The sequence below is a fragment of the Homarus americanus genome, unplaced genomic scaffold (assembly GCF_018991925.1).
Source record: "Homarus americanus isolate GMGI-L3 unplaced genomic scaffold, GMGI_Hamer_2.0 scaffold18703, whole genome shotgun sequence".
NCBI classification, from domain to species: domain Eukaryota; kingdom Metazoa; phylum Arthropoda; class Malacostraca; order Decapoda; family Nephropidae; genus Homarus; species Homarus americanus.
Window position 1 is genome coordinate 358,138 of NW_024749779.1, and position 144,179 is coordinate 502,316.

Genomic DNA, 144,179 nt, shown 5'->3' on the forward strand with positions numbered 1-144,179 from the left:
GTTTTCGTAACCACTGTCGCTGCCACCATGTCATAGCCTGTTAACTGTAGGGTTCTGTCGAAGTTAACTAGGCTGGAATGTTTATATTTTATTGGGTATTAGTAGCAAAACCCAAGTTGTCTGTTATCCATTTATTCAGGAACAACTAAGACAATTCCAAACTGTAAATCAACCGTAACTTATCACTGTAACTATGAGTGTTAAGAGAAGGACGGAGGCTATGTAAATAGACCTGCTTAAAGACGTCCTTTCTATGTGAGGTGTGGAGGGAGAGTGAGGCCTCAGGGCGTCAGTGCTCCGATCGCCCGGCCATTTCAAATGCTGACCTAAGCTGTCTCTGGCCACACCTTATAAGGAAGGGTGCCGACCAGATGCCATCAAGATGATTCCTCATAGCTAGTGGAAAGTTACAGGGGGTGATTATGTATATAAATCAATATGTAATTAAGCCATTTATATAATCTTTCTGTTGATGAAACAGGGGCTATTACATGGCAGTGAGACATAGGTCACATGCAGGAAACACCTCAAGACACTTGAAAACTTTTACCAACGTAGTCTACGTTCCATCATCCGAGTTCGCTGGTAAGACAAGAGAACAAATGCCAGTATTGTTGCTGACACCTACTGTAGGAGAATCGACGTTACCATTATCCATGAACAACTATGTTGGACTGTCCATGTTGCCCACAAGAACGACAGTAGATCGCCAAAACAGCCAATTTACAGTCACCTAACGAATGGTAACATAACGCTGGAGGGCAACTGAAAAGGTATAAAGATACTGTAGTCATAGGACAGACCTTGTTATAGACACTGGCTTCAGCTACTCATTTGTTGCCTTCAGCACCTCTGCTTAGCACTGAGTGTCTCCCAGCACCTCAACCGATGTGCCGTCTACGGGTGTCACCTTACCCAAACAAACATAAATCTCTCTGCCTACGACCACACTCCGCCACCTCCCTTGTAGACTGTAAAGGTGTTGTGACTCCTATGTGTCCGTGCGACCTGTGTCCTCGCCAGATGTTTGTAAACGTCGCAGCCATAGAACAAGCGTTAAGTAGTATTACCGCCCGCGGGGAACGGCGTGGACAGTGTTAATAAATTGTTAGAAATAATTTAGTTTACAGAGTATTGAAGATGTAGGAGAGGGGAGTGGAACTAGCTGAAGGGGTGTTTACAGCTGAGCGGTCGTGGTTTCTGCTGAGTAGACAGTTCTGCAGGTGGCGGTGACTGTCAGGCCTTCCCTAACTCTCAGACCAAGCCTTACAGCAATACTGTGAACATTTATACCATCTGCTGGCAGTAGTGAATATACAAACTCACAATCCTGTCTCTGAGTTTGTGCTAAGATAATTTACGCAGTACTGTTGTCTCTTGGAACATCATACTGATTTACATTGACCCGCACTTGTAAGTACAGCCTACGTGATGTCGTACCCCTCAGTACTGAAACATTGTGGACTAATTATGCCTACACGTTTTCTGCCTTATCTGGAGCAGTAAGACATTGTGGAATGAAGCACAACTAAGATTAATAAAGTTATGTACTTTGTATTTTGTCACTTTGTTTAATGATCTTATGTATTTAAGATAAAATTGCGTGAGACGAACAAATTATGTATCAGGTGGATCACCATGTAATACTAATGAACGCCTTGCTCTCTGCAGGTTTTTGACCACATCAATAAATTTGAGTGGGTGAAAAGGCGGGTTTCAATGATTCTCTTCGACTTGCCTGTCACCCGACCGTCCTTAACTAAGGCGGTTACTGTCAAAAACAAATGCGGGGGCATTCAATGACACAAAGAGTGAAAGGTATGTTAAAGAAACAAGAAATTTTCGACTTTTATATTTTCTTCACCACCAATAACACAACATTCATATCAGAAAAACAGCAAAAACTTAAATAGCAGAGTGTAACGTCTATCTGAGATTAATGGTAGCTGGTCATTTGCGGCAGGCGCCTTCTTGGTAGCGGAGTCAGGAGTAACGATTCTAGTATGTTCTTGTTACACATACTGGAAAAGAAAGGAAAACTGGCCTTGGTGGGGAAGGGAGGGGCCTTAGTTGGGGGAGGATGTGGGGAGACCACGGTACTTAGGGGCGGAGGGGAAGGTGGAGGAGGAGGGTTGGCTTGGGTATGTGGAAGAAAAGGAGGAGGAGAGGTGGCTTCGGTACTGTAGATGGAGTACAAGGAGGAAGAGGGGTGGCCTGAGTAGGTGGAGATGGAGGAGGGGGGGCCTGGGTAAGTGAAGGAGAAGGAGAGGGGGGGGGGTGGCCCGGGGAAGTGGATGAGGAAGAAGAGGTTACTTCGTGGCCTCCCCACCTTCCCCCGGATAAAAAAGTGCTCACCCTTCTAATCCTAAAATACTCACCGATAACTTTCTACAATATGGAAATAGTCTTTTAGAACAAAACTTTAAGAGAAAGGTACCCATGCAGTAGAACTAAATATGAATTCTACACCAATTCCAAGAGGTAACATCAGTCATCTGCAGATTTACAAACTGGTACAGAGAACGTGGTAAATAATTGAATAGCCTGATCAAGAATTTCTCTAATGACTCCTAATTGTAAAAATAAATGATAACATCCACAGATAATTCCCTAAAAGCTGCCAAAGAGCGAGAGACCCATTGCCACAACGAATTCCTATTGCGAGACAATAGACATTTCCGTGTACCTTATAGTCCTTCAGCAAGGCCTATAGGATACAATAGCCACAGTAACCTGACACAGAGAGGCTGTATGGTGTCGTCACCACCAGCTGTGATGAAAAAAAGCAATGGCAAAGTTAACTGAGTACAAAAAAGGAGCTAAACTACGTTCATTGGTAACAAATACCTTTTCAAACATGTTCTATCATTTGCTCTTTAGCTTAAATTTAGTAACTTAGCTGAACAAAACAACAGAAGCTAACTGCAGCACAAAGTGATTGCTCTCCTGGGTGTGAAAAATAAAGCTAAGGTGGCGGTGAAGGTACGGGGGTGGCATCCCTGGGCTGGGGAACCTACTGGGGCACACATGAGGCCGGGTAGGTGATGGCAAATTTATGAGGGTGACACTCCGGTGCGGTGAAATTCGTTTGTTCTAACTCCTGCTGGGTCCGACCCATGAAACAGTCATAAGTAACCTGGAAAAGTCAACAGCTGGATTTAGACAATGATATTTGCTTTATTATTGAAATATTCATGATGCGCTTATTGAAGTCATCAATTACAAAGGAATGTATTTCAGGGAATGGTTAGGGTAGACAGGAATATGGGTATATATACAACCATAAGACGTTAAAACTATATAAGTGTTAGTCATGCTTACATGAGTGTTCAATAAGGAGGTCGCCTTGCACCCGGGCTTGCAGGAAGGTGTTGGGATTATGGCTTTGCACCTGTAATCACCTTGTGCAAGGTCCTGGTACCGCCAGTCAGTGCAGTCGAATATAACTGTCGTGGAGGAATGCGGTGATGGTTATGTGATTATATGTCAATAAACATTGAATATACAGTAAGATCATTCGTTATAGAAGTTTTAATAATAAAAGAAAATGAGAAGAAAATTTGAAAACTACTGCAACGAATAATAATAATAATAATAATAATAATAATAATAATAAAAATAATAATAATAATAATAATAATAATAATAATAATAATAATAATAATAATAATAATAATAATAATAATAATAATAATAATAAAAATTATTCATAGTGTATGAAATTTTAAATAAAAACAAAATTGGAAATAAAATACTACTACTACTACTACTACTTTTTATCTTTTTTTAAACGTGGCCTCCAGCCTCCCCCAATAGCCATACTACTACTACTACTACTACTACTACTACTACTACTAATAATAATAATAATAATAATAATAATAATAATAATAATAATAATAATAATAATAATAATAATAATAATAATAATAAATAATAATTCATTGATATATCGAATCAGTGCATATGCTGCTAAGCCACGACAGTTCACAGCTCGATCCTTTGAGATGTGAGAGGATCACCATAAATCTGGAATTTATAAAATACGAATACAACATCACACACAACAAGCACCATAATATCGACCAACCATTGGGGTGGGAAATTCCGGTGGGGATGAACTTGTCACGTGAGCAGGTTTCCTGGAAGGGAATCACCAACTTCTTTTTGGATCGTATTTTGAAAGTGTTGCATGAAGGTGCTGAGGACATCCACGCTTGAGAGTGGAGCACTGAGTCAGTGTAGACGCAGCCTGTAGGTCCTATCAGGTCATGGGTCTTATCTCCATTCATCGTGCCACACACACCGTAAGTCCTGCCTCGGAGAGTCTGAGGTTGCTGTTGATCATATTTTCATTAGTTATTGGCAACATGAAAATGTTAGAAACTTTCTGTTTTACTTTTCTGCAAATTAAAACTTAATTAATCAGTGCCTGCCAAGTGATCCTGCAGAATATTCATCATTTACTCAATCTCTTTTTTATTGTTAATTCCCTGCCTGAGTTTACTGGAGGATTCAGCTATATGAATAATTCATATAGGCCAAATTAATAGCTACAGAATAAAAGTATTTTATATTTACATCTTCGGAGTCATGACATAAAGTTATAGTGGAAAGTAAAATTCTCGATACCATCTATGATGCAAATGATTTACTTCACGGCAAAGAAGAGCATCACTGCTAATTCTCCGGGTTATTATGCACAAGCACATTTCCCTTTAAACAATAACACAACTCTGAACGATGAAAGTGATACTTACCAGAATTTCAACCTTGTCGGATATTTTGATGAAGTAACCGCCCTTGATCTTAAGTAAGGCAGCGTTCTCCTCTTGGACAAATTTGAATAGGGTGCTAAGCCCCTCAGGAGGCTCTCCATTCACCTGTTGGCAATTTTTTTTTGGTTAATTGGTATAATTAATACCGTTGAAAACACATAAAATCTTGACAAAAAAATTAACTTGATTTTACAGGAGTTAGGTCACTCTGAAGTGCTGAATTATCGTTGTAGATTGGGTTACATACAACAATACATCTAATGTCCATTTTTTTTATTACGATAAAGGATTGGGGGCGGTTGGAACACTAGGCAATTTCTTGGAATATTTTGTACAGAAGAATTATTTTTTCTGTTTTGAAATTCATTATACCTCTAACAATCCCATTTAATTCCCTTTTCCTCGCCTACTTCTTTCGGCTTTAAGATTCCAAAATATGATATATATATATATATACTTTTATTTTCAGTTCAACACTTACTATACTATCAACTTCGAATATACAGAGGAAAACAAGAAAAATTAACTTCTTAAAGTGAGTCAATCACTTACCAGAATTGATGACTTGGTCATTTCAATGAGCAGTCCCGCCCAGGGCCAGAAGAGGCGCCCATGCCATTCATCATCATCGAACCTGACCATGAAGATGCTCTCTCTTACGTCGTAAGACTCGTGGTCATAAAAATAGACAAAGGTGAGTGTGGTCCAACAGGTGTCTATATCATGGGCACCCACATTACCGTTGAACGTTCTCACCTGCAATGTGATTGGAATTAACTAATACATAGTTTATTAGTTTATAATAATTGAGAGAAAAAAGAGAGTAAAAGAATGACAAAACAGCATAATAAATTAAAGGAAAATATTTGTTTTAGTAAAGTCTTTATAAGACATTAATATCAGTTTGATTATTGGAAGGAACTTTAAGTTAGTTCAACAGTGGAGAGGAGGATTCGTGTCCTTCCTCACCTAATAAAGAAAAATACAAATTTATTTCTAAGCTAAATGAAATATCAATAACCAATTAATGTATATATATATATATATATATATATATATATATATATATATATATATATATATATATATATATATATATCATCACACAGGGAAAAGGGAAACAATGGAGAACCTTAGCTTTCGTCTGTATTCAAGATATTTTCAGAGGCAACTGAATTACAAAGACTGAGAGAGGCTTACGTATACAGGGTGACCTTACAAAACATGAGGTCAGGTCAAAAACATGACATCCACTAATCCACACACCAACCAATTTGTAGTCAAGGTTCATATACAACATAGGCCTACTACAAAAATGGGGTTTATTGAGTGTTGTCAGTTCGGTCTATGACCCTCTCGGGTTCATTGCTCCGTTCACCATCAAGGCAAAACTAGTGTTCCAAGATGAATGCCGAAGAAAGAAAGGATGGGACGAACCAGTGCTGGGACACAACAACACAACATGGAAGGCGTGGCAAGACGACTTGCCGCAAATTGCAAACCTCCTCATTCCCAGGTATTACAAACCCAAGGAATTTGGTAAAATCATCTCAGTCCAACTGCACACATTGTGCGATGCATTACAAGCAGCTTATAGTATGGGATCTCACATGAGGGTGACGGACGAAGAAAATAGGATTCACTATACCTTTGTTAATGGTAAAGCAAAGTTGGTCCCTCTTGAGCAACAGACAATTCCTAGACTGGAGCTTTGTGCGACTGTCTTGGCCATCAATGCCAATCTAATGATAAGGGAGGAGCTAGACTTGGAGGTCGAAGAGTCATTCTTCTGGACCGACAACATGTTAGTTCTCCAGTTTATTGCAAACACTAGTCGGCAATTCTATACCTTTGGGACAAATCGAGTAGCTACTATACAGGAGCTGTCAGAGTCAAGACAATCGAGTCATGTGGGAACGTCACTAAACCCGGCGGACGATGCCTCACGGGGACTCTCATTGGAGGATATGACTGACGATTGTCGGTGGATACGAGGACCAACTTTCTTGTGTGAAGGCGAAGAGCACTGGCCCGAGAAGCCGAGATTGACATTGGACCTAATTGAAGATATAGAGGTGAAACAAAAGGAAGCTGTTTTAATAACTAGTAGTATAGCCACCGAAACCAACCGGATAAACTCATTACACACATTGTGGGTTAGGTATTCATCCTGGACCCGCCTGCTGAAGGGAGTAGCCTGGCTCAGAAGATTCATAAATGGATTAGAGAAAGGGGATGCTAGAAAGAAATGCAAAGTGAACTAAACGAAGCGGAGATGAACAAGGCGAAAGTCGTTATTTTATGCTCTGTGTAAATGGAGTGTTATCAAGAGAAGATAAAGGCTCTTACCGGGAGTGGACTGAGTAAACAAGGTGGGATTTACAAATTGGAGCCATGTTTGAGAGAGGATGGACTAATCAGAGTTAGAGGGGGAATGAAGAATGCACCTATTAGCTTTGAGAGTCGGTATCCCATCTTGCTTCCTTAAAGCATCACATCACTGAAATTGTACGAGATGTACATGAGAACCAGGCTGGACATTCGAGAAGGAAACACACACATGCGTGTTTGAGACAGACTTCTTGGATTCCCAGGGGTCACAGGCTACTAACAAAATCACCGGCTCTGTGTGGTGTCCCGCAGAAATAACTGGAAGCCCACACAGCAACGCCAAGCTGAATTACCGGCAGATCGTGTTACTCCAGCTAAACCTCCATTTGCTTATACAAGGAACGATTGCTTTGGACCTTTTCAAAGTTAAGCAAGGATGCAAGCGTCTCAAGAAATGGGGTTGTCTATTCACTGGTTTGACCACCCGGGTCGTACATCTTGAGGTCCTTGCATCGCTCGACGCTGACGCCTTCCTTAATACCATTGTAAGATTCTCAACCCGCCGAGGTACTCCGGAACGCTTACGATCGGATAATGGGACGAATATGATCGATGCGGAGAAGGAACTTAGATCACCAGCACGAAGTTGGGCGCATGATGAGAATCTTCCAAATGCTTTCTTGGGGAAGCAGATAGACTGTGTCACACATAGGCGGCGTGTGGGAACGCCAGATACGGACGGTAAGGAAGGTTCTCCGAGCGATCGTGGGATCACAAGCGTTGGACGACGAGCGCCTTCAGACGCTTTTTTGTGAAGTTGAAGTAGTGGTGAACGAGAGGCCCATTACTCCTGTGTCAGAAGATGTAAATGATCTGGAGATACTTACACCCACTCACCTCCTGCTCCTGGGGTCAAAACATGGCCTTCCATTAGGTGGTCTGCAGATTGGGGCATCATATAGAAAATGATGGAAACGTCCAGTTCTTAGCAGACCAGTTCTGGAAACGCTGGTTGAAGGAATACTTGCCTCAACTACGAAGCCGACAAAACAGCTCAAACTGCAGCGCAACTTTCAGGTCATCGTAGCCGGAGAATATACTCATAGGAACCAATGGCCTTTGGGAGGGGTTGTTGAAGCGAGGCCTGATGATGATGGGCTTATACGTCGTGCTAAGGTGAAGACTGCAAGCAATGTGATAGTGCGTCCTATTGTAAAACTCTGTTATCTGGAAGGAGCCTCACTTACAGCAAATACACCTGATGCTGGTGTATAGACATGGAATTGCTGATTTTATTTGTTTTGCTTGACAAGAAGGTGTGCCTGCGCGACCAGTTCCTTTGGCTTCAGCACAGACACATTCTGCCCATTTTGTAGTACACCAGGAACTCTTGTATTGTTTTCTTGCGTGCGTACGCTCAACAAGGGGAGTGTTACCGCCCACGGGAACCTTTAGTTATGAGGTAGTGAAGATATAAGAAATGGGAGTGAAGATATGAGAGAGGGGCCATCCACGCAAGGGATACACTGAGACTACCCAGTCAGACTACCTCTTACAGACATTCTGTGAACAGCTAAGAACTTCTGCTGGCATTGGACTCGTAACACGAAAGTGTAATTGTAATGTATTAAATAATTTACATATATGAGAATTACTTATCTTATAATTATACATTTTTTAATATAAGTCAACACAACATTATAGAATAGACAGATGTGGTTCTGTTACGGCGTCCTGTTATGTTTACTGTGTCTACGAAAATTATGTTAGACTTTATATCATGTGTTAAGGAATTGATTCATTGATATGTACTTTGTATTGACAGTTTATGAGTGAATTATATTAGTCGAGTCCATCGTAACGAGTCTCACTATCCTGCAAGCCCATAGTCGTCTTAATTGACGATTACAGTCCTGTTTTTTCTTTTCTTAACTTTGGTTAAGTTAGGTTAGGATGGCTCGTGTAGATTGATACACAGTTAAGTGGTCCTGTTCTTTTTTTAAAATTGGTTAGCCTGTTTGTTAGTTATTTCGCAAAAAAAAAAAAATATATATATATATATATATATATATATATATATATATATATATATATATATATATATATATATATATATATATATATATATATATATATATATATATATATATGTGTGTGTGTGTGTGTATGTATGTGTGTGTGTGTGTGTGTGTGTGTGTGTGTGTGTAAGCTATAGCCGTATAGTCTCCCTCACCGTGGTTGTATCAACGACACAGTGGTGAGTCTCTCTTCCACTAACGAAGTAGTAGTTGAAGGCGTTGGTTACTGTAGCGGGGACAATGAACATCTCCGAGAAGGCCGGAGGCTTGCCATGGATAGTGGTCACCTCACGTGGTCTCGTTATCCTTAAATCCCATTCACTAGTTTCCAGGTCCCTGGTAGAATAATAAAGGATCTCTATGACTGTTGGTACAGATCATTAAGATATACAAAACACATTTAAGTAAAATAATGTTAAATTAATATTATTTTGACAAACATTGATGCAATTAATTATAAAAAAAGGTGTTTTTAAAGAGTCTACCGTAATTTATATAGTATCCTCTGATCAGTCATTAGCTGTGCGAGTATACTCGTATAAATTTATCAAGAGTTTCCCTTCATGGTGGCGACAATTATATTCAAGCATTTTTGTCATGTAATTTTCCATTACTGCTTCACCATCGACTCATAAAGTAAGTGAAACTGGAAAATTAATTGGGCTATTGCCTGACAGGGACACAAGTGGGTACTTTGTATATATTTCAGTGTTAGGTTAAATATTTGTTTTACATTTTATGTTCAGTGACAATTGCTTGGCAGAGTAGATTGCCACATGAAATACTTACGATGGCATATTGTTCATTTGTCTTTACTTTGGCCAAACTCCTCATAGTTTTCATAACTCTTAAATTTTAAACTCAATACATCGGGAACAATATTTTATGTTTAATAATTATAAGGAATTGAATGAACATAAGAACATAAGGAGTCTGCAATAGGCCGGTTGGCCTGTGCATGGCAGCTCTTGTCGAGAGTTACTACCACTCTCTATCATCCATGAATCTATCTAGCCTCCTTTTAAAACTTTCCAGCGTTCGAGCACGTACTACAAAGTTACTAAGCTTGTTCCACTCGTCTACCACCCTATATGTGAACCAGTTCCTTCCTATCTCCCTCCTAAACCTAAACTTATCCAACTTAAATCCGTTACGGGAGTACACCACTCCAGTTCTGCTTTATATTTTTCCACTTGGTCTGCTATTTGTAAATACTCGAGTTATCTATAGCTGGTGACTATGAACCTTTGAGACAGTTAAAGAAAACAAGTTGACAACAAAATATACCGGGGAGGTGTAGATTAATCAGTCAAATGGATTCTCTCAACATTTTTGAGACTAATGTTAATATAATCATCCTTTTTATAGTGGAAGATATATAGTCACCTTCGAGATATCTCTTACTTTTTGATAATGGTGTCTACATAGTTGTCAGGTTCCTAACATGTGGATAGATTTCATATCAATTTTGTCGTAAGATACATTTGAGATCATCAATACTATTGCCTTCTTACTGAGTGCCATCCAGCTCTATCTGGTGGTTGGGGTTCCAGGTGGTGTGGTCGGAAGAGATATGAGGGAAGTAGACGAAGTGGAGGAGATCGGCCACGTAATAACTCAAATTGGTCAGTACTTGCGGGAAGTCCTGTGATAAGAAAGGAAAAACTGTCATGAAGATCACAGAGTATATAACAGACACTTGTCTTTTAAAGAATACTTAAATACAAACACTTACAGAATACTTAAAAACTTTCTGTATATATATATATATATATATATATGTATATATATATATATATATATATATATATATATATATATATATATATATATATATATATATATATATATATATATATATGCTGATAACCACAAGGAAAGAAGAAAACACGAAGTTCCCAAGCGCTTTCGTGTAATTCATATCTTCAGGGGTGAGTACAGACTAAGGAGAAGGACAAAACAAGGTGTATTTTTACAGAGGAGGGTGAGATCAGGTCCACAATGGTCAGGTATTAGGTAATGACCCTACTAATCTTTAAATAGCACCGCAACGGTCGATAGTCAGGTCAGAGGGTAAGGTGACCCAACATTCTCACCTGGTTACAAATCTTCTTAATTACAAAATTGTCCAGTTTGTACATGCCATTACTCAAATTCATGTTGAATGCTTCGGTATGTTTAATGAGACTAGATTCTATGATGTTCCTACTATCAATTGAATTACATGGTAATATTGAGGAGGCATTATCCCAGTCAATGCAATGCTTGTTATCCCTCAAATGAACAAACAGAGCATTGTATTCCTGGCGTTTCCTAACACTATATTTATGTTGTTTAAGTCTAGTTACAAGATCTTGACCTGTCTGGCCTAAGTAAAACATATTACATTCCTTGCAAGGAACTTTATAAATGCAACCAATTGTGTTGTTGGGGGAGTTCTTGATTAACATTTTTTTAACAGTGCATGAGTTTTTAAATGCCACATTGACGTTCCAGGTTTTTAGTTGTAAAGGAATTTGAGAGAAATTTTTGTGAAATGGTAATATTAAGATATTCTTATGGTCATGGGTTGGGTCACCTTACCCTCTGACCTGACTACCGACCGTTGCGGTGCTATTTAAAGATTAGTAGGGTCATTACCTAATACCTGACCATTGTGGACCTGATCTCACCCTCCTCTGTATATATACACCTTGTTTTGTACTTCTCCTTAGTCTGTACTCACCCCTGAAGATGTGAATTACATGAAAGCGCTCATTTAAGTCCATGCAAAACTATATGATAATATACACACTGTATTGTTACAATATGTGTGTTGTTGTGAATATATACATGCAAATACATACCTGCGTCCACTTGACGGTACCGTGAAGTTGATCATAGATAGGAGAGTTGATGATATCAGTGGGCAGGAGATGTTCAGCTTCCCTGTCACAGTCCTCCCGTGACAGTTTTTCTTGTATGAGCCTCAGGGCCCCCTCGCTCACGTCCAACGACCCCTAAGTGATGGTGCAGGTACAGTGATTACAAATAAGATAAAAATAAAATTCCAAGTAGGATAACAAATGTAATGCCAATTTTCAAGAAGGGAGATAGATTACTATCCTCTAACTACCGTCCAATCAGTTAAACATCAATTATAGGAAATTACTGGAAGCAATAATTTCAAACTCTATTCGAAATCACCTGGAGAAGCACAAGTTGATCAATGATTTCCAACATGGCTTCACAAGCGGGCGTTCATGTCTAGCTAATCTATTAACATTCTTTTCAGTTGTTTTCGAATCCTCTAACTACCGTCCAACCAGTTAAACATCAATTATAGGAAATTACTGGAAGCAATAATTTCAAACTCTATTCGAAATCACCTGGAGAAGCACAAGTTGATCAATGATTTCCAACATGGCTTCACAAGCGGGCGTTCATGTCTAGCTAATCTATTAACATTCTTTTCAGTTGTTTTCGAATCAGTGGACGACGGGCACAACTATGATGTGGTATATCTCGACTTTAGCAAAGCGTTCGACAGAGTCCCCCACGAAAGATTAAGAAGAAAAGTGGAGGCTCATGGCATTAAAGGAGATATTCTAAAACGGATTAGGGCGTGGTTACGGGACAGGAAATAGTGAGTGAGCATTAACGGCACTAAATCCGATTGGAGTAACGTCACTAGTGGAGTACCCTAAGGTTCAGTACTTAGACCATTATTATTTATTATATACGTAAACGACATAGATATCGACGTAGAGAAGCAACATGAGTAAATTTCCTGATGACGCGAGGACTCCGCAAACGTACAGGAAGACCTAAAACAAAATTTTGAAAGGTCTGAAAAAAGGCAGATAACATTCAATGTGGACAAATGTAAAGTACTTAGTCGAGGAGATGTAAACAGAGAAACTAGATACCAGATGAACAACGATATTATAGAGAAATCCGAATGTGAGAAAGACTTGGGAGTAATGATAAGTTTGTATCTTAAAACAAGTAAGCAATGTGTATTTTCTCAAACAAGGCTAACAAAGTACTTAGGGTCATACAAAGGAGTGTTAGTTACAAGACTAGCGAGGTCATCCTAAAACTATATCTTGTGCTTGTGAGACCTCAGTTGGATTACTCAGTTCAATTCTGGTCACCGGACTACAGAATAGACATAGAATCCCTGGAAAGAATTCGGAGGAGAATGACAAGACTAATCCCGGGCATTAGGAACCTTGAGTACAGAGACAGGTTAATGCATCTTAATTTGCACTCCCTCGAGAGACGTAGAAATCAGGGCTAGACAAAGTGCCATTACAAAGGTACTCAAACTATCCAACCAGAAGCGAACTCGTAACAATGGTTTTATATTAGACAAATTTAGATTTAGGAGCGAAATAGGTAAACACTGGTTTGTAAATAGAGTAGTGGATGAGTGGATACAAGTTACCAAATATAATCATTAACTCGAATTCGCTGGGTGTACAGTAAATGGGACTGTCCAGTATGGGCCAATAGGCCCACTGCAGTTTCCCCTATTCTTATGTTCTTATGATACAAGCTCACCTGACATTATTTTACTGTGTGTATATATATACAGTATATGTATAATATATATATATATATATATATATATATATATATATATATATATATATATATATATATATATATATATATATATATATATATATATATAATATCTTCCTTTTGTAGTCTATACAAGTATTCTATGTAAAGTGCCATACCTGGATTTCAAGAACCGGTTCATCGTCACAGGAAACGCCATCGTACACGTCGGTCTGGATGGTGGTGTGGAAGTTGGTGGACAACACTTCTTCTGTAGTGGCCAGAGGCTGGAAGGAAGGCTTCTTCACGTGCAAGTTCAAGCACGTCTGACAGATTAAAAACAAACAAACAATTAGATTCAGACATCTAAATAAATAAAAATACAGTAGGTAAAAAATATATTATTTAATCAGGAAATAAAGAAGTAAAAATAATACATTGTGCAATATGTTATCTTGACGGGTTTAATATGTGTTATTTTAGGGGCGTTGAATTCAAATTTTGATGTATAGTTTAACAATTAGTTATCTTTATCTAAATGAACAAGTTAAAAAACTCTAAGTCTATCCGTTTATATTCTCCGATATCAAATGTAAGAGTAGAGAAAAAAATAATATTCACGAAAGAAGAAAATAATGTAAAAATAGTGCAGAGAAAGGTAGTATAAAAGCATCAGGAAGAGGTTACCCCCCCCCCCCGACACACACACACACACACACCACACAGTGTGGCGACCTCACTGAGTGAGGACGTGTCCTCTGGCGCTCCGCAGCAGCCAAGGTCATCACGTCGACCTATAGCTAATTTAAAGCAGTTCAGTACTCTTACGGAAAGACAGTGCGTATTTTCAAGGTGTCAGCGACTGTGAGTGCTAGACGTGTGAATATGCGCGTCTCAGTGTCACGATACCGTCTCACCGAGCTGTTCCGGCTAAAGTCTGGTGCTGGCTATCCTCCACCCCACACCATCACTCTACTAAAGGCGTTGAGAATCTTTCACAACCGCGGCTGCAGACGGGGTCGCCGCATTCCCAGACGAATCCCTATCATCACGCCGAGCAAGCATAAGAAAGTTAAGCCAGTGCCAGAAAGACAGTGTGCTCGCAACGAAGTGCCGCGACTATGGTACAGCCTACCATCCCTATTGCTGTCCAATGTTACATCCATATGCAACAAGGTGGAGTCAGTGTTACAGTGAAGTTAGTTGGTGCAGGTATTGTGGTGATAACAGAGGCGTGGCAAATTGTTCCTGAGATCTGTTCCATAGAAAACTATGAGTTATTTCACCACCTAATATAAGAAATTAAAGAGAGGGGATGAGCAGATCAGAAATAGGCATAATAAACTATCTAGGAATGTTAAGAAAGATGTAAGGAAAGCAAAGAGAGACTATGAAATCAAAATAACAAGAGAATCCAAGGCGAATCCCAAGGGACTTTTCCAGGTATATAGAACAAAGGTCAAGGACAAAGTTGGGCCTTTAAAGTCAGGGAGGGGAGAAGTGATAAATGGCAGTGAAGAAATAAGCAAAGCATTGAACAGCTACTTCTTATCAGTTTTCACAGGAGAAATTCGCGAGGAAATTCCAGAGGTGGAACTGATATTTAGGGGAAAGGAAGAAGAGAAATTAAAGAATATCACTATCAGAAAAGAGGATGTTCTTAAGAGGATAAATAAACTAAAGAGAGGTTGAGTGGACTGGTTATGCTCTCCATGGAAAAGGAACTGGCAGCAAGTTTGTGCTATCATGAACTGGTAGAAGAATTTGCTGGAAAGAAAGCAAAGAAGGTTAATTTTTATAAAGTAGGCTGTTTCTGATACTTTGAAAATGCTGTATGGGAAGTGATAGTAGCTCAAATTAGTTTTTCTAGTTAATAATTATACATCCAGACTGTCTTACGGCATTTGTCTTGTTTATGTTATAAATATATGTAAACAGTTTTATATTCCTTGTACTGTATATGTATGCAATAATATAACCAGGTTTTAAAATTGATGCTTTTCTATGTATTTACGAATCTCATTTTAAGTGTTTTCATAACTTATAAAACAGTTATCACATACGATCTAGGAGTAGCAGACCGTTTATTTTTGTTCCATGTTTTCTGTCGCAATACTGTAAAATTACACACACACACACACACATATATATATATATATATATATATATATATATATATATATATATATATATATATATATATATATATATATATATATATATATATATATATAAGATAGAAAGAAAGTAATTTGCAATCTTACAGAGTGAGGCTCCTCCAAGAGGCCCATAGGAGCATTCTGGAGGAAGGTGACCTGAATCTTATTGGACTTGTGGGAGGAGGAAGAGCTGGTGGCCCACGTTACCACCGCCTCGTAGCTCCTGCTGGTGGAGGAGCCCTGAAGCTCTACACCAACACTCACGCTCTGCACGTACCCGCCTGAAACTGAAGCTGAAAGTTAATTCTTTCTTAACACAAACAGATGAGAATCAAGATCATAGTTTAAAAACATATATAATTTTTAATTCACCTAATGCTATGGTAAGGTCCCCGAGGGTTGAGCTTAGTAGTGAATTGATAATTTTTAAAGACTATAAGTGGATGTGAAGATTTGCTGTAATTACAGGAGGAAGAGTATAAGATATTTATAAAAAGAGCAGAATTAATATGAGCAGAGAAGAGAAGTCTAATACAGGATGAGAATGAAAGGGGGAGAAAGTGAGACAAGCTTAAAAGAGCAGAGGAAAAAGGCGGACAAAAAAATTGCAGGAGAGAGGATTAAAACAGCAGAAGAATGAAGACAGATGTAAAATAGCAAAGGCATGAAAACAAACACAAAAGAGAAGAACAAAGACACACATATAGAACTAGGAGAGTAACTCACTAGGCATCACTTGCTCCTGTAATTTGGCAATACGTTGTCGGCTCTCACTCTGCTGTTCTTGTGCGAATATTTCGGTCTCACCAAACTCCTGTTGTGTGAATAGTGAAGAATATGAGCAGAGTTTCTCGCACCGGGACGTTTGTAAAAATAACATTAATCTCTTTTGTTTTGCATCTTAACGTGCATAGTTGTGGACAAAAATAATTTGGAATGTAAGGAAGTGGTGTAGAGAAGATGGTAGAGGTGTAAATGAAAACTTTTCACCATCGGTCGGAAGGGTGGCGGCAAAAAGTTCCTTCAAACATTCAATATTTATTGCATTTTGTGTTTATATTGGTGTAGTGAGTTATTTACAGCATTTGGTTAGTGCAAGCTGCGCCTGCCTCACAATTAAACTAAGAAAAATCAATTTATGATGTGAAAAGAAAATCGCTGGCTATTAACCACCACCAATATGCGACGGTGCCAAGTCTCCACTTTTCCCAACCCTCTCTGCCTGCCTGATGAATTCTTTTTGTACACAACTGTACATGTGAAAGCCAGCAAGGGGTAGTGTACCCCAGCACAGAATTAAAATTTTCTTCGTCAATGAGTAAAATACATTCGTTATCAGTGAGTGAGCGAGATTTTCCGTCGCGGAAGAAATCACTGGTAGACTTGCTAGTGAATAGATTATGGTATTTGAATCGAAGCAGGTTATGATAAATAAATTTGGTAGATTATGGAACCAATTAAAGCGAAGAAAAAATTACGCGCCACCGTAGAAATTCTCTTTTCTCCCTCGATGAGTGACGGAGTGAATGACTGATTGTATAAGTAAAAATGTAGACTTCACGTTGATGGGGGCCATACTAATCAGTTGTGGTTTGAATAGTGAAAAATATACATTATATGGGACTTTGTGTCCAAAAAGATTTAAATGCTAACAAAGAAATCTTGTAAGGTAGAAACTCCTCTTTAAGTGTAGAAATTGTTCTTAAATAGTAGAATTGGGTTTTACCGGGTAATAATAGGACTTAAAGGGTAGAAATGGTATTAGATGGGTAAAATTGGATCTAAAGGGACACAAATTGATTTTAGTATCATGCAAAAGGAACCAACCTGATAGTCAGATGGCGTTTGGGAGTAGTCGGAGAAGTCAGAAGCTGTCTGCGACACCTGGCCAAGACCCTGCTCGATGTTCTCCAGAGGGTCACTCTCCATGGTCACTGTCGGAGAGCAATAAAGACAACCTGATTCATAGAATCCCAAAACAAGGTCATCATGAAGTACAGAGCTGCAACATAAGTTCATCGTGAAGAGCAGAGCCACAACACAAGGTCATTGTGAAACACAGGGCTCTAACATAAGGTCATAGTGGAGCACAGAGCCCCAACACAAGGTCATCGTGGAGCACAGAGCCCCAGCACAAAATTATAGTGGAGCACGGAACCCCAACACAAGGTCATTGTGAAATATAGTGTCCCAACATAAGGTGATAGTGGAGCACAGAGCCCCAACACAAAATCGACGTGAAGAACAGAGCCCCATCCTGTTTACTATATAGCTTCCTCTCTCAATGCATATGGCGGCATCAATCATAAGTGAAATACTCGATTGGTAGCAGAGACAAAAAATGATTAATATTTGGTTAAGTTGGAAGATTAGTATCATGATGAGGTGGACAATAGCGGCACAGAAGCAATGTTATCTTCTTAGACTTCTTTCACTTCCTAAACAAACGTAAGACCTATAGTATGCGGCTCTCACTCTCCAACCTTGGGTTCCAGACAATTCTCATTCTGGCTCACCAAATTTCTTAATGACCCGATACCAAGTTGTTTAATCATTCAAGGCACCCTCTGAGATGACTCGCAGGGCCGATACGAGATCGGCTGAACCGTCCACAGATGTTGTATGTGTGGAGGGCTGCATGTACAGTAGTGCGGGAAGGGCTGGGGCAGCGTCTCTTTGGCGCTGGTGCCGCCTCGGTATGCAGTCTGGCTAACTCGAAAGTATTGACACCTCATGTGGTGCCCTTCTAAGCGTTAGGGTGTGGAGTGATCGTCTCCCAGATGAGGGTGTCGATTTGGCACTTTTTCAAATTGGTTTTAGACTATCCTTATATCTTTTCCGTTGCACGCCAGTGTTACGTTTACCAATCGTTAGGTGACTGTAAAGTAGCTGCTTTGGCAGTCTACTGTTGTCCATGCGGCTAACTTGGCCAGTCCAACATAATTATTCATAGATAATGACAGCCTCGATGCTCCTACAGTTTGTGTCAACGACAATACTGGCATTGGTTCTCTCGTCTTCCCAGCGACCTTGAAGGATGGAACATAGACTACTTTGGTGAAAGTTTTCAAGTGCCTTGAGGTTCCTGCTGTATGTGACCCATATCTCGTTGCTCCCTACAGCTAAAGACACGGGTACGTAGTCTGCCAAGGTCTTAAGATGCAACATCTGATCCTATCTCGAATCTCTTCATCGATGTACACCGTAGTGGACAGGTGGGAGCCAAGATAATGTACGTGAGTAACATTGGAGCGGATAGTATCTTTAAGCTGGATGGATGGTGGAGGTGTGGCTGAACCAGGGGCAGGCTGAAAGATAATCTGAGTCTTACGTACATTCACCTCGAGACCGAAGTGTGCATACACATCTGCGTAGGTGTTCAGGATCTCCTGTAACTCGCGTTCAGTGTGAACGTCTTATGTTGAAAAATCTCTTCATCTGGTACTGGATGTCGACTGTCACTGGCATGAGTAAGGAAGGCAACTAAGAAAACGGAAAAAAGAGTTAGTAACAATACACATCCTGGTTTTACCCCAGTTTGGATGGGTAAGAACTTAGACTGGGTGCCATTGTGCAGGACACTGCCGTTCGTGCCATCGTGGAATTACCTCACAAAGGCGATGAATTATGGTTGGTTTCCTGTTGACTGAGTCTAAGTCCTTGGTAAAGTCAATGAAGACCATGTACGAGTCAAGATGCTGTTCCCTGCACTTTTACTGTATTTAGCGGGCAGCAAATATCATGTGAGTGGTGCCACGTGATGGTTTAAATCCACATTGACGTTCTGGGAGGAAGTTTTCCACCTCAGGAAGATGCCTGTTTAGAAGGATTCGGGCGATAATCTTGCCAGTTATGTAGAGCAGCGAGATCCCGTGGTAGTTGCCACAGTCTGACCGGTCTCACTTGTTCATATAAATATTGGTGATGAAGGCGTCTTTAATTTCATGGAGATTTTCTTCTTTCTCACATATATTTTCCACTACTGAGCGGCTGGTAAGAAGAGGTCTTCCTGCTTTATCCACGTCGGCTGGAATTCCATCAGGTCCTGTGGCTTTCTTATTTTTCATCTGCTTGATGGCAGTAGCTACCACATCAGGGGATGGAGGACAACCGAGGTGGGTCAGCTCTCTGTGCTGACTGACCTGTTAGGTAGTCATGATCTCTACATGGGGCTTCCGGTTGAGCAGGGAATGGTAGTGATTTTTCAGAGCTGACGGGCGCCTTATTCGCCTTTAATTAGTGAGTTACCTTGAGTGAGCAGAGGCCGGCCGCGCATCTTGTGGTGATTTGCATATATTTTTGAGTTTCACACGCCATATTTTTCCACCATTCGTTTGTTAGATCCTGGTTATTTTCACCAAACCAATAAGAACATAAGAAAATAAGGAGTCTGCAATAGACCGGTTGGCCTGTGCATGGCAGCTCCTGTCGAGAGTTACTACCACTCTCTATCATCCATGAATCTATCTAGCCTCCTTTTAAAGCTTTCCAGCGTTCCAGCACTTACTACAAAGTTGCAAAGCTTGTTCCACTCGTATACACCCCATCTCCGAACCAGTTCCTTCCTATTTCCCTCCTAAACCTAAACTTATCCAACTTAAATCCGTTGCTGCGAGTCCTATCCTGCTCGGATATTAAAAAAACTTTATCTATATCTCCTTTATTGATTCTTTTCACCCACTTAAATACTTCTATCATATCTCCCCGCACTCTTCGTCTTTCTAGGGAACGCAAGTTTAGTTTCTTTAATCTATCTTGATATGGAAGGTTTCTAAGTCCCAGAATCATTTTCGTCATTCTCCGCTGCACCGACTCCAGTGAATTGATATCCATTGTATAATAAGGGCACCAGAACTGAGCAGCATAATCGAGGTGCGGCCTGACTAGCGCAAGATATACTGTAGTTGCAATATGACCTCCGCGCTCTTATTATTTACACTTCTAGATATAAAACCTAATACTCCGTTTGCCTTATTTCGAACATTACCGCACTGTTTTCTAGGCCGTAGGTCCGGGCCTACAGGTACCCCTAAGTCTCTTTCACAAGTCGACTTCTCTAGGTTGATGTTGTTAAGGCTGTATGCAGTGACAGTATTTGTTCTTCCAATATTAAGTACGCTGCACTTGCTGGTGTTGAATTTCATTTGCCATTTTTCTGACCACTCCTGCAGTTTATTTAAATTCTCCTGTAGTGCATTTGCATCCTGCCTGAAATAATCTGCCGCCCTATTTTGGTGTCATCCGCAAACTTGCTTATGTCACTGCTGATCCTGGTGTTTTCTTTCGATCTTGCCAAGGTTATCTCTGCAGGTTTTTGTGATGACAGCATTGAGGATAAGCCATTCAGTACTTGGATTTAGGTTTTTTGTTATTGGGCTTCTTATCAGCCCATCGTCGAGCTGCTCTCTGAAAGCATAGTCTATCTCTTGATCCTCCAGTCACTTGGTGTTAAAACCTCTTATGGAGGCTTCTTTTTTTTAGCGACGTGAAGAGAGTCTGGGCCACGCTGGCTCAGGTAATGAGAACATCTCAGCGATTTCTTTCTCTGACAATGATGTAATCAATGAGATCGTGGGTGCTGCAAAAAAAACTTGAACTTCTTGGTCTACCTAAACAAGGTATTGGTGATAGTGAGGTCGTGTTCAGCACACTTGCTGAGGAGGAGTAGGCCGTTGGGATTACACTTGGCCACTCCGTTTTTCCCTTTGGTTCCCTGCAATAAGTTAGCATCTCTGCTAACTCTTGCATTGAAGTCACCTAGGAGCACAGCCTTATTTTCTCTGGGGATAGAGTTTTGCATAGGCATGACGTGAGTAATTCAGTGGGATTCTTAGTGCCATAAGGCGCCCGTTGACCCCGACAGGCATTTCGGTTAGGCTATTTAGGGTGGATTGGCGACTGGCAAAGCCAACTCTAAAAATGCAGTTTCTCTCAACAGCAGGATTACCTTTCCAGAAGAAGGTATAGCCAGGCCCCTGTTCTGGGAGCCGGGTCTCAACATTAGCTGCTAGTTCGATGTTATACCTAGCCAGCTCTTTTGCCACAAAGGCGCTTCTTCTTTCAGGATGATCATTTATGCCAGCCTCGAGAAGGGTCCTGCAGCCACCACAAGAGGTTGTATAGTTTTTTTGCTTTGATCTGTGATCATGTTTTTTGCCTCATTATGATGAACCTTACTGGGTGCGGTCGCCCGGTCTTTTTATTATTATTATTATTTTTTTTTTAGACATTAACAACACCATGGCTGGTTAGAGTGTCCACCCAAACACCCAGAAAATTTTCTAGAATTGGACCGCCGTCAACCAATTCACAATCAAGTATAATAAGACTAAGGTTATCTACATTAATCTCTCCTCCAACCATATTCCACCAAGCTTATCGGCGTCACTGTAGATGATAAACTAAGTTGAATAGAACACGCCAGTGCTATCATTAAATCCGGTACTCACCGTCTACAAATCCTTCATCGCCTCAAGTCTAAACACAAATATAAGCAAATTAGACGACAAATGAGCTATAAAATTTATTAACTTACCATATCTAAAGATAAATGTGATGCTTTTGGTGGTGGAGGCAGCTGGATCAAACTCAAGGATGTACTTCCAATTATTGTATGAAGGGGTAAATGGATCAGACACTCCACTGCAACAGAGAAAAGCTTAAACTAATTCTAGGAAAATAAACTGCTGATCAGATTTTCCTGTAAATATTATTGGAATATTATGGAAAATGTTGTATATTTGGTAAGGTATCACATTTTAAAAGAGCATGGCATAATAATTGGTGGATGCCCTGAGAAATCATAACTTTATAGTTTGGCTAATACTGTCGAACATGAATACTCTTTGATACTAAAATCTATTATTAGTTTACTTAGTAAATGCATTCATTACTTACCTGTAGACAGAGGCAACGTTGAGCGGATATTCAAAGTTCGCTGACCAAGAAGACTTAAGAGAGAGTCCGACGACAGAAGGGAGTTCCTGAACGTTTCGCTGGCAGGTAAAAATTACAGGTTAGAAGCAGTAGCAAACATCACCAAATATTGTGGATTTTTTGTTTTTTTTATAATGTATTTTGACTTTAACAATAAAATAAAGAACTGTGATAGCAATAAATGCGGGAAAAAACTTATTTAGATCCTCACCGAAAATAATTCAGGTTGAATGGTTTCAACTATTTTGTATTCATTTCGTTCTCTGTAAACGGTGGTGGGGAATGGCCCGGTCACGACGGTGAAGGGGTAGTTGTGGGAGTCAATCAGCCGCACCTGTAATATTGGATTAAGTTCACCATTTTCATATTCAACTACACACAATGAATATAGACAGGGAGAGAGAGAGAGAGAGAGCCAGAATAAAACAAAAGGGGGGTGGAAAATTATTGGAAAGAGAGAGAGAGAGAGAGACAGAAGACAGAACGAGAGTACAGTGAGAGTGGATTCAATAAACATTACTGCCCTTTAGAGACAGTTTGCCTACAGTACACTCTATACTAAGTCTTCAGTATACAGGTAGGCAGCATCGTCGGCACTGCATTCACTTTCCCAGGTTGTAAACTTAGGTACCCATTTACAGCTGGGTGAATTGGGAGTTCCCGAGATTGAATCACCGATAACAGGAGGCGAGCGCTGGATCAACTCAAATGCCACACTCCAAGAATACAGTAATTGAACAAAAAATAAATAAATAAAAGCACTTCTTCATAGGTACACTTGTAACCCTCTAGGCTCACCTTATCGTCACTTGTTGGTTCTATTGTGATATGCACTTCCTTATGCGTCATGTCCAGATTTCCATGAATTTTGAGAGGAACCACCACAGACACTGAGTTGTGGAGACCAGCCCCGACGGCGAACTTTCGCTGTGACCACGGGAGTAGTGTTTTGGTCAGCAGGGTGCTGTCCTGACTGCAGCTGAGGTGGGTGAAAAACTAAGTTGGATGATTGTACAAATACTAAGATAAAGAGAAGGAGGAGAAGTAATCATCTGAATTGTAGAGATACAGTGAGAGATAATTATATATCTTGCACAAACAGAAACATTTAAATTGGTGAAATATATTAACACCAATCTTAAAAACAACAGTTTTTCTTAACAAATGTCACCTTCATGTAAGTTAGAATATAATGAATCATATGCTAAATAACTTCAAGAGAAATATTACAGGTACAGTATTGTATTGCTCAGAAATAGGTATTATGAACTATCTAGGAATGTTAAGAAAAATGTAAGGAAAGCAAAGAGACACTGTGAAATCAAAATAGCAAGAGAATCTAAGGCGAATCCCAAGGGACTTTTCCAGGTATAAAGAACAAAGGTCAAGGACAAAGTTGGGCCTTTAAAGTCAGGGAGGGGAGAAGTGATAAATGGCAGTGAAGAAAGTAGCAAAGCATTGAACAGCTACTTCTTATCAGTTTTCACAGAAGAAATTCGCGAGGAAATTCCAGAGGTGGAACTGATATTTAAGGGAAAGGAAGAAGAGAAATTAAAGAATATCACTATCAGAAAAGAGGATGTTCTTAAGAAGATAAATAAACTAAAGAACACAAAATCCCCAGGGCCGGATGAAATTTTCCCTCAAGTCTTGAAGGAGTGTAGGGAACAGATTAGCGGACCCCTCGTAAACTTATTTACAAAATCATTAGACACCGGAGGTGTGCCAGACTTGTGGAAACAGGCAAATGTGGTACCCATATTCAAAAGGGAGACAGAGCATCAGCGTCAAATTACCGGCCCATCAGTTTGACGTCAGTAGTGGGGAAATTTCTTGAATCAATTATAGCAGATAGCATCCGATCGCATCTAGAGAAAAGCAAATTAATCTACGGCTCTCAACATGGATTTACAAAGGGAAAATCTTGTCTAACAAATCTGCTGACGTTTTTTAGGAAAATCTTCGAGGTAGTAGATAATGACGAAAATTACGATGTTATTTACTTAGACTTTAGAAAAGCATGTGACAGAGTACCGCATCAGAGGGATCTGAGAAAAATTAAGGCTCACGGTATCGAGGGGAAAGTTTTAAATTGGATAAAATCATGGTTCACCGATAGAACGCAGAGGGGTCAGCGTAGATGGTGATAAATCTGAGTGGGGCCGTGTAACCAGTGGGGTTCCCCAGGGGTCAGCACTGGGCCCACTCTTGTTCATAATCTACATAAACGATCTAGATACTGGGATCAGCAGTGACATAAGCAAGTTTGCGGATGACACCAAAATAGGGCAGCACATTAATTCAGGGCAGGATGCAAATGCATTACAGGAGGATCAAAAAAACTGCAGGGGTGGTCTGAAAAATGGCAAATGAAATTCAACACCAGCAAGTGCAGCGTACTTAATATTGAAAGAACAAATACTGATAATGTATACAGCCTTAACAACATCAACCTAGAGAAGTCGACTTGTGAAAGAGACCTAGGGGTACTTGTAAGCCCGGACCTACGGCCTAGAAAACTGTGCATTAATGTTCGAAATAAGGCAAACAGAGTATTGGGTTTTATATCTAGAAGTGTAAGTAATAAGAGAGCAGAGGTCTTATTGCAACTACATCTTGCGCTAGTCAGGCCGCACCTCGATTATGCGGTTCAGTTCTGGTGCCCTTGTTATAGAATGGATATCAATTCACGAGAGTCGGTGCAGCGAAGAATGACAAAAATGATTCCGGGATTTAGAAACCTTCCATATCAGGATAAATTAAAGAAACGTAACTTGCATTCCCTAGAAAGACGAAGAGTACGGGGAGATATGATAGAAGTATTTAAGTGGGTGAAAGGAATCAATAAAGGGGATATAGATAAAGTTCTTATAATATCCGAGCAGGATAGGACTCGGAGCAATGGATTCAAGTTGGATAAGTTTAGGTTTAGGAGGGAGATAGGAAGAAATTGTTTCACAAATAGGGTGGTGGACGAGTGGAACAAGCTTAGCATCTTTGTAGTAAGTGCGGGAACTCTGGAAAGTTTCAAAAGGAGGCTAGATAGATTCATGGATGATAGAGAGTGGTAGTAACTCTCGACAGGACATGCCATGCACAGGCCAACCGGCCTATTGCAGACTCCTTATTTTCTTATGTTCTTACGTATTGCTTCCAATAATAGCAGTAGCCTCTATCGTAACAGTGATGTGCAGCAAACTCGTCTTCCAAGCGAGTGGTCCAGGGTTCAATTCCCAAGCAGGGTAAATCTATAACCATGCTTCTTTACTCCATTTGTCTTACTTTAACCAATAACAATAGATGACCTCGATGGCAATCAATTTGCAAACTGTGTTCTGTGTTAATATTTAGCCAGTGCAGTTGGCGAAATGTCTGGTCTTTTTTTTTTTTAATATTCCTTGACACTGGGTCATAAAGTTCGTTAGCCTTGGGTATGGTTGTTATGTTGGTGACAGCTTCTACACCTTAAACAAATTCACGCCTGCGTGGCCCTATATAGGGCCGGCCATCCTCGAACAGGAAGAGCAAAGTTTAGGATTGCTTTTGGTGTGTCCGAGTGGCACGGTGGTAGCGTTCCCTGGTCACACACAAAAGATCATGGGTTCGAAACCTGGCGGGGTGAGGTTGTTATATTAGTGATTGGTGTAATATCTGCATCTGCAAAAATCTCTATCTTCATCAGCATCTACAGTAAAAGATGCGGATGTTTTTGATTTGTAGAGCTTAGGTTTTTATAATATTTATATAATACAAATGTGTTTTATATCACACAGACTAATATTTTTTTAACGTTCTCTCTGACAGAAAAGCACTTTCACTATTCACAGGAAGGGGTTACATCCAAAGGTGTACTGGGGCCGGCTCGATCCAGTTTGCTTGAACCGTTTGTTATATTTCATTGCATCACCAAACAGTTTATTCATTTTCTAACAAATACTTAGGAGTCAATGATATTTATTTTGAAATGATGCAAAAAAGAATTTAATTTCCTCACTGTTAACTACTGCAGTATATGTTACACAAATTAGAGCAAGTTTACACTGATGTATCACAGTATCATGTGGACACATAAAAAACATTGGATCTTAAGAATGGAGGCAACTGCAGCGGGGCTATTGGTCGATACTGGGCAGTGCCATTTACACCCAACCCCTATTGCTCATATATTCATCCAACCTATGTTTGAAGATATCCAGCGTATTCAAGTTAATGATGATATTTGGTAACTTGTTCCACTCGTCCACTACTCTATTTCAAAACCAATGTTTATCTATTTCGCGCCTAAATCTAAATTTGTTTAATTTAAAACCATTGTTCCTAGTTCCCTCCTGGTTGGATAGTTTGAGTACCTTTGTAATGTCACCTTTGTTTAGCCCTGACTTCTATTTATACACCTCTATCATGTCGCCACTCACTCTACGTCTCTCGAGGGAGTGCAAATTAAGATGCTTTAACCTGTCTCTGTATTCAATGGTCCAAATGCCCGGGATTAGTCTTGTCATTCTCCTCTGGATTCTTTCAAATGATTCTATATCCAGTCTGTAATACGGTGACCAGAATTGAACTGCGTAATCCAGGTGAGGTCTCACAAGCGCTAGATATAGTTTTAGGGTGACCTCGCTAGTCTTGTAACACACTCCTTCCTATAGCCTTCCTTTGTTCAATAATATTCTTTAAATAATTATTTATCCATTTAGGGTCATTGTTGTTTTCTTCTTTCCTTGTGGTTATCAGCATATTCCTAGATCACGCGCACCTACAGTGATTTACTTGCATATATATATATATATATATATATATATATATATATATATATATATATATATATATATATATATATATATATATATATATATATGTGTGTGTGTGGAAATTGAAAAGAGGAAGATGTTCACTCTTCCACGTGGACTACAAACTTTTGAAAACAAAGTTTGAGATACATACTCAAATATAAAGTTAATGCTGCCTTTAACTTTTCCTCGTTCTCCTTGGGCGCTGAAGCTGTCCTCTTGAAGCCAGAAGGCGTGCTGCTGAACATACTGTAAAAGAGAAAAATAAAAATATATCTACACTGGTACTGTATACACATCCTTGATGTATAGGGACGCTGATTGCTCCCTGCGACAATTAGGAAGTTTCGTCATTATTTGATGACCTTGTCGCTCTCTTTGATAGCTAGTTCTACCAAGAAACACAAAACAAATGCTTGTATCGATTTTCTCAGCGTGTAGTAGCAATTCTCGTATACACAAAATACTGCCCATAGAGGAGCGGCTTAGACACAAAGTAGTGCAAATGGTGACACGCACAAGGTTTTATCCTGAAGTTTCGTGTGATGGTACGGTACGAATAGAACACCTTATACACGAGTTGTTTTTTAAGATGACGACCATTTATATTCTAGATGGCTTCATTCCCTGTAGTGTATAACAAAACACTGTTTATGCATGCATTTTATGAACTCCTAATACCCTATTTGGGGTATTTTATTCTTAAGTACATTCCCTTGTTAATGTTTTTTTCAGTTTCAAACCGCTGGATGTCATTGAAATACCGATACGATAAAATTCATTCATTTAGGTAACTGTTAGGCACATGGTTTAAAAGTTAACTAGTTGTATTGCATATCACAGCCCTTTTAAAAAATTAAGTTTCTCACTAGTTTATGCATTCATTTTATTTAAAATTTTCTTCATCCATTTTTGTTGGTATACAACTCTCTTAATTAAACTAACAACTACTGTACAGCTACACAATTCTGCACAAGGAAAACTTCTGCAGTTTCCAGTTCAATAGAAGTTTATGTTCCTTCCTTTCAATAGTTTTTGACAAAAGCGGTAGCTGACGCGAATCTAATGACGCCCAGTTTGGCTTCCTCCCATTCCCAACATGACGGTTGATAACTACACACATTTGCTTAACGTATTACATGACCAGTTTGTTAAATTGGGAATTATTTGCTTCATTACTTAAACTTCTTCTACAATTCATGATAGTTTTATAGTTACAAAAGACTCAATAATGTTCAAATCCGAGTCTTAAACCTATTTATGGGTCTGAGGGATTGAGAAACACGATAAAACTTTTGTTCTTTATTCAACGATAGTCCAGGTCTGTCATACTCATGTTTTACCTTTGCCAAAAAATCCTGTAACTGCGTCGCTGTCATTAATAGTTTAGAAAATGGACTAGATTTTGCTCGTACAGACAACGATCTCGATATTCCGTGTACTGCAATCCAACAAAAGTCTTTCTCCAACCTCGCAGCCACACAGTAACCACAACTTTTCAACAGGTCATAAATTTATTATATTTAGCTGAAAAAAAAATGGGTAACCAAACATTTACCTGATGATAAAATGTATCAGCTCAGATTGACTCACGGGTAAAATAACTCCTGTTAAAGTTAAACGCGGCCACAAAATGTAAGGTGGGCAGATAATTACCTGATATATATAAACTAATAGCAGTACGAGCTAAGGCCACGAGGGACTTACCTGAACAAAGAAGGGCAGACCAAGGTCAGTGGGCAGCACCTCAGTGTAGTCCACATATCGCTGGATATGTGGCAAGTTGGTTTGGACAAAAATTCCGTTCAGAAGGGTGGGATTATCTGTAACATAGTGCTTATGGTTATAATGTAAACCAGGCATGGGCAGCATTACAATTTAGTCATTTTTCTACTGGCCAACCCACCAATATATATATAACCAATATCTATATATATATATATATATATATATATATATATATATATATATATATATATATATATATATATATATATATATATATATATATATATATATATATATGTGTGTGTGTGTGTGTGTGTAAGTAAATCACTGTAGGTGGCGTGATCCAAGTATATGCTGATAACCACAAGGAAACAAGAAAACACGAAGATCCCAAGCGCTTTCGTGGCATTTAAAAACTGTCGCTGTACTCAAGGTTCCTAATGCCCGGGATTAGTCTTGTCATTCTTCTCTGAATTCTTTCCAAGGATTTTATATCCATTCTGTACTACGGTGACCAGAATTGAACTGCGTAATCCAAGTGAGGTCTCACAAGCGCAAGATATAGTTTTAAGATGACCTCGCTAGTCTTGTACCTAACACTTCTTTGATTGAACCCAAGTTTAGCCTTGTTTCGAGCAAATACACATTGCTTACTTGGCTTAAGGGTCCTACTTATCATTACTCCTAAACATTTCTCGCAGTCGGATTTCTCAATAACATCGTTGTTCATCTGGTATCTGGTTACCCTGTCTACATCTCCTATACTGAGTACTGTACATTTGTCCACATTAAAGTTCATCTGCCATTTGTCAGACCATTTGAAAATTTTTTTTAGATCTTCCTGTAGTTTTGCGGAGTCATCATCAGATTTAATTACACACCCTATTTTAGTGTCCTCAGCAAATTTACTTATGTTGCTGTCTACGCCGATATCTATGTCGTTTATGTATATAATAAATAATAATGGTCCGAGTACTGAACCTTGGAAAACTCCACTAGTGACGTTACTCCAATGGGATTTGGTGCAGTTAATGCTCACTCGCTGTTTCCTGTCCTGTAACCACGCCCTAATCCATTTTCGAATATCTCCTTTAATGCCATGAGCCTCCACTTTTCTTATTAGCCTTTAGTTGGGGACTTTGTCGAAGGTTTTGCTAAAGTCGAGATATACCACATCATAATTGTGCCCCTCCTCCACTGATTCGAAAACAGATGAAAAGAATGTTAATAGATTAGTTAGACATGAACGCCTTCTTGTAAAGCCATGTTGGGAATCATTGATCAACTTGTGCTTCTTCAAGTGATTTTGAATAAACTTTGAAATGATTGCTTCCAGTAATTTGCCTACAATTGATGTTAGACTGATTGGTCGGTAGTTAGAGGACAGTGATCTATCTCCCTTCTTGAAAATCGGTATTACTTTCGCTATTCTCCAAGATTCTGGTATTAACCCGTTTTTAAGGACATGTTAAGCAAATTTGCTAAGGGCATATTAAGCTCTTCCTTACATTCCTTTAATACTCTGGCAAATATCTCATCGGGACCTGGTGACATATTAGGCTTTAGTTTGTCTATTGCCTACTAACATCGTTACTAGTCACTACTATCTCGCTTTATTTATTTTCTTCACTATCTCTGTATAGAGTCCGTGGTAAAAACTGTTGAAAAATATTTATTCAGATTATTGCTCATTTCTCCGTGGTTATCAGTTAGCTCGCCGGTGTCTGACTGTATTGATTCAATGTTTTCTCGTGTTTTGATTTGATACATTTGATAGAATCCCTTGGGGTTTGACTTCGCCTCCCTTGCTATCTTCAGTTCATTATTCCTCTTTGCTTTTCTTATCTCGGTCTTAATCCTTCTGGCCAATACCTTATAATAATCTCGGAGGTAGACTTCACCACGATTTATTCTCCTACCTATAACCTTCCCTTGTCCAATAATATTCTTTAAATAATTATTTATCCATTTAGGGTCATTGTTGTTTGATCTGAGTTTCCTGTATGGTATGTTCTGCCTTTTTGCATTAAGTAACTCATTATTTAAATTGTTGTGGAACTCGGCAACCTCAGATCTCGTTATCAGGTCATCCTCAACCGTCAGGTCTCCAGATAAGGTGAGGTCACCCTCTGTGGGTACATTGTGTGAGGTCACCTCATGTGAGGTCATGTAATTCACCCCCTTCTCTCAGCTGCCTCTTCAAACTTTCAAAGTTTGCCCTTCTGAAATCTGGGACATTAGTGGAATTTTCCTTGCTGCTGCCTTGAAATTCTAACTGGAATCTAATTTCTTTGTGATAACTGATAGCAAGTTCGTTCCCTACCTCGACATTACTAATGATGTTTTCTCTGTTTGACAGAAATAAATCGAGTTTATTATTACCCCAGGTGCATTCGGCTATCTATTGGCTTAGGAAACAGTCCTGTATTGTTTCAAGAAAATCATTTGATTTTGAGTTACCAGTAAGGTCAATCTAATATACTATAGGACTAGGCGTGTATCTGTCTGTCTGTCTGTTCTGGGCAGCCAAAACTTGGTGGAAAAATCGCAAAAAATTCGTAGAGTGTAAGAAACCTGGTCCCATGTCGATGGTTTCTTTAGGAAGTCTTTAATTAACCATTTTATTTACTATGGAAAACGATGCAAGTCTACAGACTTGGCACACCCTAATTAACCATGAAAGTCTTTGGACTTGGTGCACCCTCATTCGCTGTACTCTAGCCAAGCACGAGCGTTCAAAGTTTCACTGGGGACGAAGGTGCCAGCGATCACTTGTTTAATCTATTTGGCTAAAGTTAAAGTCGCCTACTATGCAGACTTTGCTATGTATGGAAGCCATGCGCATTTCATCCCAAATAAGTCACTCATCAGCTCTTTCAAGATTAGGAGGTCTGTATATTACTCCTGTGATTAATTTTTCCCTACCATCGATTAATTATATCCAAATTGTTTCTGTATTCCTCTCTGTTTTTATTTCTTTATTTATTTCACACTTCAGATTATCCGTGACATAGATTGCTACTCCGCTTCCTTTCCTAATCTACCTATCGGTATGGAATAATTTGTAACCCGCAATTTGGTATTCAACAGGTAACTCACGTGAGTCTAGGTTTATCCCTGTTTCGGTGAATGCTATTATATCGATTTTTTCGGTACATACCAACGCTCTGATTTCATCCATCTTGTTTCTCATACTTCTGCTGTTTGCGTAGTAGACATTTACGTTAGTCATGTTCTAATTCCTCTCTTTTTTGCGTTTAGGTTTTAACTCCTGACCTAATTTAGTTTTGTCATAATTCCCAGCACTATTTCCCTGTAACCTTTCACTTTGTTTACCCGCTCTCACTGCAGCCTCCTCAACCCCCGTGCTCATATCTTCTCCTAGCAGTTTAAAGACTTCGACATCTTTTGAAGGAAATATTACGGAAAAGACAAAGTACCAGCTGTGTAAATTATGTTAGGGAGCTTGAAGACCTTCAGTAGAAAGGGAAAGCTTGAGAGAGAAGATTATAAGAGCATACCTGGAAGGTCGATGATGAAAATTAATATGCTATAGAAAACGAATCAAATTCATACCAGCTGCAGCATGTGAAAGGAAGTGGACTCCTTCCTCCTGCCCCAGCCAATACTCCGCATTATTTTTCTGACCAAATAAATTGATCACAAGCTCCTCCTGTAAATAGTGATAAAAGAGAGATCATGAAGCAAAGTGGGTTCAGGCTTAAGCGAACATTCAGCGGAAACTTCATTTCATAATAATTCTGGAATGTTGTGATGGTTCCTGGGATTATTACTCAAATTATTAATTACTCTTATATTGTTATAGTTTAATATACCTGTTTTAACATAATGGTGAATGATATGGAGGGGTACTGATCTAATTTTAGTTGTAATACATATACTCAAACATGAGTTTGCATTTCCAAAATAGTTTTTTTATTACAATTAAATTATAATTTATCCAAATTGGTGTGTGATTTAATGTTATTTGATGGATTGATTAATATGAATATAGTATATCAGAGTTAGTAACTTAAAACTATATATAAAATAGATATACAAAAATTGTGACCAATTTCTAGGTAGCTCATCTGACTTTCTACTTCATTTACATACAATTGCAGGGTCTCAATTGTTTCTCGCACTTTGACAACGCAACATACATATATCGTTTCTCAGCATTAATATTTTTTTTATTTCGTAATTATTATTATTATTATTATTATTATTATTATTATTATTATTATTATCATTATTATTATTATTATTATTATTATTATTATTATTAATTATAATTATTATCATTATTATTATTATAATTATAATTATTATTATTATTATAATTATAATTATAATTATTATTATTATTATTATTATTATTATTATTATTATTATTATTATTATTATTATTATTATTATATTTTCACCCCCTAAGCCCTGATGTGGGTAACAAAAAATAATTTATAATGTATACCATGATGGTCAATGACCACTTCCCACTCAAAGTCTAATATGGCATTTGAAGAGCATAGAGACAAGTACATCATCTCGAGTTAGGCCAAACGTCCCGCAGTCCGGACAGATACGTCCAAATGAGAGCTGCCTCAGGGCGACCCCTTCGGTGGGTGAGGCTGACAACCCATGCTTGGATCTAGGACCTTGTGGGTGGTCATACCGGATGTCAACAGACAACGGCTAACATAACTTGCTGAATCTCGGAGCTTTTCCCCCAACTCACACACCCCGGCAAGGTGGTGTATTTGAGCGTTTCTCTGCACCTGTAGCTCTGTTGTTGCTCTGAAGTGATAAAAATTATAGTCAATCAATCTCAGGGTAGCATATACATCAATATCACTTTACCTTGAGCTCCTCATACATGTCACGGGCGATGGCTGCGATGTCTCTATCGTCCATTTTGTGGTTCATGAAGAGGAAATTGTCGAAGTTTATTCTGAAGGCGTGATCAAAGTGGAGTTGTCCAATATTTATCTGAAAATCATCATAAAGTTGGTAATGGTGGCAAGAAAAATAAAAATAAGAACTATAAAAAAATTTCCAGTAGAATACATATTCAGGAATTGTTGATATAATTTGTGTGCGTCATTACACACACACATTATATATATATATATATATATATATATATATATATATATATATATATATATATATATATATATATATATATATATATATATATATATAGTGATTTATATATATATATATATATATATATATATATATATATATATATATATATATATATATATATATATATATATATGTATATATATATATATATATATATTTTTCTGCATGTATACACACACAGGCATAGACAAACATTCAATCACACAGACGAAGATTATACACCACGCACAATAGGTATGGAGGTATGCACACCAACACAAATCCAAGCAGAAGCACAGAAATATATACATATTACTTGCAACATTTCTTATGGTGTATAAGTTAAGTAACCTCAAAAACTTACCATGAAAGTTTCTGAGAAGCCAAAGAAGGCATTCATCTTCAGGCGTAAAATAATCGCGGCAGGGAAGAGGTTCTCAGTATTGGCAAACCATCCAAGGGTAGCGAGAGTCTTTGCCTGTGATTAAACACATATTTTATCTCCTAATTCTATGGTAGACTCTTCGTATGTTATGTAATACCATGGTAGAGTCTTGGTATGTTATACATAATACAATAGTAAAGTCTTGGTGTTTTATACAAAACTAAGGTGGACTCTTAGTATGTCATATAATACTTTGGTAGAGCTTTGGTATGTTACATAATACCATGGTAGACTCTTGGTATGTTACATAATACCATGGTAGACTCTTGGTATGTTATATAATACTTTGGTAGATTCTTAGTATGTTATATAAAACTATGGTAGAGTCTTAGTCTTAGTATGTTATATAAAACTATGGTAGAGTCTTAGTCTTAGTATGTTATATAATTACTAAGGTAGAGAATTAGTATGTTATATAATACTATGGTAGAGTCTTAGCATTTTATATAATACAATAGTAGAGTCTTAGTATGCTATATAATACTATGGTAGAGTCAATAAATGTATGGCTGAATCTTTAGATCATTGATGCTGTTTGAATGTTTTGGAAGTTTTATTGGAATTACAGTCTTAGAAAGGTGATTTGATCAAAGATGTTACCACTGATAAGTTCTATATTTACCTAATGTTCGCTTGTTCTTGTAACCTGTACCTGAGTCTAGATATGTATCGGTACAAGTGGTCGTATCTGCCCCTGTATCTGTTGTTTATATTTATGAATTTGAAACCATTACAAAAATAAAATGCAAATAGGATCAAGATTCTCCAGATTTAGTATTTAATTTATTGCGTATCTGCAGGAGTGAGAACGTGACTGGTAAAGTGAGAGTATTACTGGTGATGTGAAAGCGTAGCTCATGATATGAGCCCACAACTGGTGATGTAAGAGCATAACTGGTGATTTAAAAGCATAACTGGTGATTTAAGAGCATAACTGGTGATGTGAGAGCGTAACTGGTAAAGTGAGAGTTTAACTGGTGATGTGAGAACTTAACTGGTAAAATAAGAGCATAATTGGTGATGTGAGAGCATGACTGGTAATGTGAGAGCGTAACTGGGGATGTGAGAGCGTAAAGGGTGATGTGAGAGCATACCTGGTGATGTGAGAGCGTAACTGGTGATGTGAGAGCGTAACTGGTGTTGTGAGAGCGTAACTGGTGATGTGAGAGCGTAATAGGCGATGGGAGAGCGTAACTGGTGATGTGAGAGCGTAACTGGTGATGTAAAAGCTTAACTGGTGCTGTGAAAGCATAACTGGTGATATGAGAGCATAACTGGTGATGTGAGAGCATAACTGATGACGTGAGAGCGTCACTGAAGAAGTGAGAGTGTAACTGGTTATGTGAGACCGCAACTGATAAAGTGAGAGTATAACTGGTGAAGTGAGAGCATCACTGATGATGTGAGAGCGTCACTGGTGAAGTGAGAGCATTATTGGTGATGTGAGAGAGTAACTGGTGATGTGAGAGCATAACTGATGATGTGAGATTATATCTGGTGATGTGAGAGCATAAATAATGATGTGAGACCATAATTGGTGATGTGAGAGCGTAACTGGTGATGTGAGAGCATAACTGATGATGTGAGAGCGTCACTGGTGAAGTGAGAGTATAACTGGTTATGTGAGAGCGCAACTGATAAAGTGAGATTATAACTGGTGATGTGAGAGCATAACTGCTACTATGAGAGCGTAACTTGTAATGTGAGAGCGTAACTGGTGTTCTGAGAGCATAACTAGTGATGTGACAGCGTAATTGGTGATGTGAGAGCATAACTGGTGATGTGAGAGCATAACTGGTGATGTGAGAGCATAACTGGTGATGTGAGAGCGTAACTGGAGATGTAAGAGCATAACTGGTGATATGAGAGCGAAATTGGTGATGTGAGAGCATAAATAGTGAAGTGAGAGTGTAACTGGTTATGTGAGAGCGTAACTAATAAAGTGAGAGTATAACAGGTTAAGTGAGAGCATCACTGATGGTGTGAGAGCGTAACTGGTGATGTGATAACGTAACTGGCGACGTGAGAGCTTAACTGGTGAGGTAACAGCGTAACTGGTGATGTGAGAGCATTACTGGTGATGTGAGAGCGTAACTGGTGATGTGAGAGCATAACTGGTGATTTAACAGCGTAACTAGTGATGTGAGAGCATAACTGGAGACGTGCAGGCGTCACTGGTGATGTGCATTACTGGTGATTTGGGAGCGTTACTGGTGATGTGACAGCATAAATGGTGACGTGAGAGAATAACTGGTGATGTGAGCGTATAACTGGTGATGTGAGAGCATAACTGATAAAGTGAAAGCATAACTGGTGATGTGTTGATCGTAACTGGCGATGTGTGAGCGTAACTGGTTATGTGAGAGCGTAACTGGTGATGTGAGAGCCATAACTGGTGTAGTGAGAGCGTAACTGGTGATGTGAGAGTATAACTGGTGATGTGAAAGCGTGACTATTGATGTGGGAGCATAACTGGTGATGTGAGAACGTAACTGGTGATGTGGGAGCATAACTGGTGATGTGAGAGCGTAACTGGTGATGTGAGAGCGTAATTGGTGATGTGAGAGCGTAACTGGTGATGTGAGAGCGTAACTGGTGATGTGAGAGTATAACTGGTGATGTGAGAGCGTAACTGGTAAAGTGAGAGTATAACTAATAGAGTGAGAGCATAACTGGTGATGTGAGAGCGTAACTAGTGATTTGAGAGTATAACTGGTGATGTGAGAGCGTAACTGGTGATTTGAGAGCGTAACTGGTGATGTGAGAGCATTACTGGTGATGTGACAGCATAACTGGTGATGTGAGAGCGTAACTGGTGATGTGTGAGCTTAAGTGGTGATGTGAGAGCTTAAGTGGTGAAGTCAGAGCATAACTAGTGATGTCAGAGCATAACTGTTGATGTTAGAGCATATCTGGAAATGTGAGAGCATAACTGGTGATGTTAGAGCATATCTGGTAATGTGAGAGCATAACTAGTGATGTGAAAGCGTAACTGGTGACGTGAGAGCAAACTGGTGATGTGAGAGCATAAATGGTGATATAAGGTAATTATTCATGGTAGAATGTATTCAGTTTAATAGTTTTTTCAATAAAAATAATGATGATTGTAACTGAAAGGAAAAGAATTGACGGTACAGAAAGCGTTCAGCGTACGAGAGGTGTTGAGGGTAGGGTAGGCACCAGATCAATGCCATTGACCTAGGGTAGGCGCTGAGAGTGCGAGAGACGTTGAGATTATGGGAAGCATTGAGGGTAGGGGGAGACGTTGGTGGTAGGAGAAACATTGAGAGGTAGAAGTTTAAGCGTAAGAAGTATAGGTGTATCTTACCTCACATTTGGCGAGGAAATTCGGGATGTAAAATAGGGAGGAATGAGATAGGGACGGTGTAGCAGGAGGCTTGGCCAGGTGGAGCACATGGGAAGCGATCTTAGACCTGTAAAGTAATGTACGTGTTTTTAAGGTGATATTATTTATTCTACAAATGGGAAGCGAATTAAAGTAATAAGTACTGAAAGGTACAACAGTAAATAAACGCGATGTTGTAAAAAAGTACACATATGAAGCAAAAAATCAATAAACTCCTTGACGTTTACTAGTAGATCAAAAGACTTACCAATATTTTATACTATGGCCCAAAGTTTATTTTTCAGTCTCTACTCTATCAATGGAGACCAATTATTTGCTAAAGTACAAATATCATAGACTATATTGAGCAAATCCATCATTATGCTGACAAAGCTACTACAATTGTTAATGGGGATTTATCCGTAACAGATTCTCTCTTCTGTAGTCAAAAGTGGTCAGATTTAGTACTTGGTCTCGTTTAGGGTTGAGATATTTGGGTATTTATCCTTGGTCAACTTTATATATATACTTGTGAACAATATTCATTCGACACTTTTAGCAATAATTGGCATCTACTTGAAGATCATATAGATATAGTCAAGGCATTTTCTAGTCCCACGGGGGCAAAACTGGCATAGAACAATTTTTTGCGGTTCTGTTTAAAGTTCAGTAATACTACCAACATGTGAAAAGTCAATGTAAGGGTAAATTTGGGAAAAAAATGCGTTTTTAATTTTAACTCCCGTTAGGTCAATCAGCCTCTGTTAAATGCATATTGTGGCCAGATTTCAGCTTCTGGTAAAACACATATTTCATTTCTCCTTACAATGTGATTAATGTTGGAACCTGAATAACCAGAAAAGTGAGTTTTGATAATATTCAGTACTATATAGTTCGAGAAAATTATATCAGGGAAAGAGTATTTACATATTAAATTAACCTTCAATGTGTTTTTTGTGAGGGGAAATTACTTTTTAAGGGCTATATATACATTCTATTGATTTAATTCTGGAAGCGGTTACCGAAGGCGCACGTTGACTGGGACGGCAAAAAAACATAAAATTTGACTAACTTCCTGGATCTTCCCAGAATTTTTCTTCTGCACTTTTTTTTTAATATCATGGCATTTTGGGCTTAAAAATCTCTAACTACTAAAGAGGATTGGGAATTTAACCACATCAATTCCTGATTTTTTTCATGCTGTTATTCTGGCATAAAGATGAGAAACATACAGCAGAATAAATGTCAGGTATGGCCAATTATCGAGATGTTTTTCAGTTTAACTGTACTGTACATATCAGCGACATTACTCTCATTTAATTTTCAATTCTAATGGTGAAAATATTTGGACTTATTACAAATATTGTTTCTAAGGAATGAGACAAGGATGAGAAAAGTGAGGACGAGTGGAAAGAGAAATTTACCCTCTGCAGTACTTACATAGGTTCATGACTATGAGCGAGGGAAGTGATGGTGGCAGAGATGAGGCTGGCCACTTGAGAGGAGGGCTCATACCAAGTAGAGAGGGCAACACGCTTCCACCACGTGGCACTTGGTTCCCAGAAGTGCATAGTGGTGAAGGCAACGCTACGAACTACTTGGTCCTCACCGATGTTCTCAAATACAGGCATCAATAATTGGAACACCTGAAGTGAGGTGAGAGGTTAATGTATATACAGGTGTCGAGTTTATTGGCGACAATTTATTGATGTTACAGAAAGAATATTTGTGGGACTTATAACATAGTCTGTATATTTAGCTTGGCCAGATTGTTTGTTACATAACTAATAACGAATATTCATCTTAGTACAGGAGGACGTTCGTGTCCTGAATTAAAAACTTGAATAAATATTAAAATAATGCTAGTTTTCCCTAAAAAGAAATAAAGGACAATCAGGGGATATTTTAAGATCTAAACAGAAAAGTTAAGTAGTTCGTGAGAGCAGTAGGCATGCTTGAAGGAGAGCAGGAGTCACTCTGTCTCTCGTTAGCGGCAGGCGGTGTCATCTTCCTCTGCAACGCTAGAACGCCCCACGTGGCCACAATACTTGTGGGCGATGTCAACCTTACTCACAAGCAAGCGTGGTTCAATTGTATACAGGGGAATCACAGTGGTTAATGGGTGGATTATTCCAAGTCTTAGTGGAGCTGACTTAGTGGTGACTGCTTGATGGGACCACGGCTGGGATTATCGCACGAGATTCACTGGGTCCCAGGCGGAAGTACGCTTCGATGTGGGCAACCTGTTTTATCCAGATCTCCCAGGATCAGACTGAAGTGTGCCACACACGCCCCTTAGGAAGCCGCTGAGATTGGCGTAAAGCCGCACACTACACTACACCATAGCTAAGGAGTGTATACAATGCATGGGGAATAATTGCATAAAATGAGGGAAACTAATACTCTTTTCTGACTAGGGTCAAGTACACCTGGTTGTATGATGATCTGACATAACTGGTCAGGATTACCTCTGCTGCTCTCCCTCTCATGTATAGTAAACGGGAGATAAACCTACCCCTGGATGCAGCATGAGTGAATGAAAATATTGATGGACTATGGGAGACAGGGATTCCCATGATGCTAGAGAGAAGAGTACTGTTCTTCTGTATGCCAGTTGAGTATCTGTGCTTATTCTTCTATTAGGTGCCTTCATCTCTCTTCAACTATGGGTGTATGTTGTTTGTTTAACCAAATCCTGGTGTTAGGTCGACGCCCCAAATGGTTGATCTTATACTCTGGACATGGGGGTGCTAAAGGATTGTCTTGGTGCTATGCTTGTGGTGTAATGTTACTGTAATGGTGTATTCTGGGCCAGTGTCATTGAACACGGCTACGGGTATGTTGGAGGAAACACGCATGACTTATGAACTCAGGAGTACAGTTTAAACAATCAGTTCGTAACCCGCCCCCCCCCCTAACAAGTCATTAGGGGTTCCTTGGTTTTCACCTAATTTTGGGTCTCATGTATGTGCATCCTCATTGGGCTCTGATGATATCGGGCCGTTATGACATTTGCTGATTCTTTTGTGGGATTTCAGACCACTATACTATTTTTATGAATATGTTCACTGAGGGGCTGCTGAGGTAAGGATCCATCAGAAGTTGTGTTTTTAACGGAAGGAGAGTGGGCTTAAGCAGAGGGAGGCGCGACCCTTGACCTCAGCAACTCCTGAGCTGGTGAGGTTATATCACCCATTTTGTTGTGATGCACGATGCATACAGGGACGTGCACGAGTCTTGGGTAATAATTGGGTCGTTGTGAGCTCACATTAGGACCAGTGTCATATTTTCCTACACTGATAATATTTGTGTCTAGTGGTGAGGGATCAATCCAAATGAACTATTGTCCTGTGCAATTAATAGTTTTCTAGTGCTGTAAGGATGGTACTGATGATTAATATAAGTGTCATATCATTACCTGAGCGTCTCTTTAAGCCCAGTCTCAGGAACTCCAATCCCGGTCACGGTAAATACTAAAAGTACTATATTAATTTAATTCGTGCCGATTCGGTATTCTGAGGGGGCCCTTCCTTTGCATTACCATCCATTAATGAACCCCGATAAGAATTCCGATCAGTGATTTACTTGCATATATATATATATATATATATATATATATATATATATATATATATATATATATATATATATATATATATATATATATATATATATATATATATATATATATATATATATATATATATATCCTATTAGTACATGAAAAATATATAATCTTACCGTACTACGAACAGCTTCAGGCAGATGATTGGGGGTCAGACTCAGGATGGCGTTTATTCTCAGTGAGATGTGTGTGTCTCTGTCACCAAGAACGATGTGCTTGATGACGTCCACGGCTTGAGGAGTACCAAGGTTGTCGAGGGCTTTAAGGTACACCAGCCTCATCCAAGTGGGCGAGTCTTCATCCTGGGGAGTACCAAGATTATTGTCTCTCTTTTCTCTGTGGCTTTCTCTCATTCATTATCTCTTATTAAATTATTTGTCTTTCTCCGCCTTTCTCTCTTTTGCAGTGTGTCTCTTATTCTCTACCACTATCTCTCTCTTTCTCTCTTACCTGTACACCTTGCACAAGAGTCGGGAAGAAGCCATTAATAATGAGGTCGTGGGAGCAGGTGTGCTGTGGGTCACAGGTGTTTTCGCTAAACTGCTCCCACTTGCTAGGGCTAAGACACAGATCATGAGCCAATGTAGCAAAGTTCAACAGCGCAAACGGCTTAACGTATTTATCAGAAGTTTCCCAAGACAGGCTCTTTACTAAATTCTGAAATTACAAGAAAATAGCATTATAAACTCTCTCCCTTTACCTAATCCTTGTTTTACCGATATATAATAATAAAATACCATGAATCCTATATACTTGGGGGCGTTTGCTTCTAGTTGTACGATTGCCATTGGCTACAAAAAAGGGGAAAGAGGGGAGATGTCCGTTAGTCAGAGGTACGATAACAATTCCCCCACCGGCCTGGTGGGAGACGGCCCCCTCCTAAAAGTGAAAAGTAAGTGTGTAAAATTAAGTTGATTGTGTAGTTGTCTAGTTGATGCAATGTAGATGATAGTGTAGACTGTAGAGGATGTAGTGTACAGCAGATAAATGTGTAGTGCATGCGGTGTAGATAATTGTGTAGTTGATGTTGTGTTGATAATAGTGAAGTGGATGTAGTGTAAAGTAGAAGTTGTAGTGTAAAGTAGAAGATGTAGTATAGATGGTAGTATAATCACTGACATAAGCTATGAGCATCCTCTTAAAAGCAAACCAGGCGCCCCAGTTAGCATCTTCAAATGTTGTCTTGATATGTTCCTTTTCTTTTAAGTATGAAAAATATATAAATGTGTCTCTAACAGTGTTTGAAATGTTTTTATTTATTATTGTGAATACCAAATTTAACTTTTCTGTTAACTTTCAGAAAATATAAATCTCTATTTTTCATCAGAATATGAAATAAGCGTAAAATATCCTTTCTTAATCAATGTTCCTTTATATTTCCTCTCACAAATAATAACCACGTTACTAACCATACAATTTAATACTATACCTACTACTACTTTGCTGTCACTCGGAATCGAGTAGGACGATCATCCAGCTATGATACAATGATATGAGTTATTAAGGATGTCACCTAGGTTGGTGAGTTTTAAGGTGACTAAAGAGGCCGATACGGGACCGGCAGATTCGATCATAGATGTTGCACATGTGGATGGCTCCATCTAGTGCGGGAGGGGCAGCGACAGCGTCTTTCCGGCGCTGGTGCTTGTCTGCCTCGGTTTGCAGTCGGGCTAATTCGAAAGTATTAACACCTTGTGTGGTGCTCTTCCAAAGCGTTAAGGTGTGGAGTGATCGTCTCCCAGGTGAGGGGGTCGATTTGGCACTTTTTCAGGTTTGTCTTAAGACTATCCTTATACCTTCTCAGTTGCCAGCCAGCATTACGTTTACCATTCGTTAGATGACTATCAAGTAGCTACTTTAGCAGTCAACTGTCGTCCATGCGGGTAACATGGCCAGTCCAGCGTAGTTGTTCATGGATAATGGTAGCCTCGATGCTCCTACAGTTGGTGTCAGCGGGAATAGTGGCAGTCGTTCTCTTGTCTTCCCAGCGAACTCGGAGGATAGAACGTAGACTACGTTGATGAAACTTTTAAAGTGGCTTGAGGTGCCTCCTGTATATATTCTATGTTTCGCAGCCATATAGTAGGGTGGGAGGATCACTGCTCGATATACAGTACGTGCAACTTTGAAGATAATTTCAGCTCCCTACAGCTGAAGACACGGGTAAGGAGTCTGCTAAAGGCTTGAGATGCACATCTGATCCAATGCTGAAGCTCTTCGTCGATGTGTGAGGCGGTGGATAGGTGGGAGCCGAGATACTGAAAGTGGGTAACATTAGAGAGGGTAGTACCATTAAGCTGGATGGATGGTGGAGGTGTGTCTGAATCAGGGGCAGGCTGAAAGAGAATCTAAGTGTGTATAAGCATCTGCATAGGTGTTCAGGATCTCCTGTAGGTTGCGTTCAGAGTAAGCGACAAAGGTTAAGTTGTCTGCACACTGAAATTCAGTAATGGAAACTGCCGACACCTTTGTTCCTGCCCGGAGTCGTCTTATTTTGAAAAGAACCTTCATCCGGTACTCCATGTCCACCCCGACGGCTAAATTGGCACGAGCACGAGTAAGGAAAACAGCCAAGAAAATAAAAAAGAGGGTTGGAGCCAGTACATATCCTTGTTTTACCCCCGTTTGGATGGGGAAGAACTCAGACTGGGTGCCATTGTGCAGGACACTGCCGTTCATGCCATCGTGGAGTTGCCTCACAATGGCGATGAATTTTGGTGGGCAGCCAAACCGGCTGAGGGTTCGCCAGAGGGCTTCCTTGTTGACCGATTCGAAGGCCTTGGTTAGGTCGATGAAGGCCATGTACAGGTCACAACGCTATTCTCTACATTTTTCCCGTATCTGACTGGCAGGAAAGATCATGTCAGTGGTGCCACGTGATGGTCTAAAGCCATATTGACATTCTAGGAGGAAATTTTCCTCCTCAGGAAGAAGTCTGTTCAGGAGGACTCGGGCGATAATCTTGCCAGCTACGAACAGCAGCGAGATCCCGCGGTAGTTGCCACAGTCTGACCGGTCTCCCTTGTTCTTATAAATATTGGTAATGGAGGCGTCTTTAAGAACTCTGGGGATTTCTTCCTTTTCCCATATATTCTCCAGGGGAGAGTGGGGACGGCTAGTAAGCAGAGGTCCTCCTATTTTATACACATCGGCTGGGATTCCATCAGGCCCTGAAGCTTTGTTATTTTTCATCTGTTTGATGGCAGTAGCTACCTCATCCAGGGATGGAGGATAGCTGAGATGGGTCAGCTCTGGATGCTGAGGGACCTGCTGGGTAGTCAGGACATCCACACCGGTGTTTTGGTTGAGCAGCGAATGGTAGTGCTCTCTCCACCGCTTATGGAGGCCTTCTTCATTTTTAATTAAGGAGTTACCGTAGGATGAGCAGAGGGGGGCTGTGCCATGAGCGATTGGTCCACAAAATAATTTAGTGGGATTGAAAAATTTGCGCATCATGTATTGATCTGGAAGTTTTTGCATTTCACATGCTTTATTTTTAAAGCAGTCGTTCTTTAGTTTGCGGAGTTCGCGCTGGGCCGCCACTTTCTTCTTGCAGAAGGTATCAGCTTTGATCCTAGACTGAGGGTTGTTCTTCCAGTCAGTTAAAGCAGCACATTTATCATCGACAAGTACATTGATTTCCGAGTCATTTTCATAAAACCAGACCTGTTGTATTTTTTCGACCTAGCCGAGGGTCACTCTGCAGGTTTTTGTCATGGCAGTGTCGAGAATACTCCATTTGGGACTGGGATTTGGGTTATTTGTTGTTGGGTAGCTTATCAGCCCATGTTCGAGCTGCTCTCTGAAAGCATGTGCTACCCCTGGATCCTCCAGACGCTTAGTGTTAAAATCTCTTTTGAGGGCTTGTTGCCTTCGCCGTTTTGGGGCGACGTGAAGTGAGAGCTTGGCTCTGACAAACCGATGATCAGTGTCACAGAGGTCTGAGCCACACATTGCTCGGGTGATAAGGCCATCTCGGTGATCTCTTTCTCTGATAATTATGTAGTCAATGAGATGCCAGTGTCGGCCTGCCTAAACAAGGTATTGTGATAGTGAGGTTGTGTACAGCACACTTGCTGAGGGGGAGTAGGCCGTTGGGATTACACTTGCCTGGTCCATTTCTCCCTATGATTCCCTACCAAACGTCAGCATCTCTACCAACTCTGGCATTGAAGTCACCAAGGAGCACAACCTTATCTTCTCTGGGGATAGAGGTTAGCACTCTGTCAAGGTCGGCATAAAAGGCCTCCTTGATGTTACTGTCTGCATCCAGTGTTGGGGCGTATGCATCGATGAAAAATGCATGCCGTGAGTGATTCAGTGGGACTCTGAGCGTCATGAGGCGGTCATTGATCCCAACAGGCAATTCAGTTAGCCTGTGTAGGATGCGTTGGCGGATGGCAAAGCCAATTCTATACCATACAATACAATACCATATCCTATCATATAATACCATGCAATACAATACCATATAATTTCATAGCATGCTATACAATACAGTAATATAAAACAAAGAACTAACCATGACATCTGGAATAAGCAAGGGATTTTTCATACTCTTGTGAATAGTCTCAAAGAAGTTGAGTACAATGATATTATAATCTTCTCTGAAGGTCGGGTCGTTCATCTTGTCTAGCAGGTAGCTCAGGGAGGGCAGTGTCCCTGCATTGATTAACAGCTCGTAGAAGATCACTCTGCAAATAAAAAAGGTTGTGTCGTTTGATTTGTTACGAAGGTACACTGCCAAAAAAGTTTCGGCCCTCCCTGGCCATGATAAAAAAAAAATCAGTGTACATCATTACGGAACATTTATCTTGTACAAAAAGAAAGTAAGGGTATATAGATGATTGTTCTTTTTCGTCTGTACGTTTGCTTGGTCGGATTAGTTACAATAGATAGCACAAAGATAGTGGAACCATAAAATATCTAATCCATGTTATAGTGAGAGACTTGACAGTTAAAATATCAAGGACTGAGACTAATTTGGTTAAAAGCCGGTGTGAAAAGGCATTGCAATAGGTCAGTAGTGGTTAACAATATTTTTCAACAAGGAGATAAATATGTGAAGAAGACATATAATGGTGTTGTCACTATGATAACGAGAGAGGCAAAAATAAAAACAGACAGATATGAAAAGACAAAGACCAAAGATTGAGAGATATTGAGTCATAATTATATAGATAGGTAGAGGGTGGGAGTGAAAGGTCAGTCGGCTCCTTACATTTTCTTTAATTGGAATTCATCTTCAGGGATATGGTTAAAGACGTCGTGTATCTCTGTTCTACTGAGCGTTGTCACATACGCTACCAGGGCGCTGACCTCCTTCACCAAGTGGTTCCTGCTGTAAGGGCTCGTCGTCAACCGAGTTGCCAGGGTTACCAGACCTCTCGAGATATTGGTCTGAGAAGGAAAGTACAACGGTTCTCAATGGTGCACAACCAATAACGATAAGTCCACACACACACACGCACACACACACATATATATATATATATATATATATATATATATATATATATATATATATATATATATATATATATATATATATATATACACAACCCAATGAACCTAAGTACTTTGTTAGCCTTGTTTCGAACAAACACACAGTCGGATTTCTCTATAATAACGTTGTTCTTCTGATATCTGGTTTCTCTGTTTACATCTCCTACAATAATTAAAGAAGGAATGTAATAGCTTGTAACACCTTTGAAAATTATTTTACATATATTTCCTCACAACGAATCAAATAGCCTTAGGATAGTGTAAAGCAAACCCGAGAAACTATATAGGTTTGTTAGTCTCACGAGTATAATATGTAAATTAATGGAGGCACTCGTGAGAGAAAAAGTAATGAATCACATGAATTGTTTCAAAGGATTCATTAACAAGCAGTTTGGGTTTATCGGGGAGATATGCAGTTTCAAGAGTATTAAACGAGTGGAAAGAAAGGCTAGATGACATTCAGGCAGTGCATTCTATATAGCATTTCACACAAGGGTGCTTGAGTAGCTAAAAAGCTACAGCTATAATGGTGACATATATGTTGAATGGATAAGCTCATTTATCAGTAACAGAAAATAAAGTTATAGTGAAAGGCTGGCACCAGAATGAAGTGAAGTCATCAGATGAGTGTCACGGGGCTCGGTAATCAAACCACTGCTATTTGTGTTATATATATATATATGACGTCCTGATGTAATAAAAAATGAAGCTGATATACAGATGATTATTGAAGATTAAGTAATGAACACTGCATAAAGTTACAAGAAGACATAAATGAAATGAGATGTTATTCAGGATAATGGTTGCTATAAATCCACCCTCAAAAGTGTACTTATATATGAGAACAAGCTGCCAGACCACGTTAAGTAATTATGAATATAATATACCAGTTTCTTAAGATTTACTGATCATTTGGGAGAAAAGATAAATAAGACATACCGAATTGAGGGGTACGTGAGGAGGTCATTCGCAAGTCTGGAAATATCTAAGACTATATAATTATGCGACACGCGTAAGACCTCATCCAGGGCCGGATTAAGCCTTGCCAGGGCTGGGGACAATGAATATTTTCGGGCCGGATTCAACATGAATGCCACTCCGGAGTACAGGTTGTCCGAAGTTGAGTAAAGAATTTCTCGTCTCTCTGGCCTATTTAAAATTCACCCTCACAGACATACACTGTCACAGCAGCATCACACACCCTCACAGACATACACTGTCACAGCAGCATCACACACCCTCACAGACATACACTGTCACAGCAGCATCACACACCCTCACAGACATACACTGTCACAGCAGCATCACACACCAATACAGGCATACACCGTCATAGCAGCATCACACACCATCACAGGCATTCACCGTCACAGCAGCATCACATACCATCACAGGCATTCACCGTCACAGCAGCATCACACACCATCACAGGCATTCACCGTCACAGCAGCATCACACACCATCACAGGCATGCACCGTCACAGCAGCATCACACACATTCACAGACATACACCGTCACAGCAGCCTCACACACCCTCACACTGTATCCAGACTGTTATTTTCATTTGTAAAAAGAGGAGGTGAAAAAAATATATATTATCCACTCGATATTTTGGGGCCGGTCAAGATCTGAGGCCTGGGACAAATGCCTCATTTGCTCCCGCTGTAATTCGCACCTGACCTCATCTGGAATACACGAACCAAGTTTGGGCATCATTTTTTTATCAAAGAAGTCGCGGTTCAAGACGTCTAGTGAAGGGCGAGCTTCTTCCCTCCTTGAGGAACTTGAGCTATAAAGAGAGACTAAAGAAACTAAACTTACTGCATCTTTACTTTTTATAGACAGGTAAGATCAAGTTAGCTTAGGGTATAATGAAGAAACACATAAAAGCTATCACTATTTCACTATTATCCCTGAATATAATCAGAAAGAGCGATGTAATGAAATAGATTAAAGGATTCATCATTAATATTAGCTTAAAAATTCTGGGTTGCTGTCAAGAAACATGTCTTAGACACCAAGAGAAAGAAGTGTAGTGTCATGTGAGGACTGTGTGAGAGGGACTAAGGGCGGAGGTGGTAAACAACTCACCTTGATCTCGGTAATCAGTTGACTGGTGATTGGGACGCCTGTGGCGGCATGCTCCAGGTTGGGACGAGTCTCGCCTCTCCTCTCCTGCCACCACAACCAATACCATTAGTTAATACACGAAGAACACACACACACACACACACACACACACACACACACACACACAGGCACAGGCACACATTACATATATAGCATAGTCTACCTGTGTTTGTGTGTTTGATTGTTTGTACTGTATGTTCACGATCTCTGGCTGTAGGTTTGAAGATAGCTGAAATTTGGCAAGGAAATGGTCATATCCCCAGAAGTGACCTGAAAGTTAAATTTTTGAGTTGATAGTGTAGTTACTGTTGTGTAGATGATAGCTACCACTCAAATACCAAACATAGGCAACCCCGGCTTCCTCAGATAGTACACGTCTAAATAAACAAAAGCACATAATCTATAAACATATTCATACACAAACATATACATTAATATGCAAGAATACATATTAGCACATACATGCGTAAACACAAACAAAAGCATGTATATGTGTACAATGAAAGACAAAAGTCGTGTCGCGGTTATGTCCGAAGATAAAATATAACTCTTAAAACATTATGAGATCCTTACCACAAGGCAGAGCGCACCAAAAGTTTTAGCTTTTCGGCATATGTTTTCACCAAATTTCACGACACGACTTTTGTCTTCCTGTAGTACGCACAAAGACACACAGGTAATCAGATATAGTATGGTCATTTACACACATCCTTCAAGCACGAATAGCCATATAAATTTCAGTTTTATTACATGCTTTGATAAACAATGTTTGCATATTTATATCCACTAGAATAAATAAAATTATTAGAACTTAAATTCTTTGGTAAATATCAATGACTAATTGCAGCAATTAATTTCATATAAAGCAAACCACTCCTTCCTGCAAAAAATATGGCCGTCATAACTGATATAATGTTTCAGCAAGTAACGTCTTTAAGTGTGTACTCTGACATACACCAAACTTTACTATTGATCAGTATGGTATGAGGAATTAATTATCAATCTAAACAAGAGACATCAGTCACATAATTTTAAAGTTATATATATTTTTTCGGACAGGATAATTTTGCATTTATTCTTGAAACGGAATTTATATTATTGTTTTTTTGTAGAATACAATAAGAAATCACATGTTTATATTTGCATGTGCAAAGTTTTTTAATTTTCTATTTTAAGCAGACTAAAGACTGAGTATACTGTACCTCCGGGTCAGTCAACAGGTGGTCCACCTGGTAGTGCCAAGACCTGTACTGGTGAGGCTCGTAGTCAAGGCCCAACTCTGCTCTCAAGGTCCTCACTGCTCGCAGCTCCAGCGTCTGAAGCACACAACACCTGTTAGTCTAATTTGTCTTGTGTTACACACACACACACACACACACATATATATATATATATATATATATATATATATATATATATATATATATATATATATATATATATATATATATATATATATATATATATAAGAGAAAGAGGCAGAACACAATACCTGGTTGGTGAAGGTAACAATATGTTCTTCCAGTTGTTCGCTGGTGAACACAGAGATGGTGCCCTCGACCACAGCTCGCTCTATCCTGGCGGAACCTTCGGATCCACGAAGCAGATAGTTCCCGATGGACGTTCGAATGATGTTTTCGTCTGTCTTCTTATTGCCGTGCATCTAGATAAAAAATATCAGTGATTATAAATAATATAATCAGTTTAAAATAATTGTCGGGTTTTAAGAATAAACACAATTGCTTAGTTCGACTTATTATTAATGAATGCCTTGCACTTTAAAGCCACTCTCTGTATTAATTAGTCTCAAAGGAGGATTAGTACTAAAGCATCTACACCCAATATCAACTTTCTTTCTCCTTTTTGAAGGAATTATTTACTAGGGCGCTGGGTGCCGGTGTTAAATGTCAGATTATACCCTCTGATCATTTTAACCCTGGGTGTGAACTGGTCTAGGCTAGGTACCACTCCAGGGGTTAATCTGGCCTAGGCTATTTTGCACTCCCCTGGGCCAAAATAAACTCCTATACTGTACTTCAAGGAATTTGAATTACATGTTGAGTTATGAAGTCGGCTAATGAGATGTCGATTTAGTGAACTGATGTTGACATGGATTCAAAACACATGTTGGGGCTTAGTTTAGTTTTACATTTAGTATAGTCTTATGTGCGTCTATTACGATGATGCCATTAACAGACTTTCAATTTCTCACAGCCCATCAAACTTCTGCAGCAGTGTTCGATACAATACCTTGTGGCGTTTATCGATTTATACTTTTATGTTCAACAATCGAATATTACAACTATAAGGGTTGGTGATAAATGGCAGTTTTTGAATAAGAGAGCTGCGATGATATCATCCAGTGATTTCGAATTGAAGCATTGATCGTGAAGTGATCTTTTTCGAAGTAATTGTGACCAAATTTTATCATCCTTCTTAGGTCTCCATATGTATCTGCAGTTGTACTACTGTAGTTTAGCAGCTTTATCAATCGTGATTTTTTTTTGTGTGTGTCATACAGAATCTAAGGCACAAAAACTGCATAGAATTATTACATTTTGCCAAAATAATGTGCAAATTCGGAAAGGGTGCGAACAGCAAAAAGAATCACTCACTGGTCTACAGTACAGTATATGAAGTAACGGTAACTGCAGTTGTAATCAGCTGTTGTGTGGTACGGTTCAGCTGACTCAGGGATGTATTTTGGCATGGGGGAGGTTATTCCAGCCTAGGCCTAAGTAACCCCCTGGGTGGTATCTGGCCTCGGCCAAAATAAACCCTTGGTTAAATTGGGCTGGCCCATTTTAATCCCCAGGTCTAATTTGGCGGGGGTTTATTCTGGCCTGCTACACCAGTACTACTAGGATCATAAACTTCCCTCCCCCTTACTCATTATGTCTGACTGCCTTGCCAAGAGTGTACAGTATATGTGTGATATGCCAAGACAGTTGTTGTGATCTGCTAATTGTCTGTGTCGAACGAATTGTGATGCTCAATGTGGTATAATAAATTCTCTTGCTTGTTGATTCTTTTGCCCCTTTGCTGATAGTTTTATTTATATAATAGTTTAGCTATTAAAATTTATCATTTTCGTAATACTTATATCAGAAGTCCACAAGTCAATAAGTGTGTTTGAATGGTATGGGTAGCAGGAATAGTAGTGTTACCCTAAATGATATAACTATTTTCATTACATTTACTCTTATATCTTCCTTTGTCATTATGGTTCTTATTTTTTGTATTATAATCTTTGTCTTTAATTCATATACAATCTTATGGTAACTCATAGTCACGTAAGCTTACCTTCCATTTCACTAGGTTTTCACAGGATTCGAACTCGAGTACACGCGTGAGGGACCAGAGAGTGTCTTCAATGGTAAAGGCGCTTGAGGTCTGCGACGACGTCTTCGACTTGCTGCTTGTAGGTGACTTCTTTGTTGAACTTTTCTTTCCGCCTCTTCCTGTGGTCTTCTTAGAGAACTTCGATTTAGAACTGACATCAGAGACAAAAAAAAATAGTTATGTTGATATTCACTCATTATTAGGTTGGAATATCTTGTAATTGCTATTTGTTCTGTCTGTGATTCAAATGAATAGTGCAAATAGCATTCACTTGTGTGTGTGTGTGTGTGTGTGTGTGTGTGTGTGTGTGTATATGTATATTGTGAAATCGAGATAATTGTGAAAAATATTAAATATGACTATTTTCAAAGGAACTTTCAACATAAAACCCGTATTTGTTATATCACTTGACGAATCTTCCATGTAGTCTTTACCAATTAACGTAAATTAAAGTACAACTATTCTACACACTTCGTCTTCAAGTCCTGACACACTTCCACACACTTTAAATCACATCTGTACTCCTCGTCTAGCAAAACTGACATTATAATAAATTATTCACATCAGATAATTCCATTAGAGTTATCATAGATTCTACTATTCTTGGTTCTTCCATCTTATATATTCCACAGTCACGTAGATCATTTGCCCAACAAACCCACCTGGGAACCACACCTGAGATCAGCACTCACCTTGAGGAGGATTCTTGTCTCTGTGTGTCTATTTCAACCACTGCCTCCCGCCGCTGGTTCTCCAGGACTGTCTGCTCCTTCGGTAGCTGGAAGAGGGAGTACCTGCAAGGGTATAGAAGGCGGGTGTTAGTAAACTCTGCTTCTCTCGTTCTCTCTCTCTCTCTCTCTCTCTCTTATTCCCATTTTTCTCTCTTTCTTATTAAACATTTTTGTTTCTTTCTTAATATCACACTAGCTCATTCTGTTACTCACTGATTGTTACAGTAGCCAGCCATCACAGTCTCGTTGAGCGTAAAGGTCGTCTTTTTGAATGTTGGTTCTCTTCTAGGGTCGCCGTAGTTACCCTGGAGGATCAATAATACTTATAGTGATACGTTATCATGTTTTCCTATATCAGATGTGTATAGATATCATATGTGTGTTTATATCACGTATATGTTGACATCATGTGCCGTGGTATTATATTTACCTTGGTATCATGTGTCTTTATATCAATGGTACAATATGACTTAATAATATCACATGTGTTTTATGTGATAATATGTTTGTAAATTTCTCTGTCCACGTAACTGATTCTATTCTAAAAATTCCTTTAATTTAAATACTAGTAGACAATAAAGCCAGACAACAATATAATAAATCCAATTAATACACTTAACTGATACATACCAGTATTGGCGGTATTCTGAAGATGTTGACGACAGACTTTCTGATGTTGGTGATCCAGACTGGTTCCTGAGGCGCCTTCAGGTACTCCTTGCCCTGAATAGAGGTTACCAAAGTTCAACTGAAACCATTTTAAAATATTACCTAACACTACAGACACACACACACACACACTGCTTGTGTATTCTTTTGATCTGGCCGAATGTCTCTCTGCAGGGTTTGGTCATGACGGTGTCGAGACTACCCCATTCGGCACTGGGATTTGGGTTATTTGTTGTCGGGTTGTTTATCATCCTAGTGTATGCTCGAAATGTTCTCTGAAAACATGTGCTACTGCTGGATCCTTCAGATGCTTAGTATTAAAACCACTTCTAGAGGCTTGTTGCCTTCGCCGTTTTGGGGCGATGAGAAGTGAGAGTTTGACTCTGGAGAGCAGATAATCAGTGTCGTAGTGGTCTGAGCCACGCATGGCTCGGGTGATGAGGACATCTCGGCGATCTCTTTCTCTGACAATGATGGAGTCAATGAGTGGCCAATGTTTGGATCGTGGGTGTTGCCACGAACCCTTGAACTTGTCGACCTGCCTTAAAAAGGTATTGGTGATAGTGAGGTTGTGGGCAGCACACTTGCTGAGGAGGAGTAGGCCAATTTCCCCTATGATTCCCTGTCAGATGTGAGCATCTCTGTCAACTCTGGCACTGAAGTCACCAAGGAGCACAACCTTATCTTCTCTGGCGATTTAGGTCAGCACTCTGCATCCAGTGTTGGGGGTGTATGCACTGATGAAAAGGACTTGACGTGAGTGATTCAGCGGGACTCTGAGCGTCATGAGGCGCTCGTTGATCCCAACAGGCATTTCAGTTAGCCTATGTAGTATGCACTGGTGGATGGCAAAGCCAACTCCATAAATGCTGGTTTCTCTCCGCAGCAGAAGAAGGTATAGCCAAACCCCTGGTTTGTGAGTCGAGCATCGTCTAGGAGCTGAGATTTACTAATGGCTGCTATGTCAATATTCTACCTAGCACACACACACACACACACACTCTCTCTCTCTCTCTCTCTCTCTCTCTCTCTCTCCACTTACCTCTCCCCCATCGATGCAGAATTCGAAGGGCTTTTCGAGTAGGTCATTGCCTTGCTCCAGCGGGTGGTACTGGATGGGTAGCGGTGACCGAGTGTCGCACTCTAGTTCATCGTGAAATTCTCCCACTTGGATGTTGCTGAACTGTCAGGTTAAAGTTAAAATATAAGTGGCTGAAGTGTCAAAAGGTCAAATATAAGTTCTCGTTTAACAGTTTTATTTTTCAACTTAGATTTTGCTAAAATGGCAGTTTAGAAATATATATCAGATTATGTACATGGTAGTAGGGTATAAGTCTGAGCATCTTATGCAGTAAATACCAAGTGCTTGTTTATTTTTGCAATATTATATATTTTTCGGGGGATTGAATACTGCATTCGTACATCCATATAGCATAGTAAACCTCCACCACGGTTGAGCCAATGACCACACCTCTCTCTCCTTCATCATCAACTTACCTGGAAGAAGGTCTCATGCTCACTGGACACCTGTACAGTGACATCAATCTGAATTCCTGCTCCTGAATACTGGTCTTTGAGGTCAGGGATCCCAGATGCTACCCTGCCACTGTACCGGTACTGGTACTCCAGACCTGGCTCCAGGCTCCAGCACGAACCTGTGGGCAATACATCTTATGAAAGCGCACGATAATTGTGTTTGCATTAAAGAACAGGAACTTCAAGTTAAGGACTGCTCACCCAAACGTCACATCATACAAAGCTTAAAAGAAAATTCACGGAGCCAGATTCATCCCTTCCCTCAACATTAAACACTACTTGATTTTAAGATATTGGTAAATGATAGTTTAGTAACTTATCTGCTGAACGCCAGCTGAGGTTGGGAGATGCACTGTGATTCGTTTTTGCAAAAGTACGAAATTTTCCTCTCCTATATGAAGAAAAAATCCCACGAAACCTGAATAACTAGACGTCCACCTTTACTGTACGGGGATAATACAAGATGAATTTTTAAATGATATTATCTTCTGGCCCATGGTACAAATCTGGCAATTCCAACCTAAAAAAAATAAACCTCTAGTTAAAAACTAACAAAACACATTTTTAGACAAAAATCAAAATTATATGAACTATTTAAGGTTGCCTTTCATTTACTTTGACCACATTGTGAGATGAATGTTCTCGGTGTTTTCTTACCGCGATTTCGTTACTCAGTCTCACGAGAAAACCTTAACCATGAAATGGACTATCACTCTGTGGCTTATGGCTAGTTTAATAATGACTAATTAAAAAACTATTAGGTAAGTAAAAATTGATATTTGTATGTTAATGTTTCATACCTTGATTATAATATCTAAAATAAGTCTCATAATTTTCAAATTGCATGACCTTGTTCTCGATCTCTGGCACATCCCTCACCACCAGCATTAAGAAAATAAGAATGAAGGAAACTGCCGCGGGCCTATTGGCCCTTACTGGGCAGTCCCATTTACACCCAACCCCTATTGCTCATGTATCCATCCAACCTATGTTTGAAGCTATCCAGCGTATTCGAGTTAATGATGATATTTGGTAACTTGTTCCACTCATCCACTACTCTATTTCCGAACCAATATTTACCCATTTCGCGCCTAAATCTAAATTTGTCTAATTTAAAACCATTGTTACGAGTTCGCTCCTGGTTGGATAGTTTGAGTACCTTTGTAATGTCCCTTTTGTTCAGCCCTGACTTCCATTTACACACCTCTATCATATCGCCCCTCGCTCTACGTCTCTCGAGGGAGTGCAAATTAATATGTTTTAACCTGTCTCTGTACTGAAGGTTCCTAATGCCCGGGACTAGTCTTGTCATTCTCCTCTGAATTCTTTCTAGGGATTCTATATCTATTCTGTAATACGGTGACCAGAATTGAACTGTGTAATAGCGTAATCCAAGTGAGGTCTCACAAGCACAAGATATAGTTTTAGGATGACCTCGCTAGTCTTGTAACACACTCCTTTGTATGAACCCAAGTGCTTCATTAGCCTTGTTTCGAGCAAATACACATTATTTACATGGCTTAAAATTCCTACTTATCATTACTCCTAAATCTTTCTCGCAGTCGGATTTCTCAATAACATCGCTGTTCATTTGGTATCTGGTTTCCCTGTTTACGCCTCCTATACTGAGTACTTTACATTTGTCCACATTGAATTTCATCTGCCATTTTTCAGACCATTCGAAATTTTTTTCTAGATCTTCCTGTAGTTTTGCGGAGTCCTCGTCAGATTTAATTACACGCCCTATTTTAGTGTCCACCATATTTACTTATGTTGCTGTCTACGCCGATATCTATGTCGTTTATGTGTATAATAAATAACAATGGTCCGAGTACTGAGCCTTGGGGAACTCCACTAGTGACGTTGCTCCAATGGGATTTAGTGCCGTTAATGCTCACTCGCTGTTTCCTGTCCTGTAACCACGCCCTAATCCATTTTCGAATATCTCCTTTAATGCCATGAGCCTCCACTTTTCTTATTAGTCTTTCGTGAGGGACTCTGTCGAAGGCTTTGCTAAAGTCGAGATATACCACATCATAATTGTGCCCCTCGTCCACTAATTCGAAAACAGATGAAAAGAATGTTAATAGATTAGTTAGACATGAACGCCCGCTTGTGAAGCCATGTTGGGAATCACTGATCAACTTGTGCTGCACCATGTGATTTCGTTGAAATGATTGCTTCCAGTAATTTGCCTACAATTGACGTTTGACTGATTGGTTGGTAGTTAGAGGATAGTGATCTATCCCCCTTCTTGAAAATTGGTATTACATTCCAGGATTCTGGTACTACACCCGTTTTTAAGGACATGTTAAACAGCTTTACCAAGAGCATACTAAGCTTTTCCTTACATTCCTTTAATACTCTGGCAAATATCTCATCGGGACCTGGTGACTTATTAGGCTTTAGTTATCTATTTGCTTACTAACATCGTTACTAGTCACTACTATCTCGCTTAATTTATTTCTTCACTATTTCTGTATAGAGTCGGTGCCTCGGGTATCATGTTTAAATTTTCGGAGGTGAAAACTGTTGAAAAATATTCATTCAGATTATTGCCCATTTCTCCGTCGTTATCAGTTGGGGACAGCCGGGTGAGGTTCTTAGAAAGGACTTTTTGTGCAAGAGATAAGAAACGTAGGACTAGGGTGTGTTTTCCTGGGGCTGGGATAGGGCATGTAGCTGAGAGGATAGATAGGGTTTTGTCAGTGGAGGGTACCAAGCCAGTAGTGTGTCTTAGTGTGGGAGGTAACGACATAGGAAAGGTTAGGAGTGAGGAACTTTTCAAGAGTTATAGGGAGGCGCTGGGGAAGGTTAGAGATAGGGGAGGGATCCCGATAGTATGTGGTGTCCTGCCTGGAAGAGGAGTTGGTGGTGAATGGCTGTCCAGGAATTGCTATAAATTGCCGACTGGAAAAACATTGTGCAAGCATTGATTGGGCGTTCATTGATAACTGGCAACCATTCTGTGGCAACATACCTGTACAAAAACCCTCTCCCTCAAAGAATGGGACCAGGAAATGCACAATACCTGCAAAAGCCCTCCACGCAAATTGCAGAAGACCTTTATAAGCCAAAAAGGAAAAAGAAAGAGAGCAATAATAACCCAACTCTGCCAACCACTAACAAAACCTACAATCCTCCCAAAACAAAAACTTAACCCACCCAACCATACTTACAATCCCTCCCCCCCCAAAAAATAATAAAATAAGAAAAAATATTAACTCAACTTATCCAACCACTAATCAACTCCTACAATCCTTCCAAAACAAAAACTTAATATTCCCGACCTTTCTAACAGCCCCCTTCCACCCCCCTTTAAAAAAAAAATTGTACATTTAATTCAATACAACTATTCATTAACCACACAAATCATATCACCCCTAAGAAATCCTACTAAACTATAAATCAACCTAACTACCTCCAAAGCCCCTCCCTCTCCCCCCCCAAAAGAAAACATACCCCAAATCCTCCCAATAACTCACCATACCTGACCTTACTAACAATTATCCTCCCCTTCCCCCTCACCCCTTACTATATTGACACACACACACACAACCCCCCTAAGCAATCCTAATTCAGCACAAATCAACATACCACCTCCACCCCCAACCTTTAATAAGTGCTCGCCTCTTCACCCATACAGGTAGGTCATTCCACTCCGTGTTGTAATTCGCCCTTCTTTAAGTGATTTGACCCAATTATTAGTTGATTGTGCAAGTGTTACAGTAGCGTAGTTAATATGCTTTGAGTGAGGTAATGTTTACGTCTTTAACGTCCCCTGAAACGTGCTGTCGTTGTCACAGTTAGTAAGTGCTTGCCCCTTCACCCATACAGGTCCTTAACGCAGCCTAGGCCGTGTCTGTAGCGTGGATGGTGTATCCACTATGTCTGGAGAGATGTCCGAGGTCACGTAGGATCCGTCACCTTCGTGGGACCCGGCCGTCAGACACTTCAGTACTACCTATGGGCCCCATAGCTGGCCCGTCTCACCCTAACGCTCGGCCAACGAGGCGACCCCGGATCGCCAAGCCACACACAACTACCAGCCCCCATCATACTTCCTCACCAACAGTTATAACACATCCCTCACCACCGACTTATTTTCAAGGGGAGATACAATGTATGAGGAAGCCAAAATTCGATAGAGTAACAGAGAGATGACCATTAAGACCTCATCTATGCCAAAACTCACCTGCACTTATTAAGACCCTTCTGCTAGGTACACACCCATCGCCTATTCATTTACAGCACTTGTCCCTAGTGACACACACACACACACACTTACCTAGGAGTCCCAGGAGCAGAACCCCCCTCATGGTGACGAAGGGAGAGAGGGTGGCTGGTGTGGCGCCGTGGAGTATAACGAGTGGAGGTGAGTGTGCTGGGAGGACGAGTATACTGAAGGAGCAGCCAAGAGCGAATACAACGTTGCTCGGTCTTATAAACTCATACACGTGTCGCTGTCACTGGAGTTACATCACAGAATAAACAAAATTTCTCGCTAATCATCGTCTTTTTCTTTTGGTCCTAATTTTATGTAGTTTTATTTTCCGGCCATTTTCCTCTTTCGTATATGTCATAACTACAGATCATTTATCATTGTCATATTACTATTTAATATAAAAGTCCGTCGTGTGATACAAAGTACATAAGAGAGGTAGCACCATATTGGCGTTGTGAAAATCGTAGTTGGTAACTTTCTTTACTTAGCACCGCCCCGTTAGTCATCTGACTTAAAAATACATAAAAATTAAGAAATTGTATTTCTCATCCAAATTTACGGGAAGAAACGTAATATACTGGATTTGGGGGGCATAAATATGTAATATATATAATATATATTATGAAATACACAACATACTTTGCGAAATATACAGACTTATTATGAAAATGATCAAATTTGAGAGGATCTTTTTGACACTGAAAAGTCAAGATAACATTAATAGCGTTAATAAGTATGAGAGAGTAAAATTCAGGATTTAAAATAGTAGGATGGGAAACGTCTGAGGTGGAGGAAAGTGGGAGGGGATGGGTGAGAATGGGGAGGGAGGTGGATCGAGAAACGTAGGGAGGAAGACTACAACAGACTTACCAGGGTGAAAAAGGTGAAGATGTTAAGGGTTAGAGTGAAAAAGGATGGATGAGGGTGAAACGAGTGAAGGGGTAAACCATAGCATTTAGTTTATAAAAAGAGAATAAAATCTTTTAGGTGTGAGTTGGATGTTCGTTCTTTCTTTTTGTAAAGAGAACAGAGCGGTGACTGTAACTCTTGGCTTGGGTGATGCGCGTGACATCACTTCTGTTACCAGCCGGAGTGAGTGAAGTAAAGATGAAGTTAATGTATATGTTACATAGTTTCATATATATATATATATATATATATATATATATATATATATATATATATATATATATATATATATATATATATATATATATATATATATATATATATATATATATATATATATATATATATATATATATATATATATATATATATATATATATATATATATATATATATATATATATTCTCCGGGCTCTTACAGTAGGACGCCACCTCCGGAGGCTCCACATTGTCTCACTGTTCAGTCCCCAAAACTTCTTTCTGTCCATCAATAGTTCATTATATAGATAGATTGTCTAATCATCACTACATATAACAACATCCATCATCACTACATATAACACCATCCACATCACTACATATAACAACATCCATCATCCTATATATAACATCATCCATCATCACTACATATAACATCATCCATCATCACTACATATAACATCATCCATCATCACTACATATAACACAATCCATCACAGATCGGTAAAGTAGTTTCCCAGATTCTCGTGCACACACACACACACACACACACACACACATACACACACACACCAACAGACATATTTTTTAGCATTAAACTGTTGTTATTTTATTGTCTAATCATCAATTACATATAACATCATCCATCATCACTACATATAACATCATCCATCATCACTACATAAACACCATCCATCATCACTACATATAACACCATCCATCATCACTACATATAGCCACATCCATCATCACATAACATCCATCATTACATATATAACATCATCCATCATCACTACATATACACCATCCATCATCACTACATATCCATCATCACTACATATAACATCATCCATCATCACTACATATAGCATCATCCATCATCACTACATATAACATCATCCATCATCACTACATATAACACCATCCATCATCACTACATATAACACCATCCATCATCACTACATATAACACCATCCATCATCACTACAGATCGGTAAAGTAGTTTGAGATTTCGTGCGAACACGCAAACAAAACAAACCCACCCACAAACAGACGGCGGATTTCATTCGCAGGCCACTGTAGGAAGCCCTCAGGGAGGCTCCGTACATTGTCTCACTGTTCAGTCCCCCAAAACTTCTTCGTCCATCAATAGTTCATTAATGGTGTATGTAAGTTCCACCATGTTTTTCACTACAACGGTACAGCAAAGTATATTTTTTAGCATTAAATTGTTATTGTTTTATTGTCTAATCATCACTACATATAACACCACCCATCATCACTACATATAACACCATCCATCATCACTACATATAACAACATCCATCATCACTACATATAACATCATCCATCATCACTACATATAACACCACCCATCACCACTACATATAACATCATCCATCATCAATACATATAACATCATCCATCATCACTACATATAACACCATCCATCATCATAAGTACATATAACACCATCCATCATCACTACATATAACAACAGAATTCACAGTGGCATCCACTTGCAAGATCAGCATTAAACTATGACAATGAGATAGAATATGAAAAGTGCAAAGAAGTATAAAGGAAAATCTGCTGGACTGTGCTACTCTCATGGGAAAGTACTACTGCTAAATTTGGAAAAACCACCACAACCGTTGAAGACGCTCATGCAGGGAACAACACCAGAGTCAAAACACTTCTTGGAAAATATACTGACGTACAATTCATGCTTCCAGATGACATCCTTTGGAGCTACCAGAGTAGTTCGTGAGCACGGATACATACCCACATTCAAAGTCCAGGGTCAAATCTATCACAAAGCAGGATCCCTCTTACCACTGGAAGATAAGCAGGCAAGGTTCCTCCAAATCTACTTCATGGGAGATCATGAAAAACAGACTACTATCAGGTATGGCAATATTCAAGGTGTCAAACATGACATTGTCCTCTCTATCCAAGAAATGCTGCATGAGCACAACACGTATGTACAATCATTTAAAAATGCCCTGGAAAACATGCCTTCTGAGGAGTACAAAGTCAGGATCAAAGCAGATACGACCCTTAAGGAAGAACATGAAAGAAGATTCAATGCTCCTGTAGTTGATGAAGTAGCCATCCTAATTGTCGGTTAAGAGTTTGAGAAACGAGACATCATACTCAAAATGAGAGACAAGCTAAAGGAGAGGACGTTTTTATAGCAAGGATACCTCTCATCACCACTGACTTGCCATTTGAGTTCAAGCGACTTCAGTTCCCAGTTAAAGTGAGCTTTGCCATGACCATCTACAAAAGCCAGGGACAGTCCCGAAAGATGGTTGGCCTAAACCTGGTGTTTCCTTGCTTCTCTCATGGACAGTTCTCTGTTGGATGCTCCAGAGTGGGAACTGGCAAAAATCTGTACATACTTGCTCCTAATGGCAAAGCCGGATTGCTTCAATTATAGGTTGGATGGATATATGAGCAATAGGGGTTGGATGTAAATGGGACTGCCTAGTATGGGCCAATAGGTCCGCTGCAGTTTCTTCCATTCATATGTTCTATGATTTTGAAACGTGACTTGATAAATTTATGATGATACTCCGTAATTATTCACAGCCTTCCATATTTTTCAAACTGGTTTTCTCCAGCCTCCTGTTGCACTGTTTACATAAGCTAAGACACTTCATACAACGATTACGAATATAACATCACTAAAATATGTTAAAGTTTATTGGTAAATATAAAATAACTTCGGTATTGATGAAGTAACAAGAAAAGGGGTACGAACCTCTGGTAGCCTCACGAGTGTAACGTGATCCAGTAATATGTTGTTTAAATACGGTTGCCACCAGAGTGTGTGATAAGTTCGCTGCTTGTTTGTTCCTTGGTCCGTGTGTGATTGGTTTACCCTCGTTTATTCGTTTGTTAGTGTCTCTGTAATTCCCCTCTTCTCTTTTCTTCGGTTATAGATATTTTCCTTCATAAAGAATATTTTTTGTCACTCTATTTCACCATTCCCTATCTCTTCTTCTTTGTATAGTTTCTTGTTGTATAATATTAGTCTTTCTTTGTGAGTTTCCCATCACCATGCTGTCCACATTCCCTTGACCCTGACATGTTATAAGGGCCTGGGGGTTGGAGTGGGATGGGATGGGGTGGGGTGGGATGGGGGTGTGGTTGTGTGTGGTTGGGGATGGGTGGGGTGGGGTGGGCTGGGCTGGGGTATGGTGGAGTTGGAAAGGGTGGGGTGGGGTCTCATTTTGTTTTAACCTTTGCATCCTTGAAGATGAGTAAACAATAAAAATGAATAGGCAGTTTATCCTGTATTATATGAGGGTATCTGTCACAGTAAACACGATAGTATTCCTGTTTGGTATTCTTACTATATGTATGGATTTGAACATGCGTGTTTTATATGTTTAATTAAAATAAGAGTTAGACAGACAGACAAAGTACAAAGAAACTGTGATTGTGATAATTTCTTCTGTAATTATCCCGAATTCATCTACCAACACTACTGGAGGGCATATATGTTTTAATTTTATTTCTCACACCAAAAATTTAAGAATAATCATTATTAGGCGATTCTTTTTACTTACTGTGTACCATGCTGTGCCCCACTACCTTTAACTATTATATCCTAGATGCTCATTGGATGTCTTTTCCACACTAACCAACAAAAGCCTCAGGTCATGTTTGTAACTTCTTGGCTGAGTTACTTCACTTTATTTCGATCTATTTCCAAAATTACAATAAACATAGATGTCGTGATCTTAATAATACTAATGAAGATAATTATAAAACAACAACAAAATACTTACAATTATGATGCTAATATAACTAACGATAATTATGCTACTACTGCTAATCACCGTCATGTTATCGTAGTTTACTGGCAGTTTTCACGCTTACTAGGGTTGGCCAGGACTACCTATAGTGATGGCGTCTTCCCAGTTGCTGGCAGACAGTTTTGAGGAAATCCTTACGACTGGATGCCCTTTCTATCGCTAACCCATTAGTATAGAGGGAACTGGGCATTTTATGTAGGACTTTCAGGTGCCATCTTAACTGGCAATGCAGAGTCGCAACTATATAAGGTAATGGAATATTGCCCGTCTACCTATGAAAGCTACACATTTACAACTGTGCGGACTCAAAGACGCGAACTGGCAATCCTAACGACTATTAACAACACTTCAATTCAATTTCAATTTAAATATTTTATTCCTTGATCGAGGAAGCGGGATCCTAGTGCTGTCACCAGGTACCTCTGTACAATAACACCAGAAGCATCTGGCAAGTGTCACAAGTATATATAAATATTATATAGGGGCTTACTAAAGCCTAAGGAAGGAAGGATATTCCTTCAACACATCATCAATATTATTTACATAATATCTGGCCAGTATGGGGAGGATCATCGTGTCTCCGTCAGGGGGTCGTGGAGTGGTGGTTCAGCAGGCGTTGTGTGTGTAGGGACATCTTAGGAGGTAGTGGACAAGGGTGCCGGTGTCGGGTCTTCTGCATAATGCACAAGAGCGTTGCTCAGGGGATGCGGGGATACCAATCTCCCAAGCAAACTCATACTCAATGATGATACGGGCAGCAATCACGTCCCTTTTCCGCGACCCTTTCCCTTAGACATACGGTTAACAACACTTACACTATTACTACCACTGTTAATAATAATAAATATATAATCTTACATCCATATAATAAAGAATAGAGAGAGATAAATATAACATTAAGCAAAAGAATGAAAATAATGTAGTGGGAATATTTATAACTTGCACCAGAACATAGGATAACAATAGATAACAAAACAAATAACAAGAGAATATAAAGGGATAAATATTTAGAGATAAGACATGTGTGCATCTTATGGTATTAGTTAGGTTTCCTTGATGTTACCACTGTGTTAATAAAAATAGATAACCTTGCTGAGTCTAGGGACATAGTAACCAATTCATTAGAGTTATAATACTAACTCTGCAACTCACTGGATATTGTGCAATTTAGTTAGCTTTCATTTGCTCATAACAATATACCGAATATACAGTATATGTTACAAAGTGTGTAATTAGTCATATCGTGTAATGTAAACTAACTTAATCTAGTTTTAACATATCCAAACCTATTTTATCCCATCCTGACCTAGCCTGACCTAGCCTAACTTAACCTAACATTAGATTGGTTAAGTTAGGCAAAACCAGTTTTGGTTAGGTTAAGTTAGGTATCCTAATGAAACCGACCTAGCCTAATCTAACCTAACCTATTTTAACCTGATCACGACTAACTTAACTAATCTAATGTTCAATTAAGTTATGGTAGGCTACCCTTAATAAAGATAGTATACAATTGGTTTTGCTAGGTTAAATTAGGTTAACGAAATGACACTTTGACTGTAACATTGTATATATAATGTCTTATTAAGCTAAAGACAGCAACATAGATCACACATAAACACAACTTGGAGTCACAGTCATAATTGCCTGACCGTCGGTAGGTTGTCTCTAAGCAGTAAGTACAGGCTGGGCATGACTGTGTTCCTTGTTATAACAGCTGAGTTGAGGTCATGGTGAAGGTCTAGGAGAGTTATTTGAAATTTGTACGATGTGTGTGTGTGTGTGTGTGTGTTTGAGAGGACCAGGGTGTATATATATATATATATATATATATATATATATATATATATATATATATATAGAGAGAGAGAGAGAGAGAGAGAGAGAGAGAGAGAGAGAGAGAGAGAGAGAGAGAGAGAGAGAGAGAGAGAGAGAGAGAGAGAGAGAGAGAGAGAGAGAGAGAGCAGATGTTCAGGCACTTAAAATCTTTTTTTTTAAATTGGGCTGACAAATAGGCAACATAAAATCGAAAAGGGCATTAATAATTTTACTTCAGAAATAATTCTGAAAAATATTTTGCATAGCTAATTTTTGTTAATTTTCTCAAATGAAACTTTACTGCTTCTCAGTGAGATATTGTTACATTTAAAGATGTCCGTATGATTCTTCTTGGTGTATTTATAAACAAAAACTAAAATTACTTCAGAAACTTATTTTCCAGTTTCCAGAGAGATGTCGGCCTCAACACATCCAATAAATATTGTGGTTGCCGACCGGAAGCTGTGGTACCTACACGTAGTAAGAAGGCATGTATTCTGTTAATTATTTTACGAGCCGTGGCAACTTTGTCCTCAAGAGTTTATAAATGTTGAGTAACAAAGTAATCATTCTCGTAGTTCACGGATTTGACGCAATATACTAATGCACTGCCAATCTGTACAGTAGATAACACATTGCTACCAAACTCTTTAACTAAATTGCTTGGTTTAGAAGAAAGACTCATGTTAGGCATTGTAAGTGAAATGTGTTAAGAAAAGAACTAACTCATCCGACTTACACACGACCAGCACCCATCAGATAGGTTACCGTAGGAAATGTTCGTTTTCAATATTTTCTCTCATAGCAGAATGATATAAACATAAATGAAAAAACAACAAAGTAAGCATATTAGGATAAAATAAGTAATTTTATGTTGAAATTACAGAAATGGGTCAAAAATAGGCTTATAAAAGGTGAAAATGAAAATAGATAAAAATATTAATATAGCAAGTTACATTTTGTCTATACTTCATAACATAATCTCAATTCTTACAACTTGACAATCGTACACACTGGTCTCTGCTTTCTACATGTTTTACCACTACAACGAAAGGAACAAGAGGGAACGCTGTAATTAGAGGATATATCCAGTCAAGGGTTATAATGACAAGGACAAGAGTAAGATAAGGAGAGCAAGGATATTTGGTAGGGAGGGACATAAGCGTGAGTGGTAAGGTACGGAGACAAGGGTGTGTGGTAAGGTAGGGAGGCAAGGGTGTGTGGTAAGGTAGGGAGGCAAGGGTGTGTGGTAAGGTAGGGAGGCAAGGGTGTGTGGTAAGGTAGGGAGACAAGGGTGTGTGGTAAGGAGGGAGGCAAGGGTGTGTGGTGAGACAAGGGTGTGTGGTAAGGTGTGTGTAAGGTGAGGAGACAAGGGTGTGTGCAGTAAGGTAGGGAGTGTGCAAGGTGTGTGTAAGGTGGGGAGGCAAGGGTGTGTGTGGTATGGGAAGCAGGGGTGTGTGTGTGGGTAAGGTGGGGGGAGGCAAGGGTGTGTGGGGTAAGGCAGGGGAGGCAAGGTGTGTGTGTGTGGTGGGGTGTAGGGAAGTGTGTGTGGTAAGGAGGGAGGCAAGGGTGTGGTAAGGAAGGAGGCAAGGGTGTAAGGAGGGAGGCAAGGGGTGGTAAAGGAGAGGGGAGGACAAGGGTGTGTGTGTGGTGTGAGGAGGCAAGGGTAAAAGTGGTAAGGAGGGAGGGCGGTATAGAGGAGGCAAGGGTGTGTGGGTATAGAGGCAAGGTGGTAAGGTAGGGAGGCAAGGGTGTGTGGTAAGGAGGGAGGCAAGGGTGTGTGGTAAGGAGGGAGGCAAGGGCGTGTGGTAAGGAGGACAAAAAGCAATTTTACTGAAACGGTTTGAAGTCCAGTTTTGCTTAATGTGAATAGTTCATTCGGGTGTTATCAACGAAAATGGTGTCCTTGTTAACTACCACGAATGAGTAATCTCTGTACATTTCACAAGGATAGAAAATTAGCGGTAAGTTACAAGGATGTTTTCGAAGACTCAGATACAAAGGATTAGTAACTATTTACATGATTTAATTTCGGGTAGGACAGGAATGATGGGAAAGTTACGAAGATGGGGGAGAAGAGTGAAGGTAGCAGAGAAGAAATGGGTTGTGGTTTGAAAGCAGGTGGAGTGAATGACACAAATAGGTTTAGTTACTGTGTGCTAGTCCTTGTCTTTGTTTTAAACGAGACCTGCCTGTTTGTTTCTGTCTGTCTTCCATTCTTACGTGTATATAATCACAAAATTCATGCAATGACATTTAGTTCCTAAAAAAAAAAACGAAAATATGCCCACAAATAAATGCTGTTTAGTTTTAATCTTGAAAGCTACGAGTTTAGAGAACTTAGAGGCCATATTAATTCTGATTGAGAAAAATAGCAGTCCCAGGCAGATGCTCTCTCCCCGAGGCCTTGGTAACTGTTGCTCTGCTCTGGTGCAGCAAGTAAGAAGGCGCGGTCAACGGCCTGACCTTGAGACAATAATAATCACTCATATCTTTGCTCCTCTCCGCTCCATCTACCCGATCACTACACTGAAGAAGACAGACAACAACTCGTGAAGAGGCTTGACGTTTGCATTGAAACTGTGAACCAAAAGCTAAACCAAAAGTTTTCTCGCCCGCTCTTCCCACCCTGGCACTGAGTGTGCAAGTTGCCGTTGCTAACAGAGAATTATCAGTGGTCTACAACGCCCCCATAACGTACATGTTTTTAATCATAGATTATTATGATAATTGTGGAAGTTTGGGCAGTAAACCACTTATTCATTAATTCGCTAACTATAGGATAAAATAAGACACCCACCAAGCAGATAAGAGTGTCCAAATTCTCCATTACCAAATCCCCTTCGATCTATGTAAATATATAATAATAATGTTTGCCCTTTGTGTAACGAGGATGGCCGGCCCAAGGGCCACCTAGGCGTGAATTTGTTTAAGGTGTAGAAGCTGTCGCCAACACACCAAGCAGTTGCATGAACCCAATGTCAAGGAATAGTCCGAGAAGACCGTACAACTCGCCAACTGCACTGGCTAACCATTATCCTGGAATACGATCCGCAAATCGATTAACATCCATGTCCCCAATTACTGCTGGGTAGACAGATGCAAACGGAGTAATGCAACTTGACCATAATTTCACCCTGCCCGAGGATCGACTTGGGTCCGCTCGCTTGCGAGGCCAGCAATCTGACCATTACAACACATAAATTAGTTATGGTACCTCCCTGGATACTTGTTATAACTTGGTCCTCGCCATACTAAAATATTGTGTATGTGAACTAGTTTGTCCTCGAAAGGTATATTTTTCATTTCATATGTGGCACACATACCAAGGATAATTGTTTCTTTCAAGTTTTACTAAGAGGCTGCAGTAACTACCACTTGTTGCACTTAACTCCCACTAGTTTTCAGTTTATTTTGAACAGAGTTTAAAACTCGAAACAATTAAGTGTCATTCGAATCAGTTTCATAAAAAGGAATGTCAATGAAACAATACTCGAGACACGCTTCATAACAACTAGACAAAGTTTGTCTGTATAAACATTTTATAAAAATATGTGAGTCAATAGGGTAAATATTAAAAACACTGATAATCTTTCAATAAATACACGGTAGCATTATCGAAGACGGAATGCCGTACTACTAGAAGATTGTTTGAGAGCCTTATGGGTTCGAATACCGTAAGACACCCGTATTTATACATACGGTTGGCACATAAGATAACGAAACGCCAGCAGTACCATAGACGGCGATTATGTCCTGAAATGAATCTGTATGATGGTGATCTGTCGGTGTAATATCTGCAAGTCTGTCGAAGTAATCTGATGGAATGTCGATTATAATGAGATGGTGTCAAAGGTTATGGCCCAGTGGTAAAATGCAAAATATTGTCTATATATTATGAATTTCCGAGGGAGTAAAGCGCAAAAGAGGGTACTATCTTCAGTTTACAGAGGAATATATAGGCTACCGTTGAAACTTTTCACATAAAAAATTTACAAAGAAATAAGGACAAAGAAATAAAATCTAGTTTAAATTTTTTAGTGTTTTTTTTTACCTCTATAAAAATATAAGTAGGTTTACAGGAAAATAATGTAAATAAATAAATAATATTCTTCTGTGATAATATATAATATAAGTGTGTAGGATCACCTGTACTGTATAAGCAAGCAAGGCACCAACACATCCTTCAAATATATATATACAGTGGGAGTCATCTAATATCTTCTTCTTTTACGTCACATATTATCTTGCATCACTAAATTCTGAGAACCATTTGTTGTATTAGCAATTGAATCTTGTCCTTAACAACCCTGGAAAACCCTGTGTGCTTTTATATCCTTGGCTCTAAAGGCGGGATTAAGAGGAGTTTATAAAAGTGAGTTGCGTTGGTGCTCTCTCTTGGCTGCTCCTTCAGTATACTCGTCCTCCCAGCACACTCACCTCCACTCGTTATACTCCACGGCACCACACCAGCCACCTTTTCCCTCTCCGCCTCCTGGCACTCTTACAGTAGTAGGTGTGTGTGAGTGTGTGTATGTGTGTGTGTTTTGCGGCTTACGTGTAATCCTGTTGTTTTCACTCTTGTATGCACAAATATTTACAATTCTAATCATCACAACAAAAAACAGAAACAGTTGACTAGTTCACTTATGTTTATTTATTCATATATATATATATATATATATATATATATATATATATAATTTTTATTATTTCATGTTTATTAAATTTATTAGCATTTCAATTTTCACCATAAACTGTTTCAAACTTCAAAAGGTAAAATTGAAAACTTAATTTTGGCGGGAGGACAACTTGAGATAAATATGAGTGTAGGTGGAGAACATAAGAACATAAGAACACAAGAATGGAGGAAACTGCAGCGGGCCTATTGACCCATACTGGGCAGTTATACCCAACCCCTATTGCTCATATAAACATCCAACCTATGTTTGAAGCTATCCAGCGTATTCGAGTTAATGATGATATTTGGTAACTTGTTCCATTCATCCACTACTCTGTTTCCAAACCAGTGTTTACCTGTTTCACGCCGAAATCTAAATTTTTCTAATTTAAAACCATTGTTACGAGTTCGCTCCTGGTTGGATAGTTTGAGTACCTTTGTAATGTCCCCTCACTCTACGTCTCTCGAGGGAGTGCAAATTAAGATGCTTTAACCTGTCTCTGTATTCAAGGTTCCTAATGCCCGGGATTAGTCTTGTCATTCTCCTCTGGATTCTTTCCAATGATTCTATATCCATTCTGTAATACGGTGACCAGAACTAAACTGCGTAATCCAGGTGAGGTCTCACAAGCGCTAGATATAATTTTAAGATGACCTCGCTAGTCTTGTAACTAACACTTCTTTGCATGAACCCAAGTACTTTATTTGCCTTGTTATGAACAAAAACACATTGTTTACTTGGCTTAAGATTCCCACTTGTCATTACTCCTAAATCTCTCTCGCAGTCGGATTCCACAATGGCATCGTTGTTCATCTGGTAACTGGTTTTCCTGTTTACATCTTCTATACTGAGTAGGGGCTGAGGGTGGGAGGTAGGGAGGGTAAGTAAGGTGGAGAGGCCTGGTGTGGGGAGGTTAGGTGAAGAGGGGAGGTGGAAAGGGTAGATGGAGAAGGGAAACCTGTTGTGGGGAAGGGAGAGGACTAAGAGGAGCATAATGTGGGGAGGGTGGTGGGATTGACAGTATCGAATTCCAATGTTTATTGACATTGCTGAAATTAGTTTTTGAAATGATGATAACCCCTTGAGTACGATGACTTAGCCCCTTGAATACGATGACTTAGCCCCTTGAGTACGATGACTTAGCCCCTTGAATACGATGACTTAGCTCCTTGAGTACGAGGACTTAACCTCTTGAGTACGACGACATAGCCTCCTGAGCACTGTGACTTAATTCCTTGAGTGCCTCTCAATTGTCTTCTTTCTCTCCCAGGGTATCTGTTGCTTCTCTCACTCTCACTTATTTTCCTCTCACTCCTCTTCCTCTCTCTCCAGACACCTCTCACTTCTCTCTCCCCTTTCTACCTCTAGTCACCTCACACTCTTCTTCTCCCTGTATACCTCTCTCGCTCCCTCTCTCCAGACACCTCTCCCTCTCTCCTTAAATACGTCTCCCTCCTACCCCCTCTCTCTTCAGTCACCTCTCACTTTTCTCTCTCCCTCTCTCCTTAAATACGTCTCCCTCCTACCCCCTCTCTTTTCAGTCACCTCTCACTTTTCTCTCTCCCTCTCTCTCTACCCATCTTTCACTCTTCTCCCTAACCAGCTTTCATTTTAACATAGTTTATGGTTCAACCCAAGCACTCATATACTGTAGATCTAATATACAGTACTTATTATCTTCTCAGATCATTATACTTGTATGTTTTCACCTATCACATGAGATAGCTATGCTTAGGAATTATATATAGACATAAACACCATAGCTTTCAGACTGTTACACTCACCACAATAATATACTAGTAAATACCAGTGCACAGATACTGATATAACTCGTACAAAACATCAGGCATTATACTAGTTACCGCTTGGAAGCGTTTATCATTTTCTGTGATACCGCACTATAGAAAACCTAGATATTATATTGAGAAATTTTTGGGGTTACACAGCTGTAATTTAAATCCTAAGAGATTTTACACCAGTACTAACCTACGCAGTACACGAGCAATTTGTAAAGTAGATAGCATGATGTAGAGAAAAAATTAAGAAATAAGAGGTAGACGACAAGAACTTGGAAAAAAGATTTAACATAGAGCGGATTAGAATCTGCCCAGGTGTTAAAAAAGTTAACAGGGTATACTGTAATTTAGAGTTGGATATCAAAAGGGAAGGGGAATGGCAGCGTAGGTAGGGTAAAGGAAGTACTGTAAGTGAAGGGAATGGGGCAGCCATTAGACATTCATAAGTGACCTAAAAAAGCTCCATCTAGTGTTTTTTTTTAATTAGATAACTGCTGCTGAGGATAGGTGATAGCAATAAGCCAGAAACGGAAATAGTTTAATAGTCACAGTAGGGATATTAATTGAACGGCAGCAAATAACTATAGTAGAGAATAATAATTTTGTTTAACTATTTTTGTCGCCATTTCTCTACCACAATCTAGTTCAGGGTTACTCATTTGCTATTTTTGAAGGCCCAGTCACATAAATATTCTTGGTGGCAAAGGTCCGGTTGAAAGGTTTCATTTAAGGTGACGTAATAACAAGCAGGAGTACACATTACGATTTATTTCTTGCTCCGTGCATGAATTATTGTAAATAAAATAAGTGAAACCAAGAGACAATTAAAATATTGTTAATCCCAGATGCACTTGAAATAAAAACCTAAAATAGTTTTTCCAGAGGGAGGGATGGAAGGAGAGAGAGAGAGATATTTGGGTCCGCATCATTGCTAGCCGTGGTCCGCCTATTGAGGAGCTTGGGTCTATTCTCTTTTGACATTGTCCATCCCGAGGGCCTCCCGGGTCTTCTGAATGATATCTAGGAAGAGGAGAGTCCCAGTGAAGACCATGAAAGTGCCGAGCCAGTGGTGCAGGGTGAAGGGGTTCTGGAAGTAAATAATGGAGAACACGAGAGAGAGGAACTTCCGAAGGGTGAGCACCAACGTGACGGTGAGGGCGGTGCACTCTGAGGTCAGTCTGAATACCGAGCTCACACACAAGTATCTGGCGAGGCACATTAAGGAAAGTAATTTGTTTTTTCTATGCACACATCAGTCTTCTACATATGTAGTTTCCCAAAAAAGATAAATACGTAGAGTTATCGCTAATTGGCAATTATCCTTATTTAGCGTAACACAAACACACACACACAAGGACTAAGAAAGAGGCTTATGTACACAGGGTGACCCTACGAAACATGAGGTCAGGCCAAAAACATGACATCTACTAATCTACACACCACCACCACCGCAAAAATAAGAGGAGCTAAAAGAAAGGGCGACGTAACTATAAATAGTCACGTCAAGTCAGGTAAATAATATGAGACCCACTAATCATCTATCCTACATCTACCTCGAATGTTTTCAAAGCATTTTTAACCTTGGGCCACTGACAAATAAATTTGTGTAATATATTATCACTTGTACTGACAATTACTAAACAAACATAACCTAACCTACTTTAGGTATAGATTCGCTATATTTTGAGGGTAATGCACGCCTCACGTGAAACAACAAATTTGACCATATACGAATTAATTTCCATTGACTTAGAGTAATAATAACACCAAGTTATCCCTATTTGGCAAAAACTTCACTTGCTTTTGAAGGCTTAAGCGGCGGTTTTTCTTATTAAGTGTAAAACACAAATACACACATACAGGTACACAAACACACACAAATTATGTTTTTATCAAATAGGGACATATTTGTTTTCATTGTTCCTACTAAATGGAAAAAAATTCATATACGATGAAATTTACAGTTATGAAACAAGGTAAGTTTTACCATTTACGAATTAATATCGGATAGGTATGCGTTAGCACATATTTGATAAATGACCTACGTACCCCCCAGTAACATTAGTTTTGCTAGTTTTCTTATATATTATTAATAATTCATTTTTATTTTGTTTGAAAGGAAAATTATGGTGGTCCTGGCAATAAGAATAAAAGGATGCTGAGTGAGGACGTTACCCAGGAGGAAGAGCCAGAGTCTGGGCACGAAGGCAAGGCCGGGCAATTGGGAAAGGGCAGGAAGAGGAGCTGACCTGCTGAATCTGGCCACGTGATCCACAATACTACTCCCTGTTATCAGGAACCCAGGCAGTGACAATGTGTGCTGTAGGCAAGATACAAACACGTAGATAGAATATATATATATATATATATATATATATATATATATATATATATATATATATATATATATATATATATATATATATATATATGTGTGTGTGTGTATATATACCTTATTTGTACTTCTCTGAATGCTGTACTCATCCTGAAGATGAATTACACAAAAAAGCGCTTAGGAACTTCATTGTTTCTTCTTTCCTTGTGGTTATCATATATACATATATACATATATATATATATATATATATATATATATATATATATATATATATATATATATATATATATATATATATATATATATATATATATATATATATATATATATATATAATCACTGTAGGTGCGTGATGTTAAGAAAAATGTAAGGAAAGCAAAGAGAGACTATGAAGTCAAAATAGCGAGAGAATCCAAGGCGAATCCCAAGGGATTTTTCCAGGTATATAGAACAAAAGTCAAGGACAAATTTGGGCCTTTAAAGTCAGGGAGGGGAGAAGTGATAAATGGCAGTGAGGAAATAAGCAAAGCATTGAACAACTACTTCTTATCAGTTTTCACAGAAGAAATTCACGAGGAAATTCCAGAGGTGGAATTGATATTTAGGGGAAAGGAAGAAGAGAAATTAAAGAATATCACTATCAGAAAAGAAGATGTTCTTAAGAGGATAAATAAACTAAAGAAGACAAAATCCCCAGGGCCGGATGAAATTTTCCCTGAGTCTTGAAAGAGTGTAGGGAACAGATTAGCGGACGTCTTGTAAATTTATTTACAAAATCATTAGACACCGGAGTTGTGCCAGACTTGTGGAAACAGGCAAATGTAGTACCCATATTCAAAAAGAGAGACAGAGCATCAGCATCAAATTACCGGCCCATCAGTTTGACGTCAGTAGTGGGGAAATTTCTTGAATCAATTATAGCAGATAGCATCCGATCGCATCTAGAGAAAAGCAAATTAATCTACGACTCTCAACATGGGTTTACAAAGGAAAAATCTTGTCAAACAAATCAGATGACGTTTTTTAGGAAAGTCTTCGAGGTAGTAGATAATGACGAAAATTACTATGTTATTTACTTAGACTTTAGCAAAGCATTTGACAGAGTACAGCATCAGAGGCTCCTGAGAAAAATTAAGGCTCATGGTAGCAAGGGGAAAGTTTTAAATTGGATAAAATCATGGTTCACCGATAGAACGCAGAGGGTCAGCGTAGATGGTGTTAAGTCTGAGTGGGGCCGTGTAACCAGTGGGGTTCCCCAGGGGTCAGTACTAGGCCCACTCTTGTTCATAATCAACATACACGATCTAGATACTAGGATCAGCAGTGACATAAGCAAATTTGTGGATGACACCAAAATAGGGCGGCATATTAATTCAGGGCAGGATGCAAATGCTTTACAGGAGGATCTAAATAAACTGCAGGGGTGGTCTGAAAAATGGCAAATGAAATTCAACACCAGCAGATGCAGCGTACTTAATATTGGAAGAACAAATGCTGACAATGTATACAGCCTTAACAACACCAACCTAGAGAAGTCGACTTGTGAAAGAGACCTAGGGGTACTTGTAAGCCCGGTCCTACAGCCTAGAAAACAGTGCGTTAATGTTCGAAATATGGCAAACAGAGTATTGGGTTTTATATCGAGAAGTGTAAGTAATAAGAGTGCAGAGGTCTTATTGCAACTATATCTTGCGCTAGTCAGGCCACACCTCGATTATGCGGTTCAGTTCTGGTGCCCTTATTATAGAATGGATATCAATTCACTAGAGTCGGTGCAGCGAAGAATGACGAAAATTATTCCGGGACTTAGAAACCTTCCATATCAGGATAGGTTAAAGAAACTTAACTTGCATTCCCTAGAAAGACGAAGAGTGCAGGGAGATATGATAGAAGTATTCAAGTGGGTGAAAGGAGTCAATAAAGGGGATATAGATAAAGTTCTTATAATATCCGAGCAGGATAGGACTCGAAGCAACGGATTTAAGTTGGATAAATTTAGGTTTAGGAGGGAGATAGGAAGAAACTGGTTCACAAATAGGGTGGTGGACGAGTGGAACAAGCTTAGCAACTTTGTAGTAAGTGTTGGAACTCTGGAAAGTTTCAAAAGGAGGCTAGATAGATTCATGGATGATAGAGAGTGGTAGTAACTCTCGACAGGAGCTGCCATGCACAGGCCAACCGGCCTATTGCAGACTCCTTATTTTCTTACGTTCTTATGTTCTTATGATCCATGTACAATCAAAGACAAAAGTTGTGCCGCGGTTTTGTCCGAAGATTAAATATAACTCGTGAAACATTATGAGCCCCCTACCACAAGACAGAGTGCACCAAAAGTTTAGCCCTTCGGCATATGTTTTCACCAAATTTCACGACACGACTTTTGTCTTTCATTGTACAGTATATGTTGATAACCACATAGGAAACAAGAAAACACGAAGTTCCCAAGAGCTTTCGTGTAATTCACATCATATAATGAGACATAATACTCAACCACTTAGGATGAAGTACACTATTACACTCACAATAAAGAAGAGTGCCTCGTGGGGGTGTTTGCCGTGCTTAGTATAGAGACACTCCTGGTAGATGCCCATACGAGCCGACATGAAGAGTGCGAAGGTTAGAATAGCGATGCCCATGAGCCAAGTGGTGAAGCTGGAGAAGCCCTCGGAGTCCGCAGGCTCCTCGTCCTTGAATGTTAAATCAGACTTAGTTAGCTTCTTCCTGAATTACTGAAAGAGCTTGTTTAACTTCCTTCTTCTAAAATAATGATAAAAAATAAAAATGAGAATAAAACGAAGAGTCGAAAACATAAGTGATTCCTGTATTAAATGGTAAATATCTGACCTTATGGGAATTGTCAATACAATACCTTTGTACTCTATTGTAGATATCACACACCTAACATATACAAACAACAATGAAAATATACCGATGATTTCTTTTGACCATCTTGTGATTATTGGTTCTTCATGTTCCTGCGACCGACAAATGAATCATTACTAACCAAGTGTTCAGCAGAAGCGAAGGTACAGATGATAGTGCCGAGTGTAATCATCAGCACGGACAGGTACTTGGTAACGGTGTAATGTCGACCCAGGACCAGGATGCCCATCAAAAGGCTGGCTATAAGGCCTCCCTGTCACCATAACACACAATCGTATTTTAACGCTATTCATGATTTAAGTTCTTAATCTTGTTCTTCATTTAGACCAAACTATTTAAAACATTATATACTACCATTAGTATTAGTAGTAGTAGTAGTAGTAGTAGTAGTAGTAGTAGTACTAGTACTAGTACTAGTAGTACTAGTACTAGTAGTACTACTAGTACTAGTACTAGTAGTACTACTAGTACTAGTAGTAGTAGTAGTAGTAGCAGTAGTAGTAGTAGGATGGGCCCAAGCGCAAGATGTTTCTACGCCAGACTCGCGGAGCTGATCTCCGAACAGAAGCAACAGCCCAGAAGTTATGTCACAGCCTGGATGAGATGTCGACTGTCCTTCTCTCTCCTTCGGTCGGCTTTGCTCTGCCTCAGGGGAACGAGAGCTTCTGCCCCTACTCCGTCAACTGCTGCAGATATCGACTATGAGGCTACAGTCACCGAATGCCGCATCGATCTGCGGCTCAACTAATTTAACACAGATAGGATAGTTGCTTATGTATTAGGATAGTTAATATTAAGGTAAATAAATGGTGGCGAAGGTGTGGCTATTGGGGGAGGCTGGAGGCCACGTTTAAAAAAAAAAAAAAAAAAGTAGTAGTAGTAGTAGTATTGGCCTCCAGCCTCCCCCAATAGCCACAAATTCGCCGCCATTTTATTACCTTAAAATTAACTATCCTAATACATAAGAGGCTACTCTAGCTGTGTTAAGTTAGTTGAGCCGCAGATCTATGCGGCATTCAGTGAATGTTGCCTCGTAGTCAATATCTGCAACTGTTGTCGGCTTTGGGGCTGATGCTCTCGTTTCCCTGAGGCAGAGCAAAGAAGACCAAAGGAGAGAAAAGGACAGACGACATCTCAACCAGGCTGTAACATGATTTCTGGGCTGCTGCTTCTGTTCGGATAGCACCTTCGCGAGTCTGGCGTAGAAGCTTCTTGCACTTGGTCCCATCCCACCAGAGGTTGTGAACACCAGAGGAGTGAAGCTGCCTTGATCAACGTTCAAAATTCTCTCCCCATATGCCCTTATCATGTCGTTCTCCTTCCTCCTGTGAGGCAGCATCGGGAGCTAAGTTACGGTGACATACGGCCATGGGATAAAAAATCCTGATGTCGAAGAAGGCTCGCTGTCCCCGCGTCCAGAATCCTCAAGCACTGACGTCAACACGGGCTTCGTTGGATGTGTTTCAAGTCCTATGTTGGAAATTCTTAACATCCAATGGAAGGACGGCCGGTTCTACCCTGACATCACGACACATTTCCTTCAACATATTTGCTGTGAGATCCCCTACTTCGCCATGCCTTTCTTGCACACCATGGCGTGATCGACGTCATAGGAAGAGCCACACACGCATTGGGAGGGCAAACCTTCTATTGGCCTACCGTAACTTAGTGCAATGGCATCTGTAAATTCTTGTTTATTAAGACTGAAACCATTTGCCCTTATCGGTAACGTAGTTAACCAGTTCGAGGCGCCCACCTCTTGCGCTATAGCTTCTTTTTTCTTTCAAATTCTCTGGCACTTGCAGCCTCAGTTGTTGCAACGTATGATTTTGGCCGTGCTGTCGTTCTGTCGTATTGGACCGTCGAATCTTGTTTAATTCGCTGGTAGCCACCTTGCCTCTTGCGTTCTGAGCTATTATATGGTTAGTGAGAGTTCCCGTGAGCTCAACTGAGTTTTGATGCTCAGTGGCAGCAATCTTCTCTGGATTGGTCAATCCCATTCATCCCAGTCTCGGTGGTAGTACAAGGAGTTATTTTTCTGCTGCGGTTAATTGAAGATGTTTCACTAATTTGGGAATGAAATTGACGTTGATAGCTTCTTCCAGAGGGTGGAGGGGAGGGGGGCGATATCAGGGATAGTGCGCATCAGGTAGTTCCAGCGATGCTTGACTCCGTGGGTGAATATTACTACTACCACGACTACTTTTTTTAAACGTGGCCTCCAGCCTCCTCCAACAACCACACCTTCGCAACCATTTTATTACCTTATTAAATATCTTAATACACAAGTAGCTATCCTAGCTGAGTTAGTTAAGTCCCATATCTATGCGGCATTCAGTGACTGTTGCCTCATAGCCAATATCTGTGATCGTTGTCGGCTTTGGGGGCAAGGATCTCGTTCTCCTGAAGCAAAGCAGTGCAGACTTAAACAGAGAGAAAGGACAGTCAATATCTCAACCAGGTTGCAACGTAACTTCTGGGCTGCTGCTTCTGTTCAGATTACTAGTTCTACTACTATTACTACGACTAATAATAATAATAATAATAATAATAATAATAATAATAATAATAATAATAATAATAATAATAATAATAAAAAGAATAATATCAACTTACACTTCTGAAGATAATATGTAGCGGCATGGAAATGTTATAACCAAAGGCCATGTTATTGGTGACGTTGACTAAGAAGAACATCGTGACAAGTACTAGATAATCTCTGCGGAGGGGAGAACAATAGCAGGTTAAAGCGACTTGAAGAAGGTAATTTGATATTTGTCGGAGAGAGAGAGAAGTTGAAAATAGAAAGAACCACTACATGGGCAGCAAGAAATAGTTTTGACAGTTTTTAATCATCAAATCAATCTTAACATCAAAAGTGCACACACACACACACACACATATATATATATATATATATATATATATATATATATATGCAGGTATATCATGAGTCCATATAAAACACGGCCTTCCATATACAAACAATACTTCAATACTCGGGAATCGAACCCTGGACCTCTGCGCGAAAACAGGGAACGCTACCACTGCACCACAAGGACAACAAATAAAATTTTAGGCTTTGTTATATTCAACACAAAGCCCGTTCATCGAGCTTGTTAAGCGCCGTGAACCTCCATTGGGGATTGCCCCGCTGACTACTGAGGTATTGTTTATATATATATATATATATATATATATATATATATATATATATATATATATATATATATATATATATATATATATATATATATATATATATATATATATATATATATATATATATATATATATATATATATATATATATATATATATATATATATATATATATATAGACTAAATTTACATCACATAAATCCTTAAATTGAATACCTAGAAGAATACTTGTGAATAGTATCCATAAAGGGCTAATCAGTGATCCTATGTTGCAGGTTATATTCAACTTAATCACTATGCCCACTACATCATATTGATCATAGCGATTATACTGTATAGAAAAACCACCTTTATCAATTACATAATAGAAGGACTCAACAGGTCTTCAAGATAAGTAAGGGGTTCCAGTTGATAAGGGTGTTGCCATTAGAAGCAGAAAGATCACTGGGCTTTGATAGTTGCTCTAATGGAGTAATCATTATCCACTTCACTTCAATTATATACTCAAACGGCGCGATTTCTCTTTACCTACTGTCCGTCAATACTCTGTCACGCCATCACAGTCCTACACCTCGTACACACCAACACAGTCCTACACCTCTTACACACCAACACAGTCCTACACCTCTTACACTCCAACACAGTCCTACACCTCTTACACGCAATCACACGCTTCTAAACTCGTATTGTTTACTCTCCTTTTGTCTCAGCACAACATTAATAAAAACAATCTCAACAGAAACTCGGGAACATATTGAGCTCACTAACTCCATCATACGGGTCAACAAGCAGAAAAGAGTCACGAGTGTCGAATGTCTGATATGCTTAGGATTGTAACTTGCATCATCTTGACTACTGTATTTGTACAGTATATATGATGGCCATTACCTTCACAATAACATAACATCACTAACGATAATGCAATGCCGGGCGACCCAATTTTTAACTGAATTATGTCATCTTGTTTTTCCTAATAGGTTGAGGGCGCTTAGACTCACAACTCTCCAGACAAGATAAGACATAATGATCTTCATGAGGCAACCATAACCTTGAGAGGTATGGAAAACGTTAACTCAGATCCTTCAAGCAAAAGAGGACGTAACTTATAGCTAACAATATTAGGGTTGATTTTGTTTTTCTACTTATCATTTCACCATTTATAAGCTTACTAGCCGTTCGGACGGTTGGTCTCTCCTGTGTTAGAACAGAAGGAAACTGAAGGAAAACCTGTGATATTTGGATGTGAGGGTAACAATGGATAACACCATTTTCACGTGTCTGGGCCAAATAGGACTAGATACGCGCGTTATCACCAACACCCCCATATACTGTGGACCCACAGAACAGTCTACCAGCTGAACTCATGGTGATAATAAATATAGCCCTAAATATAATTATCAAGAACAATGGAGGGGGTCGTACATGGTCATCTGCCTCCTATCGATTTGGCCACCGCTCGTCATTAGTCAGATTAGATAGACGGTAGACAGTAAGCAGGGAGGGAGCATGGATACAGTTTAAACTCGTACAAGTTCTATGGTCAGAATAAAGCATCTAAAGGTTATATTGGGCATCCTTGATCAAATTACCTTACTGTTTATTAATGTATATCCGCTCTGTCTAGGTAAAATGAAAATTATATACCTACACGTTCTATGTATAGTATACTGTATACTAGCGTTATCTATATAAAGGTTAAATTGTATACGCGCATTGTCTATAATGCGCGTTTACATTTTAACATTTATATCGACAATGCGGGTACACAGTTTAGCATGTATATAGACTCTATATGCATGCTAAACTGTATACCAGCATTGTATATATACTGTACATGCCAATCTAAAGCTAAATTTGCTTGAAGACTTTATGAATAAATATCTTTCTATCTATATACCTGTCTATCAAGGTCCAGGTATATTTTTGCTCTCCTATATCATGTAGGAGTCCAGATATGCATTCGAAAGATAAGTAGTGCCTTGTAGTGTGGCCGCTGAGATCAGTATTACGTACTGAACATCAGAATCGGCTGGATAATATAATACAGTATCATTCGTTCACCCTTAATCACAATATATAAGATTTCATGATCAGTCCGCCATGTTCTCCTAGTCAGCGTACAGTAATTAATTCGTATCTAAAAAGAACTTACTTGATCGGGATAACGTTCTTTTTTCTGCCGAAGTCGGTAGTCACGACGAAGCCTTCTATTGCTATAAAGATGAATTGGGCGAAAGTAAGCAGACTCCCACACGCTGGCTCCTCCCTGTGATAAACAAAGAAACATGGCCTTAATTTTGAGTACTACTACTACTACTAATATTACTACTTTATTTTTTTTAAATGGCCTCCAGCATCCTTCACCGCCATTTTATTACCTCAAAATTAAATATCCTCATACAAAAGTAACTACCCTAGCGGTGTTGAGTTAGCTGAGCCACAGATCTATGAGGCATTCAATGACTTGACTCATAGTCAATATCAGCGACCGTTGTCGGCTTTGTGGCGGAAGAACTCATTCCCCTGAGGTAGAGCAATGCAGACCTAAGCAGAGAAAAGGACAGTCGAGATCTCAACCAGGCTGTAGCGTAACTTCTGGGCTGCTGCAAGTTTACGGACTTGGCGCACCCAGCCCACGATTGCAGTTATCGTAAGGCTCCCTCCTCCTCCCCCCACTTTTTTTCTTAGCCTAACAGGTGGGAGGGAGATGAGTTTCATCATGCATCCTGGATGCGCAGTTTCAAAGTTACCAAACGACCTTACAGCTACAGTATATACTTATTCCTGTGGGTGACTGTACATGGAAAAAAGATAACAGGAATGCATGGAGAAGATGACTACAATAGACACAGGGTTAATATAGACAGTGAAACAGACAGGAGGTTGACAAAAATAGACAGATTCATACATGCACAAATAGACAATATGGCAACTAACATGACAGACAGACAGCTGACTGACTGGTTCACATTAGTACAGACGGGCTTACATTAAAACACAACGCAGACGAACAGACAGTTGGGACGGCAATAGACAGGACGGATAGACTCGAGACAGATTAGAAGGCATTTATAAACAAGAATAACACCAAATTGCCCATAGCTGCGCCAGTGAGGGTAGGAGGTCTTACACCAACCAGCGTAAATAATAAGATGCTTTGAAAACTAACATCCACACGCGGAAAGAACATCGATGGTCGGTCAGTCATGTGAGATGGGCCTAAAACTGACTAACCAGATGATGACTAAGATGACTTAACACAGGTGATGACTTAAGCAGATGGTGACTAATCTAACCAGAATCAAGGTCACTTCTCTTCATAATATAATTTATCTCGGAATGATCATCGGTGATACATATTTTTTTTTTATGATTTTAACCTCTCCTTATGGCGAATATATCTTTAACTAATTATTCTAACCTTTATTCTATTCCTTCCTATAGTATACTACATACTGTAAGTCCCACGACCATGATTATATCAACCACGACCATGATTATAGCAACCAGGACCATGATTATATCAACCAGGACCATGATTATAACAAGCACGACCATGATTATAACAACCACGACCATGATTATAACAACCACGACCATGATTATAACAACCACGACCATGATTATAACAACCACGTCCATGATTATAACAACCACGACCATGATTATAACAACCACGACCATGATTATAACAACCACGACCATCTGGAAAACGATTTCGCTGTACGCTGTCAGCAGGACGGTGGTTGCTCACTAGCCAAGCACGAGCGTTCGAACTTTCACGCCTTGATAAATTGTACCACCAGACTCGCCTCGCCACCGGGCGCGAAGGGCCCCATGATCACTTGTCTGCTACTATTGGAACAGCATTTATTAGTATTACATTTTCAGGTTGAGTAGATTCACTGCTATCAATTAGGATACCATCGGGTGGTTGGGTCCCGGAGATATCCACTGTGTCCTCCTGTGTCGGCTCTCTGCCTTGTGGGTTTCGACAATTGTTTCCCTTTCTGCAAACCACACATGGTCGGTTGTTCCTCTTACACTCACAGCTAGTGCAATTGTGGTACTGGCTAGCACAGACGCAGCAATGTCTGTTACCCGGCACAGTGTTCTGCACCTTAGGCGACAGTTATATTCGCCTCCGACATCTGCTTTGGTCGCATACAGAAGAAGAAACTAGTTCTTATGAGTAAAGGGCAGAGAGGTGACAGGCTGGACTGCTGTGTCTGGGTAGTAAGGGCATACGTGCGCTTGGTTGTGTAGGCCACCGCCCTGTGGGCGACAATCCACACAACAGAATAATACACTGGGAGCAAAAATTTACCTCTACTGCTACTATTAATATTACTGAGACAAGTAACTTTCCTTTACTGATACTATCAATACCATCACTATTAATAGTTATTACGGTTACTGATGGCTTTCTTGGGTAATTGTTGAGCGAAGTTACAATTTTTTTTCCATTGTTAAAATATACATTGTTTATATATCCGTACGCTCCATATAGTGTATACATGCTCAATCAATGTTAACTTGTACAGTATTGCGATTTTCCTGAATATCTATCTATCTATCTATTTATCTATCTATCTATCTATCAATCTATCCATCTATCTATTTATCTATCTATCTATCAATCTATCTATCTATCCATCTATCTATTTATCTTTCTATCTTTCTATCTATACATTTATCTATCTATCTATCTGTCTATCTGTCAGTCTATCTATCTATCTATCTGTTTGTCTGTCTGTCTGTCTCTCTGTGTATCTATCTATCTGTCTATCTATCTGTCTATCTATCTATCTATCTACGACTGCCCTAGTTATTACACATTAACAGGATACTCAGTCAGCTTTACACTTCAACTCTTGTCTAACAAAATATATGACAAGCTACATAATAGTTCCTTGATGTAAACAAAAATAAACCCAATATAAATTTACTTACTTGTAGGCTATAATATAACAAATTCTCATTCTTTGACATAGATATTTGTGGATAGAGATTAAGACGGTTTTATTTCCGTATTTGAGAATCACTCACTTTACTAGAAGCTCCAGGAACACAACATTGCTACAACAGCCGATGAAAACGAAGAGGATAGCGCTGACTGCCCCCATGGTAGTGAAGACGCTGAAACTTCTGAAATAGTAGAAATGTTTTGGATTATTTTCTTTTTCACTGTGGCTTTTAAAACCTGGAGGACAAAGAATTTCGCTCGTCATCCATAGGTAATTTAATTGATTGCGAATGCAATCACAAAATAATATGTAAAAAGAGTTATCAAGATTACATGACATGTTATCGTAAGTGCAATCGTTATTACTTCTAGAAAAGTTTGCATACTACTTTGATTTCATCGTGATAAAAATGCTACTATATATATATATATATATATATATATATATATATATATATATATATATATATATATATATATATATCTTGATAAAATCACTCGGGAAAACGGAAACAACGGAGTACCTTAGCTTTCGTCTTTATTCAAGACATCTTCAGAGGTAGGAATACAATAATAGTACTGAACCAGCTGATGATGACGTGCAGCATCGATCTTCTCAGCTTCTATTACTCGTTTTCCCTTTTCTGTAATATTTACTATCATATCGTAGTTCCTATCGATTATGATATATATGTTATTTTAAGTTAAATGGACGCACCATAGACCTTGTGGTGGTATTATGTAATCACAAACTTCAATCTTATCATGAGCATCAGGGGTCGTGTGGTTGGTCTGGCAACGAACCAAGTTTTTCACAGTTATTAATGTTCGAAGGAGAAATATTATAAGGAAAACAAGATGAAAATTGCAAAATAAATATAGGAGGAACGAGGCTAGAAGTGACTGGACGACAAATTAAACGTTAAAGGAAAATATATTGACGAATAAAGATGATATGAGAAAGTGAGGCTTACAAAACTTAACTTTGAAATTAACAAAATAATGCTGACAGGTCAAGCTAGATTGTATAGAAAGGACATGAAAGGATATAGAAGAGGATGACGGAAAGCCTAACTGCAGGGAAATGTACAGAAAGAATGAACAAATGGACCATAAAAAGGAAATAGATGGGGTGAGACTATTAAAAACAAAGTCAATATAATGCTTTTTGAGGCTGAAGAAATAAAAGATAGATAGATTGAGAATTTTGAGTGAAAGGGCTTTAGAGGTCCAAAAAATTTGTTGACTGATAAAGGTCTTGATAATGTAAAACACAATAAACTTGTAGATGTCTTGGAAAAATTAAGCTTTAATGAAGGAGATATTAAAATTCTATAAAAATCTATACTGGTAACAGTAGGATGCAGTGTTCTTTCTTCAATATTGTATAATATATATTCAGAATTCTTAATGAGAGAAGTTATACAGTAAGTGACGATGGCGGAATAAGCGGTAATGGTAAAGGAATATCAAATATACGTTATGCAGATGATGCTGCTCTTATCACCATAAACGAAATGGTTAACAAATTAGTGGGAAAAGGCCACAAATATGACTGAAGAGTTGAGGCAACAGAGAAATGAAACAAATGGAAAATTTTGTGTATTTGAGAAGTAACATTAGCAGTGATGGTAGATGCACGGAAAAAATCATAAAAAAATAGGGCAAGCAAAGGCAGCATTTAATAATCCAAAAGAGCCTAAGGAAAAGGGGCATTAACTTCACTTTGAGAAAAAGGCTGCTGAAAGGTTCTACTGTATATGGCAAAGACTGGTGTATGAATCGAAAGCGTGGACACCTTCTCAGCAGACACCAGAAAGAGATTGAAGGCCTTTGAAATCTGTTGTTACAGGCGAATGTTAAGAATAAGAAGCTACACTGACACTAAGATCAGCAAACACTTGAAATGTATAGATAAAGACAAATTAGATGCGTTGATCATATAATTAGGGAAAGAGGAATAATAACAAAAGTAGTAATGGGCAAAGTTGAAGGTAGGAGGACCAGGGGAAGGCACAGACTAGGATGGATGAATAAATTACAAATTGGATCCCCAGGAGATACTAAATCTTAGGATTGGTAAAAACAGACCGAAAACGTTTAGAGTGGAGGCCTGTGGTCGCCAACCTTCATATTTGAGGATGGTACTCTGATTGAATGTACTGGGGCATTTTGTGAAGACTATTTTCAAGTCAAACGACAAGATAGTTTTATCACCATGACACATTCCCTCGGGCGGATAACTCGTTAACACAAACGTCACTGACCAATTTCATTGATACTTACAAGAGTAATAAAACTTAAGACTCACGTTAAAGGGAACACCAGTCTATTATACTTCATCATTCAGAGGAAAGATGCAATTTAGTTCTCAAGTGTCATTGATTGATAAATTAATTTACTTTGGTTAAGAAATTACGCACTACTTCTCTCACATCCACTGCATCCTAAATAGTTCTTACATTAGCAGTCACTAATAAATGTTGGTGTCTCGCTAGTATAATACTAAGATGTGTCAACAGTTGTGTGGTGCACTAGTTCAGAGTTTATTTCTTCGCTGACATTCACTACGTCTCACTTTGGTACTACTTACATTTAATAAACAAACGAAGGGTAGATGTCGGTGATCCGCTGACTGCACAACTACCACAGTAACAAGAAAAATCTTTGTCCCATCGTTCAGCGCAAAAGAGACAAAATACGCTCACTTGCCTTCACTATTTCCCTCACATAACACAGTGACTGTTGGAGTGAGATAACTCCCCTGTTTAGTAGTGCCCAGGATAGCCACCACCACCACATACACGCGCACACACCACAAACCTTGGGATACCTCTCACTTCCTCGGTGAACATGACTCAACAAAAACTATATGGGATAACTCGTTATTAAACGCGTAATTTTTGTCAATCTTTTATTCAGAATACACATTTAGTATATTACCTGAGATGGGTACAGAGTACTCTTTATGTACTGTATGTAATTCAAATTTGATCGTCTTTGCTGATAGTGTACGATAAGTTATCTGTCGAATCAGAAATCTGCTCAAGGTACACACGGAGACTAAGCATGACTCATCGATATAGTGGCTCACGAGTTACTGTGCAGAGTCTACGTGGGCTGGGCTGGTAATAATAACACATCACCTCTCTTTGATGAGACTATGTAAACAAGGAAGGTTGTGCTCTCTCTCTCTCTCTCTCTCTCGGCCTTTTCTGCACATGCTCTTTATCAACCTTTTATTTCTCCAATCTTTTATTCATTATTTTACACATAACAGATATTTAATTCAACAAGAGAAATCTTTATTCTCAAGTTTTGGGTGATTCCTTATTTATTTCACACTTCAGATTATCCTTGACATAGATTGCTACTCCGCTTCCTTTCCTAATCTGCCTATCGGTATGGAATAATTTGTAACCTGCAATTTAGTATTCAACAGGTAACTCGCGTGAGTCTAGGTTTATCCCTGTTTCGGTGAATGCTATTATATCGATTTTTTCGGTACATACCAACGCCCTGATTTCATCCATTTTGTTTCTCATACTTCTGCTGTTTGCATAGTAGACATTTAAGTTAGTCGTTTTCCGAGTCCTCTCTTTATCGCGTTTTGGCTTAACTCCCATCCGAATTTCGTTTTGTCATAATTCCTAGCTCTATTTCCCTGTAACCTTTCACTTTGTTTACCCGCTCCCTCTGCAGTCTTCTCTACCCCCGTGTTCATATGTTCTAGCAGTTTAAAGACTTCGACATCTTTTGAAATGCCCTCTCGACAGAGCCAGCCAGGGTTGCCACCCCATCCCTTGACAGATTCACCCCATCCCTAGCACAAAGGTCCCTTCTGCCATAGAAGTTGTCCCAGTTGTCAAAGAATGGAACTGATATTGACTTGCAATATCTGTCAAGACGGCCGTTGACACCAAATGCCCTTGACAACCATTCATTGCCAACTCCCCTTCTAGGCAGGACACCACATATGATAGGGATCCCTCCCTTCGACCTAATACGTTCTATAGCTGTCTTGAACTTGTCAATAAGCTCCACACTCCTACACCCGCCAATATCATTACCTCCTGCACTAAGGCAGATAATGGATTTGTTCCCATTACCAGACAAGATGTTGTCCGTCCTTTCAACTATATTCCCCACCCCAGCTTCTGGCAAGCACACCCTCGTCGTATTTATATTTTTACCACAAAAAGCTCTGTCCAGGTACGGTACCTGGGAATCGCCAACAATTAAAGTTTTCGTACCTTCCTTGTCAGCCTTGCCCCTGACTATGCTAACGTCCAATTCGTCTATCAAAGGACTGAAAGGGTTGGTACACTTAGCTGTTGTTGTCGTATCCTTGGTGGGTTTTTTCACCACCAGTTTGGTCGTCCCTCTCCTCACAACCTGCCATTCGGCTGAGTTTTCGTCAGACACCAATGTTTCTGATAACCGCTGACTTGTTGCGATACACTCTCGTATCAGTGTTCTTTTTTTTAATTAATGATGTTACCATCTTTAGTATCTCATCAAATGCTTCACTATCCATGCGCAAGGAGTTTCTGTAATCTTTTGGCTCACTGACTCTTATATCCCGAAAAATATTTTTGTGGGTCCATTGATATCTTTTCATGTACCGTTGTTTAATCCACCGACGCTTATTATTTATTTATTTTCTGAACACAAAACGCTAATACAATGGCTATACATGCCACATCTGTGTCTGTCATGTTGCCTCTTTGAGTGTGGGTGTCGCACTAACGTATTTTTGCACAATAATATTAAGCCATGTAGAGGGTGTACATATTGCCCAATAATAATGATTCAAAATATTGAATCAATAATGTTGACCGTGTAGGCACCGATTTGCCCTATATTATTAGATTTACTTTGACTAACACAGTCCACCTCCACACACTTCTCCGACACACAGCTCACCACCACACACAGCTCACCACCACACACAGCTCACCACCACACACAGCTCACCACCACACGCAGCTCACCACCACACACACACCACTACTCACACAGCTCACCACCACACACAGCTCACCACCACACACAGCTCACCACCATACACAGCTCACCACCACCACACAGCTCACCACCACCACACAGCTCACCACTACACACAGCTCACCACACACAGCTCACCGCCATACACAGCTCACCGCCACACACGTCTTCGATACACAGATCACCAGACTAAAATGTCCTGTCGAGCCAGAATAATTCTATGGAACTGATTCTTATACTAAAATATAAACCAAAAGTCTCCTTCATGTTATATATGTTACACGAACACTTCTCAGTTCATTATATGACAAACTGCACCTAAACCTAAGTTAACACAAAATAACCTCACAGAGCAGGGAGAATAGCTCCTGGCAAGGCAGGTCTCGAGTCCCGGTGTAACGGGCCAAATTATACCCCTAAGCTGTTTAACATCTCGTAAAGCCAGATTAACCCCCAACAGTATTAGTTACTGAAAGTTTATTTCAAAGAAATTTAGTAATATTACAACCATCAACGATGAAAATTTTATATATTTAATTGTCTGTGGTCATCAATTTAAGCATTTTAACTTGTTTGAATCTGTGCTGTTTGACAGAATAAGAATACCCAATGTCCTTCATCCCCACTGTATGTTATTACAATACTTGGATAGCAGGATCAAGAGTCTGATAGGAAATATTAGGTTAGTCATTTATTATATCATATATTGATTATATCATATCGTGATATATCATACATAGTAATTTTGGGCCATTATCTAACCTAACCTAACCAGAAATAACATAACACATTCCTAAGTCAGCAACGTTGATTTACCATAGGGGTGTATTCTGGCCTCCTTTTGAAACTTTTCAGAGTTCCCGCACTTACTACAAAGTTGCTAAGCTTGTTCCACTCGTCCACCACCCTATTTGTGAACCAGTTTCTTCCTATCTCCCTCCTAAACTTAAACTTATCCAACTTGAATCCGTTGCTCCGAGTCCTATCCTGCTCGGATATTATAAGAACTTTATCTATATCCCCTTTATTGATTCCTCTCACCCACTTAAATACTTCTATCTTATCTCCCCACACTCTTCGTCTTTCTAGGGAATGCAAGTTAAGTTTCTTTAACCTATCCTGATATGGAAGGTTTCTAAGTCCCTGAATCATTTTTGTCATTCTTCACTGCACCGACTCTAGTGAATTGATATCCATTCTATAATAAGGGCACCAGAACTGAACCGCATAGTCTAGGTGCGGCCTGACTAGCGCAAGATATAGTTGCAATAAGACCTCTGCACTCTTGTTACTTACACTTCTAGATATAAAACCCAATACTCTGTTTGCCTTATTTCGAACATTAACGCACTGTTTTCTAGGCCGTAGGTCCGGGCTTACAAGTACCCCTAGGTCTCTTTCACAAGTCGACTTCTCTAGGTTGATGTTGTTAAGGCTGTATACATTATACGTATTTGTTCTTCCAATATTAAGTACGCTACACTTGCTGGAGATGAATTTCATTTGCCATTTTTCAGACCACCCCTGCAGTTTATTTAGATCCTCCTGTAATGCATTTGCATCCTGCCCTGAATTAATTTGCCGCCCTATTTTGGTGTCATCCGCAAACTTGCTTATGTCACTGCTGATCCCGATAACCAATAAATGTAAGCCAATCAAAATCACTTTGTGTTTGCGTGAAATTTGTTTCTGAAGATGTGCTAAATACACGAAAGCGCTAAAGCAATTTTATATTTTTCTTTTTACTGTGGTTTATGAGTGTCTATAGTACAGTATGTATAAAGTCACCTATGAGTGCCGGATATCGAACAACTGAACCACAATTTACATTGATTTACCTCAGTGTGTATATATATATATATATATATATATATATATATATATATTCCTTACTTCAAAATTCTTGGAGAGGAAGGTCATCAGCTTGTGGAGAAGGGGGTGATGTCGGGTGAGATGGAAGGCCCCGTTGGCAGCCAAGCTGTCATAACCATTAGAGTTTGGTAAGGCGATGTGCACCAGGGGGTTGTAGAAGACGGACTCGACACCAATTACGTTCTTGAAAGTGGTGACATTGGCTAGGCAGATGAAGTCCGAGTCGGCGTAGAAGCCTCCTGTATGCCACACCAGCGCCAGGCGAAGCAGGTCACTAAGATTGACTGCTGGTCAGGCTCAAAATAAAGGAAAAATAGTCACTATAATACCTTCATCTATCAATCTTAAATATTAAAACTGCTCTCCAATAAAAGATAATCTCCTGATACTTTAGGAACAACTTAATGTTACTAATTAACTACTTATATACCTATATGCCTTGTTCAGGTATTACTATATCTCCACTGATTAATCTTATACAGTTGTCCCCTGGTGAGGTCCGGCTCTGGTCGTTTATCTAATACAAAACAAAATGAAGGATTCTAAAACCTGAAACATCTAATCGTGTATATATTGTTACGAGTTAGGGATTTAGAATATAGTTAAAAGTCTACCCAGATCCCAACAGGCAACAACAACAAAAAAACAAAGACAATCGGACTATAAAAGGGTAGACAAAGGATGCGAGTTTTTGTTGTGTATAATAAAGTACCATAAATCCCTTAACAAAATATTCAGCTTTCTGTAATTTACCCTTAACCATACTTAACCTAAACATTAACAGTATATACATATTAATACAACATAAAACAATCGTGAAGCAAGGTGGAGGTGGGAGAGGCAATACAAGATTACAAATACTTAAGTGAGGAGCTGAGATGGCTGACGAGTAAGGCTGAGTATTGAAGACGGTGGTAGATAGTCACTGTGCCGTAGGTTTCCAGGATAGGTGGTCCTGTGGTCACTTCCCAGAGTGAACTGAACTCTCCTCGAATTGGAGCTGACAAAGAAGACTTTGAGGAGGTGACGCAACAACCAGGATATGGAGAAGGGAAACCCGGGAGTGGTAACTAAGACGAGTCATACTCGTGTTTCGTCCCTAGATGGCGTTGCTCGTGGTGCTGGGTAGGTAGATCAGGACAATAGATGGCGTGGTTCGTAGTGCTGGGTAGGTAGATCATGACAATTGGTGGCGGGGTTCGTAACAATTAACATTCTTTTCATCAGTTTTCGAATAGGTGGACGAGGGGCACAATTATGATGTGGTATATCTCGACTTTAGCAAAGCCTTCGACAGAGTCCCCCACGAAAAACTAATTTGAAAGGTAGAAGCGCATGGCATCAAAGGTAATATCCTTAAATGAAATGGATTAGGGCGTGGTTATGGGACAGGAAACAGCGAGTGAGCATAATCGGCACTAAATCTCATTAGAGCAACGTCACTATTGGAGTTCCCCAAGGCTCAGTACTTGGACCATTATTATTTATTATATACATAAACGACATAGATATCGGCATAGACAGCAACATAAGTAAATTTGCTGATGACACTAAAACAGGACGTGTAATTAAATCTGACGAGGACTCTGCAAAACTACAGGAAGATCTAAACAAATTTTTCGAATGGTCTGAAAAATGGCAGATGAAATTCAATGTGGACAAATGTAAAGTACTCAGTATAGGAGATGTAAACAGGGAAACCAGTTACCAGATGAACTACGATGCCATTGTGGAATCCGACTGCGAGAGAGATTTAGGAGTAATGATAAGTAGGAATCTTAAGCCAAGTAAACAATGTGTTTTTGCTCGTAACAAGGCTAATAAAGTACTTGGGTTCACACAAAGGAGTGTTAGTTACAAGACTAGCGAGGTCATCTTAAAATTATATCTAGGGCTTGTGAGACCTCACCTGGATTACGCAGTTCAATTCTGGTCACCGTATTACAGAATGGATATAGAATCATTGGAAAGAATCCAGAGGAGAATGACAAGACTAATCCTGGGCATTAGGAACCTTGAATACAGAGACAGGTTAAAGCATCTTAATTTGCACTCCCTCGAGAGACGTAGAGTGAGTGGCGACATGATAGAGGTGTATAAATGGGTTAAACAAAGGAGACATTACGAAGGTACGCAAACTATCCAACAAGGAGCGAACTTGTAACAATAGAAAAATTTAGATTTCGGCCTGAAATAGGTAAACACTGATTTGGAAACAGAGTAGTGGATGAATGGAACAAGTTACCAAATATCATCATTAACTCGAATATGCTGGATAGCTTCAAACATAGGTTGGATGCTTGTATGAGCAATAGGGGTTGGGTATAAACGGGACTGCCCAGTATGGGTCAATAGGCCCGCTGCAGTTTCCTCCATTCTTATGTTCTTATATCTCCCACCTTAAAAACCCTCCCTTTACTTATATATATATATATATATATATATATATATATATATATATATATATATATATATATATATATATATATATATATATATATATAATCTTAGTTATGTTTATTCGAAAGAAAAGTGTTTCTTAAAATCAAGCGATTGAAAATTGTGATATCCATCACTGGTACAAGAGAATTTCTACCTATTGGCGTCTAGCACTTTCACAAAACTCCTTATCCTTTGTACATTCCTTTATCTCCAACACTCCAAGACCATCCCTCCTCCACGTAGTTCTTGACCTCAACCTGCCTGTCACCCCTACCCACCCTACCCATACCCATCTCACTCCTTTCCCACCTTATAACTTCCTCGCTTCATCCCTTAAGTAATTTTACCTTTCACTTCTTTTCCATTCTGCATTTTTTTTACTTACAGCTGCCTTAAGCCCTAGCACCGTTTCTCCTCACCTTAGCGACTACACACCACCATCCGACTCACCCTTCATCTGCCGTACCTGAGTGTCACCGCGCCAGGGTAATAAATAAGAAGTTAAGGAGCCTTGAGACTGAAAGTAGGCAGGAAGGTGGATGAAGGTGTCTGACCTTGGCTCGTGAAAGTACGAGGATGCTGTAGAGTCGAACAGTGGCCTGTCACTCTCTCTCTATAGGGAGGTTGTAAACTAAGATAGGGGTGAAGGAGGACAGTGCATGAGGATGGGTGGTGCGTCAAGGACGGTGGTGAGTAAGGGTGGGTGGTTTGTGAAGGGGGAAGTGAGTGAAGGAGGGTGGCGTCTGAGGGAGGGTGGTGCGTGAGGGAGGATAACATGTGAGGGAGGATGGCGCTCTGGATTTCTTATGCTCAACTAATAATAATAATTATGTAAAATATATATACAGTATATATACAACAGAAAACCACTATAATAATTTAGGGGAAAATAAAATAAATGAGATATTCCCTTTCCTCTACACTATTAGACTCTCTCTCTCTCTCTCTCTCTCTCTCTCTCTCTTTGTTTACATTCGTCATTACTTTCTTCGTTGAAAGATTCTTACACAACAACATACAAACACGGTCAGCAGTAATAATTGTGCTATACTGAAATATATCTCTAAATTTCTCTTACCTGGGGGATGATGTGTGAGGCGGGAACACCAAGAGGACAGAAAGTTGGGATGATAACATCTCAACCAACGTCAGACACATTAGAGACCGCAGCTCTGTGGGGAGTGTGATGATCTTCTGACCCGCCACCACACACAGGAGAAAGTGTCGGGAGGACCAGAGGTAGAACAAGAGAGACTTCATACAATTAAGAAAACTTGTACCTCCTGTGGTGATTTGATATTGTAATTCTATTTTATTTTTTTTTAATATTGATAGGAATATAAAAATACCTTCAGGGGTATAGTGATGTGTGATAAAAAATTATAAGATAAACAAATAGGTACGTATATGGAATTTGGAAAGAAACGAAAATGAAAAAGAAAATTATGGAAATGGACTGTGTACTTATTTAACATGTACGGAGGGTGTCTGTGTTTTTGTGTGAATGTTGTAGTTTGGGAGAGGAGACAACCATGAGTAGCGGTGAATAGCTCATTAAAGATGACCAGGTGTTACAACAAGAAAATTTAATGAGCTCTGCGAGATTAAGACTGGAATATGACAGGTTGTATTCTGTCCACAAAATGTTTTCTTATGGAGGGATTTCTTTCACAAGTATTAACGTTTTTCTCATAATTACTCTCCTGGATTAGTGAATCATCCACCTGGTATTTACTTTTCACTTCCTTGATATTCAGGTATCTATCAATCCACACACACACACACACATACTGTATAATATATATATATATATATATATATATATATATATATATATATATATATATATATATATATATATATATATATATATATATATATATATATATATATATATATATATATATATATATATATATATATATATATATATATATATATATATATATATATATATATATATATATATATATATATATATATATATATATATATAACTGCTATTTTTTTAAATGGTACATAAGTTTTTCTATACAAAACCGCGGAAACATAAGGCTCACCTGAATACTGTAATTACTTGGGGGTGGGTGAACCTTGTAATATGAAGTTATCACGAAGATACAGGACATATAATATTTGTTGCCATCATATTTATTTATGTATATACCAATGATAATACAAAAAATAATATAAATAAATATATAAATAATAATAATAATAATAGCACTCTACTGAGAAGTGTACAAAGCATATGAGATATGCGTGGAGAAAATTTGAAATCTAATACAATATTGCATACAAGTTATAGACGGAACTAATATAGAAAACGAGAGATAATAAGACAAAAGCAAAACTAAAATAACTAACCCTAGTGTACTTGTTCTGCCATTTATTATATCTGGAAAATATAAAGTGTGCGCTATGTTATTTGGTAATGTCACCCTCATCATTATACTTCTTACAGAGTTACAGTTATTTATATCAGGATATTGTTGATTGTGATGACACCGGTGGAGCTTATTCCTTGGGAAGCTCCTAGGTGTCTTTGGTAACTCCTAGGATTCTCTGGGATAACCTTGAAGCCTTTGGGTACTCATAGGAGTCTCTGGGAACTCCTTGGAGTCTTTGGGAACTCCTAAGATTCTCTGGGCTTTCATTGGAACCTTTGTGAACTCCTAGGAGTCTCTAGGAACTCCTTGGGGCCTTTGGGATTTTTTAGGAACTTTCTAAACTCATAGGAGCATTTGGGAACTTATAGGAGCCTATGAAAACACATAGGAACATTTAGAAACTCATAGGAGCTTTTGGAAACTCATAGGAGCTCTTGGAAACTCATCGGAGCCTTTGGGAACTCATAAATTTAGAATTTATAGGAACATTTGAAAACTCATAGGAACATTTGGAAACTCATAGGAGCTTTTGGAACTCATCGGAGCCTTTGGGAACTCATAGTATCTTTTTTTAATTCATAGGAGATTTTGGAAACTTTTAGGAGCCTTTAGGAACTCGTAGGAGACTTTGGAAACTGCTAGGAGACTCTGGAAACTATGCACTCTCACTTTTTCATTGTTGCTGAATATCTGCAGCGTGAGACCAACTCCAGGTTTATCTGCAAAATTGGTATTACCAGGATAGAGTGCTTACTTGTAAGACAAGGAACACATTGCTATAAGTGAGGTAGTATGATAATCTTTATATTGATCGATCCGGCTTCCAGTTTCTATAATCCTTTATAAATCAATAGACATTTTGATATATATTTCATGCTTGTTAAGTGAGATGGAAATACAAAATTCGAGCAAGTTTCTTTGCCTGTGAAGATGGTATGTCGACTTTGATGCTTTATTAGTATCTGATGCAGTCTTCCACTAATCCAGGTAACAACGCTTTACAGGTACACCATCTATCCCACATTTTCACCATGAACTACGGCTTGAAAATACAAAATAAACGAGGAAATTACTCGACAGAAAGTACAGATCTGTTTTAGTAGTCGAAGTAATGTTGTCTTGAAGTTTGTAGAGGAGCTCCTTGGCAAATATGCAGATAGTTGGTGAGATAAAATAATTTGTGGTAACCCTGGACTTGTGGCTACACTTTCGTTGGAGGAATGTTGGGCTATTCCCACCCCCTACAACCCTCCCTCTCTCCCCTCCATCCTTCCTCTCTCCTCCCTCCCTTCCTTCCATCCCCCCATACACACAGTAGCTCTTGTAGTACTCCTCCCTTTCTTCCTAAATCCTCCCATCCTACTATTATGTTTGTCTCCACAATATGTGATGGACCAATGTGAACTTGTATGACAATTTTGCGGAATAAATGTCTATCTGTCTCTCCACTACCCTGTCTCTCTCTCCCTCTGCTGTTCCCCATCTTTTACTCTAGCTGCGATATTAGTGAGGCAGCTTATAGCCTATGTCCGCCCTTGGCCAAAACTAATTGCTTATGCAAAAAAACAACCATACCAAATTTCAGCTCTCTCTGTTAAAAGCCGTGGTCGTGCACAGTGGGGGCTCACTTTTAGGTGGTGGTGTCGGTCGCAAAGGGACGGACCATCTTCTCCTGGAGGCTTCCAGCACTATCGAGGCAACTTACTCAAGCATACAAATTATCAGGTCTCTGTATTAAAAATCATGACGGTTTATACCAGACATACAACAGATCTGTTTTTAGTGAGGGAGTTCCACATTTGGAGGGTGCGGGGGCCGACCACTGAGGTCATATTTCCAAAATTCTGCCTTCATAATGCTAACACTTCTAAGAGAGCTACTACGTGTGACGCAGTGTAGTGACTCTCAAATGTCCATACAAAGACCATTTCTCGAGGCTGAAGATGAAAGAATACACCTAACCGATAACTTAAGATACAGCACAAATATAACATCCAGATGATTTTGTTATAAAAATTAACGTGTCTTACTGTGAGCCAGTTCATGATGGGCTTCTCTTACGATAACTTAAAATTAAGTTGTTGTTTTTTAATAGTCTTTGAGGTTATTTACTTGTGTGGAAAAGGGCGAAGAATATAGGTTAAGAGTTAATCATGTAAAGACGAGAGTGATGGTTGTTTCCAAATTGGAAATACATCCTAAAATAAAAATTATGGTAGGCAAGAAGGAACTTTAAACAAGTGGAAAATTTTGTGAATTCGGGAAGTAACACTTGCTGTGATGGTAGATGTACGAAAGAAATCATAACAAGAATCGGTCAAGGAAAATAGCATTTAATAATCTAAAAGAGCTTAATATTGGAAGAACAAATACTTATAATGTATACAGCCTTAACAACATCAACCTAGAGAAGTCGACTTGTGAAAGAGACCTAGGGGTACTTGTAAGCCCGGACCTACGGCCTAGAAAACAGTGCGTTAATGTTCGAAATAAGGCAAACAGAGTATTGGATTTTATATCTAGAAGTGTAAGTAACAAGAGAGCAGAGGTCTTATTGCAACTATATCTTGCGCTAGTCAGGCCGCACCTCGATTATGCGGTTCAGTTCTGGTGCCCCTATTATAGAATGGATATAAATTCACTAGAGTCGGTGCAGCGAAGAATAACAAAAATGATTCCGGGACTTAGAAACCTTCCATATCAGGATAGGTTAAAGAAACTTAACTTGCATTCCCTAGAACGACGAAGAGTGCGGGGAGATATAATAGAAGTTTTTAAGTGGGTGAAAGGAATCAATAAAGGGGATATTGATAAAGTTCATATAATATCCGAGCAGGATAGGACTCGGAGCAACGGATTCAAGTTGGATAAGTTTAGGTTTAGGAGGGAGATAGGAAGAAACTGGTTCACAAATAGGGTGGTGGACGAGTGGAACAAGCTTAGCAACTTTGTAGTAAGTGCGGGAACTCTGGAGAGTTTTAAAAGGAGGCTAGATAGATTCATGGATGATAGAGTGGTAGTAACTCTCGACAGGAGCTGCCATGCATAGGCCAACCGGCCTATTGCAGACTCCTTATTTTCTTATGTTCTTATGTTCTTAAGAAGTGCTAAGGTTAACAAAAACTTCAAGAGAAATATTTGAAATGTACATAAAAAGAGAAATAAGATACTTCAGTCATTAATGTTTTATTAGGGATGTGGGGATAATAACAGAAATAATAATGGGCAAAGTTAAGGGTAGGAGGATCAGGGTAAGACAGAGACTGGGATAGATGAATGAAATTAAAAACTGGGTCCCCAGAGAGATACAAACCCTTAGTAAAAACAGTCCAAGAACGTTTAGAGTAAAGAACTGTGGTCGCTAACCCTCAGATATAATGAGATCGGTACTCTAATTATCTGACTTGCGTTTGATGGTTTTGGGGTGATAAGAATATTTTAATTCATGATGAGTTTCGTAAATCATTGGGTTAGATAGAAGTGTGTTTGTGGGTGAAATTTCAAGTGCTGGTGCAGGTAGTTTGCTCCTACGTCTGGCAGGTCGGTAGGGGATGTCGACGATGATGAAAATTATATTGTACTTTAAAACTATGATTCCCAACAATCTTTCTCAGGGCCAACTCCCAAAAATTTTCACCATCTGGATACTTCTGCGGTGAATGCACATCTGTATACCAACCTTCAACTCTCTGTCTATAAAACTATAGCAATGCATAGAGAACACACGAACTGATATTGTAATTTATATACTCGTGTAAATCAGAGAAAACTTTACCATTTACAAATTAATTTCTATTAAGCAGTAGCAATAAAAACCAAAAGTTATCCCTATTTGGTAAGAATGTCTGTTGCTTTTTAAAACTTAATTGGTTAGTTTGCCTATTTAGCATGACGGACATACACACACACATACTCACACATTTGTGTGTGTGTAAAATGTTTATTCACACCTTCTTTACTACCCTTATACACATTCACCTCTCCATCTTGTCTCCACACATCTCCCTTAAGAGATCTACCAAACAGATCGTATGCAAATGAGTTAATATAACCTCCTAAATTTCCCTCTTGGTCTCTTAAGTGACGTCTAACCTGACCATCTACCTCCAGGGAGCCTCGCCCCAGGTAACACTATACAACACGACAACCCTTTCTAATTTACCTTTCTCCTGCCTGGTTTTACCTCCTCTTTCGCTATTTTTTTATTGTTGAAGTCTGGCGCTGTTATCGGGTACTTTTTTATGTCATCTAAAAGAAAGTGGATAGTGGAAGTTTTCTTCTTTTTTCCTTTTCTTTATCTTTACCTTTTTCTTTTTCTTCTCATTTATTTCTATTCTCCTAATTCTCTTCCTCTTCTTCCTGGAGTCTATTAATGGTCTTCTTTTTTCTTCACTTCAGTCTTCCTCTTCTCTATGTATATGTATGTTGTATGTATGTATGTATGTATGTATGTCTAACTGTCTATCTATCTATCAATCTGTCTAGCTATCTATCCATCTATCTCCTCCTTTATTACAATACGCAACAAAGTAAAGTGAGGCTACTGGACAAGAAAGTTACGTAAAATTACCTGATCAGGAAGCTGCTATCCGATGACAGCTGACCTATAGGAGTGTAGCGCGTAGAAAGTGAGAATGTTGTGGCTGATGGTCTGGTGAATGATGAATGTGTGGATGAATATCTGGGCATGGTGAGTGATGAATGTGTTGGTCTGTTGATTGATGAATGTGTGGGTATGGTGAGGTGTGGATGAATGTCTGGGTATGGTGAGGGAAGTATGGATGAATGTTTGGAGATGGTGAATGAGGTGTGGCTGAGTGTGTGGGTATGGTGAGGGAAGTATGGATGAATGTGTGGGTATGGTGAGTGAGGTGTGAATGAATGTGTGGGTATGATGAGTTAGGTAAAGATGAATGTGTGGGTTTGATGAAGAAAGTATGGATGAATGTGTGGGTATGATGAATGAGGTATGGATGAATGTGTAGGTATGGTGAGTGAGGTGTAAATGAATGTGTGGGTATGATGAGTTAGGTAAGGATGAATGTGTGAGTATGGTGAGGGAAGTATGGATGAATGTGTGGGTAAGATGAATGGGGTGTGGTTGAATGTGTGGGTATGGTGAGTGATAAATGTGCAGATGAATGCGTGGGTATGATGAGTGAGGTGTGGATAAAAGTGTGGGTATGGTAAGTGAGGTTGGATGAATGTGTGGGTATGGTGAGTGTGGTGTTGATGAATGTGTGGGAATGATGAGGGATGAATGGATGAATGTATGGGTATGGTGAGTGATGTATGGATGAATGTGTGGGTATGGTGAGTGAGGTATTTGAGGAAGTGTGGGTATGGTGAGTGATGAATGTTTAAATGAATGTGTGGATATGATGAGTGAGGTGTTGATGAATGTGTGGGAATGATGGGGGATGTATGGATGAATGTGTGGGTATGGTGAGTTAGATAAGGATGAATGTGTGGGTATGGTGAGTTAGATAAGGATGAATGTGTGGGTATGGTGAGTGAGGTGTGTTAGAATGTGTTGGTATGATGAGTGATGAATGTGTTTATGAATGTGTAGGTATGGTGAGTGAGGTGTAGATGCATGTGTGGGTATGGTGAGTGAGGTGTGGATGAATATGTAAGTATGGTGAGGGATTTATGGATGAATGTGTATTTATGGTGAATGAGGTGTGGATGAATGTGTGTGTGTATGGTGAGTGAGGTGTGGATGAATGTGTAGGTATGGTGAGGGGTGAATGTATGAATGTGTAGGTATGGTGAATGAGGTGTGGATGAATGTATAGGTATGGTGAGGGATGTATGGATGAATGTGTAAGTATGGTGAATGAGATGTGGATGAATGCTTGGGTATGGTGAGGATGTATGGATGAATGCGTTTTTTTTACGGGGATTAGCCCACCCGGGCACAGGTCACTGTCACATCGGGGCCCGGGGGCGAAAATGTAATAATAATAATAATTCATAGTAAATAAAATTTATAATAGAAAGTAAAATAAAATATTAATGGTAATAATAATAATAACAACACTGTGAAAATAATAAATAGAAAGACATGCAAGAATGAAAAAAAAATCAACAGTGAGAAACGCTAAATGTATGTTGAATGGTGAATGAGGTGTGGATGAATGTGTGGGTATGGTGAGTGATGAATGTATAGGTATGGATAGATGTGTGGGTATAGTGAGTGACGTGTGGATGAATGTGTGGGTATGGTGAATGAGGTGTGGATGAATGTGTGGGTATGGTGAGTGAGGTGTGGATGGAATTGTGGGTATGGTGAGTGATGAATGTATAGGTATGGATAGATGTGTGGGTATAGTGAGTGACGTGTGGATGAATGTGTGGGGAAAGTGTGAGTGTGAGAGTGAGAGACAAACAATGCAGAGAGAGAGAGAGAGAGAGATAATTAACTCCTGGCCATATTTACAAGCTTTCTTTTAATTCAATTTCCCTTTTTACGTGTTATGTGTTCCAGCAATTTCGACATCCATGTTGAAGTGTCATACTAGACCCTTATAACCTCCCTCCCCCCACCCAAAAAAAAAAGAAAACAGAAAGAAAGATGTAAGTGAAATACTATGCAGGTTTTCACGTTATTAATTCTTGTGTGATAGTTCCCCACAATACGCTGTGGAAATGACTGAAACATATTAACTCATCCAGATGTGGGTAATATTAATCTACTGTTGTTTAGGTGTAAAAAAAATATAATGAATGTCGGAGAGTCAGTGTTGAGGAGTTAGTTTAACATTAGGATATTAAGCGAAGAAAAACATAAGGCAATAGCGATCATGTTATATAATATAAAAGAGAGAGAGAGAGAGAGAGAGAGAGAGAGAGAGAGAGAGAGAGAGAGAGAGAGAGAGAGAGAGGAGTATAGTGAGTGCAGGGACAGGTAGGAAGGGAGGCTTATGACCCTTTCTCTCCCCGAGGAAGAGTTGAGTATATAAGAGACGGAGAATGACGTGGCGAACCAGTCTTCCCTGAGCTGTCCCTCCAAACATCACCTGGCTCTTCTCACTTGTATCTCCGTTGCTCACACTCAACTCCTGTCAACGCCAATCCTCAACGTCTGAGTGACTAATCATCCTTATCATCCAATTCCTGACAACATTTACTCATTTCACTCTACTTGATCCATTGTTAGTCATCAACCTCACTACTCGCTGCTTAACTCCCTGGCTCTGTCTATGTGACCTATCGACCTCACCAGTCAGCTTCAGAAAAAATAGCTTAATTCCCACACGTTCCTGACATCCACCACCTCACCACCCATCCAGCTCCAAGCTACATCTCTCAGTTCACCTGGTTGTCCGCTTGGCATGATCCTCACTAATTAGTTCCTCACATCAATTCGCTTCAAGTCGCTCTCCTTCTTGTTGCCAGTCACTCAAAGTATAATGTTTGCCAAGAATATTATTTTTGCAGGTAAGTGTCTATGGTATAATATATGTCATTTATTATTATAGTTAACATTTAATACGGGTAAGTGTTTAATGTTTTGATACAATTTCAGCACTGATTGGTGTTGTTGAAATATTCGATAACTCTTAAAAATAATGCTAACCGTCTAGGTACGATGACTTAATCGTTTAAGTAAGATGGTTATCGTATTATAAAATAAAATAGTGAAGATAGTCTACCAACCCCTTTGTGTATACGGATTCCATTCTGACTTTAATAAAATCGATTGGCGTTAACCAGTGCAGTGAATGAGTTAATCGTACTAAAAGGGTTAAGCCGCCACAATATGCAATACGTACTGTAGTCAAAGGTTAAGTTATAGCACTCACGCGATTAAATCATGTTATTAAACGGAATAAAATGTTCAGTGTTATGTTCGTAAAATAAATCTCCCAAACTAACTTTTCAAGACAAATGTGCAAACTTATATTTTCGTGAAAGGAAAATAAACCAATAATTTATCCCACGAACCAGTGACGTGTTGACATTGTTGACAATAACTTAGTGCATCGGGGACATTATGTTATACACATATACACTGCAATAAGAAGCTGTCAACGACCTATTGTACACATTGTAAAATCAGAAACACCTCACTTAGCTATTATGTAAGTCTCGTTCAAGATTCTTCGAACACTGCTGGAGACAGTTGGCAACTCAAATTAGCAGTATAATATAATACGAAACAACAATGCCCAACCATTAATTAAGCAACGGGGAACTAGATTACCAATCACCGATCACTTTTACATTCATTCATAATTTTTACTACGTACTATAGTAAACAAACGGCCTTGAATTCCCACCTGTTTCCAGCAGTGTTCGAAGAATCTTGAAAGAAACTGTAAGTAAGTAAGTACGAACTGTACATTCACTAAAAGATTATTCTGCACCTTTACTAGGATATACAATATGACACACCGGACCAAGAAATCTGACAACACTCATCGGGGCTTCTGTCGCAGTGATAGTTGCGGATAGTTTCAGAGCCAAGGGTGCAGGATATTCTTTTAGTGAGTGTACAGTACAACAAGAGGGAGTGCACTACCCCCATTTATTTAATATGGCAACATCATCAGTCACACTAACGAGAAAGAGAGAATGGGAGAAAGATCAGAGATGAAGGAAGATGAGAGAAAAATAATGAACAATATCTTTGAGCTCACCTTTATACAGAAATTTAGCATGCACTGCATATTCATTCACCGAGCTACTGAGAGAGAGAGAAAAAAAAATAGGGAGTAAGAAAGAGATTGGGAGCGAGAGAGAGAGATTGTGAGTAAAAGAAAGGTAGTGAGTGAGAGAGAGATAGGGCACGAATCAGAGAGAGAGAGAGAGACGGGGCATGAGTCAGGGAGAGAGAGAGAGAGAGAGAGAGAGAGAGAGATACCATTAAGACAGCACCCCCTGACCAACACTAATGTGACGACTAAAGATGGTGTATACTTTACAGTGTGTGTGGTGGGCACGTGTCTCGCCCTCCCGAGGACAAGGCGAGACTCATCACCAGAAGAGTACGAGCTGCCGGGCAACGCTACAGCCATTCTTGTCAACCCCCTGCAGACTGGCTTCACGTGAGTACCTTAATCACCAGGTAATAATTTTTTCTCTCTGTCATCCTGTCTCTCTCTACACCCTCTCTCTCTCTCTCTCTCTCTCTCTCTCTCTCTCTCTCTCTCCCTCTCTCTCTCTCTCTCTGTGTATGAAACTCTGCATCACTCCATTATTTGTCATTATACATAAAATACCTGCTTTAGAATCAATTATATCTGCGTGCTATCGACGGACTGTTAACCTTTTTATATCCAGGTTTAGTGATCACACACACCTTCAAGGCCAAGTCTCACTTTCACTTTTGCGTCCTTGAGAGAGAAAGTAAAAGAGCTAGGACTAAAGATGATGTTAATTGCGTTACTGCTTCCGGCGTAGACAGTAGCAGGATCTCTTCTGTCAAACGAGTAATATTAGTGATATTATTATAATATTTTTATATAAGATAAAATTAATTGAAGGAATCTGATTCATACAGGGAATACAAAACAAATTACGTGGTAACTGGGGCAACAATTACTGCGATAAGATATTTATGTCCTACAAGAATGAAAAATTACGCAAATTTTAATAACCATTATTGTGACTATGAAAATTATAATCATAACAACACTACTACTACTACTGCTACTGCTACCACTACTGCTACTAATAATAATAGTTATAAATATTTCACCAACAACACCCCACACAAGGCTTACAAAACAGAATGTATAATTGCTTATATTTTATATAATAAACAAATCTAGTTTGTATTTATATAAAACCATCTTCTGAGAACCTTGCTAAGAAAACTTACTAAGTAAACGACAGATATATAAACTCATTTACAAATAGAAAGAAAAAGAAGCAGTTTAGGAACACAGAAATAAGTACATCTAAGAGAATTATTCCGGTGCTACTTGAGGCCACACGTTAACAATTATGTCTGGGTTGTCTCAAGGCTACAGAATGTACAAGCAGGACATATGATAGTACGACTGTGTTGGTTGTTGTAACAGCAGAGTTGACGGTCACGGTGAAGGTCACTGGGAGTTGCTTGAAGTTGTTTCTTGTGTGTGTAAATAGTTTATTTTGTTCTTGTTTGAGAGAGGACGTGGGGATGGGATGAATGAAAGAATTGTGGGAAGAATGGAAAGTGAGAGAAGTGGAGAATTAGAAAGACGAAAGAGAGAGAGAGAGAGAGAGAGAGAGAGAGATGCAATTGGACGTGGTAATAGAAAAACAATGTAAATAACACACCATCGATACTTAACACAGATTTGCAATTGCATTACCTATATGATTTAATTTTCTGCAATATAAATTTCATACATTTCTTCTTTTCTTAGTAAGGAATCAGAGAAAACGTATTATTCCGATGATACAACAATAAAACGATGGATAAACATAGAGGGAATTTCTTTTCTTTATAGTTTAACAACTTTATTGGTAAGATTGGGAGAAAGTTCGGAGGGTTGGTTGGTAACGGAGTGTGTGGTAGGGAGGGAGAGCTAGTGGAGGGTAGCAAGCTGTGTGGTAGGAAGGGAGAGTTGGTGGATGTAGAGGGGGTGTGTGGTAGTATGGTAGGCAGGATTGGCAGGTGTAAAAGGGCATGTGGTTGTGTGGTAAGCCGGGTTAGTAGTGTAAAGGGGCGTGCAGTAGTGTGGTAAGGTTGGGGTGTAAAGGGGTGTTTGGTAAGGAGGGAAGGTTGGTGGGTGTAGCGTGGTGTGTGGTAGAGAGGGAAGGAGGGAGGGAGGGAGAGCCTAAGGTCATATTACACCGCCAAATGCCCTGGTAACTGTATAATTGTGGTACATAAAAAAAATCATAAGAACATAAGAATGGAGGAAACTGCAGCGGGCCTATTGGCCCATACTGAGCAGTCCCGTTTACACCCAGTGCCTATCGCTCATATATCCATCCAACCTATGTTTGAAGCTATCCAGCGTATTTGAGTTAATGATGATGTTTGGCAACTTGTTCCATTCATCCACTACTCTATTTCCAAACCAATGTTTACCTATCTCGCGCCTAAATCTAAATTTGTCTAATTTAAAACTATTGTTACGAGTTCGCTCCTGGTTGGACAGTTTGATTACATTTGTTATATCACCTTTGTTTCGCCCTGACTTTCATTTATACACCTCGATCACATCACCCCTCACTCTACGTCTCTGGAGGGAGTGCAAATTAAGATGCTTTAACCTGTCTGTGTATACTTAATTAAGGTTCCTAATGCCCGGGATTAGTCTTTTCATTCTCTTCTGATTTCTTTCTCGGGATTCTATATCCATTCTGTAGCGCTGTATGGTGACCAGAACTGAATTGCGTAATACAAATGAGATCTCACGAGAGCAAGATATAGTTTTGGGATGACCTCTCTAGTCTTGTAACTAACACTCCTTTGTATGAACCCAAGTACTTTGTTAGCCTTGTTTCGAGCAAATACACATTGTTTACTAGGTTTAAGAATCCTAAATCTTTCTCTCAGTCGAATTTCTCTATAATATCTTTGGTCATCTGGTAACTGGTTTCTCTGTTTACATCTCCTGACAGAGATGATAATGACCTCTCCTATTCCCTCAATCTGTTCTTTCATTTACTGTTCAAATTTCATATCATTCATCAGAATTCAAAACTTTACAAATTGACGCCAGTAAAAATACAAGTCAAATGAGTATAAAGTTGTGGAGTAGGAATTCCCTTGTGATAGTATGAGTTACAAATTCAAGAGTTTCAAGAAATATCTAAGTAAATAATTAGATATAAAACACATCTTTTACGACAGGGATTCACTTACAGGTATTCAGAATAATAAAAACAATATAGATTTAGTTTTAAGCATAGATATACAGTAGTAATTCCCTTATGGTGATAGCTTCATGGCCACAGAGGTGTTGTCTTGACATTTCATTGAATAAAAATTAATTCCAAATTACAACTAAAATAACAATATCTCACCGCGTATAATAACTGAAGTGATACAATATATTATGGAGGAAGGTCGAGGCACTGAGGGAAAGTGGTGGGGGAGATGAAGGAAGGTGTGGTGGTGGAGATAAGGAAGTTGGTGGTGAGGGGGGACGAGTTATGATGGTGGTGGAGATGAGAAAAGCTTGGTAGTTGTTGAAATGAGGGAGGCTGGTGATGGAGGAGATGAGGGCGAGAGGTGAAGGAGGCTAAGTGGTACTCTGACTACTGCCCCTCTGGTACTTTTGCCCTGCTACTATGGTAATAATGTCAGACTACAACGTCTCCCTACATGTTTGTTACTACCACTGAACATCTATCTACTCCATTGTTGTCTCGTGAGATTAATGCTGGCCAGAAGAGCGGCAGTGTTATGTTTAATTTTGTTGAGGGTGAAGTAATAGTATGGCTGGTCGCTCGCCAGGAGGCTGAGTGACTCTCATTGACGCTGGTTTGTACTGTTTACATAGCATCCCTGTGTGATTAAGTGAAACTATTATTTTATTTTCAACCATTTATTATATACCATAGTACAATAAAACTACATTTCAATGAACAACACTAATCATTAGCATCAATTATTATCCGTATCCTGGCACGAACCTGGTACCCTGAGCACAGGTGAATTTCTGTGCATTTTTACCTTGCAGACTGATCATTAGATTCCGCTGAACAACATTAACTTATTCATGCTAGTTCTAATTTCGATAGGTTTGAGAGATACGTTTCGTGCTGTGAACTGTTTGCCTGCATATGTGTAGCTCACCTGTAGATAGGTCTCAGCTACTGCTTTGATTAGCAATACAAGATGATTGTTGAGAGGATCCCTTTCTGACATGTGTATTACCAAGCCTGGGAATATAGTTTTGTCGAAGAAAATCACCTAGAAGATAATTTTACAAATTCTCCAACGAAAGTGATGAAGAGCGAATTAGAGGAAAAACTTGTGAAGTCTAGGAAAAAAAATGCAACAGAAAACACGACGACTGAAAAAGGTGCCTACTTGTGTTCTGTGATGAGTGTATTAAAAGAAAAAGACTAGTGAGTGAAGACAGTCTGACTATTTTAGAATCCTGTGCTGGTGGAGTGACTGACCTTGTGAAAAGACAGATTGCTAAGAATAGAAGTAAGCCGGTACGTGCTCTATATGCCTCTGCTTTGAGAAGTTTTGCTCTCACTTTGAACTTTTACTCTCCACAAGCATATAAATTCACAATAAAAACTTTTGATGCTTGTCTGCCGCATCCATGAACCCTGGAAAAATGACACAGTACAGTACAAGTGAAACCCGGATTTACCGAGGCATCATTCAATGCATTCAAGCAGAAGGTCAAGAAACCCACAGACGAAACTTCTGGAAATATTTTTTCTTTGGTGATGGATGAAATATCTATTCGTCAACATGTTGAATGGGATGGAAAAGAATATCACGAATTTATCGACATGGGATTGAACTAGATGATGCTTGCGTGCGTGTAGCTAAAGAAGCACTCACTTTTATGGTTGTGTCACACAAGCCTACTTTTAAGTTACCAATTGGATATTTTTTGATTAATGGACTTTGCGATAATGAAAGCAGTAATTTAGTTTTGTAGGCTTTGAATAAACTACATTCACTTGGAGTGAATATTGTATCTCTAACTTTTGATGGTGCAGCTCCTAATTTGGCTGTGATGAAAAATAGTGGTTGCAGCTTGAATCCTGAAAATATAAAGTCATATTTTGATCATCCTGCTACAGGAGAGCCAGCGTGCATTTTTCTTGATCCATGTCATATGTTCAAGTTGTTAAGAAATTCTCTTGGCGATTTAGGTAATTTTTTCGACGCAGAAGGTAATTCAGTTGAGTGGCGATTCATTGTCAGTCTCCACCAGTTACAGGAAAAAGAAGGTCTGCATCCCGGAAACAAGTTAGGAGCTTCACATATTAAATGCGTAAAGAGAAAAAGTAATGTAAAATTGGCCGTGCAGTTACTAAGTGACTCTGTTGCTGACTCCCTCCAGTTTTGTTTGGATGATCTAATGATCAGTCTGCAAGGTAAAAATGCACAGAAATCCCCCTGTGCTCAGGGTACCAGGTTCGTGCCATGATAAGGATAATAATTGATGCTAATGATTAGTGTTGTTCATTGAAATGTAGTTTTATTGTACTATGGCAGGGGTTCTCAACCAGGGGGGAATTTCCCCCCTCAGGTTTTCAGGGGGGGGGAACTGATACTAATATGGAAAAAATAAAGGATTTTCAGTATTATATGCATATTATTAGGAATGCACTTTTTGAGGCAGACAATCTTGGAGAGGAGGGGGAAATGACATTCTGACATATGGTGAAAGGGGTGCATGGGGCAAACAAGGTTGAGAACCACTGTACTATGGTATATAATAATGGTTGAAAATAGAATAATAGTTTCACTTAATCACACAGGGATGCTATGTAAACAGTGCAAACCAGCGTCAATGAGAGTCACCCAGCCTCCTGGCGCACGACCAGCCTTTTTACAAAGATGGCTGACTCAGGGGAAATTGGCTTCAGGGAGCGAGCGGCATGTCGCCTCCATCCTTCATACCTCCATGACTGAAATTGTCCACGCTTCTGACCCATACATCAGCCCTTGCCTTATAAAGCCTTTCAACAGACTTTTTTTCTCAAATTGAGGTTAATGTCCTATCCTGTACTACTTATTAATCCATTTCTTACTTCATGTACTGCACAGTACCTTGACCCACGCAAGCAAGCTGTACTCATATGCATATAAAAGCGCATCCCAGTTTGTTATACTGCTCACTCACCAGGTATGTATTGCAGGTGTGGGCAGCGGATATACGGTTATTATGCCGACGTGGACAACGGATGCCAAGTGTTTCACGTGTGTCATCCCTTCGTTGACGTTGACCTACTCATCAAGATGCGGATGTTCTCATTCATCTGTGGCCAGGGACTTGTCTTCGACCAGGAGAAGCTGGTGGGTGTTATAAGTCATTCTCTAATTAACCTACAAGTAATATAGCTCCTTCTATTTAATATATCTCCTCCAGGGGTAATCTAACCCTTTGGGGCATCTATTCTTGCATCAACAGGTGTGTGACTTCCCCGAGAACTCCGTGCCGTGTGAGGCCGCTGCTCAGTTCTACGACATAAACAATTACTTCGGCCGCGTTGACCTGAACTTTAGGGAGGGGGAGACACCATTAGCCCCAACATCCACAGATTTCCAGGTTCAAACCTTCTCGGAGTTGAGTCAAAGTTTTCAGTAGAGAACTGCACCGAGATGCCCTCTCGAGTGCCCTAATAAGACTGGAAAACAATATTTTTATTGCAATAAAAGGCAAAACTTCAGAAGGAGAGAGCAGTTTTATGGAGGTTTAGCTAAAATTTATCACTGATCATAACACCACTATGGTCAAAGGTATTTACTACAACTGATCTAACATCACTGTCTTCTACCCAAAAGTTACTGCAGTGCTAATGACGTAATCTTGAATATGTTGGAACATTTTCTTGGTATTTTTGATAGCGAAGAAGTCCCCCAAGTAACTGAGAGAGAAAAGATTGAACGAAAGCATTGTACAAGTAATTTGAAGAAATAATGATCTTTATATAGAAAGAAAGTAATGATTCCCAGAGTGTATTACATTCATTGAAACTCATTTACACTTGAGTCATGTCTGAGTTGGTTTGAGTCGCTGTGTTGACTTATCGGGTTAGTTTAAGTATAGTGGGCTGGTCCTACTTTAGTTACTGTTTTGTATCTGAACTTGTTGTTTTAAGTTAGGATGTGTCAACTTGTTTGTGATCTTTTATTGAATTTGGCTTCTACATGTTTATGTTGTGAGGGGCATCTTAGTAAAGATACAGTATTTGTTCATTATAAGCTTATATTTTTGTACTATGATGGTAAGAAATACATGTTTTGTAAGTAATAAGTATTTTATCAAGGCCTTACACAATCTTAACAACGAACAAAAATATATAATTTGTGTAAATATAATACATGAACAAATGACTCAAAGTGTTCATATCAATATTTCACACACAGAAGGACACATGTTCATTGCATTAACTGGCATCATTGTTTCTGCTTATTAACAATACTCTATTCTAAGCAGTATAACATGTTGTAAGACGGCTGTGAAAACTTCTACTGAATACAAGATTGTTCGATACACAATTTACTGAATATTATGATATTCCAATGATTCTTAATACTTGAAAAAATATTGAAGTTGACTTAGCAATGTATTCACTGCAAGTATGTTTTCTATGTGGTACGAAATCGACTATTTCTGACACAACAAATACTTACAGCACCAGACACAGACAACTCTTTGGTCACCATACTGAGGCTGTGACTAGACTTGTTTGTGTATCTATCGTCATCTATTACTAAGTTACCTTTAAATCCTTCTTGCTATTACTTTCTCTCTATTTGTTTGTATTTTATTATTGGTTGTTTGCAATGTAAAAAAGTCTCATCAATATTATCATTAGTAGTAGTAGTAGTAGTAGTGATATACATTACTATTATTAGTAATAATAGTAGCTTTAAATTATTACTACTATTATTATTCTTACATAAAACACAATAAGGAAAAAATTAGTTTTCATTTAACAAAAATGAAAACGATTCTTGGAGTATAATGTGAAATGTTAACGGCCACGTCTCTCTCTCTCTCTCTCTCTGGCTAAAGAATAGTCAAATTACTGTTGCTTAGCGGAATAGAGCCTGACGACAACACCGCTGTTACCAACCCACCCCCCATGTAATGTCAAGGAGTGGCGTGACTCGTTTTATGTAATGTGAGTGTCTTCATAACTTGAAATAACATAACTTGACCGTAAGCCTATTTATAGATAAAGGCACTTGACCTTAGACAACGAGGCGGAGAGACACTCGAAAAATTTGAGATAATAAATGATGGCGTTTCATGGTGTCTGTACTGTAGGTGAGGGTGAGGGGAACTTTTTATCCCCATCCCTCCCTCCCCATCCCCTCTCGTCGACCTTGTTTATATAGGTGGGTGGTAGGTGAGCCACTCCTTACTCACTCGTCCGCTAGTACTCGTCCCAGTGTTGTCCTCCGTTACCCACGACCTATTGTACACCACCCACCACAACCACCATGAAAGGGGTGCTACTTCTGGCGCTCCTTGGTAAGTCTGAGAATAACTTTAAATGCTTGCAATACAATATCACAGCTTATTTAACTTAACATGATCAAACTTAATTCATCCTGCTGTGAAGGGTATCTAACTTACAATAATGGAAGAGTGAAAATAGTCATAATGCCTCCTTCAGTATCAAGATAATGTTTACAGTGTATTCTACCTGCTTTTCTTCCCTTTAAAGTGTCATTAAAGAATAATTAGACAAAGCAATTTGACTCGGTAATATCTTCTTGCGTCGATTTTCGCTTGCTTACGGTTTTGAATATTTTTTCATTTAACTAAAAGATTACTACTACTACTACTACTACTACTTCGAGTAAAATATCTAACATTATTTGTTTAGCGAACGTGTTTAGAGTGATTTAGTTTAGCGGAAAATTAGCTTGTGGGATTTTGCCCAATAACAATAAATAGTGAGATATTTTATAATGCACAGTTGAGAAGATGGAGTAAGAACAATGAACTAACTATGATGATATAATGCTTAAACACCTATCTGAATTACTGGAACATTCATGCACATCGACATACTGTAATTGACTCACAACTAGATATACAGCATAAGGCTTATTGACTATTGTATAGTGTAAGTACTGAATTAGTTAAACCCCTTAAAATTCAATTCTGAAAGAAAAGTATATTTTAACAAAAAAATTACTAAGGTTTTGGCCCAAAATTAGATCTTGTTTAGAATCACATTATAGGTACTCCTGAGTATGTTGATTTCGAATACTGTATATGGTCCATGATTCGATTGTGGGCTAATTAGAGGTTGCAATGATGTTTGGAAAATTTAATGACATTTTTCAATGCTAATTACTCGCCAACTATGGGTTTCCAAAGTGCTATTCTGTTGTTAATGTATTATTCTGTAAGTACTTAATTAGTTAAACCCTTTAGATTTCAATTTTGAGCGAATAGTATATTTGGTCGAAAAATTACTAAGGTGTAAGGCTTAAATTTTCGATAGTTTTGGCCCAATATTATTGTACATTTTGATGAATATCACATTATACAGTAAGTACTCCTGAGTATGGTGATTTCGAAAATACGGCCCACGATTCGATTGCGGGGGTAATTAATAGTTGTAATGACGCTTTGAAAATTTAATGAAATTTTTTAATGCTAATTACTTGCTAACTATATGGGTTTCCAAAGTGCGAATTTGGTGTTAATGTGTTATTCTGTACTATACTCTTTCCAGCTAACCTGGCCCATAAGCCACGCCCCTCTTCTATACTAATAGCTGATTGGTTCATAGAAAATTCAAACTAAATGTGTTCACAATAGGTAAGCAGACCTGTTATTATCTAAAATAATTTTAAATATCTGGACTATCAAAATGCAAATGATTTCAAGGCATTAGCACTTCAGAGAGGATGTTAGAACATTTTAAATATATATATCATAAAAGGTCGATTTATACATGCGCTTATATACGCGCAGTTCGGGGGGAGGTAAAACGCTCAGGGGAACCTTTCAGCTATTTGTAGCTATAGACGAGGGTGAAAATACTATAGTTATTAATAATGGTTGCCCCTCGTGTAACGAGGATGGCCGGCGCAAGGGCCACCTATTCACCTAAGCGTGAGTTTCTTTAAGGCGTAGAAACTGTAGCCATCACAACAACAACACCCTAAGTTAACGAGTTGCACGACCCATTGACCCAGTGTCAAGGAATAGTCCGAGAAGACCGGACAACTCGCTAACTATTACCCCGGAATACGATCCGAAAATCGATTCACATCCAGGTTCCCAATTACTGCTGGGTAGTGTTACGAACCCCGCCACCAATTGTCATGATCTACCTACCCAGCACTACGAACCACGCCATCTATTGTCCTGATCTACCTACCCAGCACCACGAGCAACGCCATCTAGGGACGAAACACGAGTATGACTCGTCTTAGTTACCACTCCGGGGTTTCCCTTCTCCATATCCTGGTTGTTGCGTCACCTCCTCAAAGTCTTCTTTGTCAGCTCCAGTTCGAGGAGAGTTGAGTTCACTCTGGGAAGTGACCACAGGATCACCTATCCTGGAAACCTACCGCACAGTGACTACCTACCGTCTTCTACAATACTCAGCCTTGCTCGTCAGCCATCTCAGCTCCGCACTTAAGTATTTGTAATCTTATATTGCCTCCCCCACCTCCACCTTGCTTCAAATTATTGTATGTTGTATAAATATGTATATACTGTTAATGTTTAAGTTAAGTATGGTTAAGGGTAATTTATAGGAAGCTGAATATTTTGTTAAGGAATTTATGGTACTTTATTATACACAACAAAAACTCGCATCCTTTGTCTACCCTTTTATAGTCCGATTGTCTTTGGGGGTTTTTTTTGTTGCCTGTTGGGATCTGGGTAGACTTTTAACTATATTCTAAATCCCTAACTCGTAACAGTAGACAGAAGCAAATGGCATAAGAAAACTTGTCCAAAGTTTCACCCAAACCTGGATCGAGCCAGGGTCCGCTCGCTTCCGAGGAGAGCATGTTGACCATTACTTCACAGATCGTCACATGCTTTAGTTATACCCGACTGTACTTACACTAGACCTGCAGTAGCCTCCTTTCCTACTAGTTATCTTAATGTGCTTATCGTCTTGACTAATAACTGTATCCTATCATACTTACCGATTCTTGTATCCTACTGTAACTAGTGTTCTTATTAATCATTATTTCCTACTATACTATTCATATTGATTTATGAATAACTGCGCCCGGCTGTCACTACAAATTATTGTATCCTATTTTATTATTGTTCCTATAACTACTACTGTTTCTACCTCTGTCGTTTCAGTGTTTACTGATTACTGTATCTTGGTGTATTTGTTTGTATTTATCAATTTATTTCCTACTTTTTTTTCTGTTTATTTTATTCTTATGAACTCGTATTTCTTGCTTTCTTTCCTTCTAGTTTCAGACGAAGGGGTCACTCCTGTATATACTGTACTCTTCTTTATAAACTTAATGGGCAATAATGATTGCCCGATCTATCATCGAGTATAATCGGTACTAAATCGGGCTGAATAGTGGAGCTACTACATAGACGTACACAAACAATATATTCAGTTGCTATTTTAATTTTGTCTCTAATTCACACCTTGCCTTACGACTGTCCTTATTATACCCTAAAATTATTATTTATTTATTTATTTATTTATTATTATTATTATTATTATTATTATTATTAGTGACACGAAAAAGTCAATAACACTTTGGTTGTGACGGCAGGTAATAGCACTTAAGTGTGTTATCTCCACAGGGTCGTGCTGGGGCTTAGAGGCAGGCTTGGAGTACCAGTACAAATACAGTGGTCGAGTAGCGTCAGGAATTCCCGACCTTATGGACCAATACTCTGGTGCAGGTATCAAGGCTGACGTCACTGTTCAGGTCACCAGCGAGCGCAAGACGTTCTTCCAGGTAAGTAAAGGGTGGGAAGAGAGAAGGTTAGGTTTTACTCCACCTCGGAAACACACCTAAGTCACTAACATGAGCAAATTTGTCTATAGAGGTTAAATGTTTCCTTATCTCATGAGAAGGCCAAAAATTTTACGAGGAATATTTTTACATAATAATTTATTTTTATGCTTATTTTTTTCGCTCTGACAGTAATGCTACGACTCCGTTGTTCACCGTATACATCCGGTAAGTTTTGTTCAAGCCTCAAGAACGCTTCTCCGTTTCCTTTACAAAACAATATTTAACATTCAACTAAATTCAAATCTTGCGTAATTCATACATCAAAATCTTGCACAGAATAACAACTTACAAGATTTATCGACCATAAAATGTACCAACCTAACCTACAGTACCTAACCTATCCTAATCTACTTACCCTAACCAGGATAAGCTGTTAGGTAGTTAGGTTGCTTCATTTTATCGCCGATATCACATAATGTAACAGTATTTAAGTTTTTGTAAGTTCAAACGGTAGGTCCATCGACGTACATTAGAGTTTATGACGGAAAAAATCATAAAACAAATAATATTACGAAAAACGTTCTCTTCGTAAAGGTTTTGGCCTTCTCAATTTGGGGGGCTTAGGTGTGATGCCGTGGTCAATTATTACCGGGTTCTAGATTGGTTGGTAATGTTACTCGTGCGTATTAATATGCGTTGTATTATAGGCAAAGAGTATCTATGACGTATGGGGGAATTACGACTGACAAAAACATCTATAAATCTGCTCAAACTTTCAGAGACACATTGAATGTATCTCCAAAACTTTTCATGAAAATTACTGAAGCTCATTGCAGCTTTGTTAATCTTATTTCTCATAAGGCTTAATTCCCAAACATCAAACCCGTTGTAAAAGTTATAGTATGTTATTATAGATTTATCCTTCTTAGTAAAATTAACATTTACTTTTTTTAACAAAAACAGAAAATTATTTTAAGGTCGACAAGTGAGTTCATATCGTTTTTAAGATTTTGACCCAATCAGGCTTGTAGGGTTAATCATCTTTGCCAATTGACCTGACAGTTCAGCAACATCCAAGTGGGAGAATTTCACGATAAACTGGAGTGCGACACTCGGTCACCGCTACCCATCCAGTACCACCCGCTGGAGCAAGGCAAGGACCTACTCGAGATGCCCTTCGAAGTTAGCTTTACGCAGCCAGAGGTAAGTTAAAAGGGAGAAACAAAGTGACAGAAAATGAAAAGAAAATCGATAAGGAAGTAACCGTTTGTTATATGCAAATACAAAATTTAATTCCTACCAGTTAAATGCCTAACTTGACCTCTGGTGATTGCTCCTCAGGGCACGGAATTCCTAAATGCGCCTGAGGAACCAGTCTGGATCACCAACATCAGGAAGTCTGTTGTCAACATCTTCAGGATCCCTCCAGTTATGGTGAATATTAATTCCTATGTTTGTAGTTATGTCTCAGTACTCTGTCACATTTAAAGGCCCCCCCCTCCTACACACATACATGTATATTTAGTTAGAGATATATAGGACAATGGATCTAATCAGTAGTAATATTATATCAAAAGATCCCAGTAGAGTTTCTTCACACACCTTCCTTCTGTTCATCCTCAGATCACCTACGGTAAGGGCCAGCAAGCCTTCAAAAAGCCTACTTTCTTTGAGAATGAACTTGGGATGGCCGGACGCTGTAGGAACTGGTAAGTTTGGGGGAGATAGTTCATTAAGAGGGAGAAAGTGTGAGAAATAAAATCGGTTTTGAAGAAAATGCTCTTTGTTTTATTAAACAAAGTTAAATAGAATATAGGATTATTCAAATAATGATTCCAAGTTTCATTTTTTTAGCAGGTTTCAGAGTTTATAACATTCACACCTTTCATACCTTCATTTAATTTAGATTTGCCCCTTTCACACCTATAGGAGCTTTTTTGATGTAAAGTTCACTAACACTCGCCGCTTCCTCAGCTTCACAAACTTAACTGATCCAGAGTTGATCTACCCTCAATATCTTTCATACTTTTGGATATTTTTTTTTACCAGTTAACTCTCGCACACTTCACACCTTCAAGAAGTTCTCACCCAAAGTTGATTAACACTCCTACCTGGAAATCTTTAAAATTGGGGATAACTTTATATTCACACCTTTCTCTTTTCAGGTACTCCCTTATTTGTATCCCCCAAGAACAAACTGTTATGGAAGAACACCAGCGGGAAGCAGTAATTGAACAGGACATCCAGAGACATTACATGACCGGCGGGTAAGATGAACTGTGGTGAAATTCCTTTAAGTTGTTCGATTTATTTATTTATTTATTTATTTATTTATTTACTTGTTTATTTATTTATTGTTTGATTGAATGATTTATTGATTGATTGATTGATTGATTGGCAGATTAATTGACAGATTAAATGATTAAGTGCCGCTTCCCCCAGACAACATAGAATTTCTGGGAGTGTGGAGAGAGTAGTAACATGGAGTGAACATACAAATTAACTATAGATATGGAAGTAATCTCGTTGGTCATAGGTTTCACATGTCCGTGTAGTCCTGGTCTTAGCCTAGTCACTTGTTTACACACCCATCACGTGGTCCTAGTGGGCTAGGTCTCTCAGCTCACAGGGTGTTGGAGAGGGTTCTCGTTTCTTATCTGATGGTCATGGGAATTATCATTTCTCGTCAATCTTGTTGGAAATTCTAAGTTCTCACTCGCTGGAGTTAAGAGCCCACATTTCTCACCTGGTATAATGTAAATTCTTTTTATCTCAACTGGTGTAGCTTGGAGCCTAGGCTTCACATCTGGTGTTAGTATGATGGTGGGTAGTAAGGTGTGGGTGGGACGTGTCCACCTGACTGTAGGGCATCAGCTTGTCACTGTCTAGCACTTGTTTTCATTCCCCTGAGTTGAAATTGTCACCTTTGTTTATCAGTTGTGGGGTGTTCGTCAGTCTTTGCAATGCATTGTTGGTAGGAGGATGTTGATACTTCCTGGCCGGGAGGAGAAAATGAGGGAAGGGGCCCGACAGACAGGCCCTGTGTGTTTGTATGTGCAGGACTGCAGGTTTATAAGTATGGGCTAATTGTTATGTCGAATCTCACTGCTTAGAATGTTTGAATATGCCGTGAGTTTTTTATACAAGTCAATCAAATATATTTTTTTAATGTGAATCAGTCAGACTGCAAATTAGCTAAAGTAAATTCAATAAATTAAAGAAATCGATACATTGGTTATGCCTACAGTATTTAGTTGAAGGTTAAAATAGGACCCCAAGACTATATAATATTGCCTAAGTTTTATGAGCCACTAGATGGATACAACTCTCTCTTTTGTCCTCAGGGTCTCTGGTTCGTGTTCGGGTTAGATTAGGTTAGGTTACATACCAAACTTTACAGATGGGGACGTAAACACGGTCGAAAACATTCCCGACTACACCTACAGTACTATAACCGCAAAGCCTTTAACGAGCTGTTATGCCTATAGATCTTATGTTCACGTTCACAAACACAAATTAAGCAAAAAATAAATTTATTCGTTATTATTATTTCGTGGCAGTCTAAAATAATTTATATTGCTTCAGAATTTCAGCAGCAAAGAAGAGTGTCTCTAAAGGGTCAAAGAAAGGTGCCAAGAGTTCGAAAAGGATAGGAAGGTACCGCAATCTTCACCCCATCCATGAAACTCTGTGGTCGCTTACTCGAACAATCGACTACGACTCCTGTGATAAAGAAGAACTTGTCGCCATGAAGGTAATTTTGTTTCTCCTGTGTTGTTTTCGTTATACTAAACAGGAGAAACAAATATTAAGTGGGCAATGGTTCCAAGGGGACAGGATATTGTGTAATATGCCTCAGATATTTTAATTATCACTTCCCCAACTTTCCTAGAGTAACAAAGGTGTTAGTCAGGACAAGAAGTCTCTAAAGGAAGGCAGTTACTTTCAAACGTAAACTAGTATTTATTTTTCTACCACATTCTTAATATCTCTTTACTATTTCTTCATTTCCTATCAAGTTTCAAATGTACAAGATATTTTTTTCAGTTCCACGGCAACAGTAAGACGGACTCAAGCATCCGTCGAACCTCCATCGGAACATACCTTGTGCGTGGTGACCAACCTGGAGCCCGTATTGAAAGGGCAGTGATCGAGGGCTCTGTCTCCGTGTTCACCAGCGACAAACAACACGAGCACTTTGATACCTTCACCAACCAGGTACACCACCCCGCTATATATATATATATATATATATATATATATATATATATATATATATATATATATATATATATATATATATATATATATATATATATATATATATATATATATATATATCATTCCATTTCACTACTTATGATCTTTGTCTTACAAGGAACTCTGTGTTTCAGGCGCTGGAATTGAAAATAATGAAGAATTCTCTCTCTCATAGCATCTCGTGTTTCAGACCTTAGAGCTGCGAGGAGTGAGAACAATTGAGACCGAGATGAACGTTGAGTACCAGAGCCATTCCCACTACTTCCAGTATGAGGTTCACCATCGCCTTACCGACCTCAGGGTAAGTTTTTGTCTCCCTTCAGTTGTTGAATATAAAATTATGAAATAGAAAACAGATTAAAATGTAGGAAAAAATCTAATTAAATTGGATAACTAAGGAGAAAAATGCAATTAAAAGATATCGGTTGTTGAATATGATAATATAATGTAAAATAGAATATTATGAGTTGATTAAAAGTAGGGAGAAAAGACCAAAATATTAAATAATATAAAATTTTAAAATTAGAGAAAAAATCAAACCAAATTGAAAAAATGGAGAACAAATTAAACACCAGAGAAAAAACACAAAATCGATCAAATTAGAATAAGATGTAGGGAGAAGCTGAATAAAGGAGAGTAAATAATAATAACACAAGTATTAGAAACTAAAAGAATTCATAAAATTAATGATTTATAATATTAAAAAATTAAATCTCACTCACAAAGGTAAATAAATAGATGAAAGATTAAATGATAAATGAAAAAGTAAGCAAAGCAAATTAATAGAAAGATAAATACACTGGTCTCTATTGGAAACATTTGGTGTATATTTTTAATGAGGAAACCCACATCTATTTTGGTCAAGGCGAGGGTCAGTTTCATCAGATGAGACTCTGAAATTGGTAGAATTGCAATTTTTTTACGTTTACTGAAAAATAAATTCTAATTATACCTTGTACGTGATGATTTCAAGTTGTGACGAGAATAGGAATATTTTCCCTAATTGTGTGTGTGTGTGTGTGTGTGTGTGTGTTCCTCGTTTATTAACAAATGGTATTGGTTGTGGTGGCAGGAGAGGGGAGACGAGACTCACCCCAACCTGGAGCAGGCCGTCACAGGCGTCCCAATCACCAGTCAACTGATTACCGAGATCAAGGTGAGTTGTTTACCACCTCTGCCCTCAGTCCCTCTCACACAGTCCTCACATGATACCTGAAAACCTTCACCCATAATCTTACTATGGCACCAAACTCCTGTCTGATATGTATTGATTTCGTTTTGGTTTTGTTTTTAATAACTATACAGGGGTTGAGGCACTACCACCTGTGGCTGGTTGCGTTTGGAAGACCTTCGCCCAGAGAGAAGAAAGGGGTTTGTTGGCGGGAAATTAGGACTATTTTTCCAGAACTACGAAGATAGATTTTTTTTCCTTCACCACTTACTTTTTTTTCTATATTTTACATAATCTCTATTTATTTTCCAATCCATAAAAGCTTGCATATCATAATTCAAGGAAACCCTGGAGCTCCCCAGGTGAGGGAGTAGATCCCAGTATTTTTATTTTATTTTTTTTCTACGGGGATTAGCCCACCCGGGCACAGGTCACTGACCCACATCGGGTATCTGAGGGGCATAACAATTAATTATAATAATAATAATAATACTACGTGGCCTCCAGCCTCCCCCAATAGCCACACCTTCGCCACCATTTAATTACCTTAATATTAAATATCCTAATACATAAGTAGCTATCCTATCTGTGTTGAATTAGTTGAGCCGCAGATCTATGCGGCAATCAGTGACTGTAGCCTCATACTACTACTACTACTACTAATAATAATAATAATAATATTAATAATAATAATGATAGTAATACTACTACTACTAATAATAATAATAATAAGGAAATACAAAATAATTTTTTTTTAGTTTAACAAATTGATTAACAAAGCTTGTAGTACAGCGTGCCTATTCTGAGTAATTCAGTCAGGTCTTGACAACAAAGTGTGGTATCACTTCTCACTGCCACGCAGGACAGAGGTTCATACACAAAAAAAAATACATCATATTCATTAACCGCTATATATAGAGGTCAGTTTCATTTGGGTCACTGCCATGCAGGACAGAGGTTCGTACACACATAAATGCATAATATTCATTGACATTATATATAGGTCAGATTCATGTGGGTAATGTCACTGTTCACTGCCATACAGGACAGAGGTTCTGAATGAAAAAAAAGATCAAAAGTGAGAAACAATATATGTATGTTGTGTTGTCAATTGTAAGAGAAACAATTGAGACCCTGCAATTGTGTGTAAATGAGGCAGAAAGTCAGATCAGCAACCTGAGACTTGGTCACAATTTTTGTGATGCAATATGGCAGTAGGGTCTACCATTAGACAACACATTATGCTTCCAATATCTTCCCAGGCGGTAGTACCTCCCTGTTTGGTAGTTGCCTGTACGTAAGCAGCTACCAAACATTGCTGCCCTCCATGCTCCACCTACACTCTGGAGGAGATAAGTCGGCACTAACGTATGTCTCCCAGAGAGTAGGTAGAGCGGGTCAGTTTGTATGAATGAACATAAATTAATGAAATGTCTTCTTCTCAGGAGATGATCGTGAGTGGGCTGAAAACTGTAGCGTCCAGAATGTCTACGACGCCCCACAGCACTCAACCCCTGGTGCGGGAGCTGAGTATACTGGTGGAGGCTGTGGCAACACTTACCCGACAGGAGATAGACTCTGTCTACTCCATGATAACACAAGACGAGCTCTACGATAAGAAGACGTAAGAGCCACATTTGTTACGGTGACTGTAGGGTTTTAATTTTGTTCCATGATGAAACGTTGAAAATTGGTTACGAACTTGATATAATACAAATATTTTTTCTGAAAAGTTCATGTGTTTCCAGTGTTCGATAAAATTTATATGTTGCATTTTACGCTTAAAGTTGTTGACATGTAAATAGTGTTTTTTACAAATACAAAATTCGTAAAGACGAGGCAATAAGAGGGCTGATACCCGAGTTACCATTTTTCATCGTATCTAGGCTCATCTATGAAGTTCACACACACACACACACACACACACACACACACACACACACACACACATACATATACACATTCATACACACACACACACACACACACACACACACAGCAGCTTTATATTTTTTTTATCGTTTCCAGGCGTATTTTCTACGAGATTCTCATGACAGCGGGGACTGAGCCAACCATAAACTACCTGATAGAAGCTATGGATGACCAAACCATCAGACAAGATTTCTACTCAGTCTTCATAACCTTCTTTGAGAAGATTCAAACCACGATGAAAAGTTCCTTCAGCATTCCGAAACTAATGGTACGATTTTTGTAATTTTGAGTCTTGTTTTGAGTACTGTGTCGGATGGTAGGGTAGGATGCAGGAATTGTTGGTGTTTAGTCTGTTTCAGAGAAGAAGGAGAGAGAGAGAGAGAGAGAGTTGCATTTTTCATGTTTCTTTAAGATTTGGATACGGTGCTCGCCAACTGTTCAAAAGCTTATTGGTTTCCTACTAGTGGAGGTGTGTGTGTGTGTGTGTGTGTGTGTGTGTGTGTGTGTGTGACTTTTCATTCTTTTTTTTATTACATATTTTACGGTTACCAGTCAGGAACACGAAAGTCTGCATTAATCTATTTTATTATAAGAAAGTTTGTGTTCCATAAAATAAAATTTCACATCAGTGTTTTTAATGGAAGAACATTAATATAATAATCTTGCAAAAAGTTTTAGTTAGGGAATGATTAATATTTTCAGGTTTTTATAAAATAATTTGACACAGCAAATTTAATGGACGGTTCACATTAACGAAGACACTTTTTATGATTTTTTTTTTCAGGAAGTGGTCAACAAGCTCACCTGGGATAACGAAGAAAGGTATATCAAAAGCATCGCGCTGCTAAACTTCGCCAAATTAGCCCACCAGGTGTGTCTCAGCCCTGACAAGTGGCATTCATTTGGCGACGATTCCTGTGTACCAGATCACTCCTGTTCCCCCGACCTCATCCTCAACGACTTTCTGCCAATACTGGTGCAAGGACTACAGGTGAGTTTATTTCCATAGGTCCATATCCGGTGTAAGTTATACGCTGGTTATGTTCGATTCCTCACATTGCTCATGGTGTAAGATGTCCACAGGCTAAAGGATTTTCATACAATCTCCGCTTTGCAAAGTAGAAATATGTGTTGACTTCCATAATTACCTGAAATTGACTGCGTTAGAGTGATAGAATTAAAAACTCTCGGAATATGATACAAATAATCAACTCGGTAATTTGTACATGTAATAGTGTTAACGCAAAATGTTTCACGGATTTGGTACTTTTTAGGACACAGATTCTCCCACCTGGAAGAGACTGGTGTACCTACAAGCCCTAGCCAACCTAGGAACACCTCAAATCATCGACGTCCTGAAGCACATAATTCTTGGCGATACTGAATCTCATTTGGCTCTCAGGATGAACGCCTGCTTTAGTTTGAGCTCCACGAACTTGCCTGAAACTGCTCATAGCACGGTAAGGTTTTTTACTGTCTTTTACATTTTCAAATAATTGTATAAAAGAAAGGAACTGCAGTATTCAAGCCTTGTAAATACAATTGCATAAATTTTTTTTTTTCCTCCTTGATATTTGTGACATATAACCACTGTCCTCCCTCAGTAAATCTTCGTTACGGCATTTTACATTTACAGGTGTTCGATCTCTTGATGCCTGTATTTGAGAATATCGGTGAAAACTACGAAGTCCGAAACATTGCCTTCCTTACCATGGTCATGTGGCAACCTAGTGTCAACTGGTGGGAAAGAATGGCCGTCTCAACTTGGCATGAGCCTTCCTCTCAGGTGGCCAACTTCATCTCTACCACCATCACCTCCCTCGCTAATGGAAAACATCCTTTGTAAGTACCAAGAAATCGATATTCTCTTTACCACTTATCCCTATTCGCCTCTTGACCCAGAGCGTGCTTGAGTACCAAGAACTACAAATTCTCTAGACCTTTCATTCTCATTTAGCTCGTGGTTAAGAAATCGCACAAGAAACAACACCTGTGTCTTCTCATTACTGTCCATCCTAACCCTCTAGGGATAAACATTGCATTGAACAAAAGTCCTACTATCACAACTTTCAAAATGAGATTTAACTTACAGGTCCATGAGCGCCTCCCGGGTGGTCCACCTAGCAAAGCCTCCCACCACACTGTCTCTCACCCACTCCTCCATGACTTATCTAAGTGAATATCTCCATAACTGTGAGGTGAGCCATAAATATCCTCAACGAAGTCTTGGTATTCTAAGGGATCTGTACATAAGATTTTCGATGTGGTCGTACTATAGTCGGTTATGTGAAATGATTTCTTCAGCAAGGAGACAACACCAACAATTCATGCATATTATTTTAGCCCTTGTTAATGGAGAAAATACGTATGTCATAAAATAATATAAAATAATTAGAACCTATACGATTTATTTTCTAATGAATTCAACAACAGTATAAATTAATTTAGAAATTCTGTAATGAAATAAGTTCCAACTCTATTAATTGTTAAGTATCTCGCGTTCTTTTCTTCATGGAGAACACATATTTATGTTACTCAAATCTTAGTTACCCCAAAAAAATTTATTTCTCAGAATTATTAAGTCTATGACAAACGAAACCCATAACATTCTACCATATCATTGCCGGATTTAGACTACCAAAGTATTATATAATCTTGACTACCATAGTATTATATAATTCAGACTGCCATAGTATTATATAAGTTAGACTACCATAGTATCATATAATCTAGACTACCAAAGTATTATATAATTTAGACTATCATAGTATTATACTATTTAGACTACCATAGTATTACATGATTTAGATTCCAATACAGTTATACATTAGTTAGACTCTTACCATAGCATTGTCATCTCTGAATCACCTAAACAACAGCACTGTTATCTCTGAATCACCTAAACAACAGCACTGTTATATCTGAATCACCTAAACAACAGCACTGTTATCTCTGAGTCACTTAAAAACAGCACTGTTATCTCTGAATCACCAAAGCAGCAGCACTGTTATCTCTGAATCACCTGAACACCAACACTGTTATCTCTGAATCACTTAAGCTCCAACACTGTTATCTCTGAATCACTTAAATACCAACACTATTATCTTTGAAACACTTAAACACCAACACTGTTATCTCTGAAACACTTAAGCACCAGCACTGTTCTATATGAATCACTTAAACACCAGCACTGTTATCTCTGAATCACTTAAACACCAACACTGTTATCTCGGAATCATACCTAAACTGTTACCTCTGAAAAGATTTAAGAAAACTGTAAGAAAACTGAAGCCTTAATTGGAATCCTAACGGGATATTTATTTACTTGCAGACCAATAGTCGAATCAGCTTCGGGTGGTTGGCCAACACCCAGGGATTTTTCCCCAACAAGATTCTATTTTACCTGCAGATGAACACCTTCTTTGGCTTCACCAGTGAATATAAGGTTTGTTCATAAACATCAATGCATGCAGTCAGTCATACATGTATTTTGTGTGTGTGTGTGTGTGTGTGTGTGTGTGTATTCATGTGGTTTCATGTATAAGTGTGAGAATATAGTAATCATGTCCATAACTAAACACACAAACAAAGGTGCCCTGAAATAATAGATCAATCAAATAATTTTAATGCAAATAAGTTCTACATATTTACTCGTGTTTCATAAATTCGTTTTCTTTATTATTTCCATTTCAGGCAACGCTTGATCAACAAAACCTAGATGAGGTCTGGAGGAAATTCTATAATTACTTCTACATAGAAAAACACCATGCGGGTCAGTATAGAGGAGGAGCTTTTCAGATTGTTCAACAGCTGTACATAGAACTCAAGGTAAGGTGAAATCTGGCTTCGCCTGTTGCTATATCTATGTACAATACATGAAAACAGGGAACCAGTTTAGGTGCAGTGCAAATATCCACCTATATTTACCTGTGATTATTAGTAATTTTAGTTGCTATAATAATAATAATAATAATAATGATAATAATAATGATAATAATGATGATGATGATGACAAATCCATCAACAGCAATAATTTCCAGATTAAAATATTTTCATTTTATTTTATTTTTACTCACATTTAACAATTATCATCTCCGTTATGTTTTTCATTCATATCTAGGAGACAAACAGTCGTCAAGACGATCATTACCACGATGACTCAAACAACTGAAAACATTACCTCTAAAATTTAAGCCTTATTCATAAAACTTATACCATCAATATTTTTTACCTTTCATCAAATAGTTACCCAAGTTCTTATTTCATTGTATCGGTTCCGTTTTCTATACGTTCACATCCGGAAAAAAATAAACCACAACAAAACAATGTTGTTGACAGGAGCAACTAGGAGTGGAGACTTCTCTACCCTCCTCTGACATCAACCTATGGTTCAGAATAGGTGAAGCTTTTTACTCTGCCGAAAACCAAGGTGAGTGTTATAGTACATGAGTGAGCGTCCAATAGAAGGTGGGAAATGTCTTGTAGGCGTTGTAGCACCTTAGACAAGTTCCATGCCGTCTTGCTTCTCGGCTTTATATGTTTCTCTTTGAAGGCTCAGTAGATTATATAACCAAACCAACATTTTCAACTCAAAGGTGAATTCTTTCTTTACACACTGACCTGTACAATGTTCCTGTTACTAATACACAGCGCACGTACACAATCCAAAAAGTATGTTTACAGTTTTGTGGTAAACACTATGACCAAACAGATGAAGGATTTTGACAACCCTACCGAGACAACAGGTGGCACAGTGTTCATTTTAAATCCATCGAACCCATCCGTAAATATAATTTTTTTTATTGTGTACATGTCTGAGTCCATTTTAGTACCAAGTGTATGCATACAGATCAAATTGAAAGTAAGAAAAAATTGCAGAATCTATATTTGTACTTAAATCTACACTTAAATTTCTGAATATGTTTTCTGATATTATTACTACACCATGTTTATGTAGTCGTAAATTAAACTTGAAAATATACTCCTTATTCTGATAACATTTGCATCATAAACATATATTTTTTGCAGAAAACGACGGGAATTTCCCCCTCGATATATCTTTCATCAAGGAGGCACTTCCTATCTTGTCCAACTTGCCACATATCCAGCGATCTGTGGACTATACCGAGGTGCTGCCTACTGACCTTGGCTTGCCCTTCTTTGTACAGGTAAGTCGCTCAAAATCTCTGCTGGGTTCTCCTTACCTCCCATAGATATTCAGTTGTCCACGAACTGATTAATTTACCCTTAAAATATAATTTTATCCTTGGCGAGTATAAGCTTTCATATACTTGGCAATGTACCAGACAATGAAAGAAAAAAGGTCGCTTAAAAACTGGGGGGAAACTAATTTCATCTTGTGATATTATCAATTAGTTTATCTCCATTAGTGAGTGAGCAGTTAGATCTCTCTCTCCATAGCCAGCAAGTTATATTGTTTTCCTTAATTTACTAGTTACTAGTATTTTCTTCACATAACCAACAAGTTATTAGTAGTTTTATGTATAATCAACAAGTTGTTAGTAGTTTCATGGACAATCAACAAGTTATCACTCTTCAATGGTCAACAAATAACCAACCTATTGTTCCTTAGACTGGCAATGACACCATCCACACAAACTCCTTCATTATGTTTTAAATAATGGACGTAATTTGTATCTCGTAGATTAAAAAAATAATAATTACGTTTATGCATTTTTATGATTTTTTTTGTCCTTCCCACAGTACACTCAACAATCGGCTTACTGGTTCAACTGGAAGGTGACCGATATGGAAGCTGACATGAGAATCAAGAAGTTTAAGGGAGATCTTTCTTTACTTTTGGAGTAAGTGCTTAGCTTATACTGAGGCTAAGAGAGAGAATTTTATACCTACTAGCTTGAGTGTTGATACCTGCAGCATGAGTGTCTATACCTGCAACTTGAGTGTGTATACCTGCTGCTTGAGTGTCTATAGCTCCAACTTGAGTGTTTATACCTGCTACTTGAGTCTTAATACTTGCTACTTAAGTATGTTTACCTACTAATTTGGGTGTTGATACCTGCAACTTCAGTGTCTATACCTGCTACTTGAGTGTTAATATTTGATACTTAAGTGTGTATACCTATAGCGTCTGTGTTTATACCTCCATCCTAAATAGTTTCACCGGTAACCTCAGATATTATACCAGAAAGCTGTTTATATATATATATATATATATATATATATATATATATATATATATATATATATATATATATATATATATAGATACACACACACATCCGGGCTGCTCTTTCGCTAGGCCACGGTAGGACGACACCCTCCGAGAGGCTCCACAGTGTCTCAATGTAGTGCATTAAGGTTTTTGCTTTGATCCTGACTTTGAACTCGTCAGAAGGCATGTTTTCCAGAGCATTTTTAAATGACTGTACATACGTGTTGCGCTCATGCAGTATTTCTTGGATAGAGAGGACAATGTCATGTTTGACACCTTGAATGTTGTCACACCTGATAGAAGTCTGTTTTTCATGATCTCCCATGAAGTAGATTTGGAGGAACTTTTCCTGCTCATCTTCCAGTGGTAAGAGGGATCCTGCCTTGTGATAGACTTGACCCTGGACTTTGAATGTACGAACTACCTTATAAATCTAAAGGATAATCTGAAGCATGAATTGTACTCAGTATTTTCCCTGAGAAAGGTTTTAATTTGGTGTTCCTATATTTAAATTTCATGAGAGTTACAACAGTCCAGATTCCCTCCTTTTTACTTTGCACCGCACTTATTCACATTTCATCCGGGCAATGACAACAGAGGGACACTTTTCATATTCTATATATATAATGATCATCCATCATCACTACATATAACACCATCCATCATCACTACATATAACACCATCCATCATCACCACATATAACACTACCCATCATCACTACATATAACACCATCCATCTTCACTACATATAACACCACCCATCATCACTACATATAACACCATCCATCATCACCACATATAACACCACCCATCATCACTACATATAACACTACCCATCATCACTACATATAACACTACCCATCATCACTACATATAACACCATCCATCATCACTACATATAACACCACCCATCATCACTACATATAACACCATCCATCTTCACTACATATAACACCACATCCAGAATTACCATATATATAACATCATCCATCACTACATATAACATCATCCATCATCACTACATATAACACCATCCATCATCACTACATATAACACCATCCATCATCACTACATATAACACCACCCATCATTACTACATATAACACCATCCATCATCACTACATATAACATCATCCATCATCACCACATATAACACCATCCATCATCACTACATATAACACCATCCATCATCACTACATATAACACCATCCATCATCACTACATATAACACCACCCATCATTACTACATATAACACCATCCATCATCACTACATATAACATCATCCATCATCACTACATATAACACCATCCATCATCACAACATATAACACCACCCATCATCACAACATATAACACCATCCATCATCACTACATATAACATCATCCATCATCACAACATATAACACCACCCATCATCACTACATATAACATCATCCATCATCACTACATATAACACCATCCATCATCACTACATATTACATCATCCATCATCACAACATATAACACCACCCATCATCACTACATATTACATCATCCATCATCACTACATATAACACCACCCATCATCACTACATATAACATCATCCATCATCACAACATATAACACCACCCATCATCACTACATATTACATCATCCATCATCACTACATATAACACCACCCATCATCACTACATATTACATCATCCATCATCACAACATATAACACCACCCATCATCACTACATATTACATCATCCATCATCACAACATATAACACCACCCATCATCACTACATATAACACCATCCATCATCACTACATATAACACCATCCATCATCACTACATATTACATCATCCATCATCACAACATATAACACCACCCATCATCACTACATATAACATCATCCATCATCACAACATATAACACCATCCATCATCACTACATATAACACCATCCATCATCACTACATATAACACCACCCATCATCACTACATATTACATCATCCATCATCACAACATATAACACCACCCATCATCACAACATATAACACCACCCATCATCACTACATATAACACCATCCATCATCACTACATATAACACCATCCATCATCACTACATATAACACCATCCATCATCACTACATATAACACCACCCATCATCACTACATATAACACCACCCACCATCACTACATATAACACCATCCATCGTCACTACATATAACATCATCCATCATTACTACATATAACACCATCCATCATCACTACATATAACATCCATCATCACTACATATATCATCATCCATCATCACTACATATAACATCATCCATCATCACTACAGATCGGTAAAGTAATTTTCAAGATTCTCGTGCGGTCATACATACAAACAGACAGACTTCTTTGTGACTGGGTAACTTTACGTCTGGGCTACGAGGACACTAAAAGCAGTTCTAGACTCCGTTATATTTCACACAAAGCCTGTTCAGCAAGCTTATGGCGCCGTGAACCTCTTTTTGGGACTACCCGTGCCGCTTAGGTGATCAGAGTAACCTTTTACCAAATCCGGCTTCGAAACACGAGGAACCATATATATTTCATTTGCCCAATAAAGCCGAGTCTAGGACTGCTTTTAGTGTCCTGGTGGCCCAGAGGTAACGTTCACCGGTCACAATCATAAGTTCGTGGGTTCGAATCCTGGCGGGGTGAGGTGTTGATTATATGTAGAAGTCCGCGTGCTTTATTGGGCTAATGATATATATATATATACTGGCAGTTTTATATATTCACAATTTTGCATTTTATATCTATTCTCGCTTCTTCAGCTACAGCCGAGAAAGTACCATCCAAGGCAAGACACTTCTGCCGTGGTCGCAGATGAATTTCGCCGTCGGGGCAGGTCTTCACAACATGCTGTCTGTGACTGTTCCTATCGTTCTCTCCGGGATTCTAGATATGAGGAAACAAGAGATCCAGCTGACAGTCGAGCCCTTGAATAACAACAAGGTAAACTAAATGTACAATGAAAATAAGGTCAACATTGAACAATTAATACCTAAAATTTTCAGTACACATACATACATAGACACAACGATATTATAATGGTAGTAATATACAAATATTATTTATTCCTTTCATCAACTCAGAAACAAGTAATAAGTACAGCTACAGGTGCTAGAGATTTTAAAAACGTAAACGAACACGGAAACTGTTCTTGATCAGTTACCAGGGAAACTTTTGTACAGATACAGTTGAAAGTACATTAGCTATCGATTTAATAGTATTAGCTACAAAGAAACGCTATACTCGGAGACAAAGCACCTCTGAAAGTACGATAATCCAATGTTACAGGTACAGCTAGTCGACTCGCACAACTACCCCTACACCGTGTTGGCCGGACCCTTCCCGACCACCGTCTACACCCAGCAGCATCAGTACATGACGATTAAGAACACTGATCCTGAAGTATTCTCGGTGAGGCACTACTCATAATTTCTTCCAATGTAGACTTTTAGAGCATTTCGACGGATATTTTACTGCTGTTTGTATCATAACTCATGTCATAACTTGTGCGTGTAAAAAAAATATCCTAGTTATAAAAACTACATATGAAAATGACAGTCCCTTAAAGCCATAGATATCAATGTTTATTGTTTTTGCTTCTAACACTGATACTGAGCTTTTCCTTCTGACAGAGACGTACTCAAGCGCTTCCTTCTGTTGTTGGACTCTCAGTTGAGTCTTCTTGGTCAGCGGACTTTGAGTTCCCTATCAACTTTGCCTCCATCCACAGGTAAATGCTGGATATTTTCATTTAAGAAAAGTTTCCATACAAAGACAGAGTCAAACTTCTCAACTCAGTATATAGAAAATGTTAATTGACTTTTAAATAAGTAACATAAAGGAGTTGATTTTAGTGGAGATAGTCTATTAGCCCCCTGTGTACGTGAACCCCTCTGAGTTGAATAAAATCGTCTGGCATTGGCCAAATAAAATATCAAAAGTAGTGTCCCCGTAGTGAAGGGCTATCTACTAGTCCTCTCCGCATTTTCGGACGAACCAACAATTAGATTATTTATTTCAGGAGAGACTTTGACCTATTCACTCCAGCATATAAACTCTGGGAGTATAGTCTGGAGCTGAACCCCGAGACGTCCTCAACGAGAACCATCACCACCACCTTCGGTTATGGTAAGGTTAGGTTAGGTTAGATTAGGTTATGGTAAGCACTCTGGTTCACGATAATGATCTATTATTTTTTATGGGTAAACATAGCATAATAACTACTTATTTTAATACAATGGCTCCTTGTCAAACTTGATAATTTCTGTGATATATCACATTTTGATTACCACATGAAATCCCCAGCCTACAATATTTTTTGGCTAATGAAAGAATATCCAATAGAAAAACTGGTAATATTGATACAGTAATACGAAGTAGGAAGTAGATTAGCCTAAAGACAAATCTTCTCTTTCTGCTTAAATATCAGACCTAGAACAGGAGTTCATCTTTAAGTGTTTTCCAGCCGTCGTGCAGTACTATAACCACCCACCACCACCTCCCCCGCGTGTAAATCCCACCCTAAGTTAACTATTATGTACTGTACATTAAGCCACCCACCTCAGCCATCATTCCAAACTTAATCACCACTTTACCTGTTACAAGAATTTTCATTTCATATTTCTTATTCATTTTAAAATCTGTAAAATTGTAGTTATTACACTGCTGGTAGAAAAATATGGTTCTATGCATCAGAGTGATTTTGATATTTTCTGTCAGTGACCATGCAGAGAGCGGAGAGGCTTATGGAGCAGGTGGACGAGGGGGAGTTTGGACAGGAGTCACAGGGGAGTGATTATTCCCAAATGTCTCAAGATTATCAAGATTACCAGGTTGGTTCTCTTGCACAGTGTATTGCTCTTCAAGAACTAAGACACAGGTGGCTGCTACTTTGATTTACAGATTTTAAGATCCAAAACGCAACTTCTAATTTATGACATATGCATGAAGATATATATATATATATATATATATATATATATATATATATATATATATATATATATATATATATATATATATATATATATATATATGCAAATAAATCACTGTAGGTGCGCGTGATCCAGGTATATGCTGGGAACTTCGTGTTTTCTTTTTCCTTGTGGTTATCAGTATATATATATATATATATATATATATATATATATATATATATATATATATACACACATTTTAAAGAAAATATCATACAGTATATGAATAAAAAACACAAACACATGGTTAGTACTTACACACACACACACACAAAGCTCTATAAACCATGAATTAAAATCTACCTGTCATTTGTCATTTTTCTCATTACAGGAATCTGAACAGGTAGAAAATATTGATAACCGGGAACGTATTGCCAGGATTCAGCAACAGGTTATGCCAGGTAAGTGATTCATTCTATCTTGTTCTTTCATACTTTCCTCCTCTTCCCTTTTCAAGCATGTCTCGTCTCTTTACCTTTTAATATATGATTCTTTCTTTTAACACAGATTCCTCCACCTCTTATATATACAGTCTTCATGTTATCTTTGTTTCTATCCTCTTTTTCCAATATAATTATCTCCTTTTCCTCTCTCATGCCTGTCGCTTTTATTTTTATTGTTTTTCCCTTTCTTTTAAGGCTGTCTTCTCAGGTGGGCTTTAATAGCAGACGCTGTGAGGGGAAGGTGGTAGGTAGTTATGGGTGGTGATAGTGTTAGATGGTGAAGGGAAGGTGGTAGGTAGTCATGGGTGGTGATAGTGTTAGATGATGGTGGTGGTGATAGTGTTAGATGATGAAGGGAAGGAGGTAGGTAGTCATGGGTGGTGATAGTGTTAGATGGTGAAGGGAAGGAGGTAGGTAGTTGTCATAGGTGGTGATAGTGTTAGATGATGAAGGGAAGGAGGTAGGTAGTTGTCATAGGTGGTGATAGTGTTAGATGATGAAGGGAAGGAGGTAGGTAGTTGTCAGTAGGTGGTGATAGTGTTAGATGATGAAGGAAGGAGGTAGTAGTTGTCATAGGTGTGATAGTGTTAGATGATGAAGGGAAGGTGGTAGGTAGTCATGGGTGGTGATAGTGTTAGATGGTGAAGGGAAGGTGGTAGGTAGTCGTGGGTGGTGATAGTGTTAGATGATGAAGGGAAGGTAGTAGGGTAGTCATGGTGGTGATAGTGTTAGATGATGAAGGGAAGGAGGTAGGTAGTTGTCATAGGTGGTGATAGTGTTAGATGATGAAGGGAAGGTGGTAGGTAGTCGGGTGGTGATAGTGTTAGATGATGAAGGAAGGTAGTAGGTAGTCATGGGTGGTGATAGTGTTAGATGGTGAAGGGGAAGGAGGTAGGTAGTTGTCATAGGTGGTGATAGTGTTAGATGATGAAGGGAAGGTGGTAGGTAGTCGTGGGTGGTGATAGTGTTAGATGATGAAGGGAAGGTAGTAGGTAGTCATGGGTGGTGATAGTGTTAGATGGTGAAGGGGAAGGAGGTAGGTAGTTGTCATAGGTGGTGATAGTGTTAGATGATGAAGGGAAGGTGGTAGGTAGTCGTGGGTGGTGATAGTGTTAGATGATGAAGGGAAGGTAGTAGGTAGTCATGGGTGGTGATAGTGTTAGATGGTGAAGGGGAAGGTGGTAGGTAGTCGTGGGTGGTGATAGTGTTAGATGATGAAGGAAGGTAGTAGGTAGTCATGGTGGTGATAGTGTTAGATGGTGAAGGGATGGTAGGTAGTCGGGTAGATAGTGTTAGATGATGAAGGGAAGGTAGTAGTCAGGTAGTCGTCGGGTGGTGATAGTGTTAGATGGTGAAGGGAAGGTGGTAGGTAGTCGTGGGTGGTGATAGTGTTAGATGATGAAGGGAAGGTAGTAGGTAGTCATGGGTGGTGATAGTGTTAGATGGTGAAGGGGAAGGTGGTAGGTAGTCGTGGGTGGTGATAGTGTTAGATGATGAAGGGAAGGTGGTAGGTAGTCATGGGTGGTGATCGTGTTAGATGGTGAAGGGGAAGGTGGTAGGTAGTCGTGGGTGGTGATAGTGTTAGATGATGAAGGTGGAGTGGTAGGTAGTCATGGGTGGTAATAGTGTTAGATGATGAAGGTGGAGTGGTAGGTAGTCATGGGTGGTAATAGTGTTAGATGATGAAGGTGGAGTGGTAGGTAGTCGTGGGTGGTGGGTTACAGCAGATGGAAAGGAAAAATGTCCCATCCAGCACTGGAGGAGCGAAGTAACACCAGACATAGGGTCAGAAATCCCATCAGATTAGATTACAGATTGAGGATTCAGGAGAGGTCATACTCGCCTTTATATAACAATCCTTTCTATTGTTCCGTGAGGTGGATGAGAGAGAATCGGGGGAGGAATATTACGTTGCTGGGTTTGCTAACATGCAGAGAAAGCTAGACTGAAGTAGGCGGTCAATGTGCAAGTCTAGACGATAGAAAGCTGGCAAGAAGAGCAGATGAATGGACGGGGCCAGGACCTATAATTATGAATATTATCAACTGATTTTTAACGCAATAATTAACTTTTTAACATCAGCTTCAGGCGGGTACGTGCAGAGCATAAGTGTGGGCGTGGCGCTTCAAGGATCCATCAGCAGAAGCTATGAATCAGTGCTAACGTGGAACACTAGCCCCATCACTTCCCCCCAGAGCTCCACTAAGATCCAGCTCAGCCTCCTTCAGCATACTCCTCTTGGCGTCTTGGAAGAATCACACGCTGTAAGATGTTGCTTCTTGAACTATTTTGTTTACAGTTTGAGTATACAGAGGGAGAAAAAAGAGAAATAGATAAAGCAATTAAGAATAAAGATAAGAAAATTTATACTTCAATATTTCCAGTCTGGAGTCTCAAAAAAAATTATTCACTCATCGGCTTCAGTGACCTAAAATTTTCATTAAATTTGTCGTGGTTTATTTATTAATTGTCATCAATTTATTTAATTACTTATCATTTTGGATGTTCTGACCAGACGTGCGTGAACCTGAGGGTGGTGAAGCTTTTCTTCCTGCCTATGGCCACTACTGAAGAAGTGTTGTCCGCCAACTTCCACACCACCGTCGATGCCGAGGTGTACGACGGCGTAAACTGTGACGATCAACCTGTTCTTAAAATCCAGGTAAGAGACCTCAGGTAGAATGTGTGTGTGAGTGTGTTGACTCCCCTACTCTTGAAGCATGTGGGGAGATATCAGTTAGAATGTGTACTGATCTACAAAATGGTGTTAGTAGTGGGGTCACGCAATTTCATGTGTTTAGTATTTAATTCACCAAGCAGGACAGTGGGTTAAGTGTATACAACATCTGGGAGATTTGTATATTGAAGCTGGTCTGACGGAGTATAGACGTTTAACACGGTGAGTGTGGAGTTACCCAGGTGGATAGTGATCACATGATATAGAAAGCTGGTAGTCTTTTGGGATACAAGAGGGGCATATAGTAGCATTTTCTCTGCACACATTAGACATGTGTGAGTAGAACTAAGATCAAAATAAACATAATTGGACAGACTGGGTGAGGGCTTACCAGTAAGTGTGATACTCTCCCCAAGACACACAATATCAATGTCCTCAGTCACAACTTTGTGGTGCCGGTCAGGGTCGTTTTCTGAGGATAAAATGTTCCAACTCATCACTGTGTGTGTTTGTGTGTGTGTGTATGTGTGTGTGTGATAGAGAGAGGGAGAGAGAGAGAGAGAGAAACTGTGTGTGGTTGTGTCGCTTTATATAAGATAATGTATTTTGAGCAATCAATACTTGCTCCTCGACATGCTTGTCTGCCTGCACCAAAGTACTTGTAACAGTATTCGTACCTATACTTACACCAGTGCCTGTGCCTTCTTACAGGGTGTGCTTGACGTGAGTGAGAAGAAATTGGAACATATAAGGGAGAAACTGTCCCATCAAGACTGCAACAGAGAGTCTGAAAATCTTCTACCCATTGACATCATCACATCTCCCCTTTACGACCACGCCAACATCAAGGCTTACTGGAATGAGGTACGTGTTTATTTGCACACACACACACACACACACTTCCTTGGTGGAAAATAGAGATGACAGATTTCCTCAGGCCACAGCTGCCACCCTCAACCGGGTTTTTGTTGCAACTGCAGTACATATGAACAAAAGAACATAAGAAAGGAGGAAACTGCAGCGGGCTTATTGGCCCATACTGGGCAGTCCCGTTTACACCCAACCCCTATTGCTCATATAAGCATCCAACCTATGTTTGAAACTATTCAGCGTATTCGAGTTAATGATGCTATTTGGTAACTTGTTCCATTCATCCACTACTCTGTTTCCAAACCAGTGTTTACCTATTTCACGCCTAAATCTAAATTTGTCTAATTTAAAACCATTGTTACCAGGGCCGGTGCAAGATGATTTGGCGCCCTAGGCAAGCCTTGATGTGCGCCCCCTTGAAAGTTTTGATAAGCTAATGTAGGTACAATAACCCATTACTACATTGTTTTCATCTTGTGGCTTTATTACTTCACCCATGCAAATAACCAATTATTGTTATTACATTAAGTCAATAAATCCTTGATGTAAACTTCAGAGGTTAGGTAACCTTGCCTCATCCCGACAAAGACAGGGAAGGGGCGACTCAGCCGCCCTGGCAGTAAGTGGCAGTAAGGGAGGGGAGGGGATGGTGGGGTTGGGAGAAGGGTTCCTCAGATGTCAGCCTTCAGGTCACTGATCGACAGTTCTCCAGGCCGCCAAAGATAAGGACCCGGGTTAGTCCCTCCGGGGGGTTAACGAATAATATTAAAAAAGAAAACACAGTCGGCTACCGTCTACCTCCCCTCGCCTCCCTCCGACCCCCCACCCTTCTAACATCCTGCTCCGACCCTCCACGGCTCCACCACAGTGTCCACCACAGTTTTCCCTTCATTTTTAATTTTATCCAAGTTTGCCCTGAATTTGTGGCGCCCCCAGATGTTGGCGCCCTAGGCGTTCGCCTAGTTCGCCTAGTGGGTAGCGCCTGCCCTGATTGTTACGAGTTCGCTCCTGGTTGGATAGTTTGAGTACCTTTGTAATGTCCCCTTTGTTTCGCCCTGACTTCCACTTATACACCTCTATCAGGTCGCCCCTCGCTCTGCGTCTCTCGAGGGAGTGCAAATTAAGATGCTTTAACCTGTCTCTATACTCAAGGTTCCTAATGCCCGGGATTAGTCTTGTCATTCTCCTCTGAATTCTTTCCAAGGATTCTATATCCATTCTGTAATACGGTGACCAGAACTGAACTGCGTAATCCATGTGTGGTCTCACAAGCGCAAGATACAGTTTTAGGATGACCTCGCTAATCTTGTAACTAACACTCCATTGTATGAACCCAAGTACTTTATTAGCCTTGTTATGAGCAAAAACACATTGTTTACTTGGCTTAAGGTTCCTACTTATGATTTCTCCTAAATCTCTCTCGCAGTCGGATTTCTCTTTGGCATCGTTGTTCATCTGGTATCTGGTTTTCCTGTTTACATCTCCTATACTGAGTACTTTACATTTGTCCACGTTGAATTTCATCTGCCATTTTTCAGACCATTCGAAAAATTTGTTTAGATCTTCCTGTAGTTTTGCCGAGTCCTCGTCAGATTTAATAACACGTCCTATTTTAGTGTCATCAGCAAATTTACTTATGTTGCTGTCTATGCCGATATCTATGTCGTTTATGTATATAATAAATAATAATGGTCCAAGTACTGAGCCTTGGGGAACTCCACTTGTGACGTTGCTCCAATGGGACTTAAAGCCGTTAATGCTCACTCGCTGTTTCCTGTCCTGTAACCACTCCCTAATCCATTTAAGGATATTACCTTTGAAGCCATGTGCTTCTACCTTTCTAATTAGTCTTTCGTGGGGGGCTCTGTCGAAGGCTTTGCTAAAGTCGAGATATACCACATCATAATTGTGCCCCTCGTCCTCTGATTCGAAAACTGATGAAAAGAATGTCAATAGATTCGTTAGACAAGAACGTCCACTTGTGAAGCCATGCTGGGAATCATTTGTGAAGCCATGCTGGGAATCTACGTTTCACACACACAAACTTACATTACACAATCAATTTCAACAATGTGATACCAGATATTATGTGAAATTAAATTACTAAATAATATATTCATTTACAACTCGTCTATTAATCAAAGCATCTGTTATTTCTTTCTTTAACACAGAATTTCCCAAACACTCTGATGAACTTGACTTACTTCGTAGATGATATCATACGGGGTGTTCTTTTCCCTTACGTCTCTCTCGACCACACCGCCAGAAACCCCGAGAACCAGATAGAGATTGATGCCACCAAGTAAGTAAGAGAAACTCAGAGAAATTTTCATTGCACCTCATGTTTATATTCACTGAAGTACCGAATCCTGAAAATAACGTAGACCGTGTACGTGACAGCATATTAACTTTAACCAGGTATATTTAATAACATTTATATTTGTTTGATATTCATTACACGCCCTGTACTAAAAAACTTTGCCTTGCTAGGTGTTGAGTGACATTGGTTTTAAACTGATGTGAACTATATATTTTAACTTGTTTTTTTTTTATGCAGAACCTTAGACACTAACCGTTGGACCGTCAGGACGACAAAGGCAGAGGAGGTATCCATCATTAAGGACCTCAAGCCACCCGCACTGATTGAGGAATTTGGTGGACCAGCCAGGTTGGCTGACACTTTCGATTACAGCGTAATCAGAGGCCGCACACCCTCTGTCT

The 144,179-nt window shown here is 39.0% G+C and overlaps 4 protein-coding genes and 1 long non-coding RNA gene across 9 annotated transcripts in view; 3 read left to right on the top strand and 2 right to left on the bottom strand.

Moving 5' to 3' along the window:
- Nucleotides 1-1,836: 1,836 nt before the first annotated feature.
- Nucleotides 1,837-60,251, bottom strand: LOC121853770 (hemolymph clottable protein-like). The gene is made up of 37 exons (XM_042348125.1): nt 60,097-60,251; nt 55,770-55,927; nt 55,315-55,455; nt 54,234-54,326; nt 53,817-53,908; nt 53,565-53,666; nt 52,834-53,023; nt 51,023-51,193; nt 50,733-50,846; nt 49,492-49,575; nt 47,116-47,294; nt 46,417-46,588; nt 42,345-42,551; nt 42,011-42,196; nt 39,710-39,915; nt 38,252-38,357; nt 34,843-34,956; nt 34,209-34,337; nt 32,925-33,021; nt 29,328-29,443; nt 27,775-27,869; nt 23,629-23,809; nt 23,042-23,164; nt 22,792-22,889; nt 22,430-22,536; nt 17,722-17,828; nt 16,621-16,708; nt 16,000-16,181; nt 13,915-14,061; nt 12,034-12,186; nt 10,702-10,832; nt 9,343-9,523; nt 5,331-5,534; nt 4,761-4,883; nt 4,091-4,337; nt 3,322-3,446; nt 1,837-3,136 (listed from the first exon to the last, which is right to left on the bottom strand). The coding sequence occupies exons 1-37, from the start codon at nt 60,125-60,127 to the stop codon at nt 3,014-3,016; spliced, it is 5,103 nt and encodes a 1,700-aa protein (XP_042204059.1). The 5' UTR covers nt 60,128-60,251; the 3' UTR covers nt 1,837-3,013.
- A 10,874-nt stretch (nt 60,252-71,125) lies between these two features.
- Nucleotides 71,126-75,580, top strand: LOC121853799. The gene is made up of 2 exons (XR_006086413.1): nt 71,126-71,298; nt 75,380-75,580. It is a non-coding gene; the product is annotated as an uncharacterized LOC121853799 (long non-coding RNA).
- LOC121853798 (UDP-xylose and UDP-N-acetylglucosamine transporter-like) lies at nt 74,014-89,808 on the bottom strand. 5 transcript variants are annotated; one of them, XM_042348170.1, is made up of 8 exons: nt 89,553-89,808; nt 86,693-86,791; nt 83,796-83,909; nt 81,098-81,200; nt 78,603-78,734; nt 78,121-78,285; nt 75,420-75,580; nt 74,014-74,465 (listed from the first exon to the last, which is right to left on the bottom strand). In XM_042348170.1, the coding sequence occupies exons 2-8, from the start codon at nt 86,767-86,769 to the stop codon at nt 74,225-74,227; spliced, it is 993 nt and encodes a 330-aa protein (XP_042204104.1). In that variant the 5' UTR covers nt 86,770-86,791; nt 89,553-89,808; the 3' UTR covers nt 74,014-74,224. The 5 variants fall into 5 exon arrangements, with proteins under 5 accessions (XP_042204104.1, XP_042204106.1, XP_042204103.1 ...); XM_042348172.1 differs by lacking the exon at nt 89,553-89,808 and adding an exon at nt 89,322-89,482; XM_042348169.1 differs by lacking the exon at nt 89,553-89,808 and adding an exon at nt 89,203-89,479.
- A 15,523-nt stretch (nt 89,809-105,331) lies between these two features.
- Nucleotides 105,332-114,167, top strand: LOC121853886 (U-scoloptoxin(01)-Cw1a-like). The gene is made up of 4 exons (XM_042348265.1): nt 105,332-105,763; nt 107,253-107,373; nt 113,108-113,264; nt 113,380-114,167. The coding sequence occupies exons 1-4, from the start codon at nt 105,736-105,738 to the stop codon at nt 113,554-113,556; spliced, it is 483 nt and encodes a 160-aa protein (XP_042204199.1). The 5' UTR covers nt 105,332-105,735; the 3' UTR covers nt 113,557-114,167.
- Nucleotides 114,168-115,358: 1,191 nt separating this feature from the next.
- LOC121853895 (hemolymph clottable protein-like) overlaps nt 115,359-144,179 on the top strand; it is a 31,409-nt gene continuing 2,588 nt past the window's right edge. The window contains exons 1-32 of the mRNA XM_042348277.1: nt 115,359-115,452; nt 118,735-118,892; nt 119,955-120,095; nt 120,234-120,326; nt 120,516-120,601; nt 121,058-121,159; nt 122,478-122,646; nt 122,940-123,110; nt 123,343-123,453; nt 124,225-124,308; nt 125,769-125,947; nt 126,352-126,523; nt 127,040-127,246; nt 127,530-127,715; nt 127,892-128,097; nt 128,348-128,453; nt 129,587-129,700; nt 129,949-130,083; nt 130,594-130,684; nt 131,284-131,423; nt 131,980-132,080; nt 135,255-135,435; nt 135,781-135,903; nt 136,125-136,222; nt 136,514-136,620; nt 137,212-137,324; nt 137,800-137,869; nt 139,994-140,175; nt 140,427-140,573; nt 141,300-141,452; nt 143,630-143,760; nt 144,016-144,179. The exon at nt 144,016-144,179 is cut by the window's right edge and continues 20 nt beyond it. Of these exons, the coding sequence (XP_042204211.1) occupies nt 115,422-115,452; nt 118,735-118,892; nt 119,955-120,095; nt 120,234-120,326; nt 120,516-120,601; nt 121,058-121,159; nt 122,478-122,646; nt 122,940-123,110; nt 123,343-123,453; nt 124,225-124,308; nt 125,769-125,947; nt 126,352-126,523; nt 127,040-127,246; nt 127,530-127,715; nt 127,892-128,097; nt 128,348-128,453; nt 129,587-129,700; nt 129,949-130,083; nt 130,594-130,684; nt 131,284-131,423; nt 131,980-132,080; nt 135,255-135,435; nt 135,781-135,903; nt 136,125-136,222; nt 136,514-136,620; nt 137,212-137,324; nt 137,800-137,869; nt 139,994-140,175; nt 140,427-140,573; nt 141,300-141,452; nt 143,630-143,760; nt 144,016-144,179 (4,252 nt within the window). The 5' untranslated portion in view covers nt 115,359-115,421. The remainder of the gene's footprint in view (nt 115,453-118,734; nt 118,893-119,954; nt 120,096-120,233; nt 120,327-120,515; nt 120,602-121,057; nt 121,160-122,477; nt 122,647-122,939; nt 123,111-123,342; nt 123,454-124,224; nt 124,309-125,768; nt 125,948-126,351; nt 126,524-127,039; nt 127,247-127,529; nt 127,716-127,891; nt 128,098-128,347; nt 128,454-129,586; nt 129,701-129,948; nt 130,084-130,593; nt 130,685-131,283; nt 131,424-131,979; nt 132,081-135,254; nt 135,436-135,780; nt 135,904-136,124; nt 136,223-136,513; nt 136,621-137,211; nt 137,325-137,799; nt 137,870-139,993; nt 140,176-140,426; nt 140,574-141,299; nt 141,453-143,629; nt 143,761-144,015) is intronic.

Excerpts from the sequence above, each read along its gene's own strand:
- LOC121853770 (XM_042348125.1), bottom strand. The coding sequence starts at position 60,127 with ATGAGGGGGGTTCTGCTCCTGGGACTCCTAG. Across the intron at positions 55,456-55,769 it reads AGCATGAGACCTTCTTCCAG|TTCAGCAACATCCAAGTGGG; the intron begins GTAAGTTGATGA and ends TTAACCTGACAG. Across the intron at positions 16,182-16,620 it reads ACAGGAGCAAGTGATGCCTA|TTTCAGGCGGGTACGTGCAG; the intron begins GTGAGTTACTCT and ends TTTCAGCTTCAG.
- LOC121853798 (XM_042348170.1), bottom strand. The coding sequence starts at position 86,769 with ATGGGGGCAGTCAGCGCTATCCTCTTCGTTTTCATCGGCTGTTGTAGC. Across the intron at positions 81,201-83,795 it reads AAGAACGTTATCCCGATCAA|AGATTATCTAGTACTTGTCA; the intron begins GTAAGTTCTTTT and ends TCCCCTCCGCAG. Across the intron at positions 78,286-78,602 it reads TCGCTTCTGCTGAACACTTG|GACGAGGAGCCTGCGGACTC; the intron begins GTTAGTAATGAT and ends TTAACATTCAAG.
- LOC121853886 (XM_042348265.1), top strand. The coding sequence starts at position 105,736 with ATGTTTGCCAAGAATATTATTTTTGCAG. Across the intron at positions 105,764-107,252 it reads CAAGAATATTATTTTTGCAG|TGTGTGTGGTGGGCACGTGT; the intron begins GTAAGTGTCTAT and ends TATACTTTACAG. Across the intron at positions 107,374-113,107 it reads CCCCTGCAGACTGGCTTCAC|GTGTGGGCAGCGGATATACG; the intron begins GTGAGTACCTTA and ends TATGTATTGCAG.